We start from the raw sequence: 136,297 nt of genomic DNA on the forward strand, positions 1-136,297 counted from the left end.
CTGGGGTTACCTTTTCTACGAGACAGAAAGCACTGGCTTCTCTGCAGAGGACAGCTATCTATAAGCGTATATGTAACCTCCTGGAGATCAGCCCCAGTCAGTTCATAGCAAAATCAAACAAAGGTACAATCCCACAGACAATTAAGTCATTCTTGGGTGGGCCTGGTAGATAATGCTCTAGTCTGACACTGAAAGAGTCTATAGTCTTCCTTTTTACCATATTTCTAAGTTTTGGACAATTTTTCTTAACAGTTCTAAGTCTTCAACATGGAGGACAAAATGAGCTTCCTCCTCTGCTCCTAGCCCTGTCGGTACTGCTGCCCACCTGAGGCAAGTTCCTTCTCATTTCTGGACCACACAGCTGCTTCCTTGGATGGAATCACAGACTTCTCCCTTCCCCAGGTCTACTGTACTTGAGGTCTCTCAGGTAAGTCATTTCCTCAAGGGAATCTTCCTAACTCCCCTAGGCTAGGTTAGCCTTCCATAGGCCTAGCGGCTGAAAGTCTGGCTCCCTTACTGGAATAGAAGCCTCCTGAGAGTAGGGGTGCTTCTGCTTGACTCGTCACTGGATACCTGGGGCAGAGCTAGAACCGGAGAGACTAAGGCAGAGGGTAAAGAGGGTAGCGGCACCCTTGGGTCATAGCCTAGGGCTCTCTCTGCTCAGGACCCAGAGACTCCGCACTTGGGGGTCTCATGTCCAGTTGAGCCACCGACGTTCCAGGAAGTTCATGTGAGGGCAGGCCAACAGGTCACAGGGACACATGGGACCTCTCAGCCAGGTGGCCTCCCCCTGCAAATGGGAGGGATGTGACTTACCTCCTTGGGCCCATCTCTCAATCTTATATTTGGGCTCTTGAGCAGAATCCAGGAAAGCAGTGTATTCTTCCCGGCACAAACTCAGGGTGACGCTCATGTGATTACGACTATGACAGATTGCGACGAGACACCACGGGATGATTGAGGGCTTCCTCTAATCACACCAATTGATATAAATTACTACGTCGGCCGCCCCGAGCGGCATCTGTGGGATTTACACCTCATTAGATCGGCGGTGACAGAGGAAGCAACAGGGTTGAGCCCTCCCCTCCTCAGGAGCAGTCTCTGTTCGGGGCAAACACGGAAAGTGGCAACGGGAGAGTAACATCAAAAACCTCCAGTGAACAACGGCAACAGAGCTAGACTAAAATAGTCACAATTCTGCGTCTGGGGGTTTCTGATCTGAATCAGCTCTTTACACTTCTGTCAGACTCCTTCCTCCTTCTGTTCTTTCTGAGGTCACGCCAAAGCCCCAAGACCACAGAACCAGGTGGCCCGGGGAGAGCGCTGACAGGGACGCGACTCTGAGGTCTGGGGAGGCAACAGAGGCAGGAATCCAGCTTTGCTGGGGCCCATGCCAAGCAGGGTTCCAACCTCCCATAATATCCACCGGCCGCCCTCGGTAAATAAACCATGGAAGGGAACGTACAGCTGTGTGACAGACAGGGCTTCCAGACAGGCCCCCAGACCTCCAGCCGAGCCTCGGCCCCCTGGCAAGCCTCCCTCCTGAGCTGTGAGCAGTGCCGGGCCAGCTCCCTGCCAACCCTCCGGAGGCCCATAGGATACAAACAGGAAGGCAGGAAGCCAGGAAACCTGGATTTCCTTACGGGCTTCTAGAGGCAGAGGGGAGGAAGAGATGGGGGCGGGGAGGGGGGTGGGCAGGAGATGAAGCCAGGCCACTGGTTTAGGCACACACATCAGAGCCAGGAAAAAATCCCAGACTTGATTGCAGGGTCAGGAAGTTTTATGTCACAGTTATGTTTTAGCAGTGGTGGGTGTTTTGGTTTTTTTCCGGAAGCGGTCCCTGTTTAGACTGTGGGAGGACAACGTCAACAGGTAGATGTATCAGGTGATGGATGGGGACTAGGTCACAGACAATAGCTTGGCTGATTACATCCGGCGGAAAAGAAGTTATGCTCACCTAGAAGGTGCCTAGAGAGGATGCTCTCCCCGCCCTGCCCGGATGCCCTGTGCACACACCTGCAGTCAGAGCAGCTCATCAGAAACAACCATGACCCTCCAGGAAGGCCTTCTGCCAACTGGAACACACAGCCTGCCTGCAGGGCCGGCAGAGGAGCCCCGGGAAGCAGCCCTAATGATGACTGACGGGGCAGTAGGATGACTCAGACGATGGTCCCTACTGTGCCCCAAATGTATCCACAAGGATAACCATCTTGATGCACACCGGGATGGTTTCACCCCTTCCCTGTCTTCCCTACTCCCTACCGGTGCTTCCTGGGATCACCTCCCAGAAGACTCACACTGCAGTATTTCTTTCCAGGTCTGCTTCCAGGAAAACCTAAACCAAAGCAGTGCCTTTGCAAAACTTACTAAGGGGCATCCACGGGTGGATGTGAGCTCAGGGATGCAGAGCTTGGCAAGAAACCCTTCTCTGGTCTGAGTAAGTCCACATCATGGTCCTGATGGGCAGGTGACGTGTGGGCTGGATTTCAGACCCCACCTGACTCCTGCTGTGCATCTCTGCCCGGGAAAGAGGCCCCTTGGCAGCCATTAGCATATTCACCACTTCTCTCTGCTTGGCTTCCCGAAGGAACAATTTACCACTAATCTATTTTTGAGGCATATCGGAAATTCCAACACATACTCATGACAGTCTGAACATTCCTAGGAATTCAAGGAACAAACGGGGTGCGGAAGAAACAGAACAGGGCTTGAGCGTGAGTGCTCTGAGTTCAAATCCTGCCTTTGCCACTTTGGGGCGACCATTTCAACTCTCTGCAGTTTCCATTTCTGCAACTGAAAGAGAGGACATGATTGCTTGGGGCATAAGGTTAGGAAGCAAACAACCAAACACGAGGGCAGTGTCTGGACACCAGAAGATGTCCTTTCACACTTAGCCCTCCTCGTTTCTCTTGCTGGACTTCTGAAGCGGTCAGGGCCTGACTGGGACCCATGGCATGAGTCCCTGGGGCCCCCTGACATTCAGAACCAGGTCAGCCCCCAACTAGTGTTGAAGGCTCACTGCTGTTGAGGGCCAAGAGGTAAATACGTTAATGGAGAGGAGGCCACCGACCAGGTGGTGATGACAAACCTCACTGTCCCATCTGTCCTTGACCTCCTCCCACTGCAGGTTGGGCATGAGAACAGCTCCTTACTATTCCTTTGCTGAGTGAGGTGATGCATGAACCAAGGCCCCTGAGAGACCCCATGCCAGGTGAGAGAACCAAGCCTTCCCTCTTTATTTCTTGACTCTTGTGCCCCCTGAGGGTAACATCCACAGCTGTCCCTGGGTTTCTTAGCAGGGCCTAGTGGGTTTGGCACAGCCACAGGTCTTCCTCACCTGGAGGTGCTGATTTGAACACAAGCAGCAGACCTCCTTACCTGAGCGCACACCCTGCCAGGCTTAGTACCGTGACCAAGAGAAACCACCAGTAAGACCTGTGAGAAATAAGACTTCGGGAAGCCTGGAGACCCCTCGAAAGTACCTCCTCCGGCTCCCCATATGCACAGCCACCCAAGCAAGGATGCTCTGTCCAGTAGGACACACACACAAATATGCACACACACACACACACACACACACACACACACACACACAACAGACAACACGTGGCCACAGAGTCCGGCTCTCACAAACATGTTAGAGACCAGGAAATAAAAGGTGTGGGCCTAAAATATGCAAAGAAAAATATGCAAAGTCAAAATGAATAAATGTGGGGAACCTGGGGGAGCTCAGTCGGTTAAGCGTCCGACTTCAGTTCAGGTCTGATCTCACTGTTTGTGACTTCAAGCCCCGCCTCTGGCTCTGTGCTGACAGCTCGGAGCCTGGAGCCTACTTCCAATTCTGTGTCTCCCTCTCTCTGCCCCTACCCCACTCACACACTCTGTCTCTTTCTCCCTCTCTCTCAAAAATAAATAAACATTAAAAAATTTAAAAAAAAACAAGATGAATAAATGTTTCATTAAATGTCTACAGACACTGGGTCCACTGGGTTCACTATCGAGTTTTGTTTTCATAAAGATTTTATTACATCTGAAAGAAATTCATGATTTGGTTACCTTGTTTTTTGTGAACTTCTAAGGAGGCATGATGACTGCTTACAAAACATAGCTAACAGTAAATTAAATGAGTGACTGTTCATAGCCAAATGTTCAAAAGCAAATTCTAAAAATTATTTTTAAAAAATGCAGGGATCCCTGGGTGGCTCAGTCGGTTAAGCGTCTGACTTTGGCTCAGGTTATAACCGCACAGTTCCTGAGTTCATGCTCTGCATTAGGTTCTGTGCTGACAGCTCGGCACCTGGAGCCTGCTTTGGATTTTGTGTCTCCCTCTCTCTCTGCACCTCCCCAGCTCATGCTCGCACTCTGTCTCTGTCAAAAAGAAATAAACTTAAAAAAAATTTAAAAATGTTGCAGGCCACTGCACTCCTTTAAATAAATAAATGAATAAATCTCCATATTGATATGGATGCATTATGATATATAATATACAATATGTATGTATATGTATGCTATGTATTATATAATATATATAAATTATATACATATGTGATAATGGTACATTATAAGGTTTGATCTAATATATCCTGTAGGGTCAGGTTCTAAAACTAAGAGTAACTAGGGCCAATAAACATCTTGAAATGGCTTGCTGTATGTCAATAGTTACAACTATTGCTAGTTCTCAGGGAACTCTTTACTATTGTATACACCTTCCAGTGAGGACCCTATTATTTTTTTAACCCTGGATATGCAGACTTGAAAGTCAGTCACTGGTCACTAAAGATGTACACAAATAACATCTTCTTCCTTAGAATTAGGAGACTTCACGACCACCAACCCATAGGCCTTCCTCCCTCTGGCCTCTTATCCTACAGATACGCTGTTTCCTCCAGAGATTTCAGGAAGCAGGCTGAGTTCACAGGCAACTTAACCTCTTTTTACACATCTCTGAAATCTTACTGCTGAGCCCCTTAAGGTCCCCCCCCCACCTCCACCGGAGCAGCCGCCATGCATGTGCAAGCTATCGCGGCCACCCCATCTTCCAACCTTGATTCTCAGAGGCTGCACCCTGTGGGCCCTCCACCACTGAAAGGCCTTCATTCCCCACAAAGCCACTTCCACCCCATCACAGTTTCTGCCAACCTCTTCAGAGCAAAAGATGCGAGGGGCCATTAAACACAGGCCATTAGCAGAGACTGAGCCGAGTGGCACCAGGGAAATCCCCTCACAGTGGGCATCCTTTAGACTTTGGTTTTCATGCCACTTCAAGAAGCAAATTGATTTCAAATGCACACTTTAGAGCCTCTTGCTTACCCCATCATCTCTCCAATTAAGGCAAAAGCCTCAGGGCAGCCGAAAATTCATTATGAGGAACCCACAGGCAGGCCTGGGTTGGAGGTGCCCTGGGCAGCTTCTGGGCCCAGGGAGATGCCGGCAGCGCGACTGGAGACAGATGGGTGCTGGGTTTGTCGATGAATAATTCACACCCTCTGAGAGCCCTGCTGATAGTTGGCATCAAAGAAGAATTCTTTCTAAGCCTGGCCACTGTGCAGATGGGTGGGGGCTCCGGGGCAGAGGCCATGACAAACTTGGGAGGGGTGTGGGGGTGGGGAAGGGAGAAGCTGCATCCACTGATTGTGCTTAGGACCCTCTTCCAGGATCTCCAGCAACAAACAAGCCACTTCCCCAGGATGGATGGTGAGTGCTTCTTATCAACACGGCAAGCCACTCGGCCTGGCTCCTGGAGGGCTGTTGAATGAGGCAAGAGCCGATCTCTCTCCACCTCCTTGCAAAGCTTTGCTCCTTGATCTCCTCTACCTCCTGGTCCCAACCAGCCCTTAGGGAGTCACTGCTGGTCACATCTCACAGAATCACAGGCTCACAGAAGTACAGAACTCAACTGAAGAAGCATTAGGTGTGTATGATACGCCAGGCCCTGTGGTAGGGCAGGGGATACAGTGTAAACAAAATTTAAAAAACCCACATTCTCATGGAATTTACATTCCTTTGGACAAAATCACCATAAATCAGTATGGTCTAGTCTCCTCTGCTGGAAGAAAAAAGAAAGGGGATTGAGGTCCAACTGTGGGTTTAATGCTGTGCTAGGAGCTTTATATTTCCCATTTAATTTTTTCCCCCAACCACCTGGAAAGATGAGATTATGACTCCCATTCTACAGGAGAAGAAATGGAGGCCCAGATAAGCTTAGTAAGATGCCCAAGGTCACAGAGCTAGTAGGTGAGAAATCCTGATCTGTCTTCACAGCAGGTGAAGTGCGTCTATCAGGAAGCCTCCCCCCTTCTCTAGCTCATATCATCAGTCTCCCTTCATTTGTAACTGCGATATTTAATCACTTTGTGAACCTGAGCGAGGGATGCAGTTTTCTCATCTGTAAACTGGGGTTGACAGCACCTATCTCCCCAGATTGTCGGGAAGATTAGAGGTGACCAGGCCTATAGACCCTTTGTCCAGAGGGTGATACTGATAAGTACTCAATACATGTGAGCCATCCTGAGTAGTAGTGGTGGTATTTTAATATTTGATTTGATATGAACAATCACACATAAGGAGAAAATGAAAAATTATAGGTGGCAAATAACCTTAATAAAAGAAAAGTGTACTAAGTCAGAGAGACTTACTATGAGCACACTAAGTCAGATCTACAGAAGAAAAAAACGGTTGCTGTATTATGAATATCGTAGGTGTTCAGCAAGCTACTGCCTTCCGACTCTTCTTATCATAACCATAGGATATGGCCAGGAGGAATTCTGAATTGTTAGGTGTGCAGCCTGATCCCTCGTCCTATGCTGGCCATGATGACGTCAGTGAGTACTGCCCAGAATGGCTATGGGTGACAGTGCCAGGGACGGATTTTTCAACCTACAGGGCTCGGCTCAGATACAGTAAGTGCCATGGGCTCCTTGTTTAAGTACTGGCGATCTAGAGCCAGTCTTGGTTTAAGCTTAATACCACAGCCTCTTGTTTTCCTTATCCACGCAAAAGGCCACAGGGTGATAAGCTACACTCCTTTAGTGCGTTTCAAATACCTTTTCCACCTTTTGTTGTGTATCAGCTTTTGCTGCCTAACAACCCTTGTTAAAACTGAAGTGTTTTCAAACCTCTATCATTTATTTAGCTCACAAGTCTTGGGGCTGGCAGTCCGGGCTGGGCTCAGCCGGATGGTTCTTTGGCAGGCCTCATTCTCAGGGCTACTGTCAGCTTCCAGAGAAGCTTGGGCAGGGCACAGCTCATCTGGGCTTTATGTATCATCCCACAGGCTAAGCTGGACTTGTTCATACGATGGCAAAAGGGATCCGAGAGTTGCAAACTGTTTATGCATCACATGTGCAAACATCCTGGCGGTCCAAGCAGCTTGCTCTAAGTCCAGAGTCAGAGCCCGAGGGCATGGAAAATTACATGACAAAAAGGGCTGTGGGCACCAAAGGAAGGCATCCAACACATCAAGGAGCCTGGTAAAACCCTGCATTGTTTTGGATGTATTTGGATACAAGTAACAGAACCCTACCCATGTCAGCTTGACTTAAAAAAAGAAAAAAGGCAATTTACTGGCTTGGGTAATGGAATGATCCAGGGTTGAACTAGCTTCAGGAATGGCTGAACGCTGAGGTTGGTATGATATCAGATCTCTCGCTCTCCCTCTCTTTCTCTCTCTTTTCTATCTCCTTCCTTCTTTCTCCCCATTTCTGCTTTCTTGTATAGGATATTCCTTTTCCAGGAAGATTTCACCCACATGATTGCAAAGATAAACATTAACAGCTCACAAATAGCTTCCTTCCAGTTTACCAGTTGAGAAGAAAAGCATCATTTCTTTTTTTTTTATTAAAAAAAATTTTTTTTTTCAACGTTTATTTATTTTTGGGACAGAGAGAGACAGAGCATGAACGGGGGAGGGGCAGAGAGAGAGGGAGACACAGAATCGGAAACAGGCTCCAGGCTCCGAGCCATCAGCCCAGAGCCCGACGCGGGGCTCGAACTCACGGACCGCGAGATCGTGACCTGGCTGAAGTCGGACGCTTAACCGACTGCGCCACCCAGGCGCCCCGAAAAGCATCATTTCTAATAGCTTTGGTCAAAGTTCTGAAGAGGACTTTCATTGGCTGGCCATTCATCTGCCCATCCCTGAACCAATAATTGTGGCCAGAGGTACAGATATTTTGATTGGCCAGACCTGGGCCCTGGGTCCAAACCTATGATAGAATTACAGGGTACAATCAGCCCTTAAGATAGGCAGGGAATAAGCAGTATTATTACAGAGAAGGTCAGGAATGGCTTCCCTGAGAGGATTCCAGACAGGTGACTCAGGTGATTATGGGAAGATGCTTAGGATGACAAGTTTTTTAAAATGCTCAAAAAATAAAACAAGAAAAGGTCTCCCAAGATAAAAGGCAATAAAGGTATTCTCCCAAAAGTGGGAGAAGAATGTGTTATATGGTTATATGTGTTACATGTTCTGGAAAGGCATCTCTGGTAGGCTTTTTTTTTAAAAAAAAAAAATTTTTTTCAACGTTTATTTATTTTTGGGACAGAGAGAGACAGAGCATGAACGGGGGAGGGGCAGAGAGAGAGGGAGACACAGAATCAGAAGCAGGCTCCAGGCTCCGAGCCATCAGCCCAAAGCCCGACGCGGGGCTCGAACTCACGGACCGCGAGATCGTGACCTGGCTGAAGTCGGACGCTTAACCGACTGAGCCACCCAGGCGCCCCTCTGGTAGGCTTTTTACCTCTTGCTCAAAAATAACCCACTGAGACAGGCTTGACCTGCTATGTTATCCATCTCTGGAATATGAAATCTCTCAGTTTATTGTTTCCTGGACTTTGCAAAAAGGGCCCTTCCTGCAAAACCTCCTCCAGGACGGTTTGGAAAATCCCAGAAGCCCTAGGCCTGGCATCCAAGATGCTACTGGAGAGGTATCCATTTCCTACTTCTCCTAACCTGGGAGGTCAGCAAACTTTTTCTGTTAAAAGCCAATTGTAAAGTATTTTAGCCTTTGTAGGCCAAGAGGCCAGCTCACAGCTATTTTGTAGGTATTTATAGAACAAGAGAGAGAACAAATTTGTACAAGTTCTTTTCAACCGCTTAAAATATATTTAAAAAATAAAAAATATAGTCCATTTGCAAAGCTGCACAGAAACAGGTGGCAGGATGGACTTGACCTTAGAGTGCCAGTTGGTCCATTCCTGCCCTAAGCCATCTAAAGTGGCAGGAGGGAAGACAGATACTGTAGGATCCAAATCAGAGCCACAGAAAGAGAGAAGGAGGGAGGGAGGAAGGAAACCAGTGATGGTAGGTAGAGTCTGAGAGAGAGACTGAGGAAGTCTGGAGGGAGAAAGAGGACTCTTTTGGGGCAGTGACTACAATAAAACAGTGACAGAGAGCAAGAGAGTGAGGTTACGCAAGAGAGAACAGGAGAAGATTTGACAATATTTGCTGTGCTTTGCGATGAAATTCACAAAGGACTCCAGTGAATACTCAATTGCTTTTTGGTTACTGTGGTACTGGTACTGGGTTGTCTTCCCCGCCCTTTCTTTATATGATCCACACCTGAGTCTGGGGCCACAGCTTTATGTGGTTTTCTTTGAGCTACTTCCCAATATTCTATCTGGGTTAACACTCCTCTCCATCCCAGTCATCCCAAGTAATCTGGTTCCCTCACTCATCACATCCTTCCACCTGGGATACACTCTCCCCTCCCCAACCACCCTCCACTTGACCAACTCCTGTTTATCCTTTCTTCAGAGATCGTTCATGACTCCTGGAATCTCACTGCCCTGTGTCCTCACCCTGCAAAAGCCTGAGTGCCTCTTGGGTTCCTCCCTTCAAAATGGGGCCACTCCTGCCTGTCCCTGTTGAAAGCAAGGCAGGGCAGAAGCACTTTTGCAAACTGTAAAGGGCTAGGCACGTGGAAGCTGATATTTGGCCCATTTTTGGTCTTCTCTGTGTAATCCTCTCCAGGTGATACTTTCATGGTCCCTTCGAGCCAGATCTCCGCACGCACAGTGTTACTGGGAGGGGAATGATATGCCTGTGATTTGGGGATCTGCTTCGCCAAACAACAGTTTAGTCAGCTTGGGAGAAGGGGGAGAACGGGGTGGTGCTGACCTCTCCCTTAGAGCCTCCCCAAATTCCAAGTGATTGTTTTTACATATCAGGAAATTCTGAGTGTGCCATGCTCAATTAAAGACGCAGGTGTCTCTTCTCCCCAGCAGCTTCCAGGCTGCTACCTTCTCGAGCTCGGCTCAGAACTCCATCTGAACCTGCCTCCTATAAATCTTAAATAAAACAGCCCCCTCAGTCGACAGTAATTAAACAGAGACTCCGCCGCGGCGAGCTTGGCATCCACACCTGCCACTGGGATCCCCTTTCTCCAGGCACCTGCGCTCGGCGGCCATCCCACCCCACCCTCCCCCCGGCCCGCTCGTGCGCACGCGCAGTCAGCTCGAGCGCGCGCCGCCGCCTCCGGCCCGCGCCCGAGGAACAGATGGAGCAATCATGCTCCTCATTCCGCCAGAAGGGCCCCGCTACTCTGGGGGGAGTTCTGTGGTTGTAAGACACATAATTAGACACGTCAGTGGACAATGCGGCGGATTAGAGGGGGTGGGCTCGCATAAGGGAGAACAGGCATCCTCATTGATCTGCGGCGCGCCGAAACGCGCGGCGCTCCCACCCACGCCCGGCCCCGGGGGAGCAGGAGCACCGCGATCGCCTCCGGGTGGGGGGGGCCGCCTGCTGCCACCGCGCCGTGGCTCTGCCGGCCCGCTGGAGCAGCGTGTGTCTTTGCTCTTCCTTGTTAAACACCGCGCCGGTCTGATTTCTGTGCAAAGGATGCCACTCCTGTGGACGTGTCACCTGTCAAGTGTCCAAGCACGACACGGTGGCAGTGGGTCCCGCCGCTGGCGCGGTAGGAGAGACAGCGACAGTTTCAGCTCATCCACCCGCAGCACAGCCCTAGTCCCTGACGCCCCCCCCCCCCCCCCGGGGTGAATGCTTCGAGAAAAGCCCACTAGAGCAGACACCCGCCCCGCCCCAGAGGAGCCAGATGAACTCAGGCCACTTCACCAGGCTCTACAAAGGGCTGCACCTAATGAGGGGAAGAGCCGGGCCTCCAAGGGGAAGATGGGGTTTGCACCCTGGGCTGCCTTTTGGCTACATGGGTGACTGGCAAGTTACTGGGCCTCGGTCTCCTCTTCTTGTTTTGTGGGAATAACCTCCACCTCTCAGGCACTTGTGGGGTAAAGTATGTTTGAGCTGATCTCCTTTGTGAAAATCAGAGACTCGTTCAGGGTAGTTTGAATAATCAGGGTGTGTCAGGTGGGTCTTCTGGGAATGGGAAGCCAAGAAAGGATTGCAAGTGCAAACTCACTGAAGGATGAGGGGAGGAAAGGAGTAGAAGAGGAAGGCCCAGGGCAGCGAGGACTGGCATTTGTGGAGGGAGGGAGACTCCACACCACCAGCCATGCAACCTCAGAAAATCTGGAAGGAAAGCAGAGAGCCTAGAGCAAAGAGCCTGTGGGAAGGGTCCCACATGAGGCAGGAATGGCCCAGTTCTAGCACCTGGCTGTGGCTGTCGGTGGCTAGGAGCAGTCTGGGGAGAGTGCAGCTTCCAAGTGAACACTGCATCCTCTTCAGGATGAGCTCTCTCACCTTGTAGAGCGAGCTCAGTAGTGCATGGCCATGGCTAACCCCAGCACCATGGGTGGCCACATGACTGAGACAAAACCACCCAGCACATTCCACTTTATTGGCCAACTGTGAATGATTCTGAATTTACCTAAACCGATCTAATTAGACTGAAAACGAGGACAATTGCTGGGGATGCTGGAACACAGCTAATCACTTTTCTCGTGGATGTTAACAAGAAGTAGGTAGCTCTAGGGAATCCTGGCAGCCACCTTGGGACATGAGACTTACCTAAATTGGGATGAAATCAACCATTTGAGGATGGTAGAGCAGAGAAAACTCCAAGAAACAGGGCTCTGGTCACATGGTTGGGCAGCTGGGTTAAGTGTCTCCTGAAATCCATTCTGTTGCTGGACTTCTTTCATGAACTAATAAACGCTCATTATTGTTGGAAGCAGTTTGGTCAATTTTCCTGTTTTATAAGAAAGGATTCCAATCTGATCAGCAATATGGGAAATGGATGCCATCCGAACTCCACAAGTAAGAACAGTCACAGGGTCAAGTCTAATGGAACTGAGACGAGAAAAGGGTGGCACAGGGATTCTAGGCTGCTCTGGGACCTCAGGGCAGAAATGTTTGAATCTTCATGTTAGAGAGTAATGTGACTTAACCGCACGTGTCTGCAGCCTTGGGTGCCCAGCCACTCTCTTTGCCATGACCATAACCCTCTCCTTGGTATTTTCTCCACTACACACATTCTTCTAATTCATACTTCTCCTTCTGGAGTCTGCAGGACTGACTCCAGACCCACTTCGTGACTCAATGAATCTCTCACCCTCAGCAATTACTGCCAATGGCCTGATCTGCTCTGCACTTCCCCCTGCAAATTTCTGAGAACACAAATCTGATTGTCCTGGCTCTTGCCTCATTACACAACAAAGAGATTCTGTATACAGTGGAGGCTGGGTATCAGTATTTCTTTAAAATTTCTGATGGTTCAAGTGTGCTGCCAAAGTCACTTCAGTCAAGTTTTCCAGGTCCACAGAAGGCCCGGCCTGTCCTTGGGTCAAGTTCAACTTCAATCCAGTCAGCTAAGAGCAGAGCCTCCTCCAGTGGTGGGTCTCTGGGTACAGAACTAAAGTGTAGACAGGTCCTGCTTGACATGCTTAAAACAAGAGAAGCCTCACACAGACTTTGGCACAAGGCAGTGACTCAACGTGTGACAGCGGTTAGTAAAGTCTAGTCTCCTCTCTAATTCAAAGGTGTACTGTCTTTAATTTTATTTTTAACGTTTATTTATTTTTGAGAGAGTAAGACAGAGCACGAGTGGGGGAGAGGCAGAGAGAGGGAGACACAGAATCCAAAGCAGGCTCCAGGCTCTGAGCTGTCAGCACAGAGCTGGACACAGGTCTCAAACTCAGGGACCTCGAGATCATGACCTGAGCTGAAGTCAGACACTTTAACCCACTGAGCCACCCAGGTGCCCCAAAGGTGTACTGTCTTTAAAGTACACTAGGCTGCTGCTGTACCACAGCTGAGGAAGAGCTGCTGAGGAGGCAACCTACGTCAGCTAGACATTCATGCTTGGCAAATACACTGCACCACAGGAAAATTCTGATTAATTCTATTTACATTGGAGAGGAATTTCTTCCATTGCAGTAAGACCTATTGATGCAGCTAGGAAAAGTCCTATTTGGGGAGGCTGTTCAGTGACCTGGGGAAATACTCACAACCTGATGTTAAGAGAAAAGAAGGGACACTGGGGCGCCTGGGTGACTCAGTCAGTTAAGCGTCGGACTTTGGCTCAGGTCATGATCTCGCGGTCCGTGAGTTCGAGCCCCGCATCGGGCCCTGTGCTGACGGCTCAGAGCCTGGAGCCTGCTTCGGATTCTTTGTCTCCCGTTCTCTCTGCCCCTCCCCTGCTCTCTCTCTCTCTCAGAAATAAACGTTTAAAAAAAAATTTTTTTTTAAAGATATAAAATTTATATAGTGCATGATTCTAATTCTTTTTTAATGTGAGTATATATTTGTATAAGTATACACAGTAAGAAAAAACACTGGAAATAGAGACACCAAAACAGTAACTCTGGTTCTCAGGGAGAAGTTTTTCTTGAAGCTAAATATGTTCAATTTAGAGGACAGACTTTTATTTTGGAATGTCCTTTTCCTTTTTTGATGGTAACCTGCTTTCACGAAAGGATGATTTCAGCGGAGCACTGGCTGGGCAAGCATACTGTATGGTTGATCCATGAACAACACGGGTTTGAAAGGCAGAGTTCCACTCATACACACAGATTTTTTTCACTTAATACAGTACTATAAATCCATTTTCTCTTCCTTATGACTTTCTTAACATTTTCTCTAGCTTACTTTATCGTAAGAATACATTAGATAACACATGTAACAGAAAATATGTGTTAGCTAACTACGTTATTGGTAAGGCTTCTGGTGAACAACAGTAGGCTAATAGTTAAGTCTGGGGGAGTCAAAAGTTCTATGTGGATTTTCAGCTGCATGAGGGGTCAGCACATCTGACCTCTGTGTTGTTCATGGGCCAAATGAATATGCAAAATAAAATGTTGGCAGCTCTACATCAGCAGCCCCTCTACATGCTACCGTGGTTTGTTTTTCCTAATTTTAATTTTATAGAAGTCTGAATATAAGAACCTGGAACCCACTGCGCTGGGGCACAGCCTCGCAGGAATCCCGCTTCTCCAAGCTGATCCCTTTAGCTTTCCCTGGATTCAAGGCTCTTCTGGCAGGACCTGGCCCTGACTGAGTGGCAGTTCAGAGGAGGGAAATAATTTCCAGCCAAGAAGAATGAAGGGTGACCTCCTGGAGGTGGTGGCATTTGAATGGGGCCTTGAAGGCTATGAGATGTCAAGCTATGCAAACTGACAGGGAGAAGAGAAAGCGATGCATGAGCAAACATGTCAAGGTGGGAAAACACAAAGCATAAATACAGTAAATATTTACTACATATTGTGGAAGAAGCTCGATGCGAGGCACTCGGTTGCAAGAGGGCTACTGTGTTCAGAGGGGTCCTGGGCCCGTCGTCAAACTGCTGGAACTTCAGGCTGGAGGCCCGTGAGCTGGGCTCTCAAGTCACTCGGCCATTCCTGCTGCTTCTTCCCCTGAATGCTCAGCCCACGGAGAGAAGGTGGGAAAGGTCTCCCTGGAAAGAACTTACAAGACAAGGGCATACCACTGCCATCCCTTAAAATCCCGGAGACACGGCCTCCAGCACGCGGGCCTAGCTGGACAGAGGAGGCTTGCCCAGTAAAATTGCTGCCTGCAGCGCCCCTGGAGAAAAGCAGAGTACCACTGAGTACAGCCTTGTGGCAAGACTTCCCAGAGGTGAATCCTTTCTGTTCGTTTTTCCCCAAGGGCTTAGGCATCCAGCTCCACATTCATCCCTTTCCTCTAGCTTATCTTTTCATGACTTTGGAGAGCAGTCTTCCTTATCTAGGAAACAAATGGCCTCCACGGAGAGCTCAAAACAGCGAAGTCATTTATCTGTCTGACATGTGTTTCCCTGTTTGTTTTCTCCAGCCTTGACACAAGAGTTGTGTCAACTGTGGATGGCTGTGCCCCAGTCACTTGAGAGGCATGAATCAATTTCCAGCTGCATTTATCACTTGCTGCCTTAAATCAAGTCTAATCAATGCTTCCTTCATTTGGTATGGATTGAAACTATATATAACACGCTCAGAAAACGGCCGGGAAAGGGAACAGATCACAAACAAAAACTCCGTCGGGGATTTAGATGGAATGATGTTAAGGAAACATTTGTAGAGTTTGATTCACTTTAATGGAGATGCCTGACCAAACAGATACAGAGATTTGTTTATGAAGTTTAACTTCAATGTACCTGACATGCAATGTCATTTCATGACGGATCAGTCTATACGAGGGGACTTTTGCATCTTCAAATATTTTATATACATTATGAAGATTAAGTATACATCTGAGTAAGGTTTTATCCCTCTATGGTCTTTAACTCCTTTTTTTTTTTTTTTTTTTTGTCACCATTGACTACATGGGTCAATTTTTAGTTACAAGATATAAAATAATAAAAATCTTTGTATTAAAATACATATCCAGGGGGCGCCTGGGTAGCTCATTCAGTTAAGCTTCCCACTTCAGCTCAGGTCACGATCTCGCGATTTGTGGGTTCGAGCCCCGCATCAGGGTCTGTGCTGACAGCTCAGAGCCTGGAGCCTGGTTCAGATTCAGTGTCTCCCTCTCTCTTTGCCCCTCCCTCGCTCATGCTCTGTGTCTCTCTCTCAAAAATTAAACATTACAAAAATTTCAATAAAAAAATAGATTATCTAGGAGCCCCTCTGATATAAAAAGTTCTTTTATGAAGTCTCACAACAAAGAAAACTTAACCCTCTCTCTCCTTCCCCCAGTTCTTTGTAATAGAATTTGATCCATACAACCAAAGTGGATTTTCCACTAGCAGGTGTGAAAACCGCCCCACAGCTGTTCAGCTAACTCAGAAAGTGGTAGGGAGCAGCCCTGTCTCATTTGTAAATTAATCCTGTGCCAGTGAAAGATGATATCAGCATAGTTACTGGCACCTAAAACCCATCATGCCCACAGCAAGGCCTCGGATTATTCTTCAAGGATAATGGCAGAGGAGAGACAGAACATAGAAAAATAGGTCAATGATAATGCGAACCCAGAAGATGAGGCAGTGCCGTGATTCATTGACATAATTAATATTTCTATCTAATCTGCTGAACTGTGTAGACTTTTACCACTGTCATGCCTCTGAAGCGATTAGCAGGGCTGACTCATTTTCACAGTGCCGGCTCCCCCAGTGACCTGTTGTCAGGTAGCTGAACAGAGAGCCCTGTTCAGCTCTGGGAAGTCCGAGAATAATAACAAACCCTGATGTTGGTTTGATACTTTCCAGTTCATAAAAGTGTTTTGAACATACAGTCTCATCACCCTTTAAGATAAGCAAGAAAAAAGTTTTATCCCCATTTTCAAAAGGAAAAAGGAGGTTCAGAGGTTGGGGTACCCCCTTGGGGGCTGGTCAACACCTGAGCTCTAGCTCTGGAACTCACTTCTTTGTCTCATCAACCCCAAAGCCTTAGTTCTTCTGCTGACCCGTGACTGTCACTGAGGTCCCCTTCTGTTCTTTCCCCAACATATTTTTTTCTCCCATCACCCAGGGTTCTTGGGAAACTCCTACGGTTACAGGAGATCCCTAGAGTTGCTTGGCAGGTTGTCTAGTTTAAAAAAATGAAATAAGAGGCAGCACCTTTGGACTTGTTTTGGGTTACAGACATGGTGTAGTGTTCTTAACTCATCTTAAACAAAGACAGGGTAATGTGATATAACAAAGCTTTAACCCTCTGTGAACAAAGAGAGGGCAGGTGAAAGAAACACTACAGATTTGGAGTCGACAATTAAGGCACCCACTCATGTGGTCTTTGATACTCATGAGAGTTGTTTAATGAGCTCCTCTGTTCTGAGGATCTCTAGGATGGATCATGTTTGCTCATTCTTTTGGGGGGGTAACAGGCTTTTCCACCCATGGCGAGTCTCACACAGAAGTAGATCCTGTGCAGATTCCTAAGTTAAGGGCAGAGTCGATAGAAGGAAGAACTTCCATGGCTTTAAACTTTTTGACAAGAGTGGATCTGCTCAACTTGACATTAGTAGAAGTAAATGAGGGGAGTAACAGATAATGCATCTTCAAACTGGCTTCAGGTAATGTGCCACTGAGAAGAAATGCGTTTTCAATGGTCATAGGCATTTTGAAGCTCTCCAGGGAGCCCGAAAAAAAGTCTTGAACACATTCTGACAAAGCTGTTATAGTGTTCAGGAGTTAACATGCGTGTCGAATGGCAAAGTCACCCCAACTATCCTGTTAATACAAACTGAAATTTATATTGGAAATACAAATACTCACAACCTATATAAACCCAGAGTAAAAGGGAGCATACCATTTCTTGAAATAAAAATGCTGAGATTAATACATATCAGATTTCATTTCATTTCCTCCCTAGACCAAATTAGTTTATTTCATTTATTCATTCATCCAGCCAATATTTATGGAGCGCTGAGAATACAGGCACTGATGATTCAGTGGTAACCAGACACGGCAGAGAACCTGCTCCCTGGGAGCTTACCCTCAAGTGGGAAAATTCACATTTAAAATATGAATGGAGACTTACGCTTCCAATCAAGATGGAGTAATAAAGACCAGATTTACTCTCCCACCTAACATAACCAAAAAAGAAAAACAGGATAATACACGTAACCATGGTTTTCAAGACACTGGATGGCAGGCAATGAAAGCCTGTGATCCTGAGGGACGGGAAACAAATACAGTGAGCCACATCATCACCTGACCTGAGGCACTGTCCAGGCTGCACAGGGAGGGACAATGTAGGCAGTCCCCAGGGGACCCTGGAGTTCAGGAGACAGAGCTGAGGGTGAGGGGACACTGAGGCAGCCGGCGTTTGCAGGACAGAGTACCAGAGAGGAGAGAGCCGCAGAGAAGCCCAGATACCTGGAGAGGGGCCCCTCTGATATTCATGCGAGTACCTACTGCTAAGAGTGTGGAATCGTGGGAAGGCAGCATCTGAAAGTATTAGAGGGAACCGTGCTCAGCACGCATACAGGGGCCTATTTCCACCCGCTAGACTGGAAAATTTGTAATTCACAGGGCAATGGGAAAATCTTTCCTTAGTACCAGGAAATAGTTTGTCCTAGGCTGAACACTGTTCCAGACCTGCCTAACAAATGACATGAGCAAGACCCACAAAGATCACACTATTTCCAAGTAACTTAACTGCATCCCCAAACAAAGCCACAGAACATAAGAATACATACATATTCAGCCAGGTAAAATTTATAACGTTTGGCACTCAGTCGAAGATTACAAGGCATGCAAAGATGACTCATAATGAGGACTTGTATCCAGAATTTATAAAGAACTCTCAAAGCTCAAAAATAAGAAAACAAGCAACCCAGCTTTAAAAAGAAAAAAAAAGGCAAGAGATTTGAAAAGACACTTCACCAAGGATTTGTGGATGACAAATAAGCATATGAAAAGACGCACAGCAATAGAAGCCTTAAAAAATGCAAGTTAAAAGCACAGGGAGATACCATCTCACACCTAATAAAACGGTAAAAATGTTAAAGCCAGATCATACCCGGTGATGACAAGAATGCGAAAGACCTGGAACTGGTGGAAACGTGAACTGGGACAGCCATGTTGGGACACAGTTTGGCAGTTTCTCGAACTGTTACACATCCACCTACCATACGGCTCAACCATCCCACTACTGGATATTTACCTAAGAGAAATGCAAGCATATGTCCGCACAAAGACTAGGACACAAATGTTCGTAACAGCTTTATTTGGAACAGCAGAAAGCTGGAAACAACCCAAACGTCCATCAGTAGGTGAATGGAAAAATCTATCCAATGAATTACTACTCTGATACGGGGAAAAAACAAAAACCAAAAAAGCCCTCTCAATACAGGCTACATTGATGAATCTGAAAATAATTACAGTGAGTGAAATGAGCCTAATTTAAAAAAGAGGGGGCGCCTGGGTGGCGCAGTCGGTTAAGCGTCCGACTTCAGCCAGGTCACGATCTCGCGGTCCGTGAGTTTGAGCCCCGCGTCAGGCTCTGGGCTGACGGCTCGGAGCCTGGAGCCTGTTTCCGATTCTGTGTCTCCCTCTCTCTCTGCCCCTCCCCCGTTCATGCTCGGTCTCTCTCTGTCATAAAAATAAATAAAGAAAAACGAAGAAAAAAAAAAATTTTAAAAAAGAGTACATATTACATGATTCCATTTATATTAAATCCTAGGAGATGCATACTTAATGTACAGTGTCTGAGCAAGTAGAGCGTGCGACAATTGATCTCAGGGTTGCGAGTTCAAGCCCCACGTTGGTTATAGAGCTTACTTAAAAATAAAATCTTTTTTTTTTTTTCAACGTTTATTTATTTTTTGGGACAGAGAGAGACAGAGCATGAACGGGGAAGGGGCAGAGAGAGAGGGAGACACAGAATCGGAAACAGGCTCCAGGCTCTGAGCCATCAGCCCAGAGCCTGACGCGGGGCTCGAACTCACAGACCGCGAGATGGTGACCTGGCTGAAGTCGGACGCTTAACCGACTGCGCCACGCAGGCGCCCCTAAAAATAAAATCTTTAAGAAAAATATATTCATGGGCTCTACCTTGTAGAGATTCTGCCAGAACTGTTATTTCATCTTCAATATTAATTATACTTTGGTGAAAATACTTTAAAACGTTATTTTTAAGGTTGTGACAAGGAAACCAACAGGTATCAACATAAGCTCCGTGGAAAAGTGTTGCATACACTAAGAAAAAGGACCAAGTGGAAGTGAATTCTCGTTCTGTAAAGGAAACCAAACCCGCCATAATTCTCAGCAGTGAGGAAAACCACGCAGTCAATCACTTGGTGTCTGCCAGTCGCCTCTGCCCTGCACGCTGCTGTGGCTTGCAGCCGCGGAGTCCTCAGGTCCGGACACTTGAACTCTCGAGTTCAGTTGCTCTCCAAGCTCCTCTATCAGCGGCCCAGAGCCTCCAGGAGCCCGGGGGGAGGCGGGTGGCTTTCTCGGACTACCACCACATCTCTCGACGGCTGAATTTCTGCACACCCCGTCATCAATTAGCAGGTCGCCACGTTCCTTGAGAAAGGGACCCTGCCAGGAACGCACTGTCTCAGACTCACCACCTGAGAGCTCCCCTTGTTCGGAGTCCGAGCCTTCGGTCTCACGTGAGGTGGTGCTGTCTGACTCCTCCGTGTCACCTGCCTCAGGAGGGCAGGCAGGTGTCTGCTGCCTGGAAACAGGACGGCCTGCTTTTGATGCAGTGTCTTCCTCCTGGACAAGAAGTGCTGCGGCCTCCAGTTCTTCCAGTTCTAATCCCAGCTGGGCCTTTGTCAGGGACACTTTCTTTAAGGTTTCTGCAAGAGCTGCCAACTTATTGGACCTTGAAAGCCATTTGAAGAAGAAATATTAGGACAATTCATTAATTGGCCTGAGAACGAAACAGCTTCTTTATATAGCTTAAAGAAGTAAGAAAATAAAGATGGGTCCATACTTCACGTGACACACCAAGATAAATCCCAAAACAGATCAAAGAAACGTAAAAGAAAATGAAGTGGTGAGGTATGACAAGGAAATGCAAGAGATTCCCTTCATAACCCTAGGATGAGGAAGCCCTTTCTATCTATGACTTAAAATCCAGAAGCCACGAAAGACTGATAAATTCAATTTAAAAAAACCTATAGGACAAAAACCAAAAAACAAAACATCATAAACAAAGTCAATAGGCTAATACAAAATTGAGAAAAATACTAGCAACTCATGTCACAAAGCAAGGCCTAATTCCCCTAACACGGTTCTTAAAAATGGACATAACAATTCATCAGAAAAATGGACAAAAGACATAAGCAACAATTCTCACAAAAGGAGATATAAATGCCTCTTAAACGTATGAAAAGATGTTCAACTCCAGTCAAATAAGAGACCCAAACTAAAGTCACAGTGAGATACATTTCTCATTTATCACAATGGCAAACACCCAAACGTGATAACACGACGAGAGAGGCTTGGGGGAAAGACCCCTCCCCACACCGCTGGCGACAAATTAAACAGGTACAGCCCCTGTGGAAAAGGTGGCGATAACTTTCCAACTTGAGAATGTACACACCCTTGGCCGAGCAATACCACATCTGGAAATTAAACACACATGCTACAGGACAGAGGCCCAGGGTATTCACTGACATTGTTTTCAATACCCCCAAATGGTAAATAACCAAGTGCCCGCGACCGCAGGACTGGTTAACTACCTTATGGAATATCCATGCAAAGGAAGAGCCTATGGCTGTGTACGGAACAAAGCGTTCTATGGGCTAACCCAGGTTACACTGTGTAACAGCAACAACAAACGGCACACCGTTATGTGGAGGCTACCTTTTATGTTAAACAAGGGGAAAGAAATAAAAACACCCTTCTGTTTGTTTGTATACTTATCAATAAACTCTGGAAAGCTGCAGAAAACACTAGCTTATGTGAGGGGGTCTGGTGGGGACTGGAAAGGTAGAGGAGGATGGTAAGAGGGAGGCTTTTCACTGGAATTGTTTACTTTTAAACTCTGCAAGCGTAACACCTATTCAAAAATTTTAAGTATACAAAAGAGAAAAAAGCAATACTATAGAGAGCAGCATGACGTGCTTTTTACTTTTTTTTTAATGTTTATTAATTATTTTTTAGAAAGCGCACATAGGCGGGGAAGGGGCAGAAAGAAGGGGGACAGAGGATCTGAAGCAGGTTCTGCGCTGACAGTGGAGAGATATGGCGCTCAAACTCATGAACTGTGAGATCATGACCTGAGCCCAAGTCGATGTGCAACTGACTGAGCCACCCAGGCACCCCCTTTATATTTTTATCAGAAAATCATGCCATGTTATTTCAGAGGATAATTTTCAATTTGTAACATTACATTATACTAAACTTTTTTTTATTAAACTTAGAGGCATTCGTACTTTTCCTTTGTTTCGAAAGAAGCAAAAAAAGCATACTGCAGGTGTCCAAAACTCATGGCTTTACTCCTCCCTAGAGGAAAATCTGAAGTGACAACTGAAAAGGGCGGCAGTGAGCAAGTGAAAATGATCAGCACGCTGACCTTGGCTTCTACGTTTCTCTAACTCTGGAGCTGAAATGAGTGTACAAAACATTTAGTGGCTTTGAGACAAACTGGATGACGGTGAGTTCACAAGATAAATTCACTTGTAAAAGTGTAGTCCATCCCATAATATCAAGAAAATGGGGCTTTGTTTCACTGGAGCAGAAGTGACTGGTGGGGCAATGGGAACTAGTGAACAAAGGTGGTGTTTTTCACCTAAGTGCCCAGGTATATCTGAGACCCTTTGATCTCAGAATATTTAGTGTAATAATGACTTTGTGCAGGGATGCTCTGTGCCCTGGCTGCCCTCCATGAGCACAGTCAGGTCCCAGAAGCCCCACTGCAGTGTCCCAGGGTGGGTGCTGAGGTACTGCCAGGTGAATGGCCAAGGGCAACAGCCATCACTGAGGGCAACTTCCTCTTATGTGAGGAAACCCTTGAGTTTCAGTGCTGGGATTCCCAGAGCTTAGAAAAAGAACGGCGGGTAGGGTAAAGAAGAAAATTAGGATGGGATCAGCTGAAGTCAGCTTATGATTCACCAATGGTCTACAAACTCTGGATGAACTCTCATCACTTTAAGACATCTCTAAAAGCACAGTTATGGGGCGCCTGGGTGGCGCAGTCAGTTAAGCGTCCGACTTCAGCCAGGTCACGATCTTGCGGTCCGTGAGTTCGAGCCCCGCGTCAGGCTCTGGGCTGATGGCTCAGAGCCTGGAGCCTGTTTCCGATTCTGTGTCTCCCTGTCTCTCTGCCCCTCCCCCATTCATGCTCTGTCTCTCTCTGTCCCAAAAAAAATTAATAAACGTTGAAAAAAAAATAAAAAAAAAAATAAAAGCACAGTTATGGAATACCATGGTCGCGATGTAATTTACATCCATGTCCAAGACAGTTGTAGATGACATCCACAAACCATATATGCTGAAACCCTGACTGCCAGTAGTAAAGAATTTGGTCTGAATTAGTGGACCAGTTTGCAATATCTTTGCCCCAAGGCCCTGTCAGCCTAGAAGCTAGTTCACGGCCATCTTTCTCACTGAAGTGGGCCCTCTCTGGGTAGTGATGTGCACCTGTGAGAGGTAAAGAGCAAAGAATCTAGGAAAGAAGACAATGCCTCTTACTAAATTATAATATTAGAAATAAAATTTGGGGGTGCCCGGTGGCTCAGTCGGTGAGCATCCAACTTTGGCTCAGGTCATGACCTCACGGTTCATGAGTTCAACCCCGCATTGGGCTCCATGCTGACAGCCTGGAACGTGCTTGGGATTCTCTCTCCCTACCTCTCTCTGCTTCTATCTCACTCACTCAATCAATGAATCAATCAATCAACTTTTAAAAAAATAACAGGGGCACTTGGGTGGCTCAGTCAGTTGAGTGTCTGGCTCTTGATTTCAGCTTAGGTCACGATCTCACAGTTCATGGGTTTGATCCCCAGAGTGCAGGGCTGGCTTTGGATCCTCTTTCCCCCTCTCTGCCCTTTTCCCACTCACACATTCTCTCTCAAGGATAGACATTAAAAAAAAAAAAAAAAAAAAAAAAGATTTTAAAATCAAAGCTCTTCCTTCAGTGACCATACATTTCACACTCTGATTAGCCATGACAAATACTATCGACAGTATATGAAAGACAATGTTCCACACACATCCCGACACTCATTCCAAGTGACAACTTCATGGGTCAGTTGCATTTTTGTCCACATTACCGATGACAAAACAGAAGCCTAGAGGGTTAAGAGACCTGCTGCAGTTTCCCCAGCTGAAAGGGGCAGTCAAGACTGGAAAACCATGCTGCAGAGCTCTAGTGGGCTTTCTCCTCCACTACCGGGCCTCCCACAAATTATCCAGGCTCTGAAAAGTCTCCTGTCCTATGACCACATTCTTCCCTTCTCCCCAGGTGGAGCTCAATTCAACATCTTCCAAAAGAGCAAGTTCTGACAGGCATAGGCAAAGAAGGCTGCAAACAGTGATCTCTTTAGCTTAGCAGTCTTAAATGAAGTATACATCTAACTAAGCCTTAACTACAGAGGTTTAAAATTGAAGCAAAACATCTGAATTATTTGTGAGGATATGGTGAACTCTCAGGTTGAAACCATCTGGACCTTTGTTATTGTCCACTATCTGTGTCATGTGTAACAGAACAAATTTGGAATTTCAAAGCCCCTCACCCCTAATCCTGGCTCTTTTCAGACACAGTGTAACCCCACAAACTGTGAGACTATAAAGGATCTACTCTAAGAGGCAGGAAAGTGGCCCAGATGTGCCATATGACCCCCAACAGGACTTGTGCCTGTTACCAGGTGATGTGAATTTTTACCCTTGAGTTTGTTTCTCACTTTAAGTACTGCATTCATTTAAAGTGACCCATTCATATAAAATATGTAAAAAACGAATCCTATGTTCATTTTTGCTTCTTCACAGTGCTGACCCATCTCTGTTTCTTATTAATCCCACTTTTACTACCTCAAGCTGGCTACTTTCCTAAATTAATACTAAAGTTCTGAGAGAAACCTTAAGTTTATAGAGGAAGCATTCTGAATTCTCCACTTAAAGAATGCGAGAATAAAAAGGAATTAAAAATTTCAAAACATCATTGATGGAGAATGTGACCCAACAGTCCAAAGAATTAAAGTTGGGTTTGTTTCTATTAAATTATTTTATGCAGATAACTTAGCAATCACTGTTTACAATAAAAGAAACTATCTGTTTAGAGAAAAAAAATTAGGCTGAGAAAGAGTAGCCTTTTTGTTCTTTCAACCACAGGTAAAATTAGAGTTGGTTCCAAATCTGCCACTCTTATATTCTAGAACCTAACTCTGCAACGGCGCTTTCCATTTCAGAGAGCACCTCATTTAATGTAGTTAGTGGTTTTTCACCGTCACAGTCAAAACAGACCAGCTAGTTCATGTCAGAAAGCTTTGCCGAGTGATGTTATTAGTTAACCAGAATGCTTACAAAAACCAGGTACATTCTGATCCAAGCAATGAATATAATGAGTTACTAGTTGTACTTACGGTACACATTTTATATTGAAATGAAGAGCGCCTACTTGTTAAGAATGTATTTATTAAGGAATGAAGAGATTCATTATTTAAGAGCCATGACAACTGGATAATGGTAATGTCATATTTTAACACAACTATACTCAAAATAGGTTTTCCTTAGACAGTTTTTGGAAATGTAATCCTACCACGTAGCTTTTTAAAAAGCTTTCATTCTGTTTGTATATGTGAAATAATCTCCTATTTGGAGGATTTTTTTTTTTTAATTAAAAATGCTCTCTGACAAGTTGTAGCAAATACAACTACGATCAGTGACTAATAGCAACAGCTGGAAGTACACGCCTTGACCATCGCTAGGCTAATACACAACTTCCTCAATTATTTTATATTTTGGTGAATGAGTTAAAAGAAGGGGGGGGAGGGATCCAAGGCCTTATGAAATAGCCAAAACAAAGTCCAAAAAGGGCTCTAAAGTGAAGGGAAAATGATGTATAAATAGAAAGCATACATCCTGTTTCTTGTTGTAGAGTTTTGTTTCCAACTATCAATCAGCTTTTCACCACTTCCTGCAATAGCTGATCTACTATAAATCTCGTAGTAACTGACTAGGTTTCATTTCCTCTGCCAAAAGCCACTAACCTGTCAGGCATGACATACTGACACTAGAGCCAGCAACTGATAACGTAAGACAGGACGCCAGTGAGGCAATGCAACAAACATTTCATACGGGACGACAGGACACAATGACTTGGCCTTTTAATTTCAAAGGACACATACACACCAGGCTCTGTGTGGGAACAAATAGTACATCAACTATCTTTTTAAAGGGTACACTGATAATAATGGCATATGATCATAGCTCCTCCCTATTGAAAAGTACCAGTTCCAAACTTCAAAATCCCCTGCCCGAAACACAGTGATGTAGCCTGATAAAAAAGATAGTACGTTAGCTTTAAGTAGAAGTTGCTAATGACAGTCTTTTGTCTTGACTTGAAAAACACACACCAATTGATGCACAGATGATCACACAATTATGTGCCATCATACCATACTACTGAAAACCGCCTCCAGCTCCATCATTAACAGAAATGATCTCTTTAAATAAGAAGCTACTAATTTAATACAGAAAATGCTACAAGTTATTTAACCCATATTGAGTTTGGGCCAGTGAAATCAGTTTTCACCCTATTTCTGACTTCACGTACCACCACTGTGGGCTTGGGCTATGCATATTAACATGTAGTCTACAGAGCCACTGAATAATTTCCTGAAAACTCCCTGCACTGGCTTCCTAGCGCTGCCATAACAAACTACCACAAACTGGTGGCTAAAACAACAGAGATTCCTTCTTTTACAGTTCTAGAGGCTACAAGTCCTCAATCTAGGTGTTGACAGAGCTGGTCCCTTCTGAGGCTGAGGGAGAACCGGTCCCATGCCTCGCTCTTCACTTCTCCTGTTGCTGGTAATCCTGGGTGTTCCTTGGCCTATAGACCCATCATTCCAAATTCGGTCTCTGTCATCACACGGCACTCTCTGCGTGTGTCTGTTTCTTCACAAGCTGTCTTCCCTATGGCAGTGTCTCTGGCTCTTCTCCTCTCCTTACAAGGATATCAGTCATACTGGCTTAAGGGACCACGCTACTCCAGCATGACCTCATCTTAACAATCAATTACATATGCAGCAACCCCATTTCCAGATAAAGTCACATTCTCAGGTTCTGGGAATTCTGAGGGGACACTCTCCAACATACTGTACTCCTTAGAGCTGAAACAGACAGTGGAGATGCTCATTAATGGAAGATAAATTAAAACCAAAAAAGGTCACTCAAGGTAAAGCAACATAAAAAGCCAAAATTTAATAGTAAACAGTAATTTTTAAAAAGTTAAGATTTTACCTTCAAACAAAATTACAAATTACACAAACAAGTTCATAAAATGTTTAATCATTTAATATGTAGGTTAAAACTATGACTATGTACCATTTCTCTAAATGAACAAAGAATGAACCAGATATTAACTGTATTTACATCTGTTCTAACAAAATTATATTATGGCACTATATGATATTCATCACTTTAGGTCAGTCTTCTAGGGCGAATCAGAGAACAGATAACCATCGAAGCATCATCCATTTTCTCAAGGGTCTTTCAATCATGTGACACTCAAATGATTCCTTTGGTATTTAAAGATTTGTCACTAATGCCATTATTATTGTAGAGTTTTCTTCTGCAAGTAACTAGTATTATTATTTTTTAACGTTTATTTATTTTTGAGAGAGAGACAGAGCAAAGTGGTGGCGGGGCAGAGAGATAGGGAGACACAGAATCGGAAGCAGGCTCCAGGCTCTGAGCTGTCAGCACAGAGCCCAATGCGAGGCTCGAAGTCATGAACCGCGAGATCGTGACCTGAACTGAAGTTGGGACACTTACCTGACTGAGCCACCCAGGGGCCCCCTCCTGCACTTAACTAATCCCACACTTCAAAGCATCAGTGTCCATGGTTGTGTGGCTCAAGCACAGCTCCTTTAACACTTTCACTGTCTTTGTGAAGTCCTTGATCTTTCACACAATGTGCAATTTATTTGTACCAAACACTACCAACAATCAGCAAGAGGTCAAATGACAAAAAGCCTGGCTGGATGGGTGGGGAGGAAGCTAGAAAGGAAATGATATGCTACAGTGGGACTAAATTTATTAAGTGATTTGGTCATTAGGGAATATTTCTGTGTTTTGACTATCATCACTTCTCTAACTCTGGAAGTCAGAAACTCAAATAATGAATATTCAGAAATAAGGACCCCCTGCATGACATACATACACAGCTGCACACACACACAGACACACACACACACACACACACACACACACACACACATTTTTAGACTTGAGGTAAAAAAAATAAATAAATAAATTGCTATAGTAATCTCACATACTGAAGACTATGCCTCAGGTAGGGTAAATGAAGGATGGAGGTTTATCCAAATCCAGAGATCTAGAAAGGCTATCATTCGCCTCATCACTGATATCCATCTAAGAAGTGGAAGGGTGAAGGTGATAAACAGATTAAGAAAGATACAAAGTTCATAAAGACTGTTCAAAAGAAGTGGACTCAACTCCTCCTTGAAACTATTTTGCATTTATTTATGTCAGACCGAATCAGATTAGCAGAGATAGAAATGTGAGTCCCATAAATTTGCCACATTTCCCTCTACTCCCCCACATCTCAGCAGAAATGCTTTTGCTGAAATGTGCTCAGCTGTAATCCTCCAAAACTGGGTGTTCAGGGTCAATTTCAAAACCGGCCCCATGAAACTCTTGGAATTGTCAAACTCAGAGGGCTCCCTTTCCCTGCTGGCTGTTAGCGAAGTCAAATCTGTGACCCGCCTGGTGTAATGGAATGTACCCAGAGCTCCTCCTGCCTTCCTTTTCATTCTGTTGCTTTTGTTTTTTTACCTTTAATTAATGCCACGTTGTTTTACACACACACACACACACACACACACACACACACACACACACACACATGCTTTAAATAATTTCTGGTAGAAGGCAAAGAAAAAAAATTAGTCATTTGAGTGAAATAAAATAGCTGGTTAAGTAAAAAATACACAAAAACAAAACAAACAACAACAACAAAAAACCCACTTTTGTTGGACAGAAAAGGATATGGGGAAATGAGGATTATGGGTTCCAGCCTAAGACAGATATATTTTCTTCTCAAAATGATTCCACGAAGCACAACATTTTGGGTATTTCGGACTTGAACCATTTTGACAATATTTCTACATTTCATCTATGCGAAAAGGGCAGATGGTGCTGTTTAATAACAGAGGCACAGTATTTTGACCTCTTCTTAAATGTTCAGATGAAATGGCTGCTTGGATTCCATTAAACCAAGTGGAGGTCAATCAAGAAGATGGAGAAGGCATTACTATGAAGGTGGTGTCAGAAGAAAGGTGTTATAGGTGGAAATGTGTCCCCCACAAAGGTATGTTGAAGTCCTAAACCCCCAGAACCTGTCAATATGACCTCAGTTGGGAACAGGATCTTTCCAGATATAATCAAGTCAAGAGGGTGTCACACTGGGTTTGGGCAGGCCCTCAACCCAATGACTCCAAAGGGATTGCTGCCCTGATAATAATACCATGTGAAGATAAAGAGATGCAGAGAAGGCCATGTGACAACAGTGACAGAGACTGGAGCGACGTATGTACAAGTCAGGGTATGTCAAGGCTTGTTCACTATCACCAGAAGGAAGAAAGAGGCATGGAAAGGATTTTCCCCTCAACGCTCCAGAAGGAACCAGCCTTGTGGAGGACACCCTGGTGTTGGACTTCTGGCCTTCAGAACTTTCAGAGACTAACTTTCTGTTGTTGTAAGTCATGCAGTCCGTGATCATCTGTTACACTGGTCCTCAGGAACTAACAAAGAGGGGTATATAAAGATCAAGATTTTTAGAGCTGAACACAAATTAGAAAGAAGCTCATACAAGTTCCTGGTTTGACAGATGACAGAGTGGAATCACCAAAAATATCAACAGCAGCAGGGCACAGAAAAGTTGCCTTCACTGATAAAATGCAGAGAATGGAACGGTCTGTTTCGATTCCTGTCTGAATCTCAACACCTTGGTTCTACAGTTCTGTGCTATCATCATGATGTTTCCCTGTGTAAAAACCTGCAACAGCTTTCCCAAAATAGGATAGTATCCAAACTCCCCACTGAGGACAAAGTCCCAGGGATCTGGCCCCTGGGTGCTGCCTGCCTGCCTCTCAACGAGGTCACCTGCCATACGTGTCCAAGTCACTGTGCGCCATTCACCACCCTCTCTCCATCCTGAGGACACACTAATGCTGCATTGTGCCTCAAGGCCCCTGCACTTGGCGCACCCCCCCATCTGGAACATTCTTCCCCTAAGTCTTCCCATGCTGGGTCTTACTCATTCAATATCAGCTAAAATACCACCTCAGTCTTATAAAAGCAGTGCTTCCAGACCTATTTTATGTCCTGGAACACAAAGAAAGTGGTATTTGCCTGGCATGGTACTGGGCCTGCACCCTACTTGCCATCCTGAAGGTGAGGGGCCAATGTTCTCATTCCTCTGACACCCATTTGTGGTGCCATGGACCACCAGCCGGTATACCCTGCCCTTCGCCCTCCAACTTCTCATACGCAGACCTCCTATTAGGAACTTGGTGGAACAGGGCAATTTTGAGGTCTACACAAGTGGAAGTTCTGGCTGAATTTTTCAAATATGTCCTTTTTGTCTCCACCTTCCCTCTTGAAAGCAGAATGAAAATGGCTGCTTCCAAATTTCCTGGCATCCTCTGAAAAAGAGGGTTAAGTGATTTAATGTGTTTATTTCTTTGAGCGCTTGCTCTAAATGCTAAAATTTTCCTTGGTTACAAAATATAAAGTTAGTGCGCTATGTTGCTTTCACAATACTAAGACGGGAAAATACTTACGTGCTGGTATGTTTACCACACGCACAGGCTGAAGCCTACAGCTCTCCAGATTAGGACAAGTGTCAAAAACTTTGAAAATTCGAAATATTTATCCACTCACTGGTATGATACACAGTGAAACGTCTTCTGAAACACACGCTGCAATGGCACGAAGCACGTAATCCTGAGCCATTCTATGGTTTCTTAATGACAATCCTCTCCTACAAAACGAATGACAGTGGTACACTGCTCGCTGGTTTGGCTTTTCCAGAATTACTAATTGTCTGACTTGTCACATAAGCTTTGCCTCTCGCCACTCACTGTGAACCACGGTTAATACGCTCTCTAAGGGAAGTTTGGAACCTTTGATTTCCTAGTGAGAAAACAGGAACGACATGACAGGACACAGTTCTGGGACAGACAGGGGCAGTGACAGTGCTAAGTGGCCACCTCTGGGGCCGGCCCGCCATACCTTCCTCTGCTCTTACACAAATCACTCCATGCCGTGCCCACCCGTACAGTTCACTGGTATAACAAGGGCAGCTGGTTGACCTGTCTGCCTCTGTGGGGAAGCCGGACCTAGAGCTGCAGCATTCGGCCCCCTCCTAAATGGAGATCCACCACGTCTGTTCCTTGTTGCACCCGGAAGACCACCCTGGAAGGGAAGGGGTCCTGCTGGCACGTCTTAGAACTGGTCAGCAAAGGCGAAGAGGAGAGTGCTCAGAAAATATGCCACCTATAATCTAGTCAGCACTTGGACTCCCTGGTCTCCCTACTTCGCACTCCCCACACAGCTACGTTACTACGTTACTGGCTGTGCACCTCCTTCAGATTTAACGCTCTCATTGTGCCAGATTTTTTTTTAAGTGCCCCAAAGAGACCTTTAAGATTGGTGTTGGGTTGGAACATTCACAAAAATAACGCTGAAGGAACGAAACCACACACACACAAGAGTACGGATTGTATTATTTCACTTGTACAATGTTCGAAAATGGGCAAAACCAAGAGATGGTGAGAGAAGTCAGGACAGTGGTTACAGGGTGGGGGCTGGGGAATGACAGTGCACTAAGGAGCTTCTGGGAAACCTCTCAGGCACAATTCCTGATTTGGGTGGCACTATACCACACCAGAATTCATTCTTAGTCTACTTATCATCTGTGCGCACTTCAACAAAAATTAGCTTAAAACAACCATCACAATAAGAAACACGAGTCCTGGAAAAGAAGTCACAGGCTTTGGACAATCTGCTCTGGAAAAGGGGATGGAGCGTTGGAGAGGAGGAATGTGTCCATTTGAGGGGACAGGATCATGGAGCTGGCTTCGGTTTCCTCTGGCAAACTGGGCAGGACCTCTAATACAACACTCCTCACTGCAAACTTCTTTTTAAAAGTCATGGCATGTTCTACCAAATACAAAGAGAATCTTAAAATGTGCCTAGAGAAAGACCCATTAGTCATCTCTTTCAATGTGTGTACTAGACACAGAAAGTTGTTCTTTGCAAAGTACACAGCTCACCACCATGGAGGTTATTCCCCTGGTGTAGGTGAAAACCTGTCTGTGGGGGCATTTCAAATGATATTTTTAAAGGTATTCGCCCCCTAGTCCCCTGGACATTTGATCTACAGACCAACCCTAGTACTTTCTGAAATATAAAATAATAATTTCTATTAATTTTCCTTCTGGTACTGCTTCTAAGCCTCTAAAACGGCATCCTATCTATCAAAAACCTAAAGATGAGCCACCAAAAGTCTTTATACCAGTTGTATGAATATTTTACTTGAAGTGAGAGATTTTATCTAATTTGTGTATTACAGAATAAAGCTTAGTTTCATACAATAGTTTTTTTTTTTTTAATGGGCATTAAAGATTTAGAAGACTACGTTCTGTATGAGCAATCCCAATTAAAATTTATACAGCAACAAGAAAAAAACTTCCCACCTGCGGGGGGCGGGGAGGTGGAAAACAACAAGACCAAGTTTTGAGATGCTTCATTTATTATGATGATGATTAGGGAACTGAACAAGGACACATTTTTTTCGCTGAGGGGTTTTTGCCTCAATGCTGACATTTATTTTTTTGCCACATGAGGATGTTCACCAACACATTTCTCTGTGAAATAATAGAATTGGATATTATAATCAGACTTTTCTTATCTTTTTTTTTTTTTTTAATATTTAGTTTTGTCAGAGAAAGAGAGAGAGTGCAGGTATGCAAGTGGGAGAGGGGCAGAGAGAAGAGGACAGATGATCCAAAGTGGGCTCTGCGCTGACAGCAGCAAGGCTTATGCAGGCGTGAACCCACGAACTGAGAGATCATGACTTGAGCTGAAGTTGGATGCTCGACTGAGCCAGCCAGGTGCACCTATGGTCAGACTTTTCAAATCAATTCTGAAATTCAAGAGATTTCTTTTTTTTTTTTTTTTAATTTTTTAATGTTTATTTTTGAGAGAGAGACAAAGACAGTGTGAGCAGGGGAGGGGCAGAGAGAGGAGGAGACACAGAATCCGAAGCAGGCTCCAGGCTATGAGCTGTCAGCTCAGAGCCCGACGTGGGGCTTGAATTCATGAGCCATGAGATCATGACCTGAGCTGAAGTCGGACACTTAACCGACTGAGCCACCCAGCTGCCCCTTTTTAATTTTTTTTCATGTTCATTTATTTTTGAGAGAGAGAGAGCACAAGATGGGGAGGGGAAGAGAGCCGGAGAGACACAGAATCTGAAGCAGGCTCCAGGCTCCAAGTTGTCAGCACAGAGCCTGACGTGGGGCTCGAACTCTCGAACCATGAGATCATGACCTGAGACGGAGTCAGTTGCTTAATCCACTAAGCCACCCAGGTGCCCCAAGGGAGTTCGTTTTCTAATAAACTCCACTCATGTGTAGATTAACACTCAAAGTTAATATTTCTTATACTGATGATAAAGTCTCTAGAGGAATCCACTCCTTCCCTTCCCTTTCCTTATTTAAGCTACCTCTTCACAAAAAAGAACTATTTAGCACTCTTCAGACTAACCCTAGGGCTTTACTTTATATTACCTGCTGTCCCCTCAGGAGTTATGCCACAGATTACATCACTCAATTCTACTCTCATCAGCCAGAGACTAACCATTTATGCCTCTGGCTAATCTGTTTCTAAATAAATTGTCAATTTCCTGCAATAAAATTTCTACAGAAAATCTCTAAATTCTACCACAGGTCAACAGTGCCTTATCTGAAACCCTTGGACCTGTAGGAATTTCCATTTGTTTGTTTTGCATTTCCGAAAGGTAATCCTGGATATGTACTACTATACCATCTATGACCGAACACCCCCAGCAACAACTTGTAATCAAATATACTAATATTTTTCTGCAGCAAAATGTACAGCTAGTCTCTCCGAGTGGAATAAGGAAAGATTATAAATAGCCTCATGTCAGGTGAGTTCAGGTCAGTCAGGTTTTGCTGCCAATTGCCCTGAAGATACTTGTGCTTTCAAAATTTTCTGGGTTTCAGAATTGCACACAAGGGGTTGAGCACTAGAACCAGAAGCTAGCAGACTGAGTTGCAGCTTTTCAGCTCAAGTGCCCAGGTCCAAGATCAGCCTTTTGACAAATATTCACCGAGCACCTGCTATCTGCCAGGTTTGGTGTATATAATGGTGAAGACAAAACACAGTCTCCGATTTGCAGATCAGATCATCTCAGTCTGTGGAAGGCAAGAAACAAGCCATTAGAGCATGGTGAAGTAAGTTTATGAGAATGATTAACACAAGGTACTCAGCGAATGTCTAGCTCAGGGGCTTTGAGAGTCTTGGGCACAGAGGAGACAGTCTCCTCCTACAGAGAGTTCTATGCAAAAACCATTCTGTATTTTTAAATGGAGGCAAGGAATCCACCCAAATCCTAATTCTGCCCAGGTTGACTACTTCAATGCTTTTCTTGAAATTTCAACTATAAGGGGCGCCTGGGTGGCTCAGTCAATTGAGCATCTGACTGTTGATCTCAGCTCAGGTCATGATCTCATGGTTACTGAGTTTGAACCTCACATTGGGCTCTATGCTGAAAGTATGGAGTAGGCTTGGGATTCTGTCTCCCTCTCTCTCTCTGCCCCTCCCCCACTTGCTTTCTCTCTCCCAAAATAAACTTAAATAAATTTTTAAAGAAATTTTAAATATTAAATTCTTTGAGGAAACACATATATATTCTTTTCTGTCTCTTGTGTGCTAATCCCTATATCAATGCTTAGTCAGTCTATAACGTATAGTAGATTCTCATTATTTGCAGATTCCATATTTGTGAATTCGCCTACTTACTAAATTTTATTTGTAACCTCAAAGTCAACACTCCTTAGCACTTCTATGGTCATTCACGGACATGCACAGAGGGATGAAAATTTCAGTTACAAATCAACGCATTTCCAGACTTCTTGTTTTAGCTCTCATACTGTGAAAAACATGTCATGTTCATGGTCTAGATAGTGCCACATTGGGCTTTTTGTTGATAATTTCACTCTTTAAAATGGCACTCACACTTAGTGTCAAATTACTTTCTAGTATTCTTAAGTGCTTGAAGGTTATAATGTGTCTTATGAAAGAAAATAGTTGTGTTAGATAAGCTTTGTCCAGGCTTGAGTTCCCAAGCTTTTGCCATGAGGTTCACTGCTAATGAATCAACAATACATATTAATACGGTGCCTTTAAACATAAACACACATAAAACAAGGATACCTATTGAATGACTGATGAAAACGTAACCAGAGGCTCATAGGAAACTAACCCTGTATTTCCCCTAGGAGCAATGATTGAGTTTGCTAAGTCAGGGTTTGTAGAAACTTAATGGAACATAACTGCTATGAATAATAAGAACTGACCGTAATTCGGTCCTGGCCGTGACACCAAAGAGGAAGGACAGCCACTTTAGGGTGGAATGGTAAAGGGAAGGGGCAATAGCAGAAAAGGTCTCCTACAAAAGGGGTGGTAATCTACAATGAAACATTTTTAAGGCCTATGAGAGCAGTCCAAGTGAGAAAAGTGGGAAGGGTTCGGTGACACGGGAACCAGAGGATCACAGCACAAGAACAACAGCACCGTTAAGTCCATGGCTACATCCCTGGACCACAGGACAGACTGACAACATTCCACAAAAACTAAATACGTATGACCCTGGAACAACACGACTTTCAACTGCACAGACCCACTGACATGCAGATTCTTATCAATACATACAGTACAGTGCTATCAGGGTATTTTCTTTTACAGTTTTCTAAGTAACACGGCCTTTTTTTTTCTAGCTTACTTTATTGTAAGAATACAGTATGTAATACATGTAACACAAAATATGTGTCAGTTGCTTATGTTATCAGTAAGGCTTCTGGCCAATAGTAGGCTGTTAGTAGTTAAGTGCGGGCAGAGTCAAAAGTTATATGCAGATTTTTGACTACATAGAGACAGAGACAGGGACTGGGGAGGGGGAGAGGTTTGGCAGGCCTACCCCCCAATGTTGTTCAAAGGTCAACTGTATCTTGGAACGGGCAGGAAAGAGAGGTGCACATAAGAACATCTACTTACAAGGGACCTTGACTATCAGACCCAAAAGCTGAAATGTCCATAGTTTTGAACGCTCCTTTTGCCTCTCATTAAATCTTCCAGGACACTAATTTTTTTAAAGGTACAGTGAGCCTTCAGAGTGAGTCAGGTGCTGTCAGCCTCTCTGTACCATAAAAACCGACTTGTAATTTTGACCCAGGTCCCTAGAGGGCCATTTTGATCCATGGCTTAGCACATACACACACCCCCTCCGGGGTATAACCACCTCTCACAGGCAGGGAATCAATGTAAAAGACTGCTAAGGCTTGGAGTATTCAATGACTGCCTTTAGAAGGCACACATTCTGACAGGTGTGATGTGGTATCTCATTGTGGTTTTGATTTGTATTTCCCTGATGCTGAGTAACGTTGAGCAGTTTTTCATGTGTCGGTTGGCCATCTGGATGTCTTCTTTGGAGAGGTGTCTGTTCATGTCTTTTGCCCATTTCTTCACTGGATTATTTGTTTTTTGGGTGTTGAGTTTGATAAGTTCTTTATAGGTTTTGGATACTAACCCTTTATCTGCTATGGCACTTGCAAATATCTTCTCCCATTCTGTCAGTTGCCTTTTAGTTTTGTTGATGGTTTCTTTCGCCGTGCAGAAAGAAACTTTTTATTTGGAGGAGGTCCCAATAGTTCATTTTTGCTTTTGTTTCCCTTGCCTTCGGAGATGTGTTGAGTAAGAAGTTGCTGCGGCCAAAGTCAAAGAGGTTTTTGCCTGCTTTCTCCTCGAGGATTTCGATGGCTTCCTGTCTTACATTTAGGACTTTCATCCATTTTCAGGTTATTTTTGTGTATGGTGTAAGAAAGGAGTCCAGGTTCATTTTTCTGCATGTTGCTGTCCAGTTTTCCCAGCACCATCTCTATTCTTTTCCATTGACCTGAGTGTCTGTTTTTGTGCCAGGACCATACTGTCTTGATGATTACAGCTTTGTAATACAGCTTGAAGTCCGGGATTATGATGCCTCTACTTTGGTTTTCGTTTTCAAGATTGCTTTGGCTATGTGGGGTCTTTTCTGGTTCCACACGAATTGTAGGATTGTTTGTTCTAGCTCTGTGAAGAATGCCGGTGTTATTTTGACAGGGACTGCAAAGTAGCCCTATTCTAAAGGTCCTTTTGGCTCAAGAGTCACCAACTTGGCCTCTCTTGATCTGAGGCTCATTCTCAGAAACGTTCTCTCTCCGTCTGCTCTTTTCATTTATTCATTCAGCACTCAAACTCCTAACGTGCCCAAGCAATGAACAAAACAGACAAGAATCATTGTGCTCATGGAGCTTCTACTCTTTCATAGGAAAAGACAGACAATAAACACAGAGCAAGTAAAATATAGAATGTGCCAGATGTTATAAGTGCTGTGGAAAAAAAAAAAAAAAAAAAAAAAGCTAAAAAGGTGGCCCGGGAGGGCTACGGGTGGGGAGTGTTCAATTTTCAGGAGTGCTTCAAGAAGGCCTCACTGACTGAAAGGTGATGAAAGGGACCAATATATTTGAATAGCCTGAACTGTGGAACCTAGCTTTATTCTTGATTTTTACCTCTCTCATTTCTTCCTGGCTGACCTCTCTAGTCTATTAAGCTTACTCACACCTACCCCCTCTCCTAGCATTGACAGCCACCTGGCTACTTGTAATCTCCAGATCATGTTGCCATGCCTCTGTTACTTCTTCTAGTACCTTTTATTCACCTGGTCCTGAGACCCACCCTACAGTGTCCCAAGTTCAGGGGAAACAGCAACAGGTTACCTTGTCCTAAAAAGGAAGACCCAGAAGCTTAGCAAAAAAAGAACAATTGTGGCCAAGTCAGAATTCTATATTACTTCGTACTACAAATACAAACTAGATAGAACTATTTGAGGGCCCCAAAATGTATCATTCTACAACGAACTTATCTCATGTAAAAAACTGGAGACGATGCCATAGGAAGGCCTCATGCTCAGCCACCAGGACAGCAAGGAGTACAGATTTCAGCCTATCCAAGCCCCTGTTACGGGTGGCAGGGATGACATTGAGGGCACAATTCTCCTTTAAGAACCAAGCATGTCACTTTGTTGAAGTCTACACCATCTCAGATCAGAAGATATCCGAGAGATAACCGAGTCCAGGGTTGTCCGGTACAGCTTTACATAATGACAGAGAAGTTCTCTATGCTGTCCAGCAAGGTGGCCATTAGTTACATGTGGCTACTGAGAACTTGAAATGTTACCAATGTGACTGAGGAACTGAATCTTAAATCTTATTTAATTGATTACATTAAAAGAGCCTCATGTGGCTCTGCATACAAAATTGGACCACACCAATCTAATTTTCTTTGACAAAGATGAGGCCTAGACATAGCTAAGGCCACAGGACTAACCACAACCTTGAGTACTAATATTCCACACCGGCATCAGACTGGAGGGTTTTCCAACGGCTTTCATGTGCATGAGCCTGTCGGATCCTCTCCTTGGCCACATGAGCTAAACAGGTCTGTACACCTGTCCGTGCTTCATCGGTGCTCAGAAGCAAACATGTGCCTAATGGCAAAGGGTTAATCCCAAGGACGGCCAGAGCTGCTGATGTGCAGACCCACTAGGTCCTGGCTCACAGTGCGGTAGTGATACCATGTGGGTAATTAGAGGTCATTTACTACATGAAACAAGATTCTTGAAGAGGGCACTTGCCAGGAAAACCACTGGAGAATCTTTCCTATGTCATGGGATCCAATCCTTGACAAAACATGTATGCAGATTAAGTCTCCCGGGGTAGTTTTATCTGGACGGGAACTGTAATGTGTTCCATATTTTAAGGTGGTAACCACGATTCTCAAAATTAGGACTCAACTAGTCTGTTGGCCAGCTTCTTACAATCCCCTGTTCGCTTTATCATCAAGACATAGAAGCAAAAAGTCTTCTATAATTAGAACTGAAGAGTTGCCAAAGTTTCCCAATCAGACCCAAATTACTACCTACAAAAATTACTGATGGCTAAAAATAAGAATGAAAAAGTGGCTCAAAGATATTATTTGACTAAATATACGGCTACACAGTACAACTTAAACCGCCAGTCAGATGGTTGTTAGAACCAAACCTGTTGGCTGAACAGCATTTCATGTTCCTACACGAACTGGTTGCAGAAGCCTAATTATGGTTTGATTCAAATGATGTTATCAAACGCTTCCCGCATGGCGTGAGAGGCAGAAATGCTCTCTCCTTTCATTCCTTGTCAGGGCATCTGTGCTGGTGGTTTTTCTTGGAGCCACCTCATTCCACAGAGACAAATCCAGCCCCTGCGATGAGCGGTTTACAAAAAAGCAGGGGCTGCTGTCGGCGGGAGCACCGGAGCTGGGCTTTGATCCCAGCTGCGGTTCCCACCTGCTCAAAAAAGGCAGCCACAGCGCTACAGCTTTTCATTCCCCTGCTCAAAAACACAAGAAATCAGCAGAGATGAGCTGACAGGGAAAACATTACACAAATCGCTGACCCTGCTGCAGGCGGCGAAGGGCTGCCTCTGCTTGGCTTTGATTTTCCAGAGCTGGAGCCCGAGGGGAGAGACAGTTTGACTTTCTTCTTTCCTAGTGCTCCCGACGGCAAGGTGCATTCAGACGGAGCCCGGAGGAATACCAAGTGCAGAAGAAAGGCGAGTAAATAAATAAACAAAACAAGAACACAGGCTGAACAGCGGAGAGGGGAAACAGCAGCAGCCAAGAAGAAAGATCATATTCCTGGTTAAAAGCAAATCGGTGTTACAGGTTTTCGTGAAGCCACACAGAGGCCCGAGCTCTGGCTGTGATCTCCGTCGTGCTACTGTCCTGCTGAGGGAGGCAATGAAGTACGTACATGCCACAAACCTTACTTACGCATTCCTATTGTTTAGTGTGTGTCTGAAGAAGAAACCGACAGGGTAGCTCTCCACCTGCGGGAGAGGTGCTGGGAACAGCAATTCCTGACCAGCTTTTGCCCTGACAAGCACACAGACCCCTCTCTCCTTTATAAGCAGCCTATTTGCTGCTTACTGGTCATCCACATTTTGCCTTAAAAACAGGGTTCAACATGACCCATACAGCCCGCTGGTGTGTGCATCATCAGTCTGTTTTCTCTGTTTTCTCCTAAGCGTTCGAGAGGCCTGCTGCAGCTTCTGAGATGGATTCCACTATAACGTGGTCACTGCTGTCACACAGGTGCCACAGTTATCGAGTGCCTGGGATTTGCTGGGCATTTCACTAGCCCCAGCAGTAAAGTGGTACACAAGCAAAGCATGGCTCCTGCTTGCATGGAGCTTGCAGTCTGGCAGGAAGAAAGTACAGGAACTTCCGATCCCGTATCAGACCCCTTGTCCACTCGGCCAAGGCCACCAATTGTGCTGCTCTCACCGGCCGTGCAGATGGAGTCTAGTGGAGGGGGCGGGGGTCTGTGCCACAGCAGACAGGGCCAGTCCCGCATAATGGAGACAGCTGGCCTCAGCTCTAGCCAATTGTTACCATGTGGGGATGTGGGCCCAGCAACTGCCAGGACTTCCGGTATTTCAAGAGCAGCTGTAAATCCAGACTTTTACATAAAATCTTTCAATTTTTAAGTGCTGACAACCAATTCAAAGTTTTTAAAAACTCATTGAGAGCCAAATGTGACCCAAGGGCCCCTGGCGTGCAACTTCCACATTCTGCAGACTTCGCTCCTTCTCCCCTATGCCCTAACATATCGTGTACACCCCTAAGGACCTGCCACTAGTGTGACCAGTTTACCTCTGTTCCCATACCCAGCACACCCTAAGTTTGGGGATCTGCCTCAGTTGTGCCCTTGCCTAGAACTTCCCCTTCCTTTCTTTCTGTCCCTGGCCAGACTCCACCCATCGCAAGTTCCCAATTCAACACTCTACTTCCCAAGCCTCCTAGACCACACCGAGTCGCCCTTCCTCGAATCCCGATCTTTCTTATGACTGTACCACTGGCGATGTGGAGGGGCTCCCACTCCACAGTGCTCTAATTCTGCCATCTGTGTATCTTCTCCCCAACCAGACAAAATGCTCAATTAGGGAAACCATGCTGAAACTTTGTCTACAGCGCATGCAGTATTAAGTGGGGGCAGTCTGGTGTCAGTCACTCTGGAAGATGACAGGGAACTAACTGACGGACCACAGCAAGGGGGCTAAAAGCTCAGGCTCTGAAGAACAAATAGACCTGTATTACCTTATCTCTCTGAGCCTCAATTTCCGTATTTCTAACCGGGGGCTCTCAAAATGGACACAGACCCCAAATTCACATAGTACCTGTGAAATCAGGAGAGATGATGAACGTAAAGTGCACAGTACAACACCTGCCATGCAGTGAGCTGTTACTATTGCAGACTCAGTGCCTAACCCAGCCGGTGTTATTGTTAAGCAAGCACTGCATGGCTGGCAATTTGTTATTCACGAACCGTTTATCGACTGCTTACTCTGTGTTAACATGCTCCAATCATACCGCATGTGTTTCCTCATCTAATTCGCCGCATTTTGTGAACAGCTGAAGCAGAGAGAATTTATATGAGTTGTCCAAGGCCATACAGGCAGAGCAGAGATGTGAAGTCAGCCAGCTGGCTCCCACACTCTTAACCATGATACTCTATGGTCTCTCCACATTCCTGATGGCAAGGGACACATTCTGACCTCAACCTTCTGCAGGAGGGTTTGGCTCCTGCAAACAGGAGGATTAAAAGCAGGATTTGGCTTTGTGGGCCGTGGCTTAAGACGACAGAATGATCAGGACCTGGCTTGGGCCAGACTATATCTCTGAAGACTCATGGAGTTTGCTGCTCTGTGTGACCAAGGTCTGTCGGTTTGTTCAATAAACTGAGAATGAAGAGAAGAGAAAAAATGCCCAAATCATAACATGATAGCTGGTATTAGGGAAGGCAAAACTTGTGACACAGGTTACACTAACAGAAAAGACAGTTTGCTCATCACAGAAAAAATAACTAGGGACGGAATCAGAACCATGTTTCTAGCCTCCAACATCCAGAGAAGACAGAAAAGAGGCATCTATATCCCGCTTCACTTCAAAAAGGTAAAAAAGGAAAATGATGAAATCAAAGACAGTGAACTCAAAATTCACGAACGGCAGGCAGTTAAGAGGGGGAAACGGTGGCCTTCAGGAGCCTCGCGCAGAGGACAGGGCCTGGGTTTTAAGCTGGCATATGACAATTTCCTGTGTCTTCTTTATGGGCAGAATACAGAAAACAGGGTGGATGATTATAAAGCTGACTGGACGCATATTTGACTTTACAGGCGAGAGCAATTTAAAAACTGAAGGAAAGTATCTAGTGAAGAGCACCAAGCTGTTAACGACAGACTTCCTCATTGCACATTTCATTCACTGTCTTAGATGAAATCAGAAAATGTTCATTCTAATTCCTTAAGGGTGGAAGCCTTATCTAACTTAACGCCTCTTCAATTCCCCAGGGCCTTGCCTTATGCTTGGCATACAGTAGGTACTTCAAAAATGATCACTGAAGGAATTTCAAGAGGAAGTTTACAAACTATGTTACAGCAGATGGCAGATTCCAGTTCCGAAAATATTATTAATACAGGTGGACAGAATAAACCCAATCCAAAAAGGTGCAAACGAACAGGGACAAATACAAAGTTCTTCAACCACTTATAGAGAAGCAGAATTACAGTTAAACACCAATGTCTGAGACTAAATTGTTAAGAGTTTTGGCTAATTGTAAACTATAAGAATAGTGTGTTGAGGTTTCCCAATAATAAGCAGATGAGCTCCCAGACTAAATGAATACGGTAATGTACACACACACACACACACACACACACACACACACACACAAACCCTGAAAGGTAACAGCTCAAAAGCTCCTCTCTACTTCCTGGCCAAACCTGGAATGTTTGGTTTAGCTTGAAGGATACTTAAAAAGGATGCTGGGAAGTACTGTCAGGGGAAGTACTGACAAAGTAGTTTGCCTAAAAGAAGACCAGGAATGCTGAAGATTTGGGACGCACGAACCTGTAAGAATAACTTCAAGACAAAAAAAGTAGATCGGGAGCCCTGAAAAGGGATATAGTAGCGATCCTCTAGATAGCTGAAGGCATGCTAGAAGAGAGAACAGACTTATTCTATATGGGTTCAGAATTAAAACTAATGTGGGGCACCTGGGTGGCTCAGTTAAGTGTCCAACTCTTGATCTCAGCTCAGGTCTTGGTCTTGAGGGTCGTGAGTTTGACACTTAAGTAGGGCATGGAGCCTACTTATAAATCAATCAATCAATCAATCAATCTCACATGAAGAAAATAGATTTCAGTCCAACTTAAGGGAGAACTTTTTTAACCAATCTAAGGTGCTTCAGAGTAGAACAGGCTCTCTCACTCATGAGAGGGTTTCTAGGCACTGGAGCCATCTGTGACAAGGCTAAGCAATCACACAGTGACAACAGCACAGGGGGAACTGATCCCCAAATGAGAAGACTGTGCAGCATTTCAATTCTATGAGTGACTGAATTAAAGATGTTCATCGCCAAGAAAAGCTGTACAATGGAGATGACTTTGCTGGGGTGACGAGAGAAAGCTTCAAACAAAATGTAGTATCCCTGACAGAGAAAACGGAATACACAAAGGCAATGAAAAGCTGAAGTTTATGGCAAACTTGGGAAGTGGTGACAGTATCTGTCTGGCAGGAGAAGGACAGGGAGCTCAGTCAGCAGGAGTGAAGGATGAAGCATAAAAGATGAGGAGGAGGAGGATACAGAGCTCGGGCCGTGAGCCCAGCTGAGGCACTCAGGCTTCTGTGCTGCTGGGAAGGGGAAATCACCGAGAACTTCTGTGGACAGCCATGATCAAAACGGGCATTTCAGAATGATCAGACTGGCATCATTGCAGGAAAAACAAGAGGGGAACGAGGTTCTGGTGGCAAGAAGAACAGACAGAATGCTCCGGCATCAGTGAGAAAACAAGAGCCTGAATTAAAAGACAAGCAGTAAGACCAAAAAGAGGAATTTAAATCAAAGACATCATCTAGGAAGAATTACAAGGACTTTGTGAATGATTCAGTGTGGGGTGGAGAGTCAAAGACAGATATACCTGAATCGGGGAACCCACATATGTCAACATGCCCAACAGTTAAGACCAAAATAACCCCCAAAACATCTAAAGTCACAACTGGGTCCCAAACTACTATCCCATCACAGCTTTACATCCTATGCTCAGAGTACATTTTTCACATACAAAAAAATACAAGATTTTGTAATTATCTTTGAATGTGAAACCAGTCACCAAAAGCTTATAGAATCACGTCTATAAAAATTAATTCCTCCAAGGACAGAAAGAAGATATGCCAGGTAAACACTAACCAAAAGAAAGCTGGGATCTCCATATTAATATAGGACAAAATAAACAAAGGTAAAAAAGCATTATTAGTGATATAGAAGACCACTACATAATAAACATTGCAATTCTCCAGGGAGATGTAACAATTTTAAACTAGCAAAAATGAATAAAATATGCCTCAAAATATAAAGTAAAAATTTACTATCTGTCTACAGGAAGATAATGACACAACCAACACAGTACGAGATTTTCACACAACTCTTCCAAGGCAAAAACGGATGTATGAAACAGACAAAACAAACCAACAAGGATAAAAAACTTTAAACAGCTCAACTGATGAGTTTCACCCAGTGGACACAGAACTCAAGCTTTAAAATCTATGAAAGTGACTGCATACGAGACATAAAATTAATCTCAACAAATTTCAAACAATGGTAAAATTCTCTGACAAATACAAGGACATTAGAAATCAGGAACAAAGACAGCATTATAAAAAACCCATTTACATGGAAAGGAGAAACATACTTCTCCACATTTCATGAGTAAAATCAGAAAATATCTGGAGTAGAATAATAATGAAAATTCAGTATGTTTCAAACCCTGTTAATGCACACAAAGCAGACGCCTGTGGGAAAGTGTATAGGCTTAAATAAAGGCTCCAAAGCTAATGAATTAAGCATCTAGATAAGTGGGGGAAGAGGATGCCTAAGAAACCCCCCAAAAGAGAAGGAATTAAATGATACAGATAACAGCAAAATGTAGGGGCACCTGGGTCATTGGTCAGACTCTTGATTTTGGCACAGGTCATGATTCCAGGGTCATGGGATCAAGCCCTGCAGAGGGGTTTTTGCTGACCATGGAGCCTGCTTAAGACTCAGTGTCTCTCTCTCTCTCTCTCAAATAAAAAAAAAAAAAAGCAGAAAGTAATGACACAGAAGACAAACAAAACTAGAAGATCAAAAGAGCAAATATTGGTTCTTTGATAAACTAGTCAAATATACTCTCTTGAAAGATTAATTTTTTAAAAAAGAAGGAAACATGAATATTACAGTAAGATAGGACACAATGCATTACAGTAAAACAACGCATAGATGCTGTAAAGAAAACAGTTAAGAGAAAATAAGAATAACTTAATGTCCGATACTTTTGAAAATTTAGATGAAGTGGACAAATTTCAAGAAAAACACAACCTATCAAAAACCAACTCAAGAAGAAATAGAGAACCAGAACAGTTTTATAACAATTGGAAAATGTGACTGAATCGTTAGAAATCTCAAAAAGAAGAAAGATGGTTTTGGTGAATTTTACTGAAGAATCAAGGAAGAGATTACAATTTATAGAAATTACCTCAGAGAACAAAAAAGGACAGTACAAGACTGGAAAATTATGAGCCAAATTCCTTTTTCCTTCTTCCTCCCTTTTCCCTCCTTCTCTCTCCATTTCTGTTTCTTGGTGTGTATAATACACAAACACAGTCAAGCAAATCAAATTCAGAATCACATTTAAAAAATTCATCACAATCAAGATGGGTTTATCCCAGGAATGCAAGGCCTGACTTAAGTTAGACATTTTATAAATGCCATTCATTATATCAACATATTAAAAAAGAAAAACCTTAAGATCATCTCAAAAGATGAGGGAAAATACGCAATAAAATTCAAGGACCATTTGAGATAAAAAACTCTTCGCAAACTAAGAATAATGTGAACTCTTCTTAACTTGATAAAGGCGATCTACAAAAGCCCACAGCAAACATCAAAAGCATTTTCTTAAAGATGAAGAACAAGATAGAGAAATACCTGACCACCATTACCTATTGGGCATTGTGCTAAAGGGTGTAAACAGTACAGTAAGATGAAGAATAAAGAAAAAGAAAGAAAGAATATAAAAATTGGAAAAGAAGAAACCAAATTATCACTATTTGCATTGCTATTGCCTATACAGAAAACTGGAGAGAACCTATAATAACAGTTAATAGTAGAGTTTAGCGAGGTAGCTGGATACAGAAATTGATATAAAAATGTGAAATTAACATTTCTAGATGCTTAAACAGTTGGAAAGTGATTTTTTTTAAAAAACTATCATTTACAATAGCAACACACAAAATCTATAGCAGTTAATTCCAACCAAAGATGTACAAAGTTTTTAAGGATACTATGATAAAATTTTATTGAACGACATTAAAGACAACTTAAATACAGAGTCATACCATGTTATGGAAGGGGACTAAATGTTTTAGTCTCCCCAAATGGATTTATAGATTCAAAGCAATTCCAATCAAAATGTTTTTCATGGAACTTGACAAGCTGATTCTAAGATATAAAGCCACAGTAATTAAGAATGTATGGTATGCGCACATGACAGACAAGCAAAGCAGTGGAACTGAAAAGACAACCCCGAAACAGATCCAAGTATAGATGTAAACTTGATGTATGGCAGGGTGAGCGCTGCAGGATGCATGAGGCAAGGATGGACTATTTAATAAATGAAGCTGGGGTAAGGTGATCCACATGAGAAAAAATGAAACTGGATCCCCTCTCTCATGAAATGCACCAAATCAGTTCCAGGTGGACTAAAGACTTAGATGCTAGATGCAAAAGAATAAAAATTTCAGGAGATACTATATGAGAATATCTTTATGACATCCACATCATACAAAGTTTCTTAAATGAGAAACAAAAAGCATGCCTATAAAGGAACATATTGATAAATTCTACAACATTAAAATTAAAAACTTCTGCTTATGAAGACACTACAAGGAACCTAAAAAGATAAACTACAAACTGGGAGAAAATGTTTGCAACATGTTTAACTAATAAAGGACTAATATCCAGAATACCAGAAGGATCCTAAAAATCAAAAAGAGAAAGAGAGCACTAATGAGCAATAGGCAATACCACAGACAGACGTCTCAAAGAAGAGCGAACACGAAAGACCCATAAACACATGAAAAGATGCTCAGCCTCATAACCTATCAAAAAAACGAAAATGGAAATGACAAAAGGAACTCTTTCAACACCCTCACCAATTGTCAAATCTTAAAATCTAAACAAGTGCTGGCATTACGGTTGAACTAGGGAAATTCTCGTACTTTGCCGGTGGGTGAAGCAGTTGAAATAAATTGGTACCACCACTGTGGAAGACAGTTGGACATCACCCAGTAAAGTCTCACCCACAGCCATCACCTAAATCCTAGCACTTCCATTCCCAGGCACAGAGCTTGCTAGAGAAGCTGTACATAAGCACACCATGAAGCACGCACAAAGATGTTCAGAGCAGTGTTGGCCTAATAACCCAAACTGGAAAGAAACTATTCACCAACAAACAATCTAGAGAATAGATAAGCAAACTGCAATGTATCACACAATGACAAAGTACACCATAGGAAAAAAAATAATAAACTACACCACTGTACATCATCACGGATAAATGAAAAAGGAAAAAAGAAAAAAACATTACATCCAAAGAGGCAAGTGATAGAAAAGCACACACAATATGAGAAGTGAGCAAAACTAAAAGTAAACTGGGGTACATCCATAGACGGTAAAACCTTAAGGGAAAGCAAGGTAATGATTAACACAAAAGTCAGGGTTGTGGTAGAGGGGGGAACATGATTGGGGCTGGTTCCACAGGAAGCCTCTGGGAAACTGGTCATCTTTTTTTTTTTTTTTTTTTTTTTTTAAGTTTATCTTATTTATTTTTTTAGTCGTCTCTACACCCAACATGGGACTCGAACTCACGACCGTAAGATCAAGAGTCATTTGCTCCTCTGACTGAGCCAGCCAGGTGCTCTTGGTTATCTATTTCTTCAGGTTGATGGTGGGTACAGGCATATTCAATTTATTATTATTCTTTAAAATGTACACATATATTTTATGTATTCTATAATTTTGTATTTCATGAAAAAATATTTTAAGAAATATCTCTACAAACAAAAATGGTACACAAAATATAACCTTCCATAAATACCTGAGTCCAACAGTTCCTTTAAATAATGAAGGGAACAATAACAGAGAAAGACAACTATCCCTTACCCAGAATTATAAACTAAAGTACAGATCACCCACAGAGAGGCAGGGCTCTGTACAGAGAAGAATTTCTCTAAGAAAAGCCAACAGCCTGAGAATTACTTTATGCTAATTAGGGCTCTTCACCCGCTCAGCTGCACAAGCCATAAACCTAGGCATCAGGTGTCACGCTCCCTATTGCCTTCCCCCACCCTCCCCAAATCCACCTTAGTTCCTAATGCTACTGCCCTGGTCAGGCTACACTCATGCCTCCCAAGGACCTTTCAAACTGGCCTAATAAGCAATTCACACTACTGTCCCTGCCACGGATCTTCTCCCACCAGATGCCCCAAAGCCTTCCCTGGCTTCCCGTTGCTCTAAGGGTAAAAGTTAAACTTCTGAACACAACTTAGAAGGTACTGTAATATCTGGGCCGTGGTTAAATCACCAGCCTCATCATGGCCCCTCAGCACCCACCTCCTCCACATGCACACATTTGTCTGTTTCAGCCACACTGAACACCCTATCTTGTTTCAGTTTCTTGAACACACACAAAAGTCCCTCCTGCCACAGGACTTCTGCACATGGTGGACCTACTACACCTTCCTGAAGTCCACCTGTCTTAACTCCTACTTGTACTTGAGTACCCAAAGCACACTTTTCCCTGACACAGCTCTCCCCACCCCTCATCCCCCCAAGTAGACTAGGTCAGCGATCATGTGCTTTCTCAGCGACAACAAACTTCTTCTGTAGGTTTTGACTCCACTTTCTGTGTAACTGGTTATTTGATTAACAATTCTCTTCCCTTAGACCTTAAGTTCCTGGAGGGTGGGGGCCATGTCTGGTTCTCACTTACCATCCTAGGCTCAGAATCTTGGCATGGAATGTCACATAGAGTAGAACCTTGTAACAATCTGTTGAATGAAAGGATGGATGGATGGATGGATGGATGGATGGATGGATGGGTAGATGGATGGATGGATGGAAGAACAGATATTCAAGCCTAAAGCAGTCACAACCCCCACTCCCAACCACCACAGTAGGGTAACAAGACCCCAACAGATATGAAACAAAACAGACGTATGGTATCACCTCTCACTCCCAGGCCTCAAAGGGAGAGCCCATCTCAGACTGGTAGGTGATCCTTGAAAAAGTAGGATCCGTGGAAAAATGTTACACAGTCCTACAAAGAAGATGGGAACATGCTTATAGCTCTTGTTTAAAATCAAAACCAAAATGTTCTCTTACAAACCTGGAGCAAGACTGGATTTTTCTGATAAAAAGGTAAGATAAACCCAGTATTTACTTTCTGAACATTTTAGATTTGCAATTTTACCTGAAATCATGGATTATAATAAAGCCTCTGAAACCTAAGTATGTGTAGTGCTGCTGTGTTGAGAATACAAGCATTGCAACTTCTTGAGTTTTTAAAGCTTGCTTTTTATAATTAATCCAGTATTTAATAGAGTGGAGAGCCTTTGCCAATCATTTTATTCACAAAGCTTTAGCCTACACCGCTCATAAGTGAAACCCTTTTAACTGCTGTGTCCATTTAAAACAAGAATATAGGACATTTGCTGACAACTGTAATTTTTAACATCAAGTTCAAAATGAAGGCAATTTCTCCCAATAAGAACTAAACCCTTGTTTTCCTGAAGTGTTAGGGGGCTCTAAGGACAGCAATAACATCTAACTTGGCTGGTAAGCTTACTTGGAATAGCACAAAGGTACCTAATACTACATGTGCAAAGGTGTTTTATTCTTTGCTCAAAAAACTAACTCTGGGTTCTAGTAAGGCATCAAAAAATAACATTCCCCCAAAACAACTCTGGGTATGTAGGTGACCTGAGGTTGCAGGGCAAGAATGAGTCTGGAGAAAGCAAGATGGTCAGAACAGACATCACTTTTCACTCTTGTCATTTAAAGCACACCACATTATAAATCTGTGAGGTAATATATCCACCACAACACTAACAAAAATTTAACTAAACGAAAGGCAAAAGTACTATAATAGACATATTTTCTATTGCTTGATGTGTTCTTGTAAGACTAAGAACATGCACACAGTTGACCCCTAATGGTGGTCTCTTTTCTGCTATGTGGTTTCCTAAAATTAATAAAACAGTGACTCAAATGCAAGTTAATATTTGAGAGAGCTCAAACAAGCATTGATTATCTAATTATTCCATTTATTTCATTCCACTCAGGGCATAAGGGATTCCATTTTTCATGCCTTTATCTATGTAGTTGAGGCTTGAGTGTAGACCACCACACTTTTAACTTTATTTACTTGTGTAATATCATCCTGTTATACTTGATGAAAGTAAGATGTATATCTGGGGGAAAAACAAAATACATGCTCACCAAAAAGTATGAAATAGAAAAGGTGCCCATGAATCCACAAACCAAAGATGATTTTTTATGAACATGAATGAGCTTCCTTCCAGGATTTTTGCCCTGTGAATATGTGTTTAATGTGATTGCAACACTTCAGCATATACAGCTTCCTATACACTGTTTTTGCCATTTAGCTTTCCAGTTATGATTTTTCATGGCAGTACAGTATCCTTAACCCTCCCAGACAGTGTGCTCCTTGCTGCAGAAATTTTGACCTTGATCTTATCTATAGCACAGAGTTCAATGCCAGCCATAGCAGGTGCTCAATAAATTTCAGGTTCAATTACACTGTAAACTCATTTAAAACAAATGAGCCACAGAAAACAGAAATATTTATCATTATAAATAATCATATTTAACAATTAAATAATTGATAATTATAAAGAATAAGGTATTAATAATTAATAAAGACATACATATTTCAGATAGATGTGGTGTAATCTACAAAACTTTTCACAGGTTATCTCCCGACGGGAAACAGGATTAAATCGAATGGCTATACCTGATATCCCTCAGTCACACCACAGATCGCTCAGTATGTCTCCTGGCCTTGTGCATAATTTGGGGATGACAGTCTGGGGAACATCCTGGAAGTGATGGCTGGAATCTCTTCTTCCTTCCCAACCACCGTACGCACACTCTGTCTCCAGACTTGGGGAGGGACAGCAGGTGGGTACAGATCCTAAGATGGTCAGTTCTTGAGCCTGACTCCTTGGGAAAGGTACATGGCATTCCCAACACCACACTCTGAGCCAATTCTGCACAACAATAAATAGATGGCATGCAGGAGATCTAAACATCCATCTACCTGATAATCCAAACACCCATACACTATTCTCTGGCTCTCTCTTATATACCTCCAACTCATTCTGACTTCCTCATACGTAAGTAAACAAGCAGGAAGTTATAGGTTTCCTTTGTCATTTATCCCAATACATACCACCTCTATAAAAGCAGGCATCCTTGTTTTATGGTAGGATATGAAGAGCAGGACACACACTACAGGTCCTACAAGAGGTAGGTTCAGTATCATGTAAAAAGAAGGTAAAGCTGCTTCTTTTCATTGAAGCTTTTAACTGAATTAGAAAAGATATTTTCAGTTCAATGAGCATTTACTGAGCGTCATTAATAAGCAACACGCATTTGACTAAGGTGCTGGGGTACCAAGTTGAGCAACACCTTTGACCCTGAGAACATTCACAGTCCAGGTTTCTCTGGACCCATTCTCCTTGAGTCAGTAATTAACAATAAATCACAAAATCATCCCTCACAGAATCCTACATGTCTTCAACTTAGTTCAAGCAACTGGAAGAGACCAACTTGAGTCCCTGAACCTGAACTCCAATGGCTCAGGCAAGACGACCCTCCCCTGTCATCACTCAGAATAAACATATGTGATTCTCTTTGGAAATGAAGATGGTCGTTGCTCCAAACTTCTGATCAAGTATCCTATCACTAAAAATATGTTTGGTATTCACAAAACATGACATTTTGCTAGAAATCCATTAATGACCTTGATTTCTTTCTTTTAAAATAAACAGAAGGGGTGCCTGGGTGGCTCAGTCAGTTAAGTGTCCGACTTTGGCCCAGGTCATGATCTCACCATTTGTGAGTTTGAGTCTGGTGTTGGGCTCTGTGCTGGCAGCTCAGAGCATGGAGCCTACTTCGGATTCTGTGTCTTCCTCTCTCTCTCAAGAATAAATAAACATTTAAAAGTAAACAGATATGCCTATTCTAGTCTTCCTCCACTCCAAAAAGACTGTTCAATGTGCTCCATGGAGTAAATACACTTCCCTTTGGAGGCCATTGCCATAAAAAATTTGGAGAATAAATGTATAAATCAAAATCACAATTTACAACATTATAAAACTGTCCAGGCAAAGGAGGTAAGACAAACATAAAATAAAAACAGAAAACATGATCTACTTTAGGAAAGTACCAATTAATCATTTTAAGTTTAAGAAAAGCACAGAGCCTCTACAAGGAAAAGACAATACAAACGTATAACAGCTAACATTTTCTTTAGTTTAAACCTTTCAAAAAGCCACACTAAGTGAAAACATTTAAAAATGAATCAGAAATTTGTTGATCTCCACCCACTGAAAATACAATCTGTCAAATTGTTTCAATGTTCCGCTAATATCTATTTTTTTTAGATAAAAACTACTTCCCAGAAAGCTGTTTAAATTGAGAATAGTAAGCGAATCATCACTGATAAAATTATGTAAGATAAATAGCATGTATCACTCAAAATGTGGAACTCTACTTCAAGCAGGCCCGTTCCCCACATCGTTCCCCACCCCAGTCCCGACAATATGCTCTGTAGCTCTATTTATTATTTTCCCAGCTTGTATTTATTCAGAAAAGTAGACAGAGCAGGAAATGGGACAAGTCAAATGATCACAATCAATCTCATCACCTTCACAACATGCTGTGAATGTAATTAATCCTCTATTTATTTAGGGGACTTCACACCCCTTACATTAAGGCAGCAACTCCCTGCTGCCTTGGGTTGAGATAATTATGTTATAACAAGGATTGGGTTTCAATCATAATAGGCAGAAGAAAAAGAAAATTGTACTTGAAGTTGACAGTTTTTTTAAAAAGGTTTCGTGTGACTCCATTCAAAGGACGCTCTTGACAAAGCTCTCCTTAAACAGAGCACTTTCCAAGTGCGATAACCACACGTATGCCACATTAATCAACGTAAGCCTCTTCTCGGAATGAGATGTGAAGACAATCCGAGCACTGTGACAATTCTACATCAAGTAGAGAATACTGGTTTACAAAACCGGACTAAATCAAGCCCACCCCGAACTCACTTGATCCTGTGAGCATCCTCGGAGAATCCTCCAAAGACCTCTGATGGGTGAACAAGCCTCAGAACAAGGAGGTGAGGGAAAATGCCAATTTGTTCACACAGTCGCTAATTACACACTATAAAAAGCCCTGACTCCAGCAAGCCAAAACCAAGGATTTGAGAAGTCTGGCCAAGTACCCAAGACCAAAAACAAGAACAGACACAAACCTAACACAGCCACCCAGTCACAGCTCTAAAATGGGCCTGATGTACACAAGCCCCCATGTACCATAAACATGGGGGCATTTTCCAGTTCGGAAGCCACCTATTTCACCTCTGGGACTTCTCATCCACTTTTTACAAGAACTCACAGGCACACTTTCACCTCTAATCTCTACCTTAAGAAAGTTAACATGAAAATATGAAGTCTTGCCCACTATATCTTTGCAAACTTCTAATGTTTATTCATAGATCATAATAATGATGCCTGCAGCACATGTAGAAGTAAAAATAATAAACGACTTATGTAATTCCAAATATCTAAACATTATCAAAATATGCTAATACTGTTTTCAAGGTCTGGAATCTTGATGGTTGGAGTATTTGTATATATCAGCTATCTTAGTATCTCAGTAACACTTTACTACCTTTCAATAGCATTTAAGCTCTTGAAGAATCAAAATGTGCAAGAAACCGAACATTACTGATTCTTGAGTTCCAGTTCTTAGTAAAAACAAAACAAAACATGGTATTTTGGGATAGGAAAAACCATTGGGTAAAAATTAGGAAAAACCTAAATAAACTATGGACTGCAGTTTATAATAATGTATCAATAATGGTTCATTATTGATATAAGACGTTAATCATAGGAGAACAGAGCGTAGGTTATCTGGGAACTCTGTATCATGTTCACAAACTTTCTAGAAATATAAAACTGTACCAAAATAAAAAGTTTACCTTTAAGAAAAAGTAGGGTAAAAATTACAAATAAGGAGGTTCGCCTGGCTGGCTCAGTCCGTTAGTTAAGCATCCAACTTCAGCTCAGGTCATGATCTCGCAGTTTGTGAGCTTGAGCCCCGTGTCGGGCTCTGTGATGACAGCTAAGAGCCTGTAGCCTGCTTCGGATTCTGTGTCTCCCGCTCTCTCTGCCTCCACCCCACCCCCCCGCCCCGGACTCACTCTCTGTCTCTCTCTCCTTCAAAAAGAAATAAACATTAAAAAAAATTTACAAGCAAGAAAAACATAATAAGCAAAACAACTACAATAAAAAAAAAAGCCACAAAACTTTAACATTCAGGTACAGAATTCTTTTGCTAGTTTTCTCAATACACATAGTTGCAGAGAGCATTGGTATCTATACAAAGAGTTATTTTACTCTGAAATCTGTAGGAACATTCATAATCCTATGATTTATTGGCACATTTCTTGTAAGAGAAGTCTAATGAAGAGCTACAGTCCCCAGTGGGCACTGCTGAACTACTGGTGATAAGGTAAAGAACCATTAAGTAAATCCTTTCCATATGAAACCCCACAGAAGGCATACAAGTGAATGAATATTGGCATGCACTAATCTTTTCTTATAGAGATAAAACCCACTCCCATCCAGGATGAATTTGTGGATTTAATTAAAAATAAACAGTAAAACCAAAGAGCAACTTGACATGCCAGAATAAGCACCTTACCAAGAATGATTTCAATTCAAGAGAGGTTTAACTTGCTTGAAATTATGCACAATTGTTTCTTGAAATTTCTATATGCTAATCATTAGCAGCTCATGTAACACTTAACATTTTACCATTTATCACAGAAGTAACTTCCCATACAAAAGTAAAACCACCTACAGTGTCTGATTATTATGTGGTATGCCTGAATTTAACAGACCCCTGAAATCACCTTCAGCACTGTACCTTTATTATGACTATCGGTGACATGGGTGACGGTAAAGTGTTAGGGTTCTTCCTCAGCTATGGCTCAGAACTGCATCATGGAATTACAGCAGTGTCTCTTAAGGTGTCTGCATGCCCCACATGCATCCCTCTCCAAAATGCCACTAGTGACAAAGTGGGCCCCAGTGTCATGCATGTACCGCCTTACGGAGCATCCCTACCCCATGCCCACTGTGACCAAGGCAATTAGACCAGGAAGACACTGACTCGTGGTTGGGCCCACCATTCCTCCTCCCTTGGGATTACAAGCAAGGGACTCGCAGTTTACTGAAACTAGGTACACATGAACTCAGCTGCGGAAACAGCCATTCTCGCCCATGTGCATCAAAAGAGAAGGGTGGCAGCGACCTCCATTAGGAAGCAACACGAGAGACCACATGTCACCAGAGAGTAAGCTGACTGCTGTTACTTCTTCATCACTTGAGCTCATGAAGTCCAGCTGTACTCCCTGCACCTGGGTTCCAGAAGATAACCTAGAGCCCCCTAACAAAGTTGCTATGTTTACTATAAAAGTCTGAGTGGGTTTCTCTTGTGTAACCAAATGGGAGAAATAAGGATTTCAAATGTGGTTCTATTACCAAAACACCACGACCCCAAGCTAACTGTGAACTCTCTTATTCAGTAATAAAGAGATACTACGAGGACAGATAAAACTGATCTAAATGCGAAAAAGCCTTACATCCGTTCTCACCCTTCCAACACACCATAGCTACAACCAGGAAATCTGTTCATCATGTTACTTACATGTTTTACTCATCTACTCCTCTGCATGATGTTATTTTCCCAGCTTGGAACGGATCCATTCCTGATTATTATATTCATATGTGGAATAGTACTATGCAACTAGATACCGTTTTTTATGTTTTGCTATTTAGATCCCTTCTTTGTCCAAACTCCCTTCCCTATATATTTTCCAGCTGTGATCCAAATGTTCCTGACTACTTCCTCACAGATATTCCTTAGAGACCTCAAATCGACATGTTCCCTCTCTCTCTCTTCCTTTCCAACCTACACCCTCTCTCCACTATTATTTAATTTCAGCAAATACACTTCAAATGGCCCAGTTAACTGGCCAAGTCAAAGTCTGGATCTTCTCTTTGATGCTTCCGCTTCTCCCTCTCCCCTCACATCCCATCATTACTAAGTCCTGGCTCATCCACCTCTCAAATATGACCACCAGTCTCCTTCCCTGCTCACTCCCCTGGCTTAGTCCACACCTTTTGCCAGCATCACCCACATCCTGATGAGGACTTCAGTCTTAAGTCTGAGCTCTGCCCCACTCAGTTCATTCCCTGGAAGGGGACCTGATGGCTCTTCCCAGAATCTGAATCTCATCACATCACTCACCCAGACACTGTATGGCTTAACCTCTTCAGTCACCCCGTACTCTCCCAGGACAAAGTCCAAGCATCTTCAAGTGGCCAAGGCTCCACATGAACTCCTTGGCCTTATTTCTTCCCTCTCATGCCTATACTGTGACCCATCCATACTGAGCTTTTGAGCTCTCTAAAAGAATCATATTCTTCTGTCCCTACCGTCTGAAATACTTTTTGCCCCAGCTTCCCCGGCTGCATCTGACCAACTCTTACTCGTCTTTCAGCTCTCAGCTTCAACTGTTCCTTCCAGAAGCTGTTTCCTCTATTCCAAGGCTAAACATGTGGCTTCCTAAGTGCTTCCACAGCATCCACGCTTCCCCACTACAGCCGCTATCAGGCTACAGCACTATGTTCCCCTTACATCTGTACTCCCCACTACAAGATCAGCTTTAAGATGGTGTGCCTCTCGTTCACCACAGTATCCCCATCGCCCACCTCAGGACCTAGCATATAGTAAGGCTCAACAATTAGTGGCTGAAAAAATAAGTAATTCCACTTTTACACTCAATGTTAACGTTCTACCTTGGCATTTGAGTTACCCCCATGCCCATGACTTTGACAGGTGAACCAAGAACAAGAGAGAGCCAAAAGGAAGAGATCTGTGCTATTCTCAGGAGCATAACCTATCCCCTACCAAAGCACATACACAGAGGAAGCATGTGAAACAGTATAAAGCAATGATGAGGTCCTAAGTTTTCTAGAATTTTAAGATTTCAGGACTGAAATGGCTTATGTTCATTTACAACTGAGGAAACTGAGGTCCAGGATTTATCAAATAAGATACAATGATTCAGTGGTAGAACAGTTTCCCTCTAAAAACTTTCCATATTAGTGTCCAAAGGGCCACAAAGTAAGATCTGGTGGGCAAAGTATGCTAAAAAGAAGTGAAAAAAATAAATGCACCAAGTGTATAAAGCAGAATAAACTATCAGTTCAACGCAAAGTGGTTCATTTCCTCAAAGACGTTTTTGTTCTTTTCTCTATAACCAACTACCTTAAAAAAACTATATTAGAAAAAGTATGATTTAAGACCTTCATGACTAGCTCAAACTGAGACTGAAAGACACCCAAGATTTTAGATCTTAATTTCAGTTTTTTAAAAAGAAGCAACCAAAATTTCTCCACGTAGCAACAACAAAATAATACCCTACTTGACCCCCTGTATTTCAAAATACACCACGCATTAAAACCATGCACTATCACATTTTCTTCAGTGAGCGCATACTCCTTTTACAATGAGAAACAAATTGTTTAAAAAACATACTATGCTAGGGATATTATGTGGTAAAGGAAAATTACTCATAGGGTACTATTATAAAGAGAAAACAAGTTACAAAATGACATGTGCACTATTACTTCCAATGGTTTAAAAATGCACTGGAAAATAGAGGAAATACTAAAATACTAATATTGGCTGCATGAGATAAACTGACGAAAGTGACTTGCTCAAGTATTGCCACCAATGAAAAGAAAGAACTGGCACATACACTACAGCTCATGCTTTTCTAGCCACGTTTATATAAAAGGGTGTAAACTCTCAGAGGGTCAGAACAATCCCTGCTACTGCTAAGGAAGCCCACCAGGAAAGAAATCAAGGAAGGGCAAAATCCACTGAATGTAGCTGGAAATGTCAATTAAAATAAGTAAGAGCCAAAGCATAGTTTTTAGAGTGCTATGCTTTTTTCTTTTTTTTTTTTAAACAATGAAAAATGCTCATGTAACTGGCTGTACTGAGTACCATTCAATTCAACAAAAACCTACTGTGCTCCCAAGGACTTTGACAGGCCCAGAGAGATGCTCATTCACATGGACTTTAAAATTGTAGAAGGGGAAAGAGATAAGGACTACAATTACTACAAAATGAGGCAGGCGTGAAATATGCCTACATGATCTTAAACCAAAAGCTATGGGAACATCCAGGCAGAAGATGAGTGAGTCATTAACTCCTCTTCCAATAGAAAAAGCTCTCTAAATGGAGAACTTGTGTCTTCTGGTATTTTCCCCCCACATGCCATGGGTAAAGACAAACTGGTTATCTAGGAGGCATGGCTGGGAAAATATGAAATCCAGATCCAGAAACTCTGACACTAGCACACACCTATCTCAGAGATGCTACATGACTTCAAGCAAATCACTTCCCCATGCTGCCACCCAGGGAGCATTTGCTGCAGTGACCACCATTCTCAAAACTTCCAATGACACTTATGATGAAGGATGGCAGGGGGTGTTCCTTTTCAGAAAAATAATTTGCAGACTTTAACCCAGAATAAGAATATAGGACCTTCAGTTTTGAAAATCTGCAAATATGCGCTACAAGACACAGGCATCACAAGGAAAAAGAACTACACAGTATAAAGCAAAATGCAGGATAACTGTTATCCTAACTTCATTAATTGAATATAAGAATGACTTCGCAACCCAATTCCAACAAGTTTTTGCCAAAGTGAATGTCAGACTATAAAAATGAAATGCTGTTCTTTGTGTTCATTAGAATTTAGCACTTGTCTGATATTGTAGATAAAATTTCAGTCTTTATAATCAAAATCATCGAATAGAAATTAAAGAAAATACAGAACTATTTTAAAACATAAAAATAGGGTGCAAGATCTCACTGATAAACCCTATGGGAAAGAAATAAACCAGAAGATGAATGGTGAGGAAGAAATTAGTTATGGAAATCATGAACATTCACTATAGTATAAATGATTTAGAGCTAAGACAGTTCAGGGTAAAGATGACCATGGAACCTCAATTATGTTACGCTTGAAAAATTAAGGATTAAATCAGAAAACTGAATAAAAATCAGGTAAATGAACAAATGTATTATTTCAAGAGAAAGAAAAAAATAGCCAGATTCAACTAGAGTTAAAATGTAACACACAAAGTGAAACCAATACAGCCTGTTTAGGGAAAGGAAAGTTATGGTCAAATTGGTCAAGTCCAAAAAATTTTTCTAGGGTGCCTGGGTGGCTCAGTTGGTTCAACATCAGACTTCGGCTCAGGTCACAATCTCACGATCCGTGAGTTCGAGCACTGCATTGGGCTCTGTGCTGACCACCCAGAGCCTGGAGTCTGCTTCGGATTCTGTGTCTCCCTCTGTCTTTGCCCCTCCCCCATTCACACTCTATCTCTCAAATAATAAATAAATAATAATAAAAAAATTCTTTTCCAAAGTAATCTGAAGAGGGGCACCTGGGTGGCTCAGTCAATTAGCATCAGACTCTTGATTTTGGCTCAGTTCATGATCTCAAGGTTCATGGGTTCAAGCCCCACGTCGGGCTCCGTGCTGTCAGTTCAGGGCCTGCTTGAGATTCTCTGTCTGCTTGGCTGTCTCTCCCCCACCACTCTCAAAATAAATAAACATTAAAAAAAAAAAAAAAGTAATTTGAAGACTCCTGCTGGTATCCTTCTCCTGTCTCATTTCCCAATCCATTATCTCTTTGAAAAAATTAGTATTATCATAACAATTATTAGGAAGATAAGAATTTCATTTAATTTCCTGCAACTTAAAACCAAGGGAAAAAGGATTTTTTAAGCGCAAGGAGGTGTGGTAATCCCCACATGCACACAGGGGCACACGCCCTTCTACTTTAATGGAACACAATCTTTTCTCTAGTTAATGAGGAATGCCATAGAGAAAGGAGGCACTCCTAGAAATGGGATCCTCACAACAAACCTCAGTGCTCACTGCATGTTTATAAAATCCTCACCCTGAAGGGAACAAGAAAAATCTAAACCCACACAAATAGACTATTTCAATTTAATTTTATTATGAAAACAACAGGAAATGGCAGCAGGGTACCTGACAAGCTCAATTAGCAGGAGGATCAAACGGGAGTGATGACACGCCATGATGACCTCAGGGGTCAAAGATGCAATTCTCCATCTGGAGCCACTGAGATTTCCACCACAGACCCCACACCACCTGCTGTATGGTATTAGGCGTTATGCTGAGCAGACCGTCAGCTTTTCCCGACCACAGGTATGGCCACAAGGTTTTCTCATCTCACTCGGCATTAGGGCTGCTTCCCCGTGAACAGAGGCCAAAAGTGAATTCTATATAATGGCTCACTCAAAACAGGCATTAAAGGCATGCTAAAGCACTCATTTACCATCACAGCAACAGTACAACTATCGTGGCTGTTTTTCTTCTAAGTCACGAGTGATACTGTGCCACCATTCCCCATAACCCGTACGAAGCGTTCTCATCAACAGCTCTGTATGCTCTCAGTTAATCGTCTCCTGCTACTGAAATGGTTAATTTGCATACGTCTGTTGAACCTCTTCACAAGAGAAAAGTTCAGTTTTTAAGTTTATTTTTACTTAAGACAGAGACAGGAAGCAAGTAGGGGAGGGGCAGTGAGAGACAGGAAACAGAGGATCCAAAGTAGGCTCTGCACTGACAGCAGTGAGCCAGATGCAGGGCTCAAACTCATGAACCGTGAGATCATGACCTGAGCCGAAGTCAAGAGTTGGATGCCTAACCAAATGAGCCACCCAGGCACCCTAAAAGCTCACCTCCTTTTAAACTTAATAAACTTATTAAACTCTCTCTCTGAGGGAGGAAATGGTAAACGCTTTTTTAAAATCTTACATACCACGTGCAAGGAGCCTATTTGTGACAGTTCAGACCCGTAGATACCTGTGTTACCAAGAATCATCACATGAAGCATTGAAGGTTGTACTTTTTATACTCTGTGTAACAGATTCTGTAAGCCAGTGGTTCACCAATGAGTGCACAACTCTCACCAGGATGACGGCTGATTAGGCTGGTGCCTTAATGGAGTTTGCACAAGGTGCCCCCACATGCATACACACACACTCACAGCCCACTGTGAGTACACCAAAGACACAAGTCTGGACACCCACGTATGAAATCTTGAGATTTCATATTGGACAGTCAATAGCATAGCCACAACCAATCAGAACTGTCTGTTCTCACATCTACTTTCTAGGCTATAACCATGTTTTCCAGTAAAATTTTTACCATCTGTACCTTTCCCAATGCCAATTCGCCAAGCTTCCCATGTTGATCTAGTCACTTTTTAAGGCATTTGGTATCTAGATGGGGTATTCTTTTTCATTACAACTTGTCTCACAGGCTATTTCATTTTCTTCCTCCTGGGTCAGGAGGTATTCCAGAAATGGGGGCATGTAAAATTCGTAAGTAACTCAAAACTTACTTGGCTTTCTGAATCCACACACAGTAGTCTGAGATGTAGAGATCATTCAGAATGTAAGCTGGGTCATTTTCCTGAAAAATTTTGTGAACATCCAGTAGACATTTTAAAACTGCACTTTTACCTAAAGGAAATTTTTAAAAAATCAAGTCATTCATAAGAAAAAAACATTTGATTATCTTAAACTGAGAAAATCAGATACTGCAAGGTAACATACATATATCAGTTAAGAAACTTAACCATGTTTCTAGAATATTTTTAACACTCCTTTATTGCATAAAATCTTATCAGTACTATAAAGCCCAAAGCTCTTTATTTCCTTCATTAAGAATTATGGGTAGGAGCACCTGGGGGGTGCTCAGCTCAGCTGGTCGAGCATCCAACTTGGGCTCAGGTCATGATCTTACGGTTTGTGAGTTCAAGCTCCACATGGGGCTCTGTGCGGACAGTGTAGATCCTGCTTAGGATTCTCCCTCTCCCTCTCTCCTGAAAAGTAGGTGCTCTTTCAAGGTGCATGCTACAAACTGAGAAAGAGGGATTAAGAGCCCCACATCAGGCTCTGTGCTGACAGCTCAGAGCCTGGAGCCTGCTTAGGATTCTGTGTCTCCCTCTCTCTGCCCATCCTCCTCTCAATCTGTCTCTCCCCCCGCCCTCTCTCTCTCTGTCTTTTTCTCTCAAAAATAAACAAACATTAAAAAAAAGAATTATGAGTAATTCTTATGCTCTATTTCTATAGCAGATTAACTGTGGTTACCATAAAAACACTATGAAATACAACTAGGTACAAGGAAAGTTCTCCAAACGAAATGAATATTTAAATGCACCATAGTTTTAATTATAAAATGTTCTTCCAATTCAAGCTTTCAAAACACCATGAAAAATTATATTCTGGTTTTTAAGCCTCTTTATTTCTTATGTCAACATTTTTTGTCAAGGAGTTATCTGGTATTAGCTTAAAATTTTTTCACCTTAAAGAACTGAGGAAAATTGAGGCTGAAAACTAAAATATCACAGCACTCATTCAAAAATAAGCTGACAAAATCTCTTGGAAAAAAGCCATCAAGTACTAAAGTCTTGTTCAATGTAATTACTTCCTCCTGGTTAGTGAATGAACCTAATTTTAACGCCACCAAAAGCTTACCAAAGGAACCTTTAACAACTCAACAAGTCCCTAGGTCTCCCAACTTCATGACATTCCCTGAAATGTGTAAACTATGAGGCAAATTACTAAATGTATAGTAGCCCCACCTCCTTTGATCAGTAAAATACAGCATTTTCAGTTTAACAGTTCCATTCGTATCTTTACAGTCCTGAGACATAAAAATACTGTCTATTGATTTCCTGAAGATATTGGATATGCTTAAATCGACATTTCCCAGTTGACTTTTAGACAGGATAAAAGAATCATGAACTAGATAATGACATCTCAAGGTGCCAAAATTGCTGCCACTAAAATTTTAATACAATTAACACTAGAAAATACACTTCAAAAGAGAAGGAACTTCTGTTTTATTTAGGGATCAGTCCCCAATACCTAGAACAGAAGCTTGGAGCAGCAGACTGTCAATTTCAGTATCTTAAGAATGAATGAATGAATGAATGAATGAATGAATGAATGAATGACACAGTTCTCGCCTGCCTTACACCCTTGCAATTCCTCTCATCCACAGCACCACACACCAGCCCTGAGGATTCTTCCTGGATATGCCCTTGTAGCTGCCCTTTCCCCACAACTCCCTGGGCAATTATCCTCACCTGTACTCTCAACACCTCATGCCTGGATTATAATATCTTCCTCTTCCTCCCTTGCATTCCAGACTGTCCTTCTAGACTTCTGACACACTTTTTTATGCACTGCTTTCCTCAAGTCCCCTCTCTGTACATGCTTTCAAAGTCCTGTGCTCAACTGGCTCCCACACCTGCTATGCCTTTTCTAATCCACTCCAATGAATAACATCTCAGCCTGCCTTCACGGCCTAGCATTAAGACTTCACCCTTCAGGGAGCCTCGGCTCACTTCCTAGTCTTCAGAGCTCTTTACTGAACCCTGCAAAGGAATGTGGAAAAGAAAGAGATGATTCTCCCCACAGTCCCCCTGCTCATTTCACAGAAGCAGAACCTGAGGCTCAAGGTTGATAAGGTATTTACAGGATCCAAATTCTGAACTCATCAGCTTGCAGCGAGCCACCGTGCTACACTACCCATACATTCGTGGCCCACTCCGTCTACAGCACACTTTTATTACTCAGGAGTTAAATAGTATGTTCAAAGCAGGAGCTGTCACTTATTCAAAAATTTTAACTATGTGGCTTCCTCACGTGCAGATGGGAAGAATGCCAATAAAAACCCCAATGCTCAACTGGGTAAGAGAAACAAATACTTTGAAGGCCTAAAACTATATTTGGCTAAGTCACGGCCAGAACTGTGATATATCAGAGTGGCCCAGATTAACTATATCAAATGACTCATGTGAATCCCCCCACGGCAGGCCTATTTTCATTACATGCCTATGTAATGCTGTATGCACAGTTTGATGACAAGAGGCATGAAATACAATCAAAACTCACAGAAGTGATGAAACCAAGTTAGCCACATTAACCCAAGAAGAAAAAAAATCAAGAGAGAACTAACTAAAGTGTAAGAATGTGTTTTAATGTTTATGTGTGTGTGTGTGTGTGTGTGTGTGTGTGTGTGTGTGTGAGAGAGAGAGAGAGAGAGAGAGAGAGAGAGAGAGAACATGAGGGGGGAAGGGCAGAGAGAGAATCTTAAGCAGGCTCCACTCTAAGTACAGAGCTCCATGCAGGGCTTGATCCCACAAACCAGGAGATCGTGACCTAAGCTGAAATCAAGAGTCAGAGGCTAAAATGACTGAGGCACCCAAGCGCCCCTAAAGTCTAAGGATTTCTCAAACAGTTTTAATTGCCACAGAGAAGAAAATGTCAGGGTAAGCATATGCCAATTTCTTACTTTCTTTCTCTCTCTTTTATGGGGGGCAGGGGTCCAGGGAGAAGGAGTTTACTTTTATAACTACCAACTGAAAGTTTTAAAAAGTTAACCATGTATCTTTACCAAAAACAGACACACATACACCCTGAAATCAGAAACGAAAAAGTATTTACTTTAAACTTACAAAAGCCCTTCTACAGTGTGACACCCCAGAATACTGTCAAGCCAATTAATAGAAAGTGCAGGATTTGGGTGGGGGGGAGGTGGAGACAGCGCCTGGGTGGCTCAGTAGGTTAAGAGACCAACTCTTGATTTTGGCTCAAGTCATGATCTCATGGTTTGTGAGGTGGAGCCCCGCATCAGGCTCTGTGCTGACAGTGCAGAGTCTTCTTGAGATTCTCTCTCTACCCACCCCCCCCACGTTTCTTCCCCCCTTGTGTTCTCTCTCTCTGAAAATAAGTAAACTTAAAAAAAAAAAGCAGGATTTGGAGCAAGACCTCACAGTAAATAATTCAGCGAGTGAAGAAAAATGGGAAAAATGGGAGATGCACTGGCTTGAAGGATGGTGTGAAATGGAGCAGAAAGGAGACGTAAAATGGGGTAGATTCAGGGAACAACAAGAAAAGATCATTAGACTGGAGCAGATGGGAAATGGGGAGAGTAGGCAGGTGAGTTGGGAAGAAGAGTGTAACCAGGGATGGGGAGACAGGTGTCCTAAGGATGAGGTGCACAGGTCTAAACACAGCTGTGCAAGGATAAGAGGCCTGACTCCAAGGATTTTTACTAAGAAGGGTATGGAAGTAAGGTCATGTGTTTAATGAAAATCCATAGCAACCACTCCCCTAATGAAATTCTATAGCTTCCGTTAGCAGACATGCCTAAAGTAAGGTTGCCCCCTGCTAAGGGCCATGGGCAAATTCACATCTTCATTATCACAGAAGAATAATAATACAAGAAATGTCAAAAATAATCTTTTTTTTTTTAAAGAGAAGTTACATTTTACTTGCATGTTTTAATCCCTACTTTCTTTAAAAAAAACAAAGGCAAATACACATAGAAAAAAACCCTTAAACATATATACACTTGAATAATATTACCGTTTATCTCTACATTCACTGAACATATCTAAGTGCCTGTGTGTGCCCACCACTGTTTGACATGTGGGATTACAGTTGTTGCTGCTGCTTTAAACTTTCCCCTGTTTTCAAGCTTCTCCACAATAAACATTTATTTAACAAAAAGTTAGACACATTTGGCCACACAGCCAACCCTTGAAATAGTGGCAAGAATGCTAAAAAGTTTTAATTCATATTTAAATTTTCTTTAAGTTGTAGTTTTGAACCACAGAGAGGCAACATTTAGATCAGGTAATTTTAGAAAATCACATGCAAGGCAGTTTTGAAAAGAAAAGTTGTGCGTTCCCCAAAAGCTGTGTTGTCACTGGAGGTCTCATTCAAAGCATTTTCACGGTAAGCTGTGTGACAAAAAAAGGTAAAAGAGAACTGGGCTACTGGCAGTTGACAATCTAGAACAATAAGTACATTTAAATTATCTTCTCCCCAACAAAGTGTATTGTTACTCCAAGGTCATACTTGATCTCTTTTGTTCCCACTAAACCACCACAGACTACAGCCACACAGCCAAGAGATTCAGGAAGCTTGCAGGTTTTTCTGTCTCTGTTGTATTGACTGCTCTTTCTCTCAGGTTGTCAACCACTTATCTAATAGCGATCAGCAAAGAAAAAAACTGGCCTTGCTCCAAGTTCTGACAGGACCAGTGGCCAGAAGCCTTCGGGGACTCAAAGTACCTGGCTCCTGAGGGGCTTCACCCAGTTGTGGGCTCATCACAGAGCATACAGGTATAAAAAAACTTCTCAGGCCTCAGTCTGAGAACATTTTTTCTGCTGAAAGGGACTGGAGAAAATTGACCATTTTCAGCTAGTTCACTGCCTGGTCCAAAGCAGGAAAAAAAAAAGAAGGTGCTTTGCACAGTAACCACAGTAACTACTGTCACTACAGCAATGCCCCAACAGGCCTCTCCAAGATGTTGTATCTCCAGAGAGTTAGGGAGTCTCCAGATAGATGTGGTCTTTCCTTAAGCCAACAGTAACCATGGAAGAAAGGCTTCTGGGACCAAGATCTCTTGTTCATTTGTGAAGGCAGTTTAAAATCAGTATCCTGGTATTATAAATGACAAGGGCCATGAACGTTTTACCTCAGGAAAAATGCACAATAGCAACAAAGAGAAACATAAAGAAAACAGGGATGCCAGTCAACAAGCAGGTGGGCAGTGAACAGTATTTAACACATTCTCTGGCTACTCATTCTCCAGCTTTCCTTTAAACAGTAGGTAAACTAAGAGCAGTGTTTTCCTGTTCTGACATATGTGGCATTTCAGGTTTATAGATCTTAAAAGAGAAACAAGACTAAGCTATTCTAAACTAGAAGACACTGGCTACTTGAAATCTCCCTATTAATAGATCAGGTTTGGCAATAAATGTCTTACTGACAGACCAGCTCATGGTTGTAAGCACTTAAAAGACAGGGCTCCCATCACTAAGAGATTATCAGAATAGTGGATTTTTTTTCTTTTCTGGCTAAAAGTCAGCAAAAGAAAAAACTATCAATTGCTAACTCTATATAGTAAGACCTAAATTTCTTTTCAACTACTGATACATTATAGCTACTATATGGCTATTGTTTTCTGAGTATCTAGTTCTACCCTTTAGAGTTTTGAGCTACACAAGACAAGAGGCCAATCAGAGTAAAGGAAAAAGAGGTGGTTACTGGGAATACTTGAAGGGAAACACTGCTTGGTATTTATTTATAAAATCATCTCAAAATAAAAGCCAACATTGCTATCATCTTAAAATGCACAACTTAGTAGATATCAGTTAGATTGCTGGGATTTTGATGAGACCACATTATCAGGAGGGATAACTTATGAATTACTTCTAACATTAATTTTCATAGATTATTAACCATAAAAAGGGATGATAGGGTAATTGTGTCAAATTAATCAAAATTAAGAGAATCAAAGTGTGGTAATTTGCTTCAATACCAGGCCCTGTTAGGAAGTAGCTTAAAGTCAAGTCCCCAACAATTAACACAAACATACATTAAATTCAGCTTTAAGAAAGCTTTTCAATCCATTTTATCGGGTTTGTTTTTTTTTTTTTATTCTCAAATTCCGCATATAGCTATTTAGGCCCTTGCATTTGGGAGTTGTAATAAGAAACACGTATGAAGCAATAAGAGTTACTATTTTGAGCACAATTTATAATCCTGTGCCAGTTTTTTAAACATTGTTAGTTCTTAGAATTACATGTATTGTTATTATAGCCACAAACAAAATTAACACAAAGCAAACAAACACTTTGTATATACTTCTTTTGCCTGGGGAAAACAACCCCAAGTGCGACCCCAATTCACCGTCAAGTCTCAAATCAGGCAGTACCTCTTCTAGGAATAGGATTCCAACACTCCCTCAGGTTGGTGCCAGATGGCTGGCACATCTAATATGGGAGTTAGTAGCTACCAACCTGCTCTACACCGAGTACTTTCCACACATTACATCATTTAACCCTTCCAATTAGGTACTTCCTTCCTCACTTCATAAAGAAAAGTGAGGCTCAAGGACATGGAGCTGGCCAAGATGACAGTTAGGAAGCAACTGTAGGATTTGAAAGTAAGTCAGGAGTTGAAAATAAGTACTTCTGCCTCCCAGCCACCATATGCAATAAATACCGTGTCAGTATTTATCACCTGGTGTGGTGAACTCCTGGACAGCAAAAGAAACATGGCACCTCCTCACCTTTCTTCCCTGGGCTAGCACAGTGTCTGACAAACTGTAGGAGTCTGTTCAATAAGGCTAGTTGTTAATGTGGTCTGGAGTACATAAAGCCCAAGTTTAGAAACATCTGGCCAAACTGCTCAGTCAGTGTCCAGTTGTCAAACCTGTATGCGATCTATGGATTTATGTTAAGTCACAACACATGTGAGATATACAGTTTATCTGTGCCTTCCCTTATTATGTCTATTCCCTGACAAGAAAGAACGCAGCTGTGCCAACTTCCTCGTATCACTGTACCATCAAAAGTTCAAGTAGTAGATTTAACCCAAGGCTGCCTTTTGCCTTTTCTGCTCTAACAATTCCTACAAGGTTTGCTGGTTTGAAAGGACAGCCTTGACATTAACTCCATTTTCCTTCAAGTCACCTGTCAAAGTAGTGGTTGCTTCAGTCTAGAAATACATAGCAGGATGTCATCAAAATTGCATAATGGAGGCATGACTAATTTCTAATTTCTTCTGAAATTAAGAACTGGACATCCAAATTTAAGATAGAACATTAAAAAAAAAACCTTTCTACAAAGGTAGAAAAGATTAAAAAGCTGAAGATTCATGGGAAAAAGCTCTGGAAACAGTTGCTTTTAAATCTAAACCTTTAAAAAAAATAAGAAGAATCTAAAATTTTGTAATTCTGCGGGCAAAACGTCAACTGTTGCACCTTATGAGTACAGCTTGTATCTCAATGCCTGGTAGTTCGATTTCAAATAAATTCTTGTTGTTGACTATTCACACTATGAGACTTTATTTTTCCAATAGATACTACCTAATAGTCACAGTTCTGACTCATTCTATGGATTTAATTTAGTTTAGAACTGGGAAAGCTAAAACTGTGCATAAAGTCAAAAAGAACATATAGGACGAAAGACAAGTGGATTCCGCAAATGGCTCATAGGAAGAAAAAACAAACCCAGCCTGAAAAGCCTTCTGAGTCCTTTCTGGGGATATGACCTAGGGAGGAGTACCTCAAGAGAGGAATTCCCAAACCTCAGGAAGACAGCAATGTGCTACAGTGACAGCATGCTTACTGCTAAATGAGGTGCACGCTGGTAGAACTGAGTTACACTTCTTTACATTTTAATCAAGTATAACAAATATAATTTTTTTTTTTTCAACATTTATTTTTGGGACAGAGAGAGACAGAGCATGAACGGGGGAGGGGCAGAGAGAGAGGGAGACAGAATCGGAAACAGGCTCCAGGCTCTGAGCCATCAGCCCAGAGCCCGACGCGGGGCTCGAACTCACAGACCGCGAGATCGTGACCTGGCTGAAGTCGGACGCTTAACCGACTGCGCCACCCAGGCGCCCCTAACAAATATAATTTAGTAAAAATGGTTAGGTATCTGTATCTACATGTAAGTTTAATGTACATTAAAAGGTTACATAGAGTTTTGATAATGAAATTTAGATCTTAGAATTCTGGTCCCACGCTATAAAAGGCTAAAGAAAGATCACTAAAAAGCTACACATAGGGGCACCTAGGTGGCTTAGTCAGTTAAGTGTCCCACTCTTGGTTTCAGCTGAGGTCAAGATCTCTCTCATGCACTGGCAGCTTGGAGCCTGCTTGGGATCCTCTCTCTATAGCTCTCTGCCCCTCCCCCAATTGCGCTGTCTCTGTCCCTCTCAAATAGAAATAAACTTAAAAAAAAAAAAAGCTACACATAAATAATCTTTGTGCAGTCCTAGCTAATTTCCCTCTGATGTAAAAATGATGTAACAATTTCACCTGTTCCGTGTGGAACAGTTATGCAGCCCCGGTCTGCTTGCTCCTGGTGTCATTACTTAGCTGCTTGGTACTTAATCTGAATCTGTTTCCACATGTGTCAACAGAGGGGGACATTCTTGAGAACTGCTAAGGGAAGGAAATGAGACAATGACCGTGTGAATACTTTACAGATGACAAGGGAAGGAAGACAACAGGTCATTCAGGATCATTAGGCCTGTGCGTTTGCTTCTTCCTTATCAAGCCCTCCCCTCACTTCTACTCAAAAGCACCCACCCTATGGGGGTCACAGGGAGGTGTGGTACTAGAATCCTGTGACCCATCCCCTTCATCCTGACCAGGCTCTGGCTCTCAAGACTAACACAAAGTAAATAGAAAGAAAGGTAAGGGATCTGCCTTGTTTTTTTGTTTTTGTTTTTTAAGGTTTCTGGGCATAGCTATTTAGGTAATGAAGATTATCTCCCACATCCTTCTCCAATCAACTCCTGGAACCCACGGGGATGAGACTCAGCTTCAAGCGGGACTGAAAGAGCAGAGATCTGGCACAAGCCCTCAACACAGCTGGAAACTGGCAGATGCAGGAGGGTGTAAGAAAAACAGCCTGGCACTTGGAATGCCTGGGAGTCCAAATGAAAAACCTGGGACCCACACAGGCTGACTTGGGCAATGAGACATGCTATGGCTCTTAGAGTATTATTGACAACCTCTACTTCATTGCTAATACTTAGACTTTTGAAAAATTTTATCTTAAAGATCACTGCTTTCTAATTCTTTTTTTCAAGTCCCCAAATTGGCAATGCTACCTTTCCACATGGCAACAACAGGCTACAAATGGGCATGTATGTCCCAGGCTCACATAGGCCTCATTACTCCAGACTGTCTTAAGTCCCGCCATTGTCATTCACTTACCCGTCTGGACAAGTAGGGATCTCAATTCGCTTCTCCTAGTGTTGAGGGCCTTACTCTCATGGGAACAAGCAAGATCAGCTACTTCTCACCCTCTGGGGAGGACAAGAAAAAGCTGAAATGATTCCCTTCAACACTGGCCACTGTTTAGGATGGAAGACAGCCAAAGACTTCTGCTAACTCAGAAAGGCTCTCCTCCAACTGTGTATGTATGTATATCTAGAGCAAGGGTAGGCACATTTTTTCTGTAAAGAGCCGAAGAGTAAATATTTTGGCTCAGCAGGTCACATAATATGTTTCAACTGCTCAACTCTGCCATTATATCCCAAAAGTAGCCATAAACAATATAAAGTGAATGAGCACGAATGTATTCCAATAAAGCTTTATTTATGAGCACTAAAATCTGAATTCCATATAATTTACATGTGTCATGAAACACTATTTTGATTTTGTGTTCAACATCTAAAGATGTAAAAAGCATTTTCGGCTCATAGGTCATATACAGTATGGATTTGGATTTGGCCTATGAGTTCATTTAAGGTATCTTCCTAATGGATTTTCTCTTTTGTAACTTGTAAATCCTTGTATTTTGTATCTTACCTTTGTCTTATCATTCCTATTACATAATAAACTCCTTAAAAGCTAAGGCCAAGTGATATATATTCCTATAACTCTTAGCTGATTCTGTTATGATGCCTTGCACAGAGAAGGGGTTTGATTTATTTATGTTGCATAAATGTCTCCTGCTCATTATTTTTCAGTATTAATTCCTATTTAAAGAACTCTAAATTGCAAGAATACAAATCTTCCATGTTTTCCAGACAACATGTGAAGTACTTTTCAACTAACCTCATCTAGGCCTGTTGCTATTACTGTGCAATAGGACCTTGATTCATTAGGATCAAATAAAATGTTTCTTCTTTGTTCTCCCAAATTTGTCTTTAAATTTTCTGCCTTTGTCCTCTTAAAGAAATTAAAGTTACCTCCTTAAAAATTCAGATCAATATCTACCTTATGACCCAGAAATAGCACTGCTAAGAATTTACCCAAGGGATACAGGAATGCTGATGCATAGGGGCACTTGTACCCCAATGTTTACAGCAGCACTTTCAACAATAGCCAAATTATGGAAAGAGCCTAAATGTCCATCAACTGATGAATGGGTAAAGAGGTTGTGGTTTATATATACAATGGAATACTACTTGGCAATGAGAAAGAATGAAATACGGCCTTCTGTAGCAACGTGGATGGAACCGGAGAGTGTTATGCTAAGTGAAATAAGTCATACAGAGAAAGACAGATGCCATACGTTTTCACTCTTATGTGGATCCTGAGAAACTTAACAGAAGATCATGGGGGAGGGGAAGGGGAAAAAGAGTTAGAGAGGGAGGGAGCCAAACCATAAGAGACTCTTAAAAACTGAGAATAAACTGAGGGTTGATGGCAGGGTGGGAGGGAGGAGAAAGTGGGTGATGGGCATTGAGGAGGGCACCTGTTGGGAGGAGAACTGGGTGTTGTATGGAAACCAATTTGACAATAAAGTCATATTAAAAAAAAAATTCAGATCAATAAAAAAATCTCAAAACTGACTTATTTTATTATATTTTACTTTAGAGACAGAGAGAGACCATGAGTGGGGGAGAGGCATAGTGGGGGAGAGAGAGAATCTCAACCAGTCTCCACGCTCAGCACGAAGCCCGACACAGGGCTTGATCCCATAACCCTGGTATCATGACCTCAACCAAAATCAGGACACTCAACCAAATGAGCCACCCAGGCATCCCTCAAAATTGACTTTAGATTTATTTTAAAAAGGCACTAATTACAGAAAAAGATTTTAAGCCATAATATCAAACCATATAACTAACCTAGTTTTTGACACTGTTGAGCTCTAAAGCTGCAGAAATAAACAAAACTTACCTTAAATAGTATAGGAAATATAATGCAAATTTCAATTGACTAGATATGAGTAATATTTAAGAGATAGCTGATTCTGAGCTATACTTACCAGCAAGCATTACTATATAAATCAAATTTCCAAAGAACCCTGACACAAAGATTTCAAGTGATTTTTTTTTGTAGCAGAATCACTATAAACTCTTAATCATCTATGGCAATTAAAAGGCAAATTATCTTTGTAAACCATACAGGAAATACTGCCCTCTACAGAGTATTTTATAAGAACAAAGAATATTTTATATAAATGTAACCCATAAATTACCATGAGAGCAACTTTTTAAAATTCTAATGATACCAATACTTAATGAGTGACAGGATTATTAGAGGAAAAAGGAATCCGATGGAGATGACTGGAATTTTATTTTCTTCACCTTAATGTTTATGCACACATACAATATCCTTCTATACAGGAGCGTGTGTATAAACCCACAAATACTCCAAGGACAAACAGTAAGGATAAACAGAAAGAATGTGCCAATTTAAGAGACTGGGAACACAGATTTCGGCTCTGAGGAAGAGAGGAAAAGGAATCTGCTTTGCCACATGGCAGGACAAGCCAAGGAGAGAAAGGGGACAAGGACTGGCTGAGTCATGACCGCACAGCAGAGCCCTGTCCTCCCTCTCACACACTCGGGCTGCAGGGCCTGTGCCCTAGGGCTCTGAGGCCCTCCTTCTTTGCCATGGAAGTGGTCAGCACAAAGAGGCACAGATGGTACTTCAATATTTTATTCGAGTTCCATGCTATTTAAATTTCCTTGGGGCGCCTGGGTGGCACAGTCGGTTAAGTGTCTGACTTCAGCCAGGTCATGATCTCGTGGTCCGTGAGTTCGAGCCCCGCGTCGGGCTCTGGGCTGATGGCTCAGAGCCTGGAGCCTGTTTCCGATTCTGTGTCTCCCTCTCTCTCTGCCTCTCCCTCATTCATGCTCTGTCTCTCTCTGTCCCAAAAATAAATAAACGTTGAAAAAAAAAATTTTAATTTCCTTAAAGCACTAGGACTGTTCCACTCTTAGAAACATTTTAACTGCAGTGGGGAACTGGCTAGAAAATGAAAAGTTCAACAACAACTCGAGAAAGAAAACAGAAAGTTAAGTTCCTCCTGGATAGGGGGCAGGGAATTAGGTGATAACCACGAAGAACTAGAGAAATCCATTCTGGTGAGCCAGTTAACTCATCCAGGAAAGGGAACTATTTCGCAGGCTGTAGGCCAAATCTCAGATATCAACTCGGAATTGTCACTGAGGAAACGCTATTCTATACACTTGATGCTGTTCACTCACAGCATTTAGAACACTCCCCTCCATCCCGCTATGTCTAAGTACCACTCACCCTTCAAGTCCCAATTCAAATCTCATGCCTTAAGTGAATCTTTCTCTGATTCCTAGTGAAACGTCACCTCTCCTTTTTTGAACTATTTCGTCTGTGCCTCACATACTTACAACCATCTACTATGTATTGTGGTTGTGATGGACTTCTTAGCTCCCTGATGAGTGCATACACTCCCCAAATACAGTACACGGTTCTAATTCATCTTTCTGCAGCTCTTTATATTTACAGGTTACTCTACTCTACACATAATAAATTGCATTTTAGTGGGTACCGACAAAGTAACTGTTGAATGAATAAATTAATAGATGAACTCATCAACCAATTAACAAGTACTTTAAAATGACAGGAAAATGGAGTAAGAACTGAGAATCAAAAGTCAAATAATGTAGAGGCTCCCTTCTTTGGGAGGTTACATGTCTTAAATGACAACTTAAAGGCAAGTCTGTTTCCCCGGCTTTATTATTTTCACCAAATGTATTTCTCCTCTGAACTACTTATTACGAATGCAATTTTTTAAAAACCTGATAGTTGTATAATTCCGTGCCCCCCCCCATGAGAATCTTAAGCTCCCTGAGTTCGTGACTTGCATGTCCCCTGTTCACAAGCATACCTCCAGACTCAGCTGAGCACCCTGACACAGCGAAGGCTCAACAAATAGTTGAATAACTTGCAAACTAGTTTTACATCAGGTATTTAAGGAGTGACATTAGAAGGTCTAACAATTCTTTAAAATGTCCGTAACACAGGTGCCTGAGTGGCTCAGTTGGTTGAGTGTCCAACTCTTGATTTTGGCTCAGGCCATGATCCCAGGGTCGTGGGATCGAGCCACCTGTCAGACTCTGTGCTGAGCAGGGAGTCTGCTTAAAATTCGTTCTCTCTCTCCCCCTGCCCCTCTCTCCCACTCACACTCTCTTGCTCTCCCTTTCAAAATAAAAAAGTAATAAAATAAAATTTTCATAATACAGAACTCATAAAAATTAAATACAGATAAATGTCAACATGGGAAAATCCTTGTGATTTCACCTTTTAGTTTTCAAGTTGGGGGTAACTGTTACAACTCAATAAAAAGAAGACTTTGGGCTAAAGAGAATTCAAATGCTAAAAACTCATTTATCTTCAAGGTTGCATCAGAACTCGGATTCACACAATATACTTGTCATACCCCAATTTCTTGGACAATTGCTCTCCTTAAAGAAAAAGAACAGTCCCAAGCCCCGTGCTATGGTTCTTCTTATCTTTCACATAGAATGTACTATTATATCTATTTACAGAAGGGCTAAGTAAGGCAGTCATTTCTGAAAAAATGATTAAGTCCGACAATGACTCATACATAGGCCTATTAATTATATGAAGCAAAATCAGCTTTTGGATGGCAACAATAACTAATCTCCTGAAGGCTGTTTCTTGGGTTATAGCCTGACATGTGGCTACGAGTCCTCAGAAGTCAAACATTTATAGAAAGGTAGGTTTCTGATAGTCTTAAAAACAAAACAGAACCAGGGCACCTGGCTGGCTCAGTTGGTAGAGCATGCGACTGTTGATCTCAGGGCTGTGAGTTCAAACCCCACGCTGGGTGGAAATATTACTTAAAAATAAAATCTTTTGGGGCATCTGGGTGGCTCAGTCAGTTAAGCATCCAACTCTTTTTTTTTTTTCAACTTTTATTTATTTTTGGGACAGAGAGAGACAGAGCATAAACGGGGGAGGGGCAGAGAGAGAGGGAGACACAGAATCGGAAACAGGCTCCAGGCTCTGAGCCAGTAGCCCAGAGCCTGACGCGGGGCTCGAACTCACGGACCGCGAGATTGTGACCTGGCTGAAGTCGGACTGAAGTCGGACGCTTAACCGACTGCGCCACCCAGGCGCCCCGAGCATCCAACTCTTGATTTGGGCTCAGGTCATGATCTCACTGTCCTGAGAGAGCCCCACGTTGGGCTCCACCCTGACCATGGAGCCGGCTTAAGGTACTCTCTCCCTCTCTCTCTGTCCCTCCCCTGCTTGCATATGTGCACTCTTTCAAAAAAAAAAATTTTTTTTTAAATAAATTCTTTAAAAAACAAAAAAACCCACAGAACCAAAAAAGATTATTTCACACATATGTTTTCATTAGCCAAAAAAAATATGTATACAACTGTCTGATCAAGAATTACAATGTTTTCCATAAAATGGTGAATAAATTTAAGCACAGTGGTTAAGAACCCACACTTAAAAAACAAAAACAAAAATCTTTTATAAAGGAAAATCACATGCAAATGGAGACTACAGGATAGTGAACTACATCACTCAACTTTAAGCAGCTACCAACTGAGGGCCAACCTTGTTTCACCTGCACCTGGCCCACTTTCCCCCAACCCCTTGTGGATTATTCTGAAGCAAATCCCAGGCTTCATACCATTTCATTTATAACTATTTCAACACATCAAAAGCCATAGACTTTGAGGCAGATAGACCGGTGTCAAGTCTAGGCTCTACCAACTAATAGTTGTGTGACCCTGGGCAAGTCACTGAGCTTCTCTGAGCTTGTCTTCTATCTGCAAAATGGACGAAATGAGATAAGGTACCTGAGGAATGAAGCCTAGCACTGGCCCACAGAAAATAGTTAATATGGCAGCTGCGGTTTTTTATTACTATACGAGCATAGAAAGGCAGGACTCTTTCTGACTCATTTCCAATGAGCCCCACAAAGGACAAAACAAATAGCAAGTATTCCCATATTTTAAAAAGAGATACTAACCTCTCTATGCTAAAGTTACAGAGGGACGAACAAAAAACTGGTGATTTATGACCCCCCTCAGCCCAACAGTGACCTCCAGGAGTTTAAGGAAAACAAGTCCAGAAAATCTCTTTGGATAAAACTACAGTGTTATGGGGTTTCAACCACCCTCCACGGGGGAGGGGAGGAACTACCTTCTGGTCACCATAAACCAAGAGAAAGGGAATTTTAAGAGAGTCCCCTAGAGAGTGTAACCTATCACCCCTAGAAATTGTGGGGTACAAAGACTGGTGACTGACTCATACCTGATAAAAGCCCACCAGTGAGAAGCAGGAAGGAGCAGCCTGTGGTGGCTGTGTGGAAGCTTGCCCTGGAACAGCAAAGAGGACCCCCACCCCTTCCACCCCCAGTGCTGGCTTCCCAACCTGAGGCAGGCTGGGGATGGGGAAGGGAAGATTTACTTTTTTAATCAAGTTCAAAGAGGACGTTTTAGGTACTTAAAAGAGATTCTTGTAATTTAAAGTGACATAAAAATTTAAAGAATACCTATTATATAAGATAGGTGTGTATGTGATATGATATTTATAGGTTATATATTCCATCCAGAAACAATAAAAGAACAGACAGAATGAGTTCAAAGGGGGAACTGAGAGAAAAAACTAAGCTGTTTCCCATGATGTTCAGCATCTTCCATAATAGTTACATTATATGTTCAAAAGCCCAGCAAGAGCAGAGAAGATGACGAGCGCCATCATAGAGATTAATGAAATGTAGATATTAGCACAACTAATAAATAGTAACAAGTATATAATCAACTTAAACCATACCACTTCTAAACAGAATAAAATTTCAAGGCATATTAGAAAAGCTGTTCTCTTTTCATCTCTTTTTTCATTTAATTCTGGTGAGTAACAGCAGCCAAGCAATGCTTCCATCAAGGATTCGACCTACTTAATCCTAAAGAATGAAACAGGGAGGAGGAAGTAAAAGTTGCTTAAAACAGGACAGAAACAAAAAGGGGGGATGATCATGTGGCCCAAAGGGTACTGATCCAGGGAAAGAAACTCCATGCGCAAGGTCCTGCGTTAAGCGCTAAAACAATACTTAAAAGGACAACATAGGTTTTCTGCCCTTAAAGGAATTTGGATTAGACATACAGCAACAGCAAAAGATCAGCGTACACAGTCTTTCAGAGGTGGGGAAGGGGTGAGAGAAGGAACACAAACTTGAAAATAGCCAAAGGCCCAGTAAAGAATCCCTTGGAAGGCTACTATGAAGTCACTCAAGGCAAACTCATGATTCAGATCTTACACAAACAAAATAAAAATTCAGATTGTAGTCATTCCATTATAATGAAATTTTCTGTAGATTCTGAAGCCTTGCTACATTGGTTTTGAAAGCTCATTCCAGTTAAGATCAATATTTCTTTGGGGGAGAGTTATTTGGAGAGTTATTCATTACTTTCAAACTATGCAGGCACTCAACAGACCTTTCTAATAAAAAGTGTGATTGCATTTTGAATTATAAGTAGACACAAATTCATTTTTGGAAAACATTCAATGCCACAGAAGAGCTATCCCCATTGAAATCATGGGGTATCCAAACACACAAGACTCTTCAATGGCAATAATGGCGTCCCTGTGCCATCCACCTGGATAAACACAGGTTACAACCCTCATCCGGAGCTTGTGTTCCCCATAGCTTATGGTGGGAATTCTAGACAACCCAGCTCTGTCTCAGAACTAACTAACTAACCACAACCCAAATCAGCCACAGAACATGTTGTGTACAGTTTATAGAGGCTTCCCACTCATTTTCAGCAGACAGACCTCAAGTGTGTTACCTAAGGTTTCTGTTGCTATCAAGACACAGCTGATAAGACTATTTCTTGTCAGATGGATAAAGATGTAAAGTTAAGTCTAAATTTCACTTCTCACCTACTAAAACTATTAGAGTAATTGATTACCATGTAAGTCGACACAATCGAATTTATTTCTGGTTATGCAATCACAGAACTGATTACTTTTCAAATAAAAATTCAGAGAACTAGATTACTCCCCAGAATAAAGAGTAGCAACTATGTGCCTGAGTGCACGCCCACACACACGCATAGGGTTTTTTGCCAGTTTTCCATCTGGAAACCATGATGTAACAGGATAATCGCAAATTTACTCTCATTGTTTAAATCTATGAATAACGCACAGATCATCTAATACAAACAAGTAATTAATTGTGACATGTAACTCAAGTTCAAGTCACTTATAGTAGCTTGATCTTTCAAGGTAATTTTTTACAATTCAAGAAACCTCTTAAAAGTCAAGAAGAGGGGTGCCTGGGTGGCTCAGCTGGTTAAGCATCTGACTTTGGCTCAAGTCGTGTTCTCACCGTTTGTGAGTCTGAGCCCCACGTCGGGCTCTGTGCTGACAGTTCAGAGCCTGGAGCCTGCTTTGGATTCTGTGTCTCCCTCTCTTTCTACCCCTCCCCGCTCTCACCCTGTCTCTGTCTCTCAAAAAGAAATCAATAAACATCTAAAAAAAAAAAAAAAAAGGGCAAGAAGAAATAACATAAGAAAAAACAAAGCAGTTTCTTTTCTACCTATGAGTTAAGAAAGACTGATTTTTTTCAAAGGTAGTAGCTCTGCAATTTTACAAGCAACAATCCTTCGAAATAAAATACAGATGGCCTCAACCAACTGGATTAATAAAAAGGTATCTTTCATTTAACCATAATTCATTTTGATAATTATTGTCTACCTTAAAAAAATCTACTTCAAAACTGATTTTCTGCTTCCAGGATAGAAGGTGATATGTCACACAGAAGTCAAAGAAAAACCTAGGAATACCTCTAGGAGCGACAAAGTTGGAGATGAAATTCTTCCTTTCAAGCCAATGACGTCAAGTGGGTGTAAAGGGAAGAGCTTCTTTACTTTCTCCTTCTTACCCTCAAGTCTGAAAACCTACACCTAGAAGTATTTTACCTAAGGACCAAGGAACAACGAGACTCCCCAGGGAAGAATAGAAGAAATGACCATAAAGGATGGAAAGTGACTTTTAAATAAATGTGCCAGAACTAATCCATACAAACGGATGCTGCCACCTTCAAATTCATTACTTTGGAAATTATATACTTAATCCAACGATACTGTTATAGTCACTTCAGAATTTGTTTCAGAGCTCAAAATTTTCCACATCCTTAAAACCAGGAAATGTTTGTCTCTTCAGGTTAGATTTGCAATAGTCAAAGGTCCTCAGAGTAGCTGTGCTGTTGTTTGGAAAGTCTTTCTTGACCTCCCAAGTCCAGGTTCTGTGCCCCCTCCCCGTGATCACTACATCCCCCAGCAGAGCACTTCTCACTCTATAATGGAATTGTTTACTTGTCATCTGTCACCCTGGCAAAACTGTAAACTGCACAGAAACAGGGAACAGATCTTATTATTATTATACCCACAATCCTAGCATAGTGCCTAGAAAACTGCAGGCTTCCAGGAATACTAAATGATGCACTCTACTTTAATACGAACTGGTCTGGAATCGTGTGTACCTTCTCCACTGCCCCTCCCAGCAGCTCTCAGAAAAGAGTGTATCTACAGAGACGAACCATTGCTTTTTATACTTGGCAGGGAGAAGTGATTGGATTTGATGATCTTCATTACTGATTTATGCATAGAGAAGCAAAAAATCATGACTACATCCTCACAGACTAAAAACATAACTTTTTCCCTCTCAAATCTGCAAGCACAGGAGTATCTTACCTAGCTGCAAGATCTTTATAGTGTCTCTGTAAGCTTTCATCACCAGCTTGAAGTGGCGATAAAGTGGGTAGCATAAAACTCTTCTTCCAAAAGACACCAGGATTTCATGAACATTAGTCCAAGTCTGTGAAGTATAGTTTAAATAAGTAATCATTTCCATATTACATAAATAAAAGGACACAACGAAATATGAAACTACTCTCAATTAAAAACTATAAGTTCGGATCATCACAAAGCCATGCAAGAGAGAAATATAAAACCGTGAAATGAGATTCTTTTTGTACACCTTACAATAAAATATTTAATTGCAGTCCTTGTAATTTCTCATACTTCATCAAGATATCACAAATGCTCCTTAAAAATCACATATGCAGCAGGAAAGTTTCAAAAAGTCCTTTAAGAATTACAAATATGAATCTAAAACACATGGTACTAACAAAATACAGATGCACATAAAAGACACTGTTAAATGATATATGTTTCATGTTTTTGTCCTTTAGGACCACTCAAGATGGTGTAGATGAAAGATGGAGAACTCTTTAGTGAAGTGTGTTCACAGTCTCCCTCTTCTTCTACTTTTTCTTTTTCTTCTTTTTTAGTGTTTAGGGCATGAGAAAAACATGGTATTTATTTCAGTAATTTGCTTTCACTTATCAAAGAGAAAAGTGCTTTCTTGAAAAAAGTATTTTATCTTGAATAGTATCAAACTGAAACCATCAGCAATTCAAAACTTACTGAAAACACTAGACGAAGGCAATTTTGCACAAAATTGTTTTTTAATTGGATTTTGATTAAAACTGTATGAAAAATGTAACCCATATATAAAACTTAAAATATAAAAGTAAAACTAAGGGAGCAGAAAAATTTCCATGTATATTAATCCTTAACAAATGAGAGATCTGATTAAGAATATTGAGTATCTCACAAAGAACAGTTTATACCTAAAAAACTATAAACTTTTTAAAAAATTCTACCAAAAACTAATAAAAATTTCACATAGCTCTCAATAGCTCTGGCAATTCTAAGTTATCTCAAAATCAATAAAAATTTCAAAATGAAATCACATATAGGTGAATTTATTCATGTAGATTTTAATAAAAGAACTATGAAACTCTTCAGTTACTGACTACTTTGTTTTCAACATCAGTAATCGATGCCATTATTACCAAATCCAGTTTCTCCCTTACATGCTGATCACAGCAATAAGTAGAACTCAAATGAAGTCTAGGGAGCAGTGCTCCTCCATCTTTAACATGGATACGAATCCCTGGAGATCTTGCTACAGGTTCTGCTTCAGTGGGTCTGGACTGAGATTCTCTAACAAGCTCCCAGCTGAGATGCCGGTCAAGCCATTAGTTCATGGAACATTCTCTGGAGTAGCAAAATTCTCTAACAAAGCTGAATGTTTCAGTTCCTGTTCCCATCTTATCTATTATTTAAACAAAGTGATGCCATGAAGGGCGCCTGGGTGGCTCAGTCAGTTGAGTGTTTGGCTCAGCTCATGATCTTTTGGTTTGTGAGATTGAGCCCCGTGTCGTTGTCAGGATCTGAGCTGACAGAATGGATCCTCCTTGGGCTGTTCCCTCTCTTCTCTCTGCCCGTCCCCACCACCCCGCCCCGTGCACCCATGCTTTTTCTGTCTCAAAACAAATAAACTGTAAAAAAAGTGATGTCATGAAACAACCTTGATTTTATAACTTACAATGTACTGTATCTAGGATTTTTTTTCTAATGTTTATTTTTGAGAGAGAGCAGGAAACAAGAGAGAAAGAAAGGGAGACAGAGAATCTCAAGTGGGCTCCACACTGTCAGGACAAAGCCCAACTTGGGGCTAGAACCCACAAACGGCGAGATCAAGACCTGACCCAATGTTCAACTGACTGAGCCACTCAGGAGGCCTAAACTGGAAAAGCAAAAAACTAATTGACTTAATTGATGATGCAACTGTTAGTTGTGTAAAATGACACTTTTTTTTTTTACATGCTAGCTTTTATTTTACATGCTAGCTTTTGTTCTTTCTTTCTTTTTTTTTTTTTTAAGTAGTATGTACACCCAGTGTGAGGCTCAAATTCATGACCCCAAGTTCAAGAGTCACATGCTCTACCAAATGAGCCAGACAGGCACCCCTAAAAACTTTTTAAATGTTTCTTTATTTTGAGAAAGAAAGCGTGTGTGTGAGTGAGGAGGAGCACGCTGACAGCGCAGAGCCCGACGTGGGGCTCGATCTCATGAATTTTGAGATCATGACCTCAACCGAAATCAAGAGTCAGACACTCAACTGACTGAGCCATCAGGCCATCAGATGCCCTTCTACTTTTAACTGCTGTTTTTACATTCAACAATTTGTTCAGAGCCAGTAAATTTTAAAATGGCATCCTCTGATATTTTTGATAAGATCTACAAAACGATTTACTGGGAAGTATTTATAAAAACAATGATTACTATACTAGAAGAGTTATCAGATCTGACCATACTACTTGTAGGACCTTGGACAAGTTATTTAAACTCTATGATCTAACCTTCATCGTCTGTAACATAGCAGTAATACTTATCTCACAGATTGACTGGAATGAACAGGAGAGGTAATACATATAAAAGGCTAATAAGGCACAAAAGGCACAGCTTTTGATGGTCAGGAAATGGCCCCTAGTAGAATTATCACCTAGGTTTGTTTCCCAACTTTGAGCTCTGAGCCCCAATACTCACCAACTTACAAACACTGTTCTCCTTCTCCCAAATGCTACAATACCCTATCTAGCTTCATTAGAAGAGTTACAAACGCAATCAGAATTTTATTTAAAAAGATGGGGGGAAAAACTTGTATAATCAAGTTTCCACTTTAAAAAAGCTAAGGAATTGCCTGAATTACCCACAACAAACTAATGGCGACAGAAAAAAGAACTTTCTAAACAAACAAAATGGCAAGAACTGCAAATGAAAATCATACCTCAAACCAGCACAGTGTGGGACTCAGTTTTCTAATGTTCCATGCAGACTCAACCTTCATTTGTTTTGGAGAAAAGAGCAGTGTCATTTTCGAGGTAAAGTCATTCAAAAATAAAGTAAATATATCCATTCACTCAACCAGTGTCTCAGTAGTACTGCCATACATAAGAACTAAGAAGTGTCTGTGGCTGAGGAAAAATAATTGCTTTGCAGAAGCTATCAAAGGCAAGTTTCTGCCTACTTTCCTTGGGATTTCACAAAGTAAAGCTTTTCCACTGATAAGAGTACCAGAACATAAGAGCAAACAAGCAGGGGCTTTGAAACTAAAACTTAAAGCAAAGTGATGTTTGCTCAATTACTGTCCTTCTCAACTAACTTACCCAAACATTCTGTAAGTAATCTGCCAAAGGACTCAAAGATAATGCTGAAGGGCTGACTGTGGCACTTAAAAAGATGCTCGGAATATGGCCTTTCAGAGAAGGCTTGTGAGAGTAAGTGCATTCTAGAGAAGGTCTTGAAGTTGCAAGACTTCGCGGCATCAAAAATGCAAATAAAAGAATCAAAAATGGTCAATTTTATCAGGCATGACTGAACACACTCACTCATTTCCTTAAGCAATAATGTGAAGTACTTTTTTCGTAAAAGAAAATATTTTCTCCAAGTATAGTATCCTTAAACGATGAACGGAAACAAAAACCATTTCCAGCTATAGTGTGCCCGTGATATACTCGTTAATATTCATTTGGGAGTCAAATGCAAATCCCAAGAGTCACCTTTGAAATTTTCAGAATCCTAACAACAGAAAATTTGGCACATATCAAATTCTAATCCTAATACTATGCTAATGCTGTGATGGTGAGAAAAGCAGATTAAATAATATACATCGTGACCCAATTTAAATACACATACACACGTACACAATGAAAGACTGGAAGAGATGTATCTCCTTATAACAGTAGCTATTTCAATGGCTGAGATTATGGGAAATTTTAATTATTTTTTTCATACCTATATTTTCCTTTTATACTGATAGGAATTATCTGCATAATTTTAAAAAAAGGAGAGCATATGCTCAGCTTGAAAACAACTCTTGAGCAAGTACAATTATAAACAGCTGCAGGGGCACATGGACTGGAAAGACTTTTTTGGTTCTTCAGCCTTTTTAAAATGTATGATCACTGAAATAGGTGAGAAAGACGTTAAACTCTTCATTTATACAATCAAATGTGGATCAAGAAGAGATACAAAAAATGTTTATATTATTAAAACAAGACCATTTAAGAAATAATGTTCTTTACAAAAGGTTTTACTTTTACAAGATTTCTTTAAATAGCAAAAAAGATAGGATTCAGGTTTTTCAAAATGTAATTTACATGTAATTTTTTCAGAAGCATACATACTATATAAATTGAGGGACACCTGCAGAAAAATGCTCAGATTCCCTTTTTTGTAAAATAGATATACCTCACATCTGCTCATGGACAGCTTGGCCAGAGAATGTAAACGGGTATGGTAAGTTCACCTCTTGCCAATGTCAAGTGTCACATGGAAATAGCCCTCTTTGAACAAGTCGTCTCCTGAAGAGATGAGAGTTCAGGATATCCTTTCTCTACCCTCAGCTTTACTGCCCCACTCCACCATGTGATAGACACTGATGCGCAGAGAGAGAAGGAAAAAAGAACAAGCCAGCAATATGTGCTCACATCGGTACCCACCACTAACACGCACGTGCAGCTCTGCTAGGAGCATCCCCCAAATAAATCATCCCAACAGGGCTTACTCTCCACAGGAGTGACGCCTTACAGTTGATTTAGCCTGCTCACGTATGCCAACATGCACAGACACGTGTGCACTTACGTTCTTCTCTCCTTCAGTGACACGAGTTTCATAGCAATATGCCAGAAGGATATCAATCAAACTGTAGTACACTTGGCGAAGAGCTCTCTTGTCCAGTAGGTAAGATTTATTGACAAATTTTCGCAGCTGATATTTCTCTTCTTCAGAAAAAGACACTAGGAAAAAAATGCATTTAAAAATGAAACACTCCATTCAGTTTTGCAAAAAAAAAACAAAAAAACAAAAAAACCCAGTGCGGAGGATTTGTCAAAATTAGAACTTCGATTATAGAAACTGAAATAAGAGTAATTTAACTCTGAATATAGAAGGAACTTTTAAACTAGGCTTCACAGTTTTATTAAGGGCTGTGCATCTGCTCAAACCCTAGTAGAGCTAAATAAAGGAGAAATGTCTAAACAGTATTTATTCCTTACTTCCGGGATGCCCCCTCTTTTTGCTACACTGTCCTGTATTCAAGGCATCTAAATGCCAGAGCTATTGACTTTAAAATTCAGATAACACAGTTTGAGAACAGAAAACATAATGGCTAAATAAAGCACTCTGTAAATATTCATTATCCATTTTGAAAGTTCTATACAAAAGAATAGGAATATTCCCATATAATAGGCAATGTTAAGGGCAAAGTATCTATTAATATCTTTTAGACACAAAGTATTACCTACATAACACACAAATGGGACCACATCACACATATTTGACTTGTGGGAAGAAGGTGGTTCTTTTCAACAGTGTGTCTTTTCTTCTCTGGCTTTCACCCTGTCTACATCTTCAACAACAGCCTCCTCCACATTAAAAATCTAGTATATAAGGGCGCCTGGGTGGCGCAGTCGGTTAAGCGTCCGACTTCAGCCAGGTCACGATCTCGCGGTCTGGGAGTTCGAGCCCCGCATCAGGCTCTGGGCTGATGGCTCAGAGCCTGGAGCCTGTTTCCGATTCTGTGTCTCCCTCTCTCTCTGCCCCTCCCCGTTCATGCTCTGTCTCTCTCTGTCGCAAAAATAAATAAACATTGAAAAAAAAAATCTAGTATATATCATTTCATATTTTTCTCTATAATCATGTAATGCTATACAGACACATAAACATATACAAAGGAATTTATATGATCCTCCCTTCCCCACCCATAGAATTCGATCCTTTTTTTCCACCTAGCCTACCTCACTGAATAACTCTGGCAAATCTCTCCAAGTCAACTGGTACTTAGCTAATTTTTGTAAAGGCGCAGAATATTCCATGGTGTGGTATGCTCTATCCAACCACTCCCCCTACTGATGGGCATCCACTATGCTTCCAGTTTTCTGCCACTGCTAGTAAGACTGCATAAATGTCCTTACCACACATCCTTGGATACTGGGAGGTTTTATTTCTATAAAAGAGATTCCCGAGAGTAAATTCACTGGGTTAAAAAGTGCATCTGTTTTTTAAGAATACTTTATTTAAAGGCTACAACTCTCCTTTTTAATGGCCCTGGATACAAGTTCTCCTTCTACACCCATCCCTCCCACCCAGCGATAAATATCATAGCTTTTCCTACTCATTTCCATTTTAACAGATAGGAAATGACTGTAGTATGAAGAATTCTAAGAGGAGACCCAGTGAATGTGGGCAGAATCTGTGACTTGCTTCTATCCAAAAGAATATGGCAATGGTGATCGGACAGTCACTGTCATGATTATGTCGCTTTAAAGAACAGACTGGAGCCAGAGACTCACCGCTGGTTTTGAAGAAATAAGATGCCATGTTGTTAGAAGGCTGTTTGGCAGGAGAGTGTGGGGAGCTGTGAGATGTGAGAGTAGCCTCCAGCTGACAGCCAGTAAGGGCACTGGGACCTTAGTTCTACAGATGCAAGAACAGAATTCTGCCAACCATCAAATGAGCCTGGAAAAGAACCCTGAGGTCCAGAAAAGAACATAGCTACCAACACATATGAAAAAAGAAAGGAGAAGATGGCCATATTTATGTACACCCTGATAAGACCCTGAGCAGAGAACCCAGCTAGCAAACTCGAGTCCTGAGCCATGGAAAATGAGTCAAATTAGAACTGTTTCTAATTTGTGGTAATTGCTTACACAGCAAAAGAAACCTAATACAATGATATACCACTGTTACTGCGGTTAGTATTTTTCTAACTGCTAAACTTTAAGCATTATTTTATAGGTTTGCTGGCAACCTCTGAACGAACCATTCAATGTGTTTTGCCCACTTTTTTCTATTGGATGGCTTGTCTTACCAAATTTTTAAGAACTTGCTGTTATAGATATGAACCCTAGTCATATCTCCAAATCGACTGTATCTCTACTGACTTTGTTTATGGGATCCTTTGCCATTGATTTATCTATTTTTTTGCGTGTAGCCAAATACATCCATCTTTAAAAAAAAAAAAAAAACAGATTCTGGATTGACAGTCTCCGATAAGTTTCCCCAACTCCTGAAAATGTACATGAAACCTCTCATCTTTTCTTTAAGATTTACAGTTTCCTTTCTAAAATCTTAAGTTTTTAATCCATCTGGAAGTAATTTTTTCATGTTAAAGGATTCTGGTTAATTCCAGGTAAACAGTTAATTGCACCAGCACAGTTTGGTCAGTAATCCATCTTTTCCCCACTGTACCGAACTATTAGCTTTGTCAAAAAGATCTGTTGTTTTCTTACTAACAATTATTTCCAAGCATTTTCAGCTTTAGTGACTTGTAAATACAATATTCCCCCCCCACCCCCGCATTTCCAGTAATTTTTGATAGGACAGAGAAAAGCTATTTCTTTTCACAAACCACCTTACCCAATATTTGGCTGCCTTGACTAAAAAAAAAAAAGCAAAGTACTTAATAAATGCTAATAGTTAAAAAAAAAAAAAAACTTTATGTCTACATTGGTAAGGTAAGCAAGTATATAAGGCTGAAGTTCTTTCTAACTTTCCTCTGATGTTTACAATATAGACAAGCTATCGTCAAGGATCTATTTTCTCACATTAAAACATGAGCATTTTCTGGGGTTCCTGGGTGGCTCAGTAGGTTAAGCATCCAATTTCAGCTCAGGTGATGGTCTTGTAGGCAGTAAGTTCAAGCCCGCATCAGGCTCTGTGCTGACAGCTCAGAGCCTGGAACCTGCTTTGGATTCTGTCTCCCTCTCTCTCTGCCCCTCCCCAGTTCACACTCCCTTCTGTCTCTCAAATATGAATAAATGTTAAAAAAAATTTTTTTTAAAACAATATGAGCATTATCGGTTATTATCATATATACGAAGTAAAATGCATCTTACCTTAGAGCAAGATTTACAGAAAGAGTAACAACTAACAACATAAGTGTACTCAGTTCCTAGCTAGTGTAAGTAAAACATGGCCTGCTACTTACCTTAGAGCGATTTCTTTTTTTTTTAAATATATGAAATTTATTGTCAAATTGGTTTCCATACAACACCCAGTGTTCATCCCAAAAGATGCCCTCTTCAATACCCATCACCACCCCCCCCCACCCCCCATCAGCCCTCAGTTTGTTCTCAGACCTTAGAGCGATTTCTTTTTTTTTTTTTTTTTTCAACATTTATTTATTTTTGGGACAGAGAGAGACAGAGCATGAACGGGGAAGGGGCAGAGAGAGAGGGAGACAGAATCGGAAACAGGCTCCAGGCTCTGAGTCATCAGCCCAGAGCCTGACGCGGGGTTCGAACTCCCAGACCGCGAGATCGTGACCTGGCTGAAGTCGGACACTTAACCGACTGTGCCACCCAGGTGCCCCAAGAGCGATTTCTAAAGAAACTTAAGCATCTAGATATTTTAAGCTACCTCTAAAAAAAAGGTTATCAACCTTTTACCTTGCAAAGTAATCTTTAATTCTCGTTCCATGCCCTATCAGACCATTAGTTTCAAATTCACTTAAAAAGTTAGGCCCAATAAAGAGGAGCGTTTTGCTTCTAGTTCCAGTGGTTCATACTAACGTAGTTCAAAACAAAGCAAAACAAAACAAAACTTTAAAAGGCTCTTTCTCCAGGTTTTAGAATTGCCTGTTACATTTAGGTAAGGACAGGCTAAACTGCTAACCAAAAGACCCCAAAATACAGTGGCTTCTCTGCAACAGAAGTTTGTCTCCCACACTACTATTCTGAGTGAATGATCCAGGACTGGTGAGGCATCAGCATCTCCATCATATGACTTCCAACTATGCATCTAAGAAAGCTGTTCCAGGTTTTCACCATTTCCTAACCAATGGGCAAGCAGCCTAAGACGGCAAGCTCCTTCTTTCTAAAGACCGGGGCCAGGGCACACACCACTTCCGTCATTTCCCATCACCTAGGACTTAGGCACAGGACCACGCTGAGGGCGAAGAAGGAGAGCAAAGGGAATCAACAGGGCAGTCACTAGCTGCATGCTCACGTGTCTAGCTCCAACTCAGGAAGCCCCTGAGGGGAGGAAGACTAAAACAGACACCAGGTGGCTGTGATGCTTTTAGGAGCCCAAAAATTAAGTTGCTTTTTAGTATTCCCAAATCACTCTCTTACTAGCCAGTTACCCCATCCCTTCTATCTGCTCAACAAAAACTGCCCTTTTGCGGGGCACCTGGGTGGCTCAGTTGGTTGAGCGTCCGACTTTGGCTAAGGTCACAATCTCGCAGTCCGTGAGTTCGAGCCCCGCGTCAAGCTCTGAGCTGATGGCTCAGAGCCTGGAGCCTGCTTCCGATTCTGTGTCTCCCTCTCTTTCTGCCCCTCCCCCGTTCATGCTCTATCTCTCTCTGTCTCAAAAATAAATAAACGTTAAAAAAAAAAAAAAACTGCCCTTTTGCTCATCACAACTGGACAAGGCCAGAAGAGAGAGATTTCCTCACATGCTGGGCCCTTTTCACATAGTTTCCCAAACCCACTTCTGTCCTCTCTTAGGAGCCTTAACTTTAACATGGCTTCTTTTTGTTTAAAGGCTTCCTTCCAGCCATTTTACACTCTATCCTCTGGGGGAAAAAAATCTTAAGCGCAGTTATTGGAAATTACTAGAAGCAATACCCCTCTACTCATTAAAATTTACTTAGTGCAAAAAAACCAGATCTTAAAATATATTTATGTAATCATTTTTTAATGATGTTAGAAATTCTATGTTTAAAAAGTATGAGAAGAAACAGGAAATGTATTTGCACAAGTGCTGCTTACATAAATGACAACGATGGGAATGCATTTGCTTTAATTTGCTGGCAGCAACATAAAGATATGTGTATACTTTTAAACTTAATGCAGGTAGGTGTCAGGTGAAGCATTCTTTAAAGACTGGGACTTAGGGGCGCCTGGGTGGCGCAGTCGGTTAAGCGTCCGACTTCAGCCAGGTCACGATCTCGCGGTCCGTGAGTTCGAGCCCCGCATCGGGCTCTGGGCTGATGGCTCAGAGCCTGGAGCCTGTTTCCGATTCTGTGTCTCCCTCTCTCTCTGCCCCTCCCCCGTTCATGCTCTGTCTCTCTCTGTCCCAAAAATAAATAAACGTTGAAAAAAAAAAATTTTTTTTTTAAATAAAGACTGGGATTTGGAAATAGAATTAATAAGACAGATAAACTGGGTGCAGAATGTCTCATTGAAGGGCTAATGTGAGGATCCCTTAATTTAAATAGAAGCTCTCAGTTCAATTAAAGCAATCTGATTTAAGGAAAATGTAAGAAAGCACATATTCACTGCATGAAGAACGTATACCTAACAAAGTATTTTAGTCCCCTAGTAATTCATAAGAAGGTTTGAGACAGTATTCTCATAGGTATAGTTTTGAGATGTTCATTACTTCAGCTAATAGCAAAGTGCCAGGTGTTCATGATGATATTATCTCACTTGAGAAAAGCCTTTAACCTAGTTGACTAATAAGGACTTCTGCTTCCAGATAATTCTAAATCATAAGGTAAGCATTCCCAGAACCATTTAATAATACATTTACTCATCTAAATGTTTATACCTTCATTCTCAAGTAATCACACCTGTATATACACTTAATCGTTTGTAAAGACTGACCTAGGAACTATAGGTTCTGATGTTCCATTACCCAGAAGTAAGGGCTTCTGCATAACATAAGTCACTTTCCAAGACCGTGTATGTAAGAAAAGCCTACTTGAATGTACTCAAGAATTCTTGGATGCCAGGTGCCCCTAACCTTTCCTTAAAACACACCACCACCTTTTTCTGAGCATTTTCAAGTCCATTTTGGCTTAAATAGCTCATTAATAATACACAAATGCATTTAAATTCTGAAATTCAAGCAAAGGAACCAGAGATGATAAATAACAATATTAACAAAGTAGGAAATCACTAGAGAAACCAAAAGTCTTAGCTCCCCAAGGCCTTTTTGATTAGAGCTGTAAATCACATCACCCAAAGGGGAACTTGGGGAGGTTTGCACACAATCAGGTCTAACTAAGCAGCGGCAATGGAAATGACTACAGATGCGGTGCCAACAATACTTGGATGATTGCCACCATGAGTAACATTTGTCAAGCATTTGTATGACTAAGCTACACTACAAAGCAGCCTTGCTATACAGTTCACAACATTTCGGTTAATTATACTTCTATAAATAATCTACAGTCAAACAAAGGCAGCGGAAACTCAATTCATTTGGGGAAGACACTGGTGCACTAGCATGATGCAAATGGCCCAGGACCACCTCCCAATGTTAAAAAAAAAAAACCCAATCGGTACATGTGAAGACTGCAAAGGGGCTCCCATCAAAATGGAAAGTGACCTTCTTAACTTCACTTTGAACATTCTCTAGTTGTGTTACTTTGAAATCGTCCCTTCTCTCTAAATCCCCCTCCCAAATATCTGTCTTCTGTGGGGCAACAATTAAATAATCCCTGATCCGGCTCCTCTCGGAGGAATGCAAATCTGTCTATTATATTGTATACTTTCTGGAAACAGATCAAGGGAACCAGAAGAAAATGTGCTGCATTCAAACCTTTAGCCTAAATGGGTAGTCCCGCAGCGCTACAACTTTCAAAGCTGACACTGACAGTTAGCTCTACAAACACTGGAGAACTCACTGGTGCCAAACAGGATGTCCCCGCTAGGAAGTTCATTGACTAAAAATGTTATGTGGTGTCACACCATGCAACCATGTGCCAAGATTCTTGGGCTGAGATTAACCACGGAGAGACAACTTGGGAAATGTGGTAAGTCCATCCTCATGAAACCAGAGCTCAGCAGGAGCATAGCATTTAACACTTCCATTTACAAGCCTTTGGGGAGGAAGACGGATCATTAACAAAAGTCGCCGTGTTGTAACTCAGGCCTACAATGAAAATCATAGGAATCATAAAATCAAAGGAATCATAACTGAGGCAAAGACAGGGAGCAAAGTTCACCATCTAAGGCTTATCTGGAATTCTAAACAATCTAGCTTACTATTTCATGATGAGACTGAATCAAAGGTAGAGCCCTCACCCGCACTGCTGTATCTGCCTGGCAACACCCCACTGCAGTGACACAGAAAGGAAGGAGGCCAGGGAGGCAAAGAACAAAGAGGAAGTGGAAGGGAAAATACAGCACGAGCATGCTCCTTGAGTAGGCTAAGGACTTGAAAGTTTATTTCTTGGTTTATTTCTTTTTGCCCATATTATCATCTGGGTGAACACACTTCAAAACATTTTCACAATTCTGGGGACCTCCAATACTTGACCAAGAAAAAAAGAAAGAAAGACAGGGGCACCTGGGTGGCTCGGTCAGTTAAATGTCTGACTCTTGGTATCGGCTCAAGTCATGATCTCATGGTTTGTGGGATGGAGCCCCCCATCAGGGTCTCTATTGATAGCACAGGGCCCGCTTGGGATTCTCTCTCCCTCTGGCTCGCTCTCTGCCCCTCCCCCATTCACATGCACGTGCTCTCTCTCTCTCTCAAAAATAAAAAAATAAACATTTTTTTAAAAAAAGAAAGAAAGAAAGATCTCATTAACAAAAAAACTTCCCCCTAAAGCTTCATAAATGTACAAAAATTTTAATTTCACAGAGAGGCCATTCAATTTCTGGCACTCCCACCATTGATGTTAGTCTACAATAATAATCTCTAACATTTACAACATGCTAGGGATTTCAAGTACATCATCTCATTCAGTCAACAAGACAACTCTATGTGGTAGGTATAAGATTTCCACAGCAACCCTGCCAAGTTGCAAGATCACGCAACTAGCCTGTGATGGAGCAAGGTGTTAAAGCCCGAACCCCATCTTTAGCTTATATCCATCCTTAACCCTATACTTGGCACATTATGAAAAGTGCTTTCTGTACAACAACACAGAGCTCAAGTTCTTCTACCTTAGATCACAAGTCCTTGCTATTTTTAAAGGTGATTTTTAAAATGAATCACCATACTAGCTTAGCAGGCTACAATTGTTCTCTAAGCACCAGTCAGGATACATGTCACAGGTGGAATGAAGATGAAGGGACAGGAGAGGCAGTGGTTAAAGGGAAGAACTAGTCTAATCTTCTGTTACAATTACAAACAGAGAACTAACTCAAAGGCTGGCTCTCACAGAAAACAGGACCTAGAGCAAGCTACAAAGGATCCAAGTGAAGCAAGTTCGAATTTAAATCAAAGAAAGGTAATGCCTTTTCTTGATTTTTAGGGCAACTAGCTCACCCTTGTGGACAGAAAACTTAACTACACAACCACCAATTTCCACCTGCACCACCTTATCAAAACACTGCACCAAATTTGGGGAAACTGATTGAGACCAGCAGATAGCCTTGATGATTTCAGAGTGAGCAGACATTTTAAGCAGACCTACGTGGCATATACAATTACCTATCTCAACTGTGTTAGCAATCCTCTACCTGAAAATGTGTCAATATAATGTGGGAGGTCTCTGAAAGATTCTTAAACTCAAATCAAATATAAAACCAAGGATTTGTTGAAAAGAATGTAACAAGAGCCATTATTTATAAATGAGTTTCTCTACTGCAGTAGTCAATTATAAAAGATTAAAGCAGCAATTTTTCCATCTGGTAGAAATCACCTAAACTCTAACAAAACCGAACTACAAAAATACTTTGTACAGTATTTATCTCTTCCATAAATATTTACCAAGAACTTAGTATACAACAGGCACTCTGCTAGACAACAGAAATATAGCAAACAACAGACGACCGCGTTACTATGCAGAGAATCAAAGTACTGTTAGACAATAGACTTGCAGCTATTTCAGACTGAGTGGCCAAAGAAGGTACTGCAAAAAAACTGTAAACAACCCAAACATCCCATCAGTAATAAATAGCCCAAATATCCATTGTTCATGATAAAAATATACAACAGAATGCCAGGCAGCTATTAAAAGCTCAGGAAGAACCCTAAGTGCCCTACAGGGAAGAGGTACAACATGTGCTACACACTGGACAAAGTCAAGAAAGAACAGAGTGCGTGTGAGTCTGTTTATAAATTTCTTACAGCTAATATTCAGATGTTGGTATATGCACTGAAAAAACCCTAAAACTGTTAAGAGTGATTACTGTTTTTTAATACAGAAATAAAAGCCAGGGGCGCCTGGGTGGCGCAGTCGGTTAAGCGTCCGACTTCAGCCAGGTCACGATCTCGCGGTCTGTGAGTTCGAGCCCCGCATCGGGCTCTGGGCTGATGGCTTAGAGCCTGGAGCCTGTTTCCGATTCTGTGTCTCCCTCTCTCTCTGCCCCTCCCCCGTTCATGCTCTGTCTCTCTCTGTCCCAAAAATAAATAAACATTGAAAAAAAAAAAGAAAAATTTAAAAAAAAAAAAAGAAATAAAAGCCAAATCAGTATACCGCAAAACATGGGCCTTCTACTCTTGATCTATCTGAAACTGTTATAATTCTAACATACAGATGTAATATCATGAAAAACTTAGAGAGGACATATCCAATTCAATCAACAGACAAAGGGAATGAAAACTAGGTCTTTTCCCACCATTGCTAATACTCAAATGCCCTTACTACAGTGGAATGTTCAGATCTTTTAAGCAGATTATTCAACTATTACCGATGTCCTGTGTGTTCATGTCCCTAAATTTACTTAAAAAATAAAAATTTTTGAAAGGATCCCAATGATTCAACTATACTTCAAAAGACTGTTCCAAGACCAGTCTAATCATCGAGTAGCATTTTCCAGTCTGGGGTGAAGACTCCATTTCCAAAATTAGCAAACCAAAAGAATATCTTCCCTCCATGAGAGAATTACAACTGTGTGCTTAGTAACAGGGAAGACAGGAAACAAATGAGCCTAATTTTGAGTTGCTTACCTAATGCAGCATGATTTTCTTGCTCCTGACTCTTTCCCAAAGAGGCCATCATTTTTGAATATATGTCAGTCCACCAAGGATTATACTTCAAAATCTGTTCAACAGCCTCATCTTCAAAAAAGTCAGCTCTGGAAAGAAAACAGTCAACGAGCTTGTTACATAGAATTGAGCTGAGTTTCATTTTTCTTTTAATTTTATCTTAACTCCTTACGTTTGGTATTAGAAACAGAGATTGTTAATTCAAAGTACAGATCAAGGAAATGAGCACTGTGTTCACTTTCTGAGTGGTCACTAATCACCATAAAACGAAAGCTGGGGTCAGACTAAAGGGATATGTGACATTTCTGCTCTCCTCAGAAACAAAGTGGAGAAAGGACCAGTCCTTCCCTTGAAGGCCCACCCCCGTACTGCACTGGCATGGGATGAGGCAAATCTGAACACAAAATGGACTGAAGCACTGAACTTGGGCTAGGTTTTTAAGTACCACCTGTTTTGGTAAGGTTACAATAAAGGAAAGAATCTTTTAATTCTACCAAAGGAAAAAAAAAATAATCAACAGAAAATACAAGATACTGCACACCCCCCCCCCCCCCCCACACACACACCATTTATTAGCATGCGCCCTCATACTTTCTACCAAGATGCAATTTCTCTTACTTAGCTCTGCTAGTCCTAATAGTCCCTTGGCTTAAAACTATTGGAAAAGAACAAAGCAACGTTTGTAAAGGAGAGAAAATTAATTTGCGTGTACTTCACTTTCTGGGTTTTAACTTGCAAAATAACTGCTACCTTCAAAATAGGTTCCTGGAGGACATTTATTCAGAAATTCTACCACCTTGCATTCAAGGCTGAAAACTGGTATTCGTGGGAACGGAACAACAAAAAAGTAGAACTCATGGTGAAAAATTCATTTATATGTCAGTTAATTAGAAACTCAAGGAATTGGTTGTTTTCACAGGTTGATTTTCTAGCTGATAGTTTTATGACCTGAAATATTTTTTCTTTCAACTGAGATAATGAAATCTTTCTAAATTTAGAAACTCAGATAACTGAGTTATTAACTAAGTTAATTTCTGATTAGAAAATCAGATAACTTACTGAATTCTTCATACATGCCAAGCACTGCACTAAATCCTTTTCACCCATCACTTTCTTAATCTTCACACCATCCCCATAGGCAGGGGGTACTACTAATACTCCCATTTTACATGGGTGGAAACTGAGGGTCAGAAAACTTGTGTATCGTGGCCAAGGTCAAAGAACCAGGAAGAAGTGTGGCCAGGATCTGGACCCAATTAAGTCTTACTCCAGAATCCAAGCCATTAACCAATATAAACATTCCATTTTTACGCTTGAGGAAATAAAAGTACATATGGGACAAAACCGAATAGCAATGATCTTGAAATAGTAATTGTCAATTATCAATTTTTGTCAGGTACATGACAGATATTTCAAAAAGATAAGTACTACAAGTAAACAGCTAAAATGCTTTAATAAAAGTCAACAGGAAGTATTGACTCTGCCCTGTGCCAACAGTAGTACTGACTCCATTTTGGGCACTGGGGTTACACGGCTGACAAGAGACATGCAGTCATGGTCCTTACGGAACTTACAGTGTCATAGGAGGGCCCAGCAGTCACAATATAAGTGCTATGTAACTACTATGACCTAACAGTACGAGCATCTATGGCAAAGTCAAACTGGGATGACAGGGAAGGTCCCTGAAGGGAAGACTATCTAAGCCAATAGCTGAATGACAATAAACAGTTAACTAGACTAAGACAGATAGGAGAGAGTATTCTGGCTACAAGAATAGGTAGCAAAGGCCAGGAAACAAGAAGGCACGTTTAAGGGGGCAAAGGGGAGTTGAGGATAGCTGAAAACAATACACTGTAGTGACAACAACACTGTAAGCCATGTCCAAAAAATCTAGTGGATTTTTGTCACTAAAAACGACTAGACACTTAAAACCTTTTACATATGGGTCTCATATCAGTGTGCTTTGGCCCACTGCTCTCACTGGTCTGGAACATGGTCTAGGAGCAAGCCCCAGAGCACAGAAATCATGGAGGCCTGGAAGGGGGTAGTAGCAACGGACGTGGAGCAAAGTGGATCTGAGCTACAGTCAGAGGCTAGAATCCTTAGGATGTAGACATAAAGGGGGCCAGGAGTCAAGGTCTATATCCAGCATTCCAGCTGAGACAGTTCAGTGGACAACAGTGCCCTCTGACGAGACAGGAACACAGGGACACTAAACAGACAGAATAGCTGGAGACTTCCGCTTAGAACAGGCTGAGTTTGAGACATCCTTGCAGGACATACAGAGACTGACTGGCGCAATAGGCAGTTAGCCACACAGATCTGATGCTCAGGAGAGACACATGGAATCGTGAGCATTTAGACAGTGACAGAGGCCAAGGGAGAACACACAATCACCCAGAGAGAACTTGGGAGAATGAGAAAAAAGGACTCCACATACTGGAGGGCTGACGACACAAGTCAAGAGTTGAAGAGCCCATCTAAAATGATTCTGAGTCTCCCTAGAAGAAGTGATGGGAAAAAAAACCAAAACAAGACCTTGTAAAATCTACCACTTCCACGCCCTCCCTCTAAAAATTTCAAAATGTTTAAATGACTCTTTTGGGTAAAATCTCACTAATATAGTCCGAATAGTTGAAAATGTGATGGCTTATCCTTTACACTGTCCATGGTTCAAGAGTTTTGTGAACAAGATCTGAAGTTGACTAATGTTCTACTTTCCAAAATGAATTTATTTTCAAGTTTCTAAATGTCATTCACTCAATGAGCATTTACCGAGTGTCCCATGAAAATGCAGCATCAGGGAGATGAGGATCAGTAAGACACTCCTGACCCTTCAGGGATCCACAATGAAATGGGAATGGATACAAAGAGAGAATATTGTAACATCGAGATGATCTGTCACTTGGAAGCCCCGAGGAGGGCTTCCTCTGCCAGTCTGAGAGGGGGTGTGCCAAGGGGTGACAGTGGAGCCCAGTCTTAAAAGATAAAAGTTATCCAAGCTAGGTGGAGCAAGGGAGAAAACAGCTGTCACAGGAGCATCATGAATACAAAGTGTGCAAGAAGTGGCATGGTACAGGCAGAGAAATAACTAAAATTCATTACTGCTGCAGCGTATAGGGTAGACAGGGACAGGCAAAAGAGAAGCTCCAGACGTAAGCACAGTCCAGGTCACAGAGAACTTTCTACACCGTGCTAAGGACGTAGAAGTTTATATACTTTAATTGATGGAGAACCCACTGAAGATTTAAAGCAGATGTTCACTTTCAGTACTTAAGACATGATACTGGTGGTTTTATGGTTGATGGATTTGCAGGAGTCCAGGCTGGAGGTGGATACACCAAATACGAAGTCATGAGACTGCTGCACTAAGCCAGACATATAGGAGGACCAGAAAGAGACTGAGTGAAGGAAACAGCAAACAGATAAATGGTACCACTTCTGGATGGATTAGAAGTGTGGAGAAAGAAAGGAGTCAAAGATAAATCCCGGGTTTCTACCCTGAGTGACTGGGGTGAAAAATGGTACACTCCACCGAACAGAAAATGCAGGAAGACTTTCCAGGTAAAAATGATGGGTTCAATTTTGGACACTCAGCAGAGGAGGTCAGCAAATACCCAGTCGCTCTCCAAACCCTTAACAACGTGACTTTTCTTCAGAGCACTTATCACAATCCAAATCTTGTCTCCTTCCCCACTAGAAAGTAAGCCCCGTGAATGCAGTGACCTTGTGGTATTCACACAAATCCTCAGTATGTGTGACTCTGCCTGGCATGCAGTTCATTCAAACTGGGATTTGTTGAACAAATTAGTGCATATGTGAAAGAAGAAATCGATGAGATTTTCCTCTAATGCTTTTTCCTAAGCTTGCCATTTTGAATAAAGAGCCATGCTGGAAGCAAGTGATCTTCTTCCCAGCCTCATCATTAGTACTCAGAGCCTTGACATTCCTCAATTAATCCAAAAGCCAGATGAGTGTATCAAACTCTTAAACAAATTTACAGCACTGAAAAGTTACAATTTAAAATGGCACCCCAAATGCTAGGCATCATTTTTGTACCTCTTCTCATCTCACAGATATTTAGAATGCTAACTCAATTCTTCTGTTTTCTCCCAAAGAAGGACATAGGCAGATTTATGAATTGGTTCAGGTAAAAGATATGCTGACAATTAAAAAAAACAATATGCCTAGGGAAGGAAAGAAAAACCACTCTCGGCAAGAGAAATATGAAAACTTGGCTATGACAGGCAAAACAGGAAGGCCTATTAAAGAATGTTTCCAGATACCTTCAACAAACTGTAGTGTAAAAATAATGCCCAAAAGGAGTTACAAATAGCAAAAAATAGACAATCAAAAACAATGCATGTTTATGGATCATCTGTTATATGCCCAGTATTCTGCTGGGCTGCAAAACACACACCAAGGAATAACATCACAGAATGGCCTCTAGATTTTACAACACAAGACCTAAAAAATAATTATTATCCTAAGTCATTTATATGTGCCTTTGAAAGGAATGAATTTTTCTATATACTGAATTTACCTCACTGTGTTCTGCCTTAGGATAGAATTAAAATTAGTTTTCCTTAAGTCTGTAAAATATCAGACACCGTGACGAAACATCACGACCAGTAAGAAGTCACACAACTTGAAAGTCTCATATACTTCACAATGACATATATTATGTATTAGGCATGTACATTACATTCACGTACATAAATGTCTAACATGACACATGCAATGTATTGTCTGCATGGTAGGTAAAAATTGAAGCAAACCTTTTCCTCCACTGTATTAACCGTTAAGAACAATTTAAAAAGCACTGAGCTAAAAAAAAATTTTTTTAATTGAAAATTTAAAAGAATTTTACTTGGACTTCTCTAGTATTAACACATCTGGGTGAGTCAGTCAGCCAATATAAATAATGGGTAAGAAGTAACACAAAAACTACAATTAGCCAAAGTCTTACTGTTACTGGAGAAGTCACAAAGAACCTTTACCGCACAGCTCCCACTCTCCGACCTGCCCATGACTAAATTTAAACCACTCGTGTAAGAACTCTTCTTTAAATAATGGAAAGAATAGCTCATGCATACTATTAAAGAAAATGAGCTTCTGGATAAAGAAACACAGAAGATGGAGAAAAATAAGGGCTGCATATAATATCACACTGCTAACTATAAATTCCAATTTCCTAATTCTCTCAGGCCATGTCGTTATTCTTCCAGTTTTAGAAGAGAAGAGATAGGCAGTTCTTCTAATTAAGCTCCCTCCCACTTGAAATTTTACTCTTGTAAAGCTCATTCTGTTTTCATGCTGGTCCGAGAAATTTGCTGACAATGAAATTTCCCACTTTAAATATTCAGCATGATTTTAAATAGGTTTCTTCAAATTACTCTTCAGTGGACCTTTAAAGCCACAATTGGAGAGATAAAGGTAATTAGAAATGGCAATATAAATGGAGCTGAATCTCTCAGATGTCCTCCAAAATATAACATACCCTGCTCTTACCCAGTTCCCCCTAGGATGTTGAACAGTTCTGACCATTTATCACTACACATCACTCAATGCATTTGCACATCACAAGATATATTTCTGCCATTCCAATTAGTCTCCCACTGTGTCACAGGAGATAGAATGTTAATCACAAGAGTAACAGCAGTTAAACTGAAATAGTGTACATGAAAAGGAAATATAAAATGACAAATGGAAAGACTCTTTTCAAGTCCTGACGGAGCCACTTAGTAGTGGTATGACCTTGGGCAAGTCCCTTAACCTTCTTTACCCAACTGTTGTGAAAACGGATTTAAATAATCACTTGAGAGCACTTGATAAGCTGAAAGCACTATACAAATATAAGGGAATACGATGATTACAGCTGCATGTATAACGGTTTAGAAATTGTTGGCCCAGAGCTTGGGAAGAATAATAATTGAGGCCTACATCAACCTAGGACTCACATCCTAAGAGAGCTGAGTATCCACAGAAGCCAGGTGACAATCCCTTACTTGGAAGAAGTACTGCTTTTGTGGCCAATGAGAGACATCACAATGCTCAAGTGATTATTTACCTATGCATCAACTAGATAAGTTTGTTAGGCAAATACAAGCCTGCAAGTGACACATTATGGCAAAAGACACAATCAAGGCAGATGGGAAATACAACAAAACTTAAAATTAGATTTTATTTATACCCTACTGCAATGAACAATTATTTGTTAATTAGACTCAGATCTTCAATTACAGGTGCTCGGAAATGAAGTGTTGGTAAAACCCTGGATCAGCCAAGAAATGTAGTAAATGTAGATTCAAATTCTTAAAAAAAAACTGAAACATCTTTTCATTTACATAGACCATTAATTACAACAAAAAGTCTACTGAGAAGAACTATAAATATTCTCACGAATGCAGTGTTCTACTTTTAAGCCTGGCGAGGAAAAACTTAAAGAAGTACATTAAGAGTTCTCCGATGCTGGAATGATATCTTAGAAAGATCACAGAGGCTTAACACTTTGTAGGTTAATTCAAAAGTCAATTAAGGTTCTGAGCCATCACTAATTTTGAGAATCCCAAAACCACAGGCCTAGCATAGTTAAAAAGGCACTCCAAAAATTTTCAAATCAACGTCAGGTCAATTAAACGCTCAAAAAACTCAATACTCACAGATAATGATCAGGATCAAACTTGGCCAGCTCAGCATCCAGGCGTTTCTGCCGTCGTTCAGGTGCAGGAGTGAAATCTGGATCCTTAATATCAATAACATCACTCAATTCATCCTAAGAACACCCAGAAAAGAAAGAATAATTGCTATCTCCTATTTTGTCATTGAAAAATCTAATTTTGCACGAAAGGCCAAAACAAAGGAACAATCTGATCAGCAGGCCATAATACTACCTGTGACATGTAGATTCAAATCCAGCAAATGTTTGTTAAACACCTACTGCTTCCCTGTTAGAAGTTTTCACATAAGTTATCTCATTTAATTCGTACAACAAAGTGATCAATATATATCAGACATAAACGCTCATCCTAATTTTTTTAATGTATATTTAATCTTGAGAGAGAGACAGAGACAGAGCACGAGCGGAGGAGAGGCAGAGAGAGAGAGACACAGAATCCAAAGGAGGCTCCAGGCTCCGAACTGTCAGCACAGAGCCCGATGTGGGGCTCAAACGCACAAACCATGAGATCACAACCTGAGCCGAAGTCGGACACTTAACTGACTGAGCCACTCAGGCACCCCTGAACATTCATCATTAAAAAAACAAAAAACAAAAAACAAAAAGCAAAAAACAGAATAACTCCCTGCAAGCAACAGGAACATTCAATTCTCCATCTCTTCCCCATTTACTCCTAGAGATTTTAAAGTTATTAACAGCATGTTTAAATACATTTCTAAATTTTTCTTTTAATGTTTATTTATTTTTGAGACAGAGGGAGACAGAGCGTGAGTGGGAGAGGGGCAGAGAGACAGGGAGACACAGAATCTGAAACAAGCTCCAGGCTCTGAGCTGTCAGCACAGAGCCCAAAGCGGGGCTCGAACCCATGAACCATGAGATCATGACCTGAGCTGAAGTCGCACCCTTAACTGACTGAGCCACCCAGGCGCCCCTAAATACATTTCTAGACTGGAAGATGGAGATGCTCCTGCCATGTTAGCAAACAGAACCTTAGGTAACTTTTGTGTGCCCATAAATCTCTGCTCGACCAGAAATCCACTAGACCCAGTCAGCCCATCTCCAGAAGCCAGGCCAACCCTGGGTGCTATGCTTACTTCCTGGTTCCCTCTTACCCCAAACAAGGTTGACTGTGTGGCCTTAGCCAATCAGACATTTCCTATCTTTCTTCCTTGTTATTCTTTATCCCATTAAAATTTTCTGCCTTTCGCCCATTTTTCCAAGTCTCCCAGTGAAGACTGTTCACTTCCTAAAGCGTTAAATAAAGTCTCTTTGTATCACTGAAAACTGTCTTCTTTAATCACTTTTGAACAACTACATGCAGACTTTCCTTTTGTTTCTTCCTAAGGACTAACTCAGCTGGTCTCAAATAAGGATTTCCAAATAAAACTTACATATAAAACTGTGTGTGTTCTACTTTATGAGCATATTTAGGAATTTTTAAGGGCAATTTTGATGTATATGACTTTCTATCTGCAAACTTAAAAATCTAATCCTAATTGATATTCAATTTTACCGTAAAAATCTTCACTGATGTATACACACACACTGATACAGAGCATGGTTCTTAGGTCAAATCCTACAGAAAATAGGTATAGTAGGAAAACTGTCTAGGAAACCATATAATCTTTTTTTATTATAATTAGAATTATGAAGCCAAAAAACCTCATACAATGCAAAATATCCCTATAGCGACATCTTTTTTTCAACCTCCTCATTCCAATTACTGACCACAAATGAGAAGTATAGAAACTGAAAGAACCTTAACTAAAAAGAAATCCAGGGAAATTACTCGAGAGAGTCATGGAGGGAAACTGAAAACAGATTGGCAAATGGAATGACAGGTTAGTGCCTAATAATCAGCTTAAAGTCGAGAGCCGTGAGGCAACCTCACCACAAAGAAATGAGCTACAGTAAGCTGAAGGAGCCAAGGAGACACTAAGATAAACACTCCCCACACAATCCAAATTTTTGCATTGAAAAAAAAAATTCTCTCATTCCTATCACAATCCACTTAGCTCAAGTAATATCAACAACATTTAACCTAAGCACATTCTAATACAATGAAAGGGCCCAGAAAACTTTTTGGATGTCACGTCCAGAATACGTTAATACTTCTAACTACAAACATTCCAGGCAAAAACCAGATTCTTGGCTGTCCCCAAATAAAATTTTGCATTCCAAAAGTTCCCTTACAATTCACTTTTGGGAGATTAAGAATATATTTCCCTATAGAAATACTATTAAAACCAGTATTTATGTGCTCATGATAACCCACAAGTTTATTCCACTTATAATAAACTTTAAATAGAGTACTCTCCATTCAAAGGGCGTACAACCCTGTGGCAATGTTTCCATGAAAAAATGCTTTCAGAGTTCCACTGCAACCCACCATAAACATCTCTTCCCCAAGTAGGACAATCTGGACTCTTCCTCTCTTCCTCACCTGCCTGAAATGAAGTCCTCCAGGCACATAGCCAGAAAAGGTGCTGACCGTAGGCCTTGGGAGGAGAGGTCGAGTTGTACTGGGCCCACTGGACTCATGTCAGCCAGATGGCTACCATGAGAGCCATTTCGTGCCCGTGGACCCCAAGTCCTTCTTCCCAGCACCCTTAAGTCACACATTTGCTTCCCTACTAGCCCCAAGGAGTTCCTTGCACATACACACATGTACTCATTCACTCACTCACTCACTCACTTCTGAAAGCAGCCCAATGAAGCAGAAAAAAATGTGAATCTGTAGTCAGACAAACTGAAATTAAAACCCAGCTCCAGGGGTGCCTGGGTGGCTCAGTCGGTTAAGCGTCCAATTTCAGCTGAGGTCATGGTCTTGCAGTTCTTCAGTTTGAGCCCTGTGTCGGGGTCAGACCCCGGAGTCTGCTTCAGATTCTGCGTCTTCCTCTTTCTCTGCCCCTCCTCCACTCATGCTCTGTCTCTCTCTCTCAAAACTAAAAATAAACATTAAAAAATTAAAAAAAAAATAAACACCTCAGCTCCAGTCTAACTGTGCATCCTCCCTGAATCTTAGCCTCCCTTGTGTGAATGAGTCTAGTGACACCTCCACCGTGAGGCTGGGGACTAGTTTCCCCTTGCTGCTGTAACAAATTACTACAAACTTAGTGCCTTAACACAACACAAATATATTCTCTTATAGGTGTGGAGCTCCCAAGTCCAGAGTCAGTCTCATTGGGCTAAAATGAAGGGAAGGCAAAGCTGGTTCCTTCTCAAGGTTCTAAGAGAGAATTGGTTGCTTTGCCTCTTTCATCTTGGAGGGTAGCTTCCTCATTTCTTGGCAGGTGTATTAAAAAAATGTCCCATGACAATGCCCTTCCTCCCTCGGCTTCCATCATCATGTGGCCTTCTCTCTTTTCACTTTGACTCTCTTACCTCCTTCTTATAAAGGCCCTGTGATTAGATAGGACTCACCTGGATAATGCCGGATAATCTCCCCATCGTAAGATCCTTAATTGTACGTGCAAAGTCCCTTCTGCCACATAATGCAGTATGTTCACATGTTCCAGGGACTGGCACACACAGACATGCTAGGGAATGGGGAGGGAAGGAGCATCATTCTGTCTACCACAGGCTGTTATGAGAATTAAATGAAATAATACGAGTAAAGCATCAAGTACAAGGCTTAATACATTCAATAATTAGATTCCTTCCTCTGTGTCTCCCTATTCCATGCTGTTCCCTGCACTCACTGTCCAACTTCCTACTGGGAATACCTGTCCTCCTTCCCCTTCCACGTCCTCACTTGCCAGTAGCAATAAAAAGAGAAAAATAGGGATTAAAATGTGCTGCTTCATTACTTCACCTGAACCAGATATAAGGTCACAAATGGGATAGAATCTGGGAATTTCTGTAGGTAACTACATTTCAGAGGATAAAGGGACTAAGGGAACCACAGGCATTTCAAAATACTAATTGCACTGAGAATAAACCCAGACTTTCCCCACAGCTCTGCACAATCTAGCCCCTGTCCTGTACTTCACGCCCACCTCCTACCTTCCTCTTCTGGCTCAAATCCCCCAAGCCACATACCAGGCTTCCTTCCCTTTCTAAAACCCTGAGACTTTGCATTTACAATACACTTCTCACCATTCAAGACTCAGTGCAAATGTCGCTCCTCAAAGAGGCCTTCTCTGGGCATCCTCACCAAAGGAGTACCCCACAGTCTCCCACATTACCCCATCCGTTCCTTCACTTGTCACTATCTGAAATTCTCTAGTTTATTTGTTGTTTACAGGATTACGGACTAGCTTCCCACTAGAAGATTCCAAGAGGACAGGAGTCTGGTCAATATTTTTCCTCACTGTGTCCCTGGCACTGTTCCTGGCCTTGAGTATTAAATCATTCATTCAGCAAATACTGTATGAGGGGCTGCCTGGGGTGCTAGAGATCCAGAAATAAATATACACACCAGGTCTCTGCTCTCATGAGAGTAAGAATTAGACAGTAAGAATGCAGCTGTCCTTCCTCTCTCCCTCCTCTCCCCTCTTGCTTCCAGACTCAGGGCCTCCACATGTAGCTATGCAGTCTGTACCCCAAAGAACACGAACATCCCCAGAAGTACAAGCCCCACCAGGCTCGACCTACACACGGTCATACACAGTGGCCCTGTTCAAACCGGACTCTCAAGAGGAACCAAAAGGAACTACAAAGCCAAGTTAGCGTGGGGGAAGAGAAATCCATCTAGGGCATCAACCAACCAAAGGTAGAAAGATAAGAAGATGGGAAATGTTCGGCCATACCAGAACAGCGGTGATTCTGCTACGGCCACTGTCAGTTGAACCATTTAAAGTGGGTATTGCCAAGAAAAGGTCATGCAGGATTAAAATCAGGCTTATGTTAAATTTTGGCATCGCTATGGCAGAGACCCTCCAGGGAGAAAATGAACTGTGTGCACATCTGGCCAATAGGCCTCCTGGAGACAACAGCCTCGGGTCCCTGGTGCAGCTGCGGGAATGAAAAGGGCCGGCCAGCCAGCGTCCTGTGGCTGCTGGCAGCGGCCGTGCCGGGAGCTTGCTGGGTTGGCGCCCAGAGACTCTGGGATGGTTGCTCCTGGCAGCCCCCACCGCCTGACGCCGGTTGTGAGGCCCTGACTTTGAGCAGCCGGGGCAGTTTTCCAAAGGCGCCCTGGCGGCTGGCAGCGGTTTTAGAAAGGAAAGAAAAAAGGGATGGGGAGGAGAGAGATACGTTAAAAAGAGTGTTTCAGCAAATACCACTTCTTTTTTCTTCTCATTATCAGTATGAAATATGGAAGTTTCTAAGCATATGCCGTGTACATGGTCGGAGAGGAAAAAAAACATCGACTATAAATGCCCCCCTGCCCCATGAAGGATTAAATTATTCGATTAAGAGCAGATACCTGGGTCTTGGAATTACGAATGATGTTTCCTTTCTTTGTTATATTTTTATAATGAATATATATCGCTTTTATCATCAAAGAAAATAAACCTATTTTTCACTTAAGGGGGGAAAAAAGAGACTGTGGAAAAACTAGTAAAATACGAGCCATCAACAAAACTTCATGGATATTTTCTCATCCAAAGGCAGAATGAGACAAAGTCTAAACTTGTGAGAAAACATTCTTTGAGAAAATGCTGACGTTTCTTAAGTCCATCACTTGAAAACAGAAGAGATGTTCTCAAAGGTATTTAGGCAGTAATTATTCCAGCTTCTTCTCATTGCTTCACTAGCAGAAAGACACCCACACCACTAACCTTAGTCAAATGATCGCTCAGTTTTTAAGCACAGGGTAGTGGTGTCATACACAGAGCAGTCATGAATGCAGAACAACTCTGCGAGGAACACCAATTATGTGAGATTTGGGGGCCACTATCGCACAAAACACACCTACATTAATACCCCAGAGAGGGTGTCCTTTGGTTCACAGAGGATTTTTGAAAGTTTTCATTCCTTAATGGTCACGAAGAATACCACAAACTTCTAGTTTTATTCATTAGAACATATAATCTTGAGGGGAGGGTGGAGGAGAGGAGAAAATGGGTGATGGGCGTTGAGGAGGGCACTTGTTGGGATGAGCAATGGGCGTCGTACGTAAGCGATGACTCACGGGAATCTACCCCCAAAACCAAGAGCACACTTTACGCAGTATATGTTAGCCAATTTGACAATAAATTATATTAAAAAAAAAATCATTCAATAAAAAAATATATGTATATCATTTTGAAAAAACAGTACCTACATCTACTGGTTTGTCCACTGGTAAAAGGTGCACAAGTAACAGCAACGATGCCAGGATGGAAAAGATACACACAAGAGCCCCGCACAGTGCCTGGCACAGGGACATAGTCAGTAGCTGTTGGCTGTTGATGCACAGACAGTGGTAGTCCAGTACCTGTTACTCAAGTTCCCCTAGAGAGGAGTGAACTTCAGCATTCAGACCTTTTAAAGAATTTAGAGAAGTTAACTGGTACACACCCATTACATATTTTATTTAACCCCTTCTAAATCTGGGGCAGCACCCTGTATTCAAATGCATTACTATTTCTCTGGCAAAATCTGTCAATATGCACACTAAGCGGGATTTAAGAAACTAACTAATAAAAGACTCACATCGGTGGGGCTCCTGGGTGGCTCAGTGGGTTAAGGGGCCGACTTGACTTTGGCTCAGCTCATGATCTCACGACTCGTGGGTTCAAGCCCCCGCATCAGACTCTGCGCTTACGGTGCAGACTCTGCTTCCAATCCTCTGTCTCCCTCTTTCTGCCCCTCCTGTTCCCCCTCTCCCCTCAAAAATAAATGTTAAAAAAATAATAATAAAGACATCGATTCAGATCAGGTTTTGTCACAAAACTAAACACACAAAAATGTTTACTTTGAGAACTTTCTGTTACTCCGTTACTACAGACATGGGTTATAAGCCTGCACCACTAGTTACCAGTTACATCACCCCTCAGGGTTTGTTCACATCCATGGCTCTCTTTTTTTCCTCTGTCGAAGAAAATATGCATTCAAACAGCTTAGAACAGCAATGCTCATTCAGTTAAAATTTGAATATTTTAATGATTTTAGATCATCAAGCTAAAGGCTCGAGAATCATGAACATCAAATTCAGTGTTTCATTTCTGAGGGGAAACAGAATGATGTAATCAGGGGCTCTAACTATGCTGACATTTATTTTTAAAGCTGGGTGATAGGTGCCCAGAGATTTGGTGCCTTAGTTAAGACATTCAGAAAGACACAGAGAATATTTCATAACATTTTTTAAAATAAATCTAAATTACTTATTGAACATTTCCAACAGATACAAGAACTTGGGACCTAAAGGACTTGGTCTAGGCTTACGTTATGGCATTCCAGCATCTTCTCAGCAACCTGGCAGAAATCCCTTGAAAGGCTCTCCCCTCAACGGCAGCAGCAAGAAACCAAGTTCCCTCGCCTCAGAAATGATGATCCATCTGAATGTACAATCTGTACTTGGCCTGCTTGACTTGTATTAGCATTCATTTAGAGCTTCACACAGGTAAACCCCAAGTGACGGACCACAAAGTAGCTCTCAGCTAAACAGGTGAGGTCCATTCACTGTAGTTAGCACTGTAGACAAAATGGACTCTAACTACCTCAGAGATGACCAGAAAACGTGACTGGGGAGAGAGACTATGGAGAGACCGTAATTCAGGGAAAAAAGCATATAAGGGTTTTGAAGGGAGTATCTAATCAGTATTATTTGCTCAAGTAAATCCCAATTTTGTTCTCTTTAAAGAGTCTGGAGAGCATTTTAACGTTTATTTATTTTTGGGACAGAGAGAGACAGAGCATGAATGGGGGAGGGGGCAGAGAGAGGGAGACACAGAATCGGAAACAGGCTCCAGGCTCTGAGCCATCAGCCCAGAGCCTGATGCGGGGCTCAAACTCACGGACCCCGAGATCGTGACCTGGCTGAAGTCGGACGCTTAACCGACTGCGCCACCCAGGCGCCCCTGGAGAGCATTTTATATTTTTCATAGACAGAAGTCTTTCTAGCATCCTATTCTTTTTCAAAGAGTTTTTATAATGCAGCATCTCCTAAGTTTTCTAAATGCTATTACAAAGTAGATGAGTAAATTTATCCCTATTTGATAAAGAGGAGACAAAACTTGTTTATGATCAAATAACTGGCCTATCACCCCAAATCTAAGCAGCAGAAGTGGGACTAAAATATAGGTAAACCCTTCTTTAGTAAATTCAAATATGTCTTACTATAATAAACTACAGTCTAAAGAGATTTCATGTCCTCTGCCCAGATAGGGATTGAAAAAAAAAAAAAAAAAAAAAAGTCTGTTACGGTTTCTTTCATTTAAAATTCAAACAAAACAAAACGAAACAAAACTCCAAGCTAATGGTTCAGAAATACTTTCCATCATATAACATTCTAGGGAGGCATTTTCTATAAAACAACACAGGTACAAAATAGTTCAAATCTCTCCTCTCCATTTCATTCTCCCCCCATAAACTAAAATAAAGCGGAATTTCCTATGTTTTTTGAGGAAGAGAGACTGATGTCATTCCTTTTTAGCCTAAGTGACAAACGATTGGGTTCTAACAAGAGATTACATTCAACCCCCACCAAGAGTAAACAGACACAAGTGCCCACTGTACACCAAGAACTAAACAATTCGATCAAAAGACACAAATTCATTCTCACCAGGAACATTCTCTCGCATTTATACTTATAAAACATCATGTAATCATTTTCATCTTTCAGAAGTGTAACACAAAGATTTGCAGTTAAGTATGAGGAAAGAGGAGTTCCGTTTTGTGTTTTGGAAACTTCATGTCTAGAATACTGAATGAAGTGGAGAAAAAAGAAAGTAACAGGACATCTGACATCTGTAAGCACAGTGCGACTGGGCAGAACCACCAATGCAATGGAAAGGAACAAACGTGTGTAATCACTACAGAGAAGCAGCTGTGACTTGTGCTCTGAATACATCACCTCCTATCATCTTCATTAAAGATCTCCAAGTAGGAGCAGAACTGAAATTAAAATATCAAAATGGTAAAACCCTATACAACAAGGTCTTTTAGAAAGAAACCGTACCTGTAACCGCTGAAACACTCCGGATCGTAAATTTCCAAATCCATAGTGGTACTGTGGATTCAGAGCACTTTCTGATACCTCTTCATAGGGGACCTGTTCAATTTCCCAGTCAAACTCTTCATCCTCAGCTTCTACTCCTCCCTCAGAAACTTCAGAAGCACCTGAATGTGTTAAATATTAATTTATTCAAGTACTGGGTTTCCTAGGTACAACTTGGAGGGGAAAAAGTATAAAAAAATGCCTGCCCACATGCACTGAAAGGTATGTAAAAGAATATACATAACCTCATTATTTGTAAAATTTTAACGTCTAATTTTGAGAGACAGAGGGAGAGGGGACGGGAACAAGCGGGGAAGGAGCAGAGTGGGAGGAGACACAGAATCTGAAGCAAGCTCCATGCTCTCAGTTGTCAGCACAGAGCCCAACGTGGGGCTCCAACCCACGAATCGTGAGATCATGACCTGAGCCATCATGAAATGTTTAACCAAATGAGCCACTTAGGTGCCCCAACCCCACTATTTTTCATAGCTTCCCCCCCCAAAAAGGAACCAATCCAAAGGCCCTCAAGAGTCAGATGTATAAATAGTAAATGCAATGAAAGCAAACAAACCTCAGCTATAGATGGAAAAACCTCACAAGAATATTAAGTGAAAGAAGCCATACACAAAAGAACACATACTGCCTGAGTTATATACACAATTCAAGAACAGGCAAAACTGAAGGTAGCAGTAACACCGCAGAGGAGGGAGGAAGAAGGGACCAGGAGGAGGCACAGGGTAGGATTCCAGGGTATTGGAAACATTCCATTTCTTGACCTAGGTGGTATTCATTTTATGTAACTCATTGAATTTATAAACTTTTGATCAAAGCTCAAGAGGCCATTACTTTGCAAAAGACAGAGATGCTGTTTTAACTGGTCCAAAAATGTGACTGACACACTGAGTCAGTAATGTGTTTTTTGTCTTTAAATTATATGTCACCGGGGCACCTGGGTGACTCAGTTGGTAAAGCGTCCAACTTCCGCTAAGGTCATGATAGATCTTGCAGTTCACAAGTCTGAACTTTGTGTTGGGCTCTGGCTGACAACTTGAAGCCTGGAGCTTGCTTCGAATTCTGTGTCTCCCTCTCTCTCTCTGCCCGTCCCCCACTCATGTTCTCTCTCTCTCTCTCTCAAAGATAAATAAATGTTTAATAAATAAATAAATAATAAATGAAATAATATGTCACCAAATGAGCTAGTTTTATTTTCATGTGATGTCCTTATCTTGTCACCTGAAGCATTTTCTCCCATTTCCTATTTGCTATATCCCTCTTCTCCCAGAAACACAAAGCACTCCAAATTTTCTGTTTATCTTTATTTCTTCTTAACTACAATAAACATACCTATTTCTTCCACAAGTGGTTTGGCAGTCCTGGATTTTCTTGGTGCCAGAAGAGCGGTTAACATGTTCAGTCCCTCAAAATGCTGGCCAGGAGTTTCTTTCGGCAATCGAATGGTAAAAATTCCTTAAAGATAAATTTGTTTTATACTTAGCTCTATTAAAAAAATCAAAGACTTCACACAAATACATCCAAGAAATATGTATTCCTATTTCATAGGGCTCCAAAATTATGCCCTTGTTATACAGTGAATAAAAATCAGGATAGAAAAAGGCTTGGGCCCCTGGGTGGCTCAGTAGGTTAAGTGTCTGACTTCAGCTCAGGTCATGATCTCGCGGTTCGTGAGTTCAAGCCCCACATTGGGCTCTGTGCTGACAGTTCAGAACCTGGGGCCTACTTCAGGTTCTGTGTCTCCCTCTCTCTCTGCCCCTCCCCTGCTCCCGCTCTGTTTCTCACTCAAAAATAAAATAAATATTAAAAAAAAAAACCTTGGAAAAAAAAGAAAAAGGCTCAAATAGGGTTTTTCAGAATCACTGATTCAGCTGTCACCTGTATAAGAAATTAATCTGCTAAAGCTGCAGAATGCTTTAGTCTTACACAGTATCCCCTTAACCTACTGATAATATTAAAAGTCCAAGCCAAAACCTCTAAAACTCAATGACCTGAGAAGGCAGTAGCTTAGAATTAGCCCATAGCTACTTATAAGATTTATTTCTGAACTAGGAAAGAAAAATCAAGATATCTAATCCAATGAATAGCAGCAATTTCAAAAATTCACAAAATCTTAAAGCAATTATAGCTTAAAAAGCTATCTGAGATCTCAAGAGACATATCCCCAAAGTCTAAGACAGACTCAAATTCTACCTATGCACTTCTTTCCTTTCCCTGACTAGGTTTATCACTTCATCGAGGCTACCCCATAGACTTCTTACATTATTTACTACTGTGAATTTAAAATATTTTTTACCTTTTTCATTGCACTTAAACATATTTCAATACAGTTGACCCTTGAACAAAATGGAGCTTAGGGATGTGAACCCCCACCCAGTCAAAAATCTGTTTAACTTTTGACTCCCCCAAAAGCTAACTATGAATAGTCTACTGTTGATTAGAAGCCGTATCAATAACATAAACTGTTGATTAACACATATTCTGTATATTGTATGCATTAAATGCTGTGCCCTTACACTAAAGAGAAAAGAAAATGTTGTTAAAAAAAATCGTACGGAAAATACATTTACAACACAATACCGTATCAAAAAAAAAATCCGCATATAAGTGGATCTGCACAGTTCAAACCCACGCTGTATGAAAGTCAAGTATATATCAAAAACAACTCAATCCAAACCCACAGGTGCAGCTTCCTAAATCCCTGGGTACTTTTGAAATTTAATAAATTTGTTTCAGTATGCAACTTCCCTGCAATTAAAAGCACACTTACTACCTAGAAAGGCAGTTTCATATTTCATTATCACATTAATTCCATTGTATTATGGGTTATAACTTTGTCATTTAACTTTCATGCCATCCTTCCTCTCTTACCCTAGTTTACTGAGGTCAAGAAATATTCACTTAATAAATTACACAAGACTATACAAGGTATTCTTATTCCAGATTCACTGATAAAGAAAAATCCAGAGGCATCTACAAAAGGAAAATAAATGGTTTCGACACTAGCTAAACTGAAGGGCTTATCAATCATGAGAAGAAAATGCAGTCGGCCTTTAATTGCCACCTTTGAACAGTTTCTCACTTACCTGTTATTAAGTTTTAACTTTAAAAAGTATACAAGAGGGGCGCCTGGGTGGCGCAGTCGGTTAAGCGTCCGACTTCAGCCAGGTCACGATCTCGTGGTCCGTGAGTTCGAGCCCCGCGTCGGGCTCTGGGCTGATGGCTCAGAGCCTGGAGCCTGTTTCCGATTCTGTGTCTCCCTCTCTCTCTGCCCCTCCCCCGTTCATGCTCTGTCTCTCTCTGTCCCAAAAAAATAAATAAACGTTGAAAAAAAAATTTAAAAAAAAAAAGTATACAAGAAAAATTTGATTTGCAGCTTCCAAAATCATCCACATCTTTTCTCATATAATCTAACTTTTTAAAAAAGTTTATTTCTTATTGGGCGGGGGAGGGGCAGAGAGAGAGGGAGAAAAAGAGAATGCCAAGCATGCTCTGCTCTGTTAGCACAGAGTCCGGCGTGAGGCTCAAACTCTCCAACCGTGAGATCACGATCTGAGCTGAGATCAAGAGTCAGTCGCTTAACCAACTGAGCCCCCCAGGTACCCCCCACATAATCTAACTTTTAAACTCTTATTCAAAGTAGAAGAAGTAGAAAATAAAACACCTAGGAAACAGAAACAGGGTATTTAAGTAACTTTAAAGAGTACTGTGAAGTACTTTACAGGACTGAGGAAATTGTAATTGTCAAGAAATCCATGAACAATAGGCACGGGGCATTAAGAAACAATGAAGTGTGCATTTGCAATACATCTAAAGGTCCCCATAGTATCTTGAAAGATTATGATGTACTTATTCTAACATGAAGAATCCAAAGAAAAAAAGTAACAAAATTCCAAAGGCAATACCTTTATCCGCATCATAGGATCCCTGTTCACTTCCGTTTTCTACAACTCTTCCAGGAAGGGTTAATCTGCAGATTTAATAGGTTACATCAAGTCCTTAAATTACAGAGTATAAGTGACCGTCAATGATAGTACGTTTACCACTGAAACCTATCAACCATTTTAAAAGGCAATTCTTCAGCATTTCTTTAACATCTTGCAAACTAAATAATTTACATTTCTTCCCTAGCTAAGATAAAAGAAATCACAGCTGCCTCATCTTTCTGTCTGAATACTCCCTAGTCACCAATAAAAGCGATGCTTAAAAAGAAAAACCACAATAAATATTAGTCATCACTATTTCTACAGTACTTTCATCTTCCTAATGAGTAAGGGAGTTATTAATATACCTGGTGCCTGATACAGCAGGGGCTCCAAAAAGGTATACTAAATGGCTCCCCTCCCTCCCAAAAGCATTTTTAAAATGGAAAACAATAAAGAAACAACAAAACCAATTGTTTATTTGGGGCAAAATTAATACTTTAAAAAAAAAAAAGCAAAAAACAAAAGTTTTTCTCAACTCTCATTATTACTATACAGGGATTTTCCCCCTTTCACTGTAAAGGAAATGAACTGATTTCCCTGTTTCCAGTTTTACTCTGGTTCAGTCGCGTCTTCCACAGAGGTCCCAAAAGAATTTTTCTAAAATAGCAATCAGGGGCGCCTGGGTGGCTCAGTGGGTTTAAGTGCCCAACTTTGGCTCAGGTCATGATCTCAGTGTTTGTGGGTTCAAGCTCCGCATCAGATTCTGTGTTGACAGCTCGAAGCCCGGAGCCTGCTACGGATTCTGTGTCTCCCTCTCTCTGCCACTCCCCAACTTGGGCTCGCTCGCTCTCTCTCTCTCTCTCTCTCTCTCTCTCAAAAATAAATAAACACTGAAACAGACTTTAAAAAATTAAATAGAAATCAGAGTGTCACTTTTCTAGTGAAAAAGTTTTCATGGCTGCCTGACATCAACTCAATAATTTACACTCATGAGTACCACATATGTGACCAGCTCCATTCCATTCCAAACTTAAAATGTGAGGCTCCTTTCCTCCCACATCTCCTATTCATATGCTTCCTATTCTAACATTATAATAACAACAACAACAACAATAACAAAACTTGGCAGGTCCCAAAGGCCCGGGGCTTCACAACCTAGTTAACTTTGATCTTAACGCTTCCTGGAGCTACAATGCAGTTTCCAAACCAAAATCCTTTCTAAGTCCAACATAAGAAGTCCGTTTATGGATAAACTAGCTTGTTTTAATGGTTACAAACACTAACTTCACTTTCAGAATCTGAACTGAGTTCCAGCTCTGCCATTCGCCATCTCTCCAACTTTTTTTGTATAAGTTAATCAACTTCGAAGCTCATACACTTCATCTGTAAAAAGTGAGAAATAACAGATCTCCCCCAGAGTTACTGCAAGAAGAGGTTATTACTGTGAAGTAGGTAAGCATTCCAAAAATGTAAGCTATTAATACCAATGTTCTTCTCCTAAATTCTTCGTAAGTATAGAGTTAAATTCTTACTGCATAAGAGTGAAATCCTGTTTGTTCACAGATCTGCCACCCCTGATAGACTCTCAGTTTCCCAAGCAGAGGAGCGAGGAGGTTTTATTCACCTCTGCTGTACTGTAGCCAACTGTATTTTCAAAGATGGCCCATCTCACATCACTCCTCCCAACTGTGGGGTCTATGTCCCCTCCCCCTAAAACTGAGTGAGCTTGCAAATGTCCATGGATAAATGAATGAATAAGTTGCAGTGTGTGTGTACGTGTATACACATATACATATGTATATACATATATATAAAACACACACATATATGTATATATATTTGCTCAGCCATAGAAGAATGGAATATTACGCAGCCATAGAAAAGAATGAAATCTTGCCATGTCCAACAACATGGATGCATCTAGAGTATAATGCTAAGCAAAGTCAGAGAAAGACAAATCCCATATTCCACTCATATGTGTAATTTAACAAACAAAACAAAGGGAAAACAAAAAAGAGACAAACCAAAAAACAGACTCTTAACCAAAGAGAACAAACTGATGGTTACGGGGGGGGGGGGGGGGGGGGGGGGGACTGAATTAAATAGGTGAAAGGGATTAACATCACATTTATCATGATGAGCACTAAGTAACATGCAAAATTGCTCAATCACTATATTGTATACCTGAAACTAATATAACAATGTATATTAAATATACTGGAATTAAAATAAAAATTAATTAACTAGGTTTTTGTTGTTGTTGTTTAAACTGAGTGGCCTTGGGGCCAATAAAATGGAACAGAAATGACAGTGTGATTTCTGAGGTTAGGTCATAAATGATATGAACCTGCCTTGTCCCCTGGAATACTTGACTTTTGAAACTTTCAGCTCCACCCCCCCGCCCCCCACAAAGGAATCAAACTAGACCATGCAAACACACCACACAGGGAGTCCTGAGAGTACACAAAGAGAGAGGCTGTGCCCCAGCCACTCCACCAGTCCCCACCTGCTTTGGCCCTCACTGTTCCAGGTCCAGCCAATATATGACTACAACTGAATTAAAGATCTCAAGTCAGAACAGCTCGGCCAGGCTCTTACCAAATTCCTGAGGTACAACCAGGGCAAGAGAGTTAGGTAACTGTTGTTTTAAAACACTATTTGATTGGTTATGCAACAACAGATAACTAGAACAATAGGCCCTTATAATAAATATCTACTGTTTACTGAACATATGGGCACGGCAATAAAAACTATGCATCCATTATATCAATCCTCACATCAGCTCTGGACGATCACTAATATTAGTCCCATTGTAAAGATTAGGAAACTGAGACAGCATAATTTGCTGTAAATGCCAGAACTGTTAAGCATGCTGAGACCCAGGTGTGCCCAACTCCCCAGTCCCTGCTACTCAAGGAATGGATGAACTGGTGTAAAGAATACTCTTGAAAGTATTTCACAAATAACCTCTTATTTGGGCTTCATCAAGACTCCCAAACTTAGGCAAAATGGTTTTTACCTTGAAACTCCTGTTATTGTATTTAATTTTACATTCCTATCACATTTAACATCTTTTCTCTGAGCCTCTGATACCTCATCTGTGACATGAGTTAACAACAGAAACTATGTTGTAGGACTGTCCTAAAATCAAATGAGATAATCCACATAAAGTATTAACCTGAAGTGAAAATTCACTAAATGCTTGCTACCACCATCACCATCTACTTCCCATTCTTCATGTCCTGCCTTAAATATCACTTCTTCAAAGTCTTTCCCGGGGCCACTTTACATTTCAACAGGATCCCCTTTATTTTCTTTCCGTGCACTTCCCTTCAGAGTACTTATCACAATTTGGAGTCATACCTTTACTTGTTCGTTTATTGCTGTTCTCTCCCCATTAGAATGTAAACTATATGAGACACCACTACACCTCCAATACCTAAAACCCAGCCTGGTATAAATAAATCAAAGGAACAAATGAATAAAGAAATAGGAAAGTGCAGTATATGCAAGTTAAGTCAGGGCTTAATGGGAATCTGAGCAAAACGGTTTCCCACCCAGTGAAGGAACCAGCTTGACTCAAGAGCAAGGTTTATTAGCAAAGTACTTGGGCAGAAAAGGTAGGCTACAGCTACACTTGAATTAGAAAGATTAGGAGAATGGATTTTATGTAGCAGGAAAGGGAAAGGGGTTGACAATGTTTTAGGAAGAAAAATCCGCAGTGTCTTCTGTAAAAAGAAGCTAATATCAATCAATGCCTATTTCCAAGGAGCTCTCGCTGCCCAGGTCAAATGGGATAATACACACAAATACACATAATACGCCTGTATGCGTTAAAGTGAGCCCACGGAGCTGTTGCTACTTTTGTTATGGTTCTGTAAGGAAAAAATGCAAACAGGTTGTGATGAAGGGCCCTCATTGCGAACGCACGACAACCGCAACTAAAGGGCAAAATCAGACAAGTTAGGAGGAGGTAGGAGAACGAGGTTAATTTGGTGTCAAGGGGGCAAAGAAAGGAGAGAATATCAGGAAGTAGGGAGCGGCCCGCCAAGCGTCGACACAACTCTTAAGCAGAAGGTCGACTGATAAAAGTCAAAAGGACTGGTCAGTTGGGAAGTCAGCGCGCACCGTCCTGGAGCAGGGGATAGGGTAGGAGGACCAACGCAGGGAGATAACAACGTAAAAAGGTACGAGAACTAGGGCGATAGGACAGAAACTGCAGACGTTACAAGATCCCAAACGCCAGGTCTTATAATGGCTCGAAATCTTTTTTACGGTGGGGATTTAACAAAGTTTAAGAACGGAATGAGCTTGTACAACACGTGGAATGCACTTCTGACGAGGTCATTTCCTCAGCACTGAAAGAAGCCGCGGAAATCTCGGGAAAAGGCAATCATTAAATCCCTCGCTCTTTCTTCTTTCCTCGGTAAACAGTTATCTCAAGAGTAACTGAGAGATGAAAGATCAATCAACGAATCAATCCCCTATATACATTCTTTCCAGGGCCGGACACAGAGAACTCGCCTGAGAAAGTACGGCTTGGCGTAGAACTTAAAGTCGACCCCCTCGAAGTAGACGTCAAACTCGGAGACCCGGGCGTAGGGCACGCGGATGGCGACGGTAAGGAAGTCGGGGTCCTGGCTGAGGTCGAACGCGGGGGTCAGCATGGCCGCGCCGGACTCAGGTGTCCCAGCCACTTACACTCACGGTCGCCGCAGTCCCGCCACTCAAACTACCCAGTAAGTACCCACGCGGGAGACTGGGTCTCGTAGCCAAGGCGCTTCCGGCTCGAGACGGAAGTGTTTGCGCGTGAGGCAGGAAGTCCCGCCCCACGCCGATCTCCATGGAGACTGGACGCTGTTAGTGGACAAAGGGCGCGGAGCGTGGGGATTTGACCGCAGAAATGGAACTAAGGTCAAAACTTGGAAAAACTGGGACTAGAATCCTCCTTAGACTCACCAACCCTGTTTCGAAATCCTAAGAGATTAATTTTAACCTCACTGGCCTTGGAGGTAGACAGACCTGCGTTCGAATCCCTTCTCGGCCACCTCTCAGCTTAAGACCTTAGGGAAGTTACAAAACGTCCCCATGCTTCGGATAACTTTTCAATAAAATGGCACTAACACTAACCCCGCAGAGATGTGAAGATAACATGATATTATGTAAGTAAAGCTCTAACAAGGTACCTGGCAAGTTGTCAACGCTCCTTGTATGGAAGCAGTCACCGCAGAAGCCACAGCAGCGTCGTTACTGTGGTTTCCTTAGTTCTCACCTGCCTTGTCCGCAATTCCCCCTTTCTCCAGCCCCCCTGCGTGTTTCACTGCCCATTTCTCTTCCCCTCCCTTTCCCTCTCCCTCTCTTTATCTGTTATTTTCTTTTCCCTTCCGATTTCCTTGAGTAGTTTTCTCGTATACAGATCGTCCATCTCCTAACCTCGTTTAATCTCTACTATGAGTTTCAAAGAACACGAGTCAAGAGAGGTTAAGCACTGTATCTTATAATCATGCATCTTACAATTACCAGAACCCAGAACGTTGACTCTTAAACCCTGTTAGTGCCTGAATTGACAAATTGCTGTACCTCCATATCCCTTCTTTCCTTTTCTCAGTTTTCTCTGTACACTTTAGTCTATGCTCCTCATACTCTCCCAGTACCCGTCCCACTGATGTCCATCTTTCCCTACTTAGTCCTTTGGCCTTGCTTCTTCTTGTTGTATTTGCTGTTATTCCACCAGAAACTAGATTAGTCCAGGAAATAGTATTTACCTCCTGGTTTTAAATGTCAATGGAAAAGGGGTAAGAGTCATCTCTGTGGTAGTGGACCAGATAACTTCAAAAGTCTTTTCAACCTCCAATTTTTATGAATCTTAAAAATTAATTAGGACCCCGGAAAACAATAGTAGGAGCAAATAAAATAAAAATTTCAAAATAAAAACCACTCTGTTTAACTCTGGGAGTTTTGTTTTGTTTTTGTTTTTTTTTAATGTTTATTCATATTTTGAGAGACAGAGCGTGAGCGGGGGAGGGTCAGAGAGTGAGGGAGACAGAATCCGAAGAAGGGTCCAGGTTCCAAACTGACCAAACAGAGCCAAACAGGCTGACACGGGGCTGGAACTCACAGACCGTGAGATCATGACCTGAGCTAAAGTCAGACGCTCAACCGACTAAGCCACCCAGGCACCCCATAACTCTGGGAATTTTTTTTTAAATTTTTTTTCAACGTTTATTTATTTTTGGGACAGAGAGAGACAGAGCATGAACGGGGGAAGGGCAGAGAGAGAGGGAGACACAGAATCAGAAACAGGCTCCAGGCTCTGAGCCATCAGCCCAGAGCCCGACGCGGGGCTCAAACTCACAGACCGCAAGATCGTGACCTGGCTGAAGTCGGACGCTTAAACGACTGCGCCACCCAGGCGCCCCTGGGAATTTTTTTAAAAAATAGTTTACTTACTTCTGAGAGAGAGAAAGGGGAGCGGAGGGACAGAGAGAAGGGGACAGAGGATCCAAAGCAGGCTCTGGCCTAACAGCATTGAGTTGGATGCAGGGCTCAAACTCACCAACCATGAGATGGTGACCTGAGCCGAAGTTGGATGCTCAACCGACTGAGCCACCTAGTCGCCCTAACTCTGGGAGTTTTAATAAACACAAAATAAGAGGTTGTGTGTGAAACGCTTGAAAGAGTACCTTTTATCTTTTTTAAGTTTATTTTATTTATTTTGAGAGACAGAGAGTGCAAGCGGGGTAGGGACAGAGAGAGAGGGAGAGAGAATCCCAAGCAGGCTCCGTGCTGTCAGCACAGATCCGGGCTCGGGGCTTAATCTCAAGAACCATAAAATCATGACTTGAGCCAAAATCAAAACCCGGCCGCTTAACCAACTGTGCCATCCAGGCCCCCGAAACAGTACTCTTTAAACATTGATCTATTTCCTGGATAGCAGAAGGATTCATTGAATTAACTGAATACTTAGTATGTGCCAGCGCTGTGCCAAATCCTTTATAATGATCTCCCTTTTCCCTCCTGACAGCTCTTAATTTTTTTTAAATTTTTAATGTTTATTTCTGAGAGAGAGAGAGAGAGAGAGAGAGAGACAAAGCATGAGCGGGGGGGGGGGGGCGCAGAGCAGAGAGAGAGGGAGACACAGAATCCAAAGCAGAGTCCAGTCTCTGAGCTGTCAGCACAGAGCCCAACGCAGGGCTCGAACCCACAAACCATGAGATCATGACCTGAGCCAAAGTCGGATGCTTAACCAACTGAACCACCCAGGCACCCCTTGTCAGCTCTTTAAAGTAGGCATTCTATATCCCATGGCAGGCACAGTATCTCACAGCTGTGAGTGGTGCAATGGGAATTGAAACCCAAATGAGTCTGATTCCTGGGCCCAGGCTCTCATATAGTATAGAATTGACTCTATGTTACCAATCCCTCCAATATTACCATGTACCCAATTGTTCCACATTTAGACCACAGGTATTATCATGGGCACTCAATATTGAAAATGAATTGGTGCAACCATGGAATCAGCAAAACTCTCAAAAGGTCCCTTGAGATAGGCCTTTGGCTGGTCTAGAAAGTATCTTTACTTCTACCGGGGGACCTCATTTCTATAGGTCACAAGCATTAATATTTTTATATTATTAATGCCAAAGAATTAACTGAGACTGAATCTATGTTATCCATGAGGACACCATAAGTGAAAGCACCTTACAAATTAGAGCTGTGCACTTCCTAGATATTTTATTCTGTGTTTGAACACACACACACACACACACACACACACACACACACACACACACAGGATTGCAATACAGTTAGACTGTATGGTTCACATACAATATATGTAAGAAACATACATTGCATCTGCTATAGCACAAAATATTGACAGCTGTACCTATATAACAGGATTCTGTTGTTTTACTTCTCAGCAAGAGTTCATTTTATTTTGTATTGCCAATTAGCAGTAAATTATACAAGTTAAATACATTCTCTTTTTAAAAAATAGAATATTGCATACACATAAGTTTCCCATATAAACTTACATGTAAGTCTTTGCCATCTAACTGGTCCTCTCTTCCACTTCCCCAAAGTTAATCATTCTAGATACACTTGCAAACATTCTACATTTCTGTATACATTTCTAGGTACGGTGTTACTTTGTCTGTCTGTGAATAGGTATGTTATCACATAAATGTGATAAATGTAAATCTACAACATTATTTTAATTTTTTACTTTGGTAATTTTTTAGACATATCTACATTGACTCATAGATCCAGTTGAGTTCATGTCTAGATATAGACATTATTTCAAAAGAAAGACAATATTTCATTTTTTTGTGTTAACTCTAGAGGAAAATCAAACAGGAATGAAGTTTTTCATCATTTTTTGAGCTATTCAATGGCTACAGTATTTGTTTACATTTTTCCTTCTCCTTAAGGCTTACTTTTGGATGCCATTCCAGTGTTTTAAAAATAATCTTTTGCTTGGCCACATTATTGAGGATATGTATATAATCTATATCTTTGATTATATTGAATCAGCCCCTCTTCTAACTAAACTTGATTGTGATCTTCAAGGTTCAAAATTAAGTATTAAATTTAAAACTATTTTTCTATAAACATTTCCAATTTCAGCCTTATGACAAAATGCTATTGTTCTAGCAGTCTTTTAGGGTGAAATATTCCTTGTTTCCAGAAGGTGGCATTCGTACAGTCGATTAAGACAATGTTATTACAAAGAACAGAATTTTAACTTATGTTGGAAATAGCTTCCTCTAAAAAGCTATTTATAACTCTAGTTGATTCTCTGAGCCATTTTAGGAAGCGGTGGGATCTTATGCAGAATTTGCAAACGACACCTTAAATTGTTATTATTTTGGCATACCTCCTTTCAGACTCCATGGAAGTATAGAAAGACGTTTAAACAAAAATGGTATCATACTCTATATTTTTAATTTTTTCCACCTAACATAGCATTGAAATATTTCCATTTGGCCACTTTTTTGCCAAGAATATTGTATCATAACCATACACTCCTTATTTACCTGTGTTAGTATCATAACCCTTAAGAAATGAACAAAGTGGTGATTGTTTTTGAGAGATGAAAAAAAAGAAACCAACAATAGAATCATAAACATAGATCATAACCCTAGGATAAAAATACAGAAGTTAGGAGGCGCTTGGGTGGCTTAGTTAAGCATCCGACTTCGGCTCAGGTCATGATCTCACAGTTTGTGGGTTTGAGCCCTGCATCAGGCTCTGTGCTGACAGCTTGGAGCCTGGAACCTGCTTCTGATTCTGTGTCTCCTTCTCTTTCTGGACCTCCCCCACCTGCTCTCTCTCTCTTTCTCTCTCTCTCTCAAAAATAAATAAGTGTCAAAAAAATACGAAAGTTAGAATACAAACTCAATAAAAACATTTTGAAGTATGAAATAAAATTATCCTTTTATATAACAGTAGTAAATACAGTAAGACTAGATATCCTAAGCTTTGCGATTCCCAGAGGGCTTGGATGAATTCTTGGGTAACTTACAGATAAATACTGGATCGTAAAAGAGGCTTAAGGGATGGTCCCAACAGGAAATAAAGCAGCCCATGAGTCTCCACTGTTTTTTAAACCCTTTGTAGTTAAGCACTTTTTCTGATCCTTGCACCAATCCTTCAGCAAATTCAAGTTACGTTGTTAAAAGAGCACAGCACTGGCAATAACAATAGCACAGTAATGGGTATTTCAGGTAGGATTTAGTGCAATTTAAATTTCATACAAACTCAGGAAAGTTCTGAAGAAGATCTAACATGGCTGCAGCTGACACCATTACGCTTTTTGCAACATTTTTGTGCAGTGTGTAGCCAAGGGTTTAACACCATATATTTCAAGATGCTAGTCTCATCCCATTAGATGAAACGCAGATCACATAAGAATGCTAACCAAACAGCGTCTCAAGCTTCCTTCATTGTGTAACATCGTATTTCTAAAAGACATCTACATAAGGTGCGGTTTTGATGCCCTGCCCAGGTGCCCTTTAGGAAAACAGGGAACCCATCTGTCACTAGTACGGAGTGTTGTTAGTGGCTTGCCCTTAACCGCTTCTTCAAAGAATTGCCTTAGTCCAGTGTTTCTCCACCCCAAGTATTTCTGGAAGACAAGTCTTTGTTGTGGGGGGCTGTCCTGTGCATTGTAAGATGTTTAACAGCATCCTGGCCTCTAGCTTCCCAATACCAGTCCCAGCCCTGCAGTTGTGACAACCACAAATATCTCCAGACTTTGCCAAATGTCTCTTAGGGGACAAAATTGCCCACAGTTGAAAATGACTGCCATAGATTGATTGGAGGCTCCAGGAAATAATTACCACCAACACCACTACCACTCTGCCATCAGGCCCACAACCATGAAAATTGATCTGGGGTACTGAGACTGCCTTAAAGGAGCAGATGACTCCAGTGTGGCTTATGCTTCAGAGTTCCTTGTGGCCAAGAGTAGATTTTTCCTGAGTCCACATGCTCATTCAGTTCTTTCCCTATCTTTGTCTTTCTTCACTTCTCCCTTACTGGTTTCTCCTGCAAACACCTCTTGGATAAATCACAGGCAGCCAAACCCTTGCCTTAGGATCTGCTTCTGGGGAATAGATCTAGGGCACCTGACCCATGAGCTCATCTTAAAAAACTCCTTCCTTCACATTCTTTACACTTCTGCAAAATGACTGGAGAAAAGTATCTGCAATATCTACGGAGACTATCTGATGAGATTTTATGTTAGTTTTTTTTAAGGTCTCATAATCTAGTTATCATTAACCTAACTAATGTTGTCTTTGATTCAGAGTGAACATGTGTTTCGTTCTTTATGCAGAAATTATTTAAATGTACCTCTTCTGGCGTCAAAGATTGTGGTAGATTGTACATTGATACAAACACCTTTAAAAATTGTTGGGCAGTACATACTAATAAAGTTAGACATGTGTATGCCCTAACATCCTGCAATTTCTCTCTTTGATATATAACAGAAATGAGTGGTAATCATCCCATCAAGAGGTATGAATGAGAATGTTCGTAGATGCATCATTCATAATAGCCCAAACTGGATACAATTCAAGGGCCTATCAAGAGTGCAAGAGACAGATTGTAATATATTCACACTGTACTGCAACAAAGCAGTAAGAAAGAATGAACTTCTATACAACACCAAAAGAGTTCATATACTATGTTTCTATTTATATGAAGTTCAAAAGGGGAAAAACTAATGTATAGTCATAGATGTGAGAATAGCAAGTACCTTTGTGAATGTGGTTATTGACTGGGAGGAGAGATGAGAAAACCAGCTGGGTGGTGAAAATTTAGTCAATGTCTTCATTTTAGTGGGGATTACACGAATATACACATAGATAAAAATTCATGGAGTTTTTTTTATATATTTGAGATTTGTACACTTTATTGAATGTAATATTTATTACATATTGTATGTTGTATGGAATGTTTATTGTACGTAATATCTCAATTAAAATGAGATTCTGTGCATGACTAGAAACCAATCAGAGATTTGGATCACTCCTGGATGCTACCAGCAGATAGCTCACATCTGTGTCCTTCACACGGGATTGCCCTTGACTGCAGAGAAGTGCCCTGTACAGAGTTAACCCTCTCCAGAAAGTGGATGCCATATACAAAGGCCTGGTGTCCTATCTCATGTGGGACAACTTTGAAAGTCACCCCCACTCCAGAACTTCCTGTAGAATTGGCAGAGGCCTTGGTTGTATTGCATCTTAGGCCTCTGTCCAGTCCCACCCTCCCCTTCTTACAGGTGTAGTTCCCAAGAGCATCACCCCAAAACCATCTGCATTCAACTGTCCTTCTGAAAACTGTGTTTCCTAGAGTCCCAAACTAAGATGTTGTATGTGCTACAGATCCACTTTCCTCTCAATACTGAAATTCCCAAAATTAACTCTATGACCTTTTTCTTGATTTTTCTGCAAGGCCATTTCCCGACATTTCCTCACTAAGGGGGTCTTATAGCCATGATTTTGACTGTATTGCAAAAAAACTATTGCTAGGGCTCTCTATTTTCCTGAATGCCTTTTGAATATTGCAGCCACTCAGAAGAAAACCAATCTTGCGAAGAAAATAGTCAATAAAACTATGAGCTCTAAGCAGGAGAAAAAGTTTCCCCTGCAATTTGAAACAATTTCTGTTGATTATATGTATTGTAAACTCATTACAGGCACTCCTCTATAAAGTTAAAATGGCATAACTGGATTGTTTTATATTGTTTTCCCAGAAGAGTTCACATTAGTCACTTTTTTTCCTGAATAAAGATAAACCCTTTCAACGAGATGCCCTAGTGTTTAACATGTGGTTAGTAATTATGTTATTGTCAATTGTACATAATCAAGACATAGCCTTGGATCCTTCTTCCAATCTTCTCCTTTCGCTTTGCTCCATTCTGCCCTCGGGTTGTGTATATTCTCTGTTAAGAGTCCCTTCACCCCTCAATTGATCTACACCCTGCGATTGATTCTTTTCCTGCACTGACATTTTCTTCATTTCACATCTATTTTTTTCCTTTATGGGTTTTGTTTATTTATACTTGTTTTTCTTGATCAGGTCAGTACTTAACAACCACTTTATGGTGACTCTTTAAATCATAACTTATAGCCAATTAGACCTATCCTCTCTTTAGACAAGACTTTAAGAAACAAAAAGAAACAAGAAAACTTCAACTATGTCTTCATAAGTTTCCAGCAAATGGGATAGAATTTGAATAGATACTATAGAGCCAGTTACTTCCATTATCATAGTTTATATAACTTTTTTTTTCATTCTGGAGAATAATGCTTGAGTTCTCCACTTTTCCCCTAGGCAAAACTGCTCCTAATTCTCATAAATTTGTGGTATCCATTTAGTCAACAATAATAGCTGGTATTTATTGGTTGCTTATTATTTTCCCAAGTGACTTTCAAACAATATCATTACTTGATCTCTGTATAAACTCCATGAGGAAAAAGCTATTACATCACCTCCAACATTATTTTGTAGATGAGGAAACTTGCACTTGGAGAGGTTGAGCAATTGCCCGAGTCCCATGGCTTATAAGTGACACAGCCAGGATTGGGATCCATAAACTTATCCTATGTCTATCCCACTATCTATAAAACACATGTTTCTGTTCTTGATGCTCTGGGAAGAGAGGAGAAGTGAATGGAGATAATAAAAGATGAAAGACGTGACTCTTAACTTCAAGTAATTTGGACTTCAGTTGAGAAAATAAAACACAGAAGGATTAGGAACTGCGGTGGCCAATTTCCAAAGACGCCTCCTCTCACAATGAGCCACTACTCCCAATGATCACACTTTGTTTGGTCCCTTCCCACAGTGAATTGAGGTTGAGCCCGTGTGGCCAGGAGAATGCAGCAGAGGTGACACCACATGACTTCTGAAGGCCAGGTGGTAAAAGGTCTTGCCACATCCACCTTACACTCTTGGAACAGATGCTCTGATGGAAGCTAGCCACAGGGTAAGAAATCCAACTACCCTGAGACCTCCATGCTGTGGGGAAGCCCAACCTAGCCACGTGGAGAGGGTATATAACCAGCTCCAGCTACCTCAGCCGTCCTAGACCACTCACCGTTCACAGGAGTAAAAATGCCATCTTGGACATTCAAGCCCCAGCAGACTCCACACAGAGAAGAGAGGAGCCTAGCCATCTGCCAGAAACAAGGCACACGGCTTATGGCCCCATCCCAGCCACCTCCAATCCTTTGAGTAACTCCAGCTAACGCCCCAGCCATGTGAGAGGAAAGATAAGCCATCCCTGCTGTGCATAATTCCTAATTCACACAATGGTCAGCATAATAAAATGGTTGTTATCTTAAGTCATTAGGTTTTGGAGAGGTTTGCAATATAGCAATTGACAAATGGAACAGAAGTGAAAGACCACAAAGGGTGTACAGATTAAGTCAGGGAGATCCAGAGATAGGGAAATGCCTGGGGATGGAACAATTAGAAAAATCCCATTTCTGATAAGAATGTCTGGGGCCCCAGCAAAGGCTCCAGGGAGACAAAATACAGATAAATAGTGTAGAACCAGGTCACCTTATCTGATGTGAAGACTGCAAGAATGGAAGCAATAAGTCAGGTTGGAAAAGAGTCTAGGGCAGAGTGGTGAGGGTGGTGAATGCCAAGGAAAATAATGTTCCAGCTGAACAGGGCTATGAAAACAATCTAGTACAACTCAATTTCTTTTTTCTTTTCTTTTTTTTCTTTCTTTCTTTCTTCCTTCCTCTCTTTCTTTCTTTCTTTCTTTCTTTCTTAACAAATGAGGAAACTTAAACCTAGGGAAAGAAGTGATTTAGGGAAAGTCACATAGCTGTTTGGCGCAGACATTAATACTCAAGGCTAGAGTATGATCTCTTTCCTCTAGGAACCCACAGTTGGTTAGGGAAATGGGATCACTCTTTTGCATCTAAATCTAGATAAGCTGTCTCCCTGGGCATCAAAGTACCACAGTATACCCACCCTAATATATCTGGAAAGCCACTGCACGTATAAAGCCAGTTGCTGTAATTTGTAGTTGTGAAGTCTCAAACATGTTTTTTTAATATTTATTTATTTATTTAGAGACTGAGCGAGGCAGAGGCAGAGAGAGGGAAAGTGAGAATCCCAAGGAAGCTCTGTGCTCGCTGTCAGCGTGAACCGTGAGATCATGACCTGAGCCAAAATCAAAAGTCAGATGCTTAACTAACTGACCCCCAGGCGTTAGTGTCTTCTCTAACACTCGTACCTCATTCTGTTCCTTCATGCTAGAAACCAAACCAAATGGAATCTCAATACCTTTCAGTCTCTGAGCTTTCACTACATTCTTCACTAGGTTTTTTTTAAACAACTTCACAGAGGTATAATTTACATTTCATAAAATTCATTCCATTTTCAGTATACTCTTCGGTGATTTTTTTAGTATTGACTGGTGCAAGCCTCACCATTGTCCAGTTCCAGAATATTTCCACGGCCCCAGTAAAATCTCTCTGCCCATTTGCAGTTAATCTTTGTTCCCTTCGGGAGCTGCAGACGAGAAATAATTTACTTCGTCCCACTATTTGTCTTTTGTGAACATTTGCGATCAATGGGACCAGGCAATAGGTTGTCTCATGTCTGTCTTCTTTTGTGCAGCACGTTTTGGAGGTTCCTCCATGCTGTGACATGCATCAGTATTTCATTCCCTTTTACGTATGAATAGTATTCCACTATACAGATGTACCCCATCTTATCTATCCATTTATCAGTTAACAGATATTTGAGTTGTTCCCGCTTTTTTTGCTATTGTGAATAAGGCTGCTACCGTTAAGTCTTAATCGTAGTAAGGATTGCTAAGTATAGAGACATTACTTACAGAAGTTTTGGGGGTTTTGAGGGGATTGCTTACTAAAATAAGAAAACACAGAAAACCATGAAGAGGAAAATAAATTCATTCAGATACACTTATGCTATTAGTATTCTACACCTTTTTTCTAACCATATATATGATTCTTTTCTTTATAATACTAAATGGTACGTATTTTTTAAAAATTGTTATTTTTTTATTAATTTTTTTATTTGAAAGAGAGAGCATGCAAGCAGGGGAGAGGGGCAAAGGGGGACAGAAAGAGAGTGAGAGAGAGAGAGAGAGAGAGAGAGAGAGAGAGAGAGAGAATCCCAAGCAGGCTCCATGCTCAGCACAGAATCAAACACAGGGCTCGATCCCACAATCCTGGGGTCATGACCTGAACCAAAATCAAGAGTCAGATGTTTAGCCAGGTGCCCCAGTATGTGCTTATTTTAAAATTAATGTTTTCATGAATAATTTTTCTACATCAGTAACATTCTGTTGAATTGATATACCATAATTCAATCCCAATTACTAGCTAATAATTTATCCCAATGATTAAATAACTCAGATCTATCCATTTGTTTGTCATTATAAATAGCATTAATTGTTGCTATGCTCACAACAGCTATCTACAGACTCAATTCATAAAACTACTTACTTCTGTTTTCTTTCAGATCTTTTCTGGTTTATTGTTTACATAACTTTTTATTTCATCCTGAATGTGGTTTGGTGTGTACTCCAAAGCCATCCTTCCATGTTGACTTAAAAAGCATTCTTCGTTGCACAGGACAGGTAAATATCACCCTGAATCTTTTTCTAGGTCTATATTCTTTTTTTTTTTTTAATTTTTTTTTTCGACGTTTATTTATTTTTGGGACAGAGAGAGACAGAGCATGAACAGGGGAGGGGCAGAGAGAGAGGGAGACACAGAATCTGAAACAGGCTCCAGGCTCTGAGCCATCAGCCCAGAGCCTGACGCGGGGCTCGAACTCCCGGACCGCGAGATCGTGACCTGGCTGAAGTCGGACGCTTAACCGACTGCGCCACCCAGGCGCCCCTAGGTCTATATTCTATTTCATCAAGCAACTTCTACGTGCCCATACCAGCTTGTCTTAATTATACCTGACTAATGCATCATGATACATAGAGGTTAACACCTCTTTTGTGAACATTGTCTTGTTTCATGTTGTCCTGGAAAGTCCAATTTTTGTTAATATCTATGGCCTGGGAATTTTGAAACAATTTACACATTTTAATAGCAAAATCATCTTCTGAGTTCACCAAGAGAACCCCTGGGTTGAAGGCAAACTTAGGGTAAGTTATTTGTAATACAGTCATGGTTCCCTCTTACCGCCATCTTTCTCCATCTTTGTCCATTCCCTCACCTGACCACCATCTTTTATTCAGACCAGAGCTCTGGACTTCCTTCCCTGTCCCTGTGATGAGATGAGTGTGAGCTGTGAATCATAGTGTTCTAAAAAAATAAATGGATCTTGAAACCATAGTATCCCTACACAGCATTGCTATGATCTGTATTAGATAGGAATTTTCAATGCACAAAATTCTGGTGTGCCAGAAAAAAGGAACTTTGACTTTCTGTATCTGAACTTCTCTTTCCAGCTGTAGTTTGCCAGTCAGTTCATGGTAAACCCAGTCACTTAAGAGTTTTTCCTCCATCTCTTTGGAGGAAGAGACCTCCATTTCAAGAGGTCAATGTTCTTCTCTTCCTCCCTAATTCATCTCATTTCTAAGAAAGTTTTCAAAGAATCATGGCATTGAGTAGAACAGGGTGAGCTGAGGAGACTGCTGACCCTCGGAGTCATTGCTCTTGTTTAGACGCATGAAACTATGAAGGCATCCGAAGTTCTATTTCATAGCCATACAGTACATGTCAACTTCTGCTGAGTCACCCCCTCATCAGCACAAGGACCTATCCTGTCTGTATACCCTAGGATGTTTTAGAGGCCCTACTCTGGCCCTTCTCAGGCAGTGCCCATCCAGAGCTCTAGCCCCTCCCCTTTATAGCACACCCTCTGGATAGCTATGACACGATAAGTCCCTATCTAAATGCTCCCGAGTCCACTTGCAAGGTTGATGTAGGCTTCTTTTCCAAGTGACCCTTCTAAAGTCTAACTCTCTCTGGCGTACAGTCTCACGCCTGAGGGTGACCAAGGGTCAGCTGTTGGCAGGACCATGGACGAAACTTTGATGTGTGGGTGGGGTGTCCCTGTATGTGTCAGGGGTGGAGGGAGAAGGGGGTAGGCCAGAGGCTGAGGCTTGGGATTCGCTCTCACCACCTCCATGTATAAGTATAGAACCCTTAAAGTTCATTCTGACCTTCTAGGTTGTTATAAAAGCATATGTGTCAGGCATGAGCATAGAGCACATGTTATTTGACAGTGGTTACTTTCGCTTATGACTGCCCAATATTTCAGCAGGTGGTAGGTAGGTCTCCATTTATACTCTTGCCTCAGACCCTGTGAATACTAGGGGATGGGCCTGATAGGTCTCTATTGCTCAACTTAGTGCCCTTCTCAGGACATAGAACTTTCAGCCATGCTGTGACCCACTCCAGGGCCAAGGAAGCTTACCTCTTCTTGTCTGCTCTGAAGATCTCAGCCATGGGTTCCTCCTTAGTGTTCTCACTCTGCAGAGCCCAGGGAACACCTATGACATGGCCACTCCCAAGGCTCTTTTCCAGTGTCCTCTCAACTCAGTTCCCTCCAAATAACTGGAAGATCTTTCATCCTGCCTTGAGTATTGATCCTAGTGTCTCTTTTGAAATCACCAGCAATTACCTTGAAATTTTTAAAACGATACTTTTTTTTTTTTAGTTTAGAAAGCATATCAGGTGCACAGCTTGATGAATGATCACAAAGCAAGCATGCCCATGCCTACCACCCAGATCAGTAAACAGAACATGACCACCACCCCCCAAACTCCCTCTCTATCCCCTTTCTAATCACTACCTCTCTCTCCTCCCCAGAGGAAACCAGTATCCTGACGTGGAACAAGAGTAGTTTGGCTTGTTTTTGAACTTCATACAAACACAATCAGTTTAGATTCTTTTGTGTGTGGCTTCTTTCACTCAATATTAGGTTAATCAAATTTACTCATATAATCGCATGTAGTAGTAGCTTATTTACTCTCATTACCATATAGTATTCCATCAAATGAATATGTACCACTATGCATCCATTCTCCTTTTGTTGAGCATTTGGATTATTTCTAGCTTTTAGCAATTATAAATGAAACTGCCATGAACTTTCTTTTACATAGCTTTGGGTGCACATAGATATGATATCTACTAAATATACATTATACCTGCAAGTGGGATTTCTGGGGCATAGATTATGCACACGTTTTGTTAGTAGATTCTGCAATTTTTCCAAAGTATTTGGACCAATTTATCCTCCTACCACTGAGGTATGAGTTTTGGTTGCTTCACAATCTCACCAATGCTAGATAATATCAGACTTTTTTAAAAGTTTTTTAAATTTATTTTTGAGAGAGAGAGTGAGGAAAGTACAGAGAGACAGGGAGAGAGAGAATCCCAAGCAGTCTACATGATGCCAGTGCAGAGCCCAACAGGGGGGCTCAAACCCCCAGCCTTGAGATAATGACCTGAGCCAAAACCAAGAGTCTGACACTTAACCGACTGAGCCACCCAGGTGCCCCAATATTATCGGACTTTTTGATTTTAGTTATTCTGGTAGAATCTCACTGTGGGTTTTCACCTCTCAATATTTTATTACAAAATTTTTCAAGCAAACAAAAGAGTCAAAAGAAATGTTACAGTGAATATTTTATGTTCACCTGTACCCTCAATTTTTATATGCACATTTTTAAAGTTAGCTTTAGATTCTATACATAAAGAACATAAAGAATCTAGGTTTTATTAGGAAAAATATAAACAGTATTTCTAACCTCTTTCTGGGCAGAGCAGAGATCTTAACCTTTTAACTTTCTTCTGAACTATCTCAATCAATCTTTCATGTTTTTGTTTATAGATGTTAGTCGCACCCTGATTATAAAGCTCCTCCAAAATGTTACTTTTTAAAATATTTGTCAATATGTTTTACCTATTTCTTTTCTTTTAAACTTTTTACTTGTTTTTGAGAGATAGAGACAGAGCATGAGTGGGGAGGGGCAGAAAGAGAGAGGGAAACACAGAATCCAAAGCAGGCTCCAAGCTGTCAGTACAGAACCTGATGCAGGGCTCGAACTCATGAACTGTGAGATCATGACCTGAGCCCAAGTCAAACGCTCAACCGACTGAGCCGCCCGGCCACTCCTGTTTTACATATTTCTTAACCCACCTCTGCTTCTTACATTCTATTCCTTCTTGAGTTCAGTTTCCTTCGTCTCAAAGTATATTCTTATTATTCATTCACTGAATAATCTCCGGGCGGTACACTTCCAGACTTTGTGCACTGCATTGTACCCACTGTATTAGATTGCTATTGCTACTATAACAAATTACCACAAAGTTATTGGCTTGAAACAACAGAAATGCACTCACTTAAAGTTCTGGAAGCCAGAAATTTAAAATTTGTTTCAGTGGGCTAAAGCCAACGTGTCAGAAATGCTTGTTCCTTCTGGAGATTCTAGGTCCCGAGCAATTTTGATCCAGCTAGCAAACTCCATTAGTTGCGATGCCTGAGAACAGTCCTCTGTGGCACTCGGCTCTGCCTTCTGAGCCCACAGCTTTGCCTTCTGAGTTATCC

At 41.5% G+C, this 136,297-nt stretch overlaps 1 protein-coding gene and 1 non-coding gene across 2 annotated transcripts; one reads left to right on the top strand and one right to left on the bottom strand.

Annotated features, from left to right (window-relative positions):
• Positions 1-19,902: 19,902 nt before the first annotated feature.
• SHQ1 (SHQ1, H/ACA ribonucleoprotein assembly factor) lies at positions 19,903-120,997 on the bottom strand. The gene is made up of 11 exons (XM_047850292.1): positions 120,749-120,997; positions 116,204-116,268; positions 113,631-113,753; positions 112,248-112,408; positions 103,184-103,296; positions 96,483-96,610; positions 86,274-86,428; positions 84,418-84,471; positions 81,471-81,594; positions 62,306-62,426; positions 19,903-20,622 (listed from the first exon to the last, which is right to left on the bottom strand). The coding sequence occupies exons 1-11, from the start codon at positions 120,889-120,891 to the stop codon at positions 20,079-20,081; spliced, it is 1,731 nt and encodes a 576-aa protein (XP_047706248.1). The 5' UTR covers positions 120,892-120,997; the 3' UTR covers positions 19,903-20,078.
• On the top strand, positions 76,510-76,582 carry TRNAN-GUU (transfer RNA asparagine (anticodon GUU)). Its single transcript has one exon. It is a non-coding gene; the product is annotated as a tRNA-Asn (tRNA).
• Positions 120,998-136,297: the final 15,300 nt, after the last annotated feature.

This window comes from Prionailurus viverrinus, chromosome A2, assembly GCF_022837055.1.
Source record: "Prionailurus viverrinus isolate Anna chromosome A2, UM_Priviv_1.0, whole genome shotgun sequence".
Lineage (NCBI taxonomy): Eukaryota > Metazoa > Chordata > Mammalia > Carnivora > Felidae > Prionailurus > Prionailurus viverrinus.

Coding starts and splice junctions, on each gene's coding strand:
- SHQ1 (XM_047850292.1), bottom strand. CDS start 120,891: ATGCTGACCCCCGCGTTCGACCTCAGCCAGGACCCCGACTTCCTTACC. Junction 86,429..96,482: donor AGAAAATCATGCTGCATTAG/GTAAGCAACTCA, acceptor TTTTTTTCCTAG/TGTCTTTTTCTGAAGAAGAG. Junction 20,623..62,305: donor GTGTGGATTCAGAAAGCCAA/GTAAGTTTTGAG, acceptor ATGGCTTTCAAG/GTCCAATAAGTTGGCAGCTC.